Source organism: Magnolia sinica, chromosome 9, assembly GCF_029962835.1.
Source record: "Magnolia sinica isolate HGM2019 chromosome 9, MsV1, whole genome shotgun sequence".
NCBI classification, from domain to species: Eukaryota; Viridiplantae; Streptophyta; class Magnoliopsida; order Magnoliales; family Magnoliaceae; genus Magnolia; species Magnolia sinica.
In genome coordinates this window covers 80,774,847-80,919,025 of record NC_080581.1, presented here as the reverse complement: position 1 = coordinate 80,919,025, position 144,179 = coordinate 80,774,847, and the positions used below count along the sequence as shown (strand labels likewise).

General features: G+C 39.7%; 9 protein-coding genes and 1 pseudogene across 22 annotated transcripts; 6 read left to right on the top strand and 4 right to left on the bottom strand.

Moving 5' to 3' along the window:
* The first annotated feature begins 5,100 nt into the window (after positions 1-5,100).
* LOC131255843 (long chain acyl-CoA synthetase 8) lies at positions 5,101-19,643 on the top strand. 2 transcript variants are annotated; one of them, XM_058256729.1, is made up of 12 exons: positions 5,101-5,260; positions 10,680-11,284; positions 12,218-12,298; positions 12,472-12,744; positions 13,522-13,653; positions 13,751-13,924; positions 14,055-14,284; positions 15,536-15,653; positions 17,268-17,399; positions 17,481-17,615; positions 18,013-18,219; positions 19,274-19,643. In XM_058256729.1, the coding sequence occupies exons 2-12, from the start codon at positions 10,736-10,738 to the stop codon at positions 19,436-19,438; spliced, it is 2,196 nt and encodes a 731-aa protein (XP_058112712.1). In that variant the 5' UTR covers positions 5,101-5,260; positions 10,680-10,735; the 3' UTR covers positions 19,439-19,643. The 2 variants fall into 2 exon arrangements, with proteins under 2 accessions (XP_058112712.1, XP_058112713.1); XM_058256730.1 differs by lacking the exon at positions 5,101-5,260 and adding an exon at positions 8,312-8,334.
* A 5,314-nt stretch (positions 19,644-24,957) lies between these two features.
* LOC131255842 (putative pentatricopeptide repeat-containing protein At5g40405) lies at positions 24,958-27,283 on the bottom strand. Its single transcript, XM_058256728.1, has one exon. It carries the CDS (start codon positions 26,990-26,992, stop codon positions 25,046-25,048), a length of 1,947 nt encoding a protein of 648 aa, XP_058112711.1. The 5' UTR covers positions 26,993-27,283; the 3' UTR covers positions 24,958-25,045.
* A 2,271-nt stretch (positions 27,284-29,554) lies between these two features.
* LOC131255841 (uncharacterized) lies at positions 29,555-52,827 on the bottom strand. 2 transcript variants are annotated; one of them, XM_058256726.1, is made up of 7 exons: positions 52,251-52,823; positions 44,037-44,182; positions 41,168-41,336; positions 40,216-40,314; positions 31,689-31,771; positions 30,974-31,064; positions 29,555-29,885 (listed from the first exon to the last, which is right to left on the bottom strand). In XM_058256726.1, exons 1-7 carry the CDS (start codon positions 52,611-52,613, stop codon positions 29,838-29,840), a joined length of 999 nt encoding a protein of 332 aa, XP_058112709.1. In that variant the 5' UTR covers positions 52,614-52,823; the 3' UTR covers positions 29,555-29,837. The 2 variants fall into 2 exon arrangements, with proteins under 2 accessions (XP_058112709.1, XP_058112710.1); XM_058256727.1 differs by lacking the exon at positions 30,974-31,064 and having other exon boundaries at positions 52,251-52,827.
* Positions 52,828-65,678: 12,851 nt separating this feature from the next.
* LOC131255840 (indole-3-glycerol phosphate synthase, chloroplastic-like) lies at positions 65,679-93,993 on the top strand. The gene is made up of 10 exons (XM_058256724.1): positions 65,679-65,875; positions 72,992-73,252; positions 73,365-73,541; positions 75,368-75,442; positions 75,570-75,614; positions 76,091-76,255; positions 79,965-80,043; positions 81,885-81,967; positions 86,587-86,655; positions 93,767-93,993. Exons 1-10 carry the CDS (start codon positions 65,708-65,710, stop codon positions 93,848-93,850), a joined length of 1,206 nt encoding a protein of 401 aa, XP_058112707.1. The 5' UTR covers positions 65,679-65,707; the 3' UTR covers positions 93,851-93,993.
* Positions 93,994-96,631: 2,638 nt separating this feature from the next.
* Positions 96,632-108,710, top strand: LOC131255839 (cellulose synthase-like protein E6). Of its 4 annotated transcripts, none has more exons than XM_058256722.1 (8): positions 96,632-97,097; positions 100,531-100,849; positions 102,316-102,456; positions 102,931-103,062; positions 105,878-106,090; positions 106,183-106,407; positions 106,727-107,074; positions 107,659-108,059. In XM_058256722.1, exons 1-8 carry the CDS (start codon positions 96,721-96,723, stop codon positions 107,818-107,820), a joined length of 1,917 nt encoding a protein of 638 aa, XP_058112705.1. In that variant the 5' UTR covers positions 96,632-96,720; the 3' UTR covers positions 107,821-108,059. The 4 variants fall into 4 exon arrangements, with proteins under 4 accessions (XP_058112705.1, XP_058112706.1, XP_058112704.1 ...); XM_058256720.1 differs by lacking the exon at positions 107,659-108,059 and adding an exon at positions 108,066-108,710 and having other exon boundaries at positions 96,650-97,097; XM_058256721.1 differs by lacking the exons at positions 102,931-103,062; positions 107,659-108,059 and adding an exon at positions 108,066-108,710 and having other exon boundaries at positions 96,647-97,097.
* Positions 108,711-109,680: 970 nt separating this feature from the next.
* On the top strand, positions 109,681-111,103 carry LOC131255838 (APO protein 3, mitochondrial-like; annotated as a pseudogene).
* A 4,234-nt stretch (positions 111,104-115,337) lies between these two features.
* Positions 115,338-121,603, top strand: LOC131255837 (uncharacterized). Of its 4 annotated transcripts, XM_058256717.1 has the most exons (8): positions 115,338-115,400; positions 115,586-116,389; positions 116,534-116,571; positions 117,931-118,059; positions 118,447-118,512; positions 118,949-119,047; positions 119,496-119,549; positions 120,369-120,717. In XM_058256717.1, the coding sequence occupies exons 2-7, from the start codon at positions 116,362-116,364 to the stop codon at positions 119,544-119,546; spliced, it is 411 nt and encodes a 136-aa protein (XP_058112700.1). In that variant the 5' UTR covers positions 115,338-115,400; positions 115,586-116,361; the 3' UTR covers positions 119,547-119,549; positions 120,369-120,717. The 4 variants fall into 4 exon arrangements, 2 of the variants coding, with proteins under 2 accessions (XP_058112700.1, XP_058112702.1); XM_058256719.1 differs by lacking the exons at positions 115,338-115,400; positions 115,586-116,389; positions 116,534-116,571 and adding an exon at positions 117,105-117,454; XR_009176478.1 differs by lacking the exons at positions 115,338-115,400; positions 118,949-119,047; positions 119,496-119,549; positions 120,369-120,717 and having other exon boundaries at positions 115,456-116,571; positions 118,141-118,829.
* A 1,243-nt stretch (positions 121,604-122,846) lies between these two features.
* On the bottom strand, positions 122,847-123,317 carry LOC131255222 (receptor-like protein 18). The gene has a single exon (XM_058255915.1). It carries the CDS (start codon positions 123,315-123,317, stop codon positions 122,847-122,849), a length of 471 nt encoding a protein of 156 aa, XP_058111898.1.
* A 588-nt stretch (positions 123,318-123,905) lies between these two features.
* LOC131256505 (uncharacterized) lies at positions 123,906-128,452 on the top strand. The gene is made up of 3 exons (XM_058257374.1): positions 123,906-124,189; positions 125,803-125,840; positions 128,254-128,452. The coding sequence occupies exons 1-3, from the start codon at positions 123,985-123,987 to the stop codon at positions 128,335-128,337; spliced, it is 327 nt and encodes a 108-aa protein (XP_058113357.1). The 5' UTR covers positions 123,906-123,984; the 3' UTR covers positions 128,338-128,452.
* A 2,990-nt stretch (positions 128,453-131,442) lies between these two features.
* Positions 131,443-135,390, bottom strand: LOC131255836 (alpha-glucan water dikinase, chloroplastic-like). Of its 6 annotated transcripts, none has more exons than XM_058256715.1 (5): positions 135,069-135,387; positions 133,667-133,737; positions 132,284-132,436; positions 131,843-132,012; positions 131,443-131,727 (listed from the first exon to the last, which is right to left on the bottom strand). In XM_058256715.1, exons 2-5 carry the CDS (start codon positions 133,688-133,690, stop codon positions 131,679-131,681), a joined length of 396 nt encoding a protein of 131 aa, XP_058112698.1. In that variant the 5' UTR covers positions 133,691-133,737; positions 135,069-135,387; the 3' UTR covers positions 131,443-131,678. The 6 variants fall into 6 exon arrangements, 4 of the variants coding, with proteins under 4 accessions (XP_058112698.1, XP_058112697.1, XP_058112699.1 ...); XM_058256714.1 differs by having other exon boundaries at positions 131,843-131,959; positions 135,069-135,386; XR_009176476.1 differs by lacking the exon at positions 133,667-133,737 and having other exon boundaries at positions 135,069-135,379.
* Positions 135,391-144,179: the final 8,789 nt, after the last annotated feature.

Genomic DNA, 144,179 nt, shown 5'->3' with positions numbered 1-144,179 from the left:
TTAGGATACAAGCATAAAAATATGTCAAATCCAAGACTTAAGTGGACCACACATTGGGGATTAAATGTCAGTCATTAAAGCTTATTAAGAGCCACATAAATTTTGTATGAAGGTGATGTTTGTTTTTTGCATTCATCCAAATGTACCTTACCTTGCTAGGTTTCAACGGTGTGTGTCATTATCACCGCTGTTTCCTGTAATGTGCTATAACCCTGCACCATCCTGTCAAGGTTTGGGTACAACCCCGGATCCAACCCAGGTAGGTAAGATCCTTAACTATAGGGCCTATTGTGATGTACGGCCTTACATCCACACCATTCATATATAATATCGTATTTCTTGTCGTTTTTAGAATAACCAATTGAAGAACAACATCTGTTGTTACGTAAAGAGGATACAACACATGAAAGATCTTTATAGATATTGGAAATACTTTTTACATAAGAATAGTACATGTTATCTCAACATAGGAGAAGCGCAAAGGAGAAAGCGGTTGAGAGAAGAGAAATTGTCAGAAGAATATAAAGAAGCATTTATCATAACTTTATTCCTATTTTAGGTTTAGTAATAATTTGTAACCGTAATCTTTAGTTATAATTTGAGCCTATGCTCGTACCTTAGACTATTTCTATTTACACCTTGATCCATAGCTCAAGTGGTAGACTGAGTGAAAGATACCTTGTTTCAACACTGAGGTCTTGATATCAATCCCTAGTGGGGGTGGCGAACAGTGAAGTGTGAACCGACGGTAGGTGTACTAACAAGCTAACCCGAAAAAGGAAAAAAGACTTTCTATTTCAGTACAAACAATTCTTCATTTAAGAAAGTTAGTTGCAGTCTTGCCCATCGGTCGATTGTCAATATTCCTTTTTTCTCGACGATTGTTTCTGATTGACTGGTAGACCAAAAGTCCTTTTATATGGAAGGCTTGCCCCACAATTGATTGTGAGTATTACTTTTTCTTGGTGATTGTTTATGGTTGCCTAATATAACAAAAGTTTGTACTTTTGCATAGAAGGCATAGTGCAACTCATGTTTGGAGGAAAAACTCCACCCTCTGAAAGTTGCATGTTCGTCTCATAACAAAAATTGTGTGCGTGATTGAATAGGTGACCAATTTTCTCACGTCTCGATCATATATGATCGCGTTTCACATATTTGTTATCTCGATGTTTGGGGTCAAAGTTGTTCAATTTGAATTGAACCGCACAATCAGTTCTGCTATGCCCACACACCACATGTGACCAAAAATAAACTGAGAACCAACTCTATCTATTTTGATAGCTTTTTTTAGAGCATGAAGATTCAAATCTTAGGTGAACCATATCATAGGAAACAGTCGTGATTGAATCCCCACCATTAAAAACTTCATGGGCCCACCAAATGTTTTTTTTTAACACACACCCCGACACACCCATGCACTCACGGCATAGTGGTTTTTCACCACAATGAGTACTCTAACTCATGACCTTGTGTTGAAAATCTTGTGAGTTTATTAGAATATTTATCTGTCATCCAACCTATTGATAAGGTCACAAAGGCATGGATGAAGAGACCACATAGATATCAGCCCAATCCAAAACATTTATAGCTCATGAAAAGTTTTTTATGATTGATAATCACTGCTTCTTATATTATGGTCTACTTAGAGATTTCAATTGCTTCAATTTTTATACCATGCCTTAAAATGAGCTATAAAAATGAACTGACAACATAGATATAAGACACATACATGATGGTAGGCCCCATTGTCAGGATCCCACTTACATTAAAGGGCCTGTATAAAAGGCACATACCCCATGATGGGCCCCACGGTTACGGATCCCACTCACCTTGAAGCAATGGTGGCAACATTGTGGGAACTCACCGTGATACATGTGCTTTTATCTATGTTGTCCATCTCTATTTTTCTAACTCATTTTAGGGCATTAGTCAGAAAATAAAGCACATTTATAATTTAAGTAGACTATACTACAGTAAATGATTAATAGCAAAGATCAAATACTTACTATTTAAAACTTTTTAAAGTTGTAATAATTTTGAATTAAGCTGATATTTGTGTTTTCGTTTTGTTCTGGTTTACAAGCCTTTATAAATAGGTTGGATGGCTAATGAACACTCCAGTTGGCCTAAAGAAATTCTCAACGGCAAGCATTCTTGTTTCACTACCAACCCAGCTGCACTGCGGTTCTCATGAGTTCTCATCCCATGAAATCCCCTTGCCCTAACTTTTACCATGATCTAAAACTTTAGCAGGCATGGTAAAAGAAAACAATTTTCTTTCTTGATATACATCTCTCGTTACTATAGCTCACTAGTGTTTTGGAGTGTGGTCCATTTGATCTTTGGATCTGTTTTATTTTTCGGCTCAAGCTTATAACGAGCTCACCAAATGGACGGACAGTTTGGATATAACACATACCCAAATGGTGGGACACATGGAACTTGGTGATGTCAACACACACCAGCTAGTTCGGTGGTGTGTGGTCCACCAGCCAATCCACTTCCATTTTTGGGCTCATTCACTTGACCGGAGTCTAACTCAGTACTGACTTGACCTGATTTAAAACTAAACTTATATATATATATAACAAAAAAAACAAAAAACAAAAAAAAAACAAAAAAAAAAAAAAAAAACCGAAAGGAAGAAAATTCAGATTTGAAGTTTCAAACATGAGACTCCGTGTTGTTGACGAGGAGACCATAATTCCCACATGTACACTTGGTTCTGAGCTGTAACGTCAGCCTGCGTATACCCAATGCACCTTATCTGACTTTGTACCTATGACTGAGTTGGACTTTGGGCCCGTTTGGCCTGACCGATCCCACGGTATTAGGAGGGATGGGATCGCAATATCCCGGGATATGCATATCCCGAGCCAAACAGGCCCAGTGAACTTGTCCCGGGATATAAGCAATCCCATGGATTTTAAAACAATCCACTGACATCTCTATCATTACTTTAAAATTGATCCCATTCCTGGGTTGGATGGATTGGAAGGTAAAATGCCAAGATATGGCGGGCGTGCCAAACAGACCCAGTGAATTTATCCCGGATATAGCAATCCCACAAATCTTAAACTAATCCACTGACACCACCATCATTACCTTAAAATCCAACCCATCCCTCCTAATCCCATGGGATTCGCCCGGCCAAATAGGCCCTTAGTCTAGGTTAATATAAGCCATATTGGGACTTCGATTAGACCAGCATGTTAAACTCAGTATTAGTTCGGGTCATGTCTATTTAAAATCATGTTAAAGTATGTCAACTCGACTCGATGCCAGCTCAAGTTTTGTCCACACCCTCAATTCATTTTAAAAGATAATTTTAGGATATAATTAAAAAAATAAGACGTTGAAGTAGACGACAGTGTAGGGATTGAACGCTCACCATTAAAAACTTCCTGGAAGCTGCAAAAGTTCTTCATCAAGCTGACATTTGTGTTTTCCCTTCATCCATCCAGGTGTACGTGACCTTATGAACGGGTTGGATAACAAATAAAGATCACGGTGGCCCTGATTTCAATGGTGGAATCATTATCACCACTGCTCCCTGCGGTGTGGTCCATTTGACCATTCGATCTATCTAAACCTTTTTACCTAACATGGTAAAATGATCTGAAAAAATGGATGAACGGCGTGGATAAAACCCAGACATCACGGTGGACCCCACAGAGCCCCAGCCCGGACCGAATTCCCGCCAGGCGGGGGCAGGTTGCAATCCGCTTCCCTACTACATGTCGCTGGAACCACACGCACCATGGTACGCGGACACACGTGCCACTGTCACATGCGTCGAACATCTGACTCGTATATCAGATGGTATATATAGCGTAGATAATCTGGACAGAAAAAGCAGCCGGTCGTCCATCGTGTAGGCCCACATGCTGGGAAAAGATGGATTCTTATTACCAAGTCTTTTTAGACCGTTCATTTTCTCCATAAATCTGACCGTCTTGAGTTTCTCCAAGTGGGTCCCACCTTACGCACGGTCCGATGTCCTACAGACTTACCAAGTTGGCACGGATGCAAGCAAGGATACGTGCGTGGAAGGGGAAAACGCTGGCGTACTTGCGTGTAGGTTTATAGGGCCGGGCCTACCGCTTCTATTGCGGAACGACTTTACGCGCATGAGATCCACACCGTCCATCAGGACTACCACCCATAACATGTTGGGCCTCGATCCAAAGCTCACAAACGGCCTTAAAACAGGGAGCAGTGTAAAATCATGCCGAAAATCTCTAAATTAACTTGGCGTGGCCCACCTAAATATTAGAATAGCGTGAATTTTGGATAGTTGCTTTATCCTAGTGATTCACGCCAGATGAATGGATTAGATTTCATATATTGATCAAAATGGGCCCACATTTAGGTAATGGTGGACGTCCCATCGCAACTCAACCTTGCGATGTGATGTACCTGAGTTTTTCACCGACCTGATTTATGCCTTCCAGGGTGAAGAGCGCACGGACGGTAATCCGTCCGGGCAGGGCTCTGTGGGCCCTACATTGATTTAAATGTTTTATCTACTCTGTTCATCGTTTTTATTATATCATTTTAAGGTATGGTCTAAAAATTGAGGCAGGTCCAGGGCTTAAGTGGACCACAAAGAGGGGAGTGAACTTCCACCATTAAAACTTCTTGGGAGCTGGAAAAGTTTCGGATCATGCTGATATTTGTGTTTTCACTTCATCCACGTCTGTATAACCTTATGAATAGGTTGGATGGTAAAAAAACATCTCGGTGGCCCTTAGAAAGTTTTCAACGGTGGGTGTCATTATCACTGCAGCTTCCTTTGATGTGGTCCATTGGATCTGCTTATTTTTTATCCCGTACCTTAAAATGATATTAGAAAAACGATGAAAGGAGTGGATAAAACTCTTACATCACTGTGGGCCCCACAGAGCCCTGCCCGCCTGGTTAGGACGCAATCCGCGTCCGAAGAGGAGAAAAAACACCTGATGGACGGCGTGAATCGCTTGTACGTGCTCCACGCGCCGGTCGGTTAGCGGTAGATGCGAGTCAGACTAGCGCGGTTCTGTGGCGGGAGGAGGGGCATTTTCGTAGTTTTTCTTTGAAACGAAGCTGTTTTTGTAACTCCTCTTTCCTTCCACCTTTAAAATCTCTACGCGACCTTCTCTCTCATTTCGCACTGCGATCGCCTGCTTTCACGTTCAGCAAAGAAGAAAAGGAAGCGAGAAGAAGAAGAAGAAGAAAAGACGATAATAACCTCTCGATATCTCTCGATTTTCTATAGGTAGCTATAATCCAGTTTCATTTCCTTTCTTCTTTCACCAGAGTAGCATTTTCGTATTTTTCCATTGAAAATATGTGTTTTTTTTTTTTCCTTTTTTGGGTACCTTGAACGATAATAAAAAAAAGGTTCAAATTCGTTGAATTTTCAGAATTTAGGTTTTATCTCTGTATATTTTTGTGATTTTTTGATGTAATCTTTTATTATTAATGACTTAAATATTCCAATTTTCAGCAAAAAAGTTACAGATATAATCATTTTTCTAGTTTTCAAGTTGAGGTTTTGTATTATCTGTTATTTATTGATATAAATTCCAGCTAAAAAATTTCACTGATATGATAATTTGAATTTTTATTTATTTATTTCGTTAGTAAGTCGTTTAAAAATACTTGCCAAGAAAATCATTTTCTATAAAAATGATTTGATCTCATTTTAGTTAACAGTTATTAGGTATTAGAGATCAAGATCTCTAATACATAATTATTCTCAAAATCAACTCATTCTGTATTGAAGATCAAGATCTCTAATACATAATTATCATAAACTAAAATTAGTTAATCTCATTTTGATCAGAGTGAATTCTGTCATTTTTTAAATAGGTTTTTTTTTTTTGGTCTCTAATCGCTGAAAAGATATGATCTGTTGGAATTTAGCTGGTAGTCACATGGATGGGCCGTTACCCAAAGATCGGGGCAATTGGATGATCCTAACCTTTTTGATTTGTCCAGTTGCACAGCTCCAATCTGATGGCTTCTATAGTCTTTTATTTATTTATTTATTTATAGGGCTAGGCCTTCTGCACAAAGATGGCCGGCCGAATAAACGGTACTGATCACAGGTATATATGCAAGGTGTGTGCAATGTGAGGTATTTAATAATGGTAACAGTGGACATAACGATGCCCTTATGGCCATTATAATACGGGCCGTTACTGCCCTGTAGGGTTAACAAATTTTTCAGAGCAAGAAAATGTATCTGCCCCGTTTCAGACCGTTGTGGGGACTGTATTGGCCCATTAAGGGCCGTTACGGACCACTTTCTTCCGAATGACCGTTACAGCCTGTATCGCTTAATGGTCCTCACTGTTAAATATCATGGCACATGTGAATTGTAGTTGCATTCTTCTTCCGTGCAAAATCTCTCTCTCTCTCTCTCTACACACACACACTCACAATGTAGAATTAATGTAGAATTCCATTGTTTGGTTCCATGGTTCCTCAATGTAGTCTCATGTGGTTTAGTAGAAACGATGACTTATGGTAACTCGGACCATTTTTCTGTTTGGGATGACTGGAAACACTCTCTCCTTGGAAAGGCTTTCCTCCATAAAGCCCATAGCCTTTCTTTCATAAAAGCTGGTTTGTTGTTTTCACAGCAAGCATTTCCTCATAATGGCTTTTTTACTTTCTGAAAATTTAGAAGGTTCCAGCCATTGATTGTGTTTCCCCCTCTTTGAACCATACATAATCCCATCACACAAACATGATTAGGATAATCTAATTTCAGGATGAGAAAGTATCCCTCCAGCCTTTTTATGATTTTCATGCAACCAAACAACTCCAATGATATAGTTGTGAATTTGAGGCTTGGTTTGCCCTCTTTGTGCTGTTTTTAATTGATTTGATCTGTTTTATTTTAAGGCATTTTTGGATTCATTCAAAATGTGAACTGAGCATACATCATTTCTGTGAAAATAATGTTTCCATTGTTTGTTTTTGTGAATTTCCTGAAAGCACTCATTTGCATTTCCATTTCCAGGAAAATGATTTTCATGTCCTTGGCAATACTTAAGAAATGCAATTTGCAGGAATTTGAGGAAATGGAGAGGAAACAACCATCTCTCTACGAAGTGCCCCACATGTTAGCCACATTTGCAACCAACCGTCTTCAAGTGCCCCACATGTGCCACAATCCACCATCAATGCCTGTGCCACCTTCCATCTTCAAGTAAAACTTAATAAACAAAGACCACCACTTAGACAAATAATATATTTGAAAATGGAGGAAATTTTTCAAGACAATCTTGTCGAGAAACAATTAGGGGAACAACTTTTCTGCTCCCACAGTTTCTCGAAAACAGCAGTTTCATGGGAAATGCCATTTCCTCCTCTTCTTCTTTTTCCATGAATCCAAACGAGCTCATGAAACATGATGGTTAGAGCAATGTAGATGGCACTCATGTTCTTTTTAATAGGTTCCTCAGTGTGTTAACATTTTTTTAAAAATCAAAATCATGTGAAGTAATCTGAAGGGTGTGTTTGGTTGTACCCAAATTGCAAGCAGAAAGGATATTTTGGTGGAAAAGATTGTATTCCATTTCCTTGTGTGTTGTGGCAGCCACAGATTTTTGGAATTGCATTACACAGGATCCATTGTCCTCCTCTTCTGTCCCAAATCAATATCCAGAGTGTTTCAAGTTGGTCAACGGCCATGATACATTGCCAATATTGATATGTAGAAAGGTATCCCTCCCACCTGTAAAGGCCTAAGGCAGCCATAGTGTGTATTATCTATGATATCCAGATATTCATATATGCATGGAGTTAATGGTATTGACAGTATACAATACCGATACTATTAGGGACTTGATAGATACTTGGTGGATGTGGTTTAACCATATCATTACAATTCTATTCATTCCATTATTTTCTAAACTCTTAATGATTTCCTCATGGTATTGATGTACTAATGAGCTATCCATATCTGTGTCTATAACCTGGATTTTAGCAATCATCATCATTGTACTCGTCACACCATAGCTTTGTCCCAGATATTTCCTGGATTTCAGGAAATGCAAAATCCTATTTTCACTTCCAGCATCGTGTCCATATCTGTATATGGGAATTATAGATATTGGTGTTTCATTTCTTTGCTTACTTCTTTTTTATCTTTTTTCCTTGTTCTTTTTTCTATTCACAAAACTTGTTATTGGTTCCTTTTCCTATCAACATGTTTTTACATGCATTGATTCAGCCACAAACTAGCATTAATCCTGGGTATTTATGGATGACCCCAGAAAGTTGGGAAAAGTGGGATGATTTTCTCTGCGGATGATGCCAAAAAGGCATGACAAGCGGGTGATTTTCATCAAATTAATATCAATTACTTTTCAAGTAGGAACTCAAACAAAATGGATATTGGTGTGGGGCAGGAAAGGCGGGAAAACCATCCCTCACAATGCCGCTGCCCCATATGCATAATATAATGGATGATTTATCTGTTCTACCTGTGATTTTGGGTACACCCAAATGTATCTTTAAGCATAGCCATGTTTTTGTTATTTCATTTCTTAAATAGGTTATTCTGTCCCTGTTTGTTTCATCTTTTCTGAAGCTTGCAAAGAAAGGTTGAGAGAACAAACTGTGATGTAGCTTCATTGATGAGAGCACTGAAGTCTATATGCAAATAAAAACTACAACAAATAACTAAACTACTCTTAAATACAACAAATAACTGAACTACCCTTATGTACAACTTCGTATAACCCCATTTCATGTAACATTTTCAAGATCGTTAATCATTTGATCCTTAACAAGCTTGCAAAATTTTTGATAAGCATTCGTTGCTAAATTAGGACGGGCTACTATACAGATGAATCTTGTAAGTTGTTTCAGCGTATAAGAGATCAGTGGGAATATTCATGAGTACCAATCAAACCTACTGGGTTCCTTCCTGTGCGAATACTAAATAGTGACATCAATTCACATATTTGTTTTCCTTTCCCTTTTGTTTTTATCTATCACTCTTTTACTTCCAATTTGTTGACAATGAGGATTGATTTCCATGTTATGTAGGTGCACAAATTATGTAATTGTCATAATTGACTGTCCTGTATGCTTCGGGTTAGAAGGATATTATTTGCCTTCAGTTCTCCCAATCTCAAGAGAATATTCATACACGTGCAATACATGTGGAGCGAGGAGGGGATATATAGAGAAAAGGGAGAGAGATTTGGAGGGAAGAGGAAAAAGGGAGAGAGGTGAATGGAAAGGTAGGGGTGCATGTTGGTGTGTGTTGCGCAGAGAGAGAAAGAGAGGGGGAACAATGGTTGACCCATCCACATCGTTTCCAGGTGGCCTACTTTAGTTCCTGATCTGTCTAATTTTTTGGCTAACTTCCTAACACAAGCCAACACAATAGATGTATAGAGTGGTGTCACAAATTCATTGGGGTGGGCCCTACAAAGCCTTTGTCTCATAGTCTCCCTAATTAAACGTTTCGTGCATCTAATTGGGAAAGAGGAGAGGTTGGTGCAGGCTACATAAAGTTATACAAATTGTGTGGTAAAATCACCACAAATTCCCTACCAAGCGGATACATTTTTACGACAAATTTACCCTCAACCAATGTCGCAAATAGTGTTGTAAGTATCGATGATATCAGCTGATATATCTTGTATCTCACCTGTGCGATACGAAACACACAACTAGCGGGATATATTCCACATTTTTGATCGGTGAGCATTTTTGATGTTCGATACTTTTTTTTTTTTTTGTAAATCATGTTAAATCAGTGTCAAATTGTTACAAATCCATATTTTTTTAAAATGTTTTCCATGAAAAATCATAGATTGAGAGCTTCGATTTCAAGATTTGGAGGAGATGGGCCGAGTCGCGGAAAATTGAAAAAAATCAGAACTTCCCAATTTCTCACAAATCGGTTAAAATCTTTGTTTTCAAACATGAATGTAACGTGATCTAGTGATTCTTTGCTTTTGAATGTATTGCTTGTGTTTCCGCACATCTTCTTACATTTATAAATTATATAAATAGACTTTGAATACACTTGCATCAATTCAGTTAGACATCATATAGATTAGGACCCCATACAAAGAGAACCTATTAAATGCACTTGTTTGTTGTAATGTTTTGATTTATAAGTGTGTATTGATGTTTTTTCTAACAATCACTGAAGTTTCATTGAAAAATTTGACCAATTTCCCAATGTTTCCCCATGTTTCCAACAACAACGATACAATACACAATACAAACGATATATCCCATGCGATAACCGATATGTGTCCATATCCTAAGGTTACGATATGTAACCCAATACTGATATTTCAAACACTAGTCGCGAAGACTAATTGTGACGGCAAAAATGTCCAAAGCTACTGGTACTATATATGGTAGAGATTTTATGCGCTTGATCATTGTTATTTCTTGATTCTCCAACTATCATCATTTCATGATTCTTATTGAGTTAATGACTCATTTCAAATCCATTTGTGTGTTGAAACTGATTTTGTTGTTTTAGGCATTTCATGGATAACTTATCATTGGGGCAGCTATTGTTCTCTTCCACGTATTTTTAGTTCATATCTATTACTTCACTTAAATGGCAGGTGGTCTAGTGCCTCTTGTATTCCATTTCTTTATGCATGCATAGCCTTATCATTCTTTATGTTGACCTTTTATTTCAGAATTATATTTGGTGAACGTCTCAAAACATGCACCTGTGACTTTATAACTCTGCATCATGGGGGACAGCGAGGGAAGCCATACGAGCTTGCCATGGCTTCAAAGCTTGGCTAAAGATTATGGCCTATGCTTTGTAAAAGATTTTGGGATATATGGGGTTGTAGGTGCAATTATCCTTGGCCTTGTTCTTCCTTTATTGCTTTCCTTGATATTAGTGGGGAAGAAAAAGGTTAAGCAAAGAGGAGTGCAAGTAGATGTTGGGGGAGAGGCAGGTATTACTATGCGCAACCACAGATTTTCTAAATTGATCGAAGTTCCCTGGGATGGTGCCACGACTATGGCAGCCCTTTTTGAGCAATCTTGCACAAAGTATGCTCAGGATCGATTTGTTGGATCGCGGAAGCTCATTAGCAGGGAAGTGGTGACTGCTAAAGATGGGAGGAAATTTGAGAAGCTTCATCTGGGGGAGTATGAATGGCAAACATACAGAGAAGGATTTGATCATGCTTGCAATTTTGCTTCTGGTCTAGTGAAATTGGGTGTCAGTGCAGATAGCCGCGCTGCAATTTTTTCTGAATCGAGAGCAGAATGGCTCATTGCCTTTCAGGTGGTTTTCCCAATCTCTCATTTATGCAATTGTTGTTCATCTCTGCTGTCCAGTTGACTTGCTTATATGGGAAATGATCACACAACCAGTCTGCTAACTTCCACATAAATAAGCCTTCTCTTTCCAATCAATGTGACACTTGTATAAAACATCCGACTCGTAAAAAGGTGGAACCACACCATGCAATCACCTGTGATGAAAATCAAGCTGGTGTACTTGTAGTGTGGGCCACACAAGCACACCGTGAGATCACCTAGACCTAGGACAAAAATCAGGCTGGTCTATTTATATTGTGGGACACTGTCAAACTCGACATCTGACAGTCTAGCTCAACGTACAGGTGTGGCCCACCTAATGAATGGCTTGGCCTGATTTGTATGGCCGGTGAGCTTCATGGTCTGGCCTATTCTTTTGCATGACTCAGACATCCTACATGCATGACACAGTGGGAAGGACAGAACTGTACATGGAAGCATACATACAGTGCTTGTTTTGATCTACGGAACTGTACATGGAAGCATACATACAGTGCTTGTTTTGATCTCTCTCTCTCTCTCTCTCTCTCTCTCTACGGAGATATACTTGCATCAATTTGTTACTTCTCGTCTGTAATGTTAAGATGAAAGACCTATAGGATACTGATACAATACACCAATGTACTATATTGTCGTGGGGTTCTTTGAAAAGAATGCTGAACTATCATTATCAGTGACCTGCTGATATGTTACATATCTGATATATGATAATTTTGAGCCCTTGATTTTAAACCATTTTGAGCCATTAAGTTCAATGCTATTGTACACGAATCACCTTTTTAGAGTCTGAAGCTTGACAATGTTCAATGGAGCTCTACAATGATCTTCTTATTTATGTGACATTGAGGATTGTTTTAATGCAAATTAACCCTCTTTTGTCTCTGGTTTCTTGTTTTAGGGATGCTTCCGTCAAAATATTACAGTTGTGACCATCTATGCTTCTCTGGGCGAGGATGCTCTCATCCACTCGCTCAATGAGGTGAGAATGTTTCTGTCCATTATCCCATTTACAGATGATCTAAATTATGCCAGTCCTCCCACGGGATCTAAACAAGCTTGTGATTTTGATGATTTTCTCAAGAAAAATGCATCACTGGACTGTTGTTACTGGGGTGGTGGCCCATCTGATTCATAGCCTTTCCTGTGTGACAGACACAAGTATCAACTCTGATCTGTGATTCAAAGCAATTGAAAAAAATAGAAGCGGTTAGCTCAAGCCTGGAAAGTATCAAGTACATTGTTTACTTCGAAGATGATGGAACTCCAGTTGATTCCAATCTCTCCACCGGTACGAGCCAGTGGACTGTATCATCTTTCTCTCAGGTTGTAAGGCTTGGGAAAGAAACTCCTGCTCATCCAAGACTCCCTGCCAAGAATGATACTGCTGTCATTATGTATACAAGTGGCAGTACCGGGCTACCTAAGGTTAGCTTTGCCCTTCTCTTCATGCATCCTTATAGATGGCCCAGCAGATTTCATTACACAGATCTCAATCATTGCATTGCAGTCACCTCACTCAAAACTGCAAACACTATTGTAATAAGAAAGAATGAGGACATGTACATAACTGAACATGTGAGGAGGTATATTTTCTTCATCGAGCTTTTTTACAGTATGAAGAACTGTACTGCAGTGGTCATTCTGGTGCAGGGGAGAAAATCCCCAAAATCTCCCTTGTCGGACAACTCTTACATTCCAATTTGCCAGTTCATTGTGAATCATTGGTTGCAATGGTACATTTTAGGATCACTTGATGGGGGAAATATTGGAACATGTCTGTCCACCAGATTAATGGTTTAGGTTAATGAAAGTTATGTCCCACGGCTACCATTTCTTGTTTGAGCAGAAAAACATTGTTTCTCTGGACCAAGCATCTCATATGATATCCTGAACATGCATGCTTTCTATATTTAGCATTATTATGTTTGTGTGAACATGGAAATACACGTACACACATCATGAGTGTTATTTCTATGTCATCTTGGCTGACAGTTACTCGGTTGATTCACAAGCTTTCATAAGCATGTATATAAACTTGTCCGTGCATTTTCTTGCACATCCACACAAAATTGGACCCTTGGAAAAATGTGCTATAGAGTCTTTGCTTCTCCATAATTTTTTAAGCCTATGAAGGCGTGTTCATGACTCAAGCTGCATTACCTCAAATTTCTCTAATTTGGTTTTACATGTTTGATACTGTAGGGAGTCATGATGACTCATGGAAACATTGTGGCAACTGCAGCTGCAGTTATGACGATCATTCCCAAAATAGGCAGCAATGATGTTTACTTGGCGTACCTGCCCCTAGCTCATGTTTTTGAACTGGCAGCTGAGGTCCTGTACATGAATCCATTCTTCTATGATATTCTGGAAATATAAGTTAATTATTCCCATATTAGTTCTATTCAAATGATTTTTTTTGTTTGTCCAGTCTGTGATGTTATGTGCAGGCTGCGCAATAGGTTACGGTTCTGCACTGACTTTAACCGATACATCAAATAAGATCAAGAAAGGAACCAAGGGAGATGCTTCTGTGTTAAAACCAACCCTTTTGGCGGCCGTTCCAGCTATATTAGATCGTATTAGAGATGGTGTATTGAAAAAGGTCTGAACTAGATGACCATAAACATAAAAGCGGTCACATTTTGTTTTATGCTACTATTTCATGCATATGACTTACTGCATTGAGATGTTATATTCTTTCCTTTTTGCCATACTTATTTCTTAATCTGTAGGTTGAGGAGAAGGGTGGGATTTCCAAGAAGCTCTTTAATATTGGATATAGACGCAAAGTTGCAGCTATCGAAGGAAGCTGGCTTGGGGCGTGGGGACTAGAAGGAATTTTCTGGGATGCTATCCTTTTTAAAAAGATGCGCACTCTTCTTGGAGGCCGTATTCGTTTCATGCTTTGTGGTGGAGCTCCTCTATCTAGTGATACACAACGATTCATCAATATCTGCATGGGGTAATTTTCATCTTTGTCATCATCGTCCCTAGTTACCCATAAATGTTTATAATTTGTTAAACTTTCTGGTGTGATGATATGATTATCTCTGTTCAATTCCAAAGTGAACATGGCATGTTACTCTCATAAATTTTATAACAACAGAATTTCCACATTACCTTCGAACCTCAGATATGATATTGGTTTTCAACTATAGGGGATTGTAGTTCAAAGCAGGTTTGGTACTTCGAATGTGGTGGGAATGAGTTTGTGCAGATCAGTATCCCCTGCTTTGGACCATTCACAATTTATTCTCACATATTGGACCGCCATTAGCTGGAGTTTTAAGTCCATAAAATTGTTGGGGCAAAAAGAAAACTAGAAATGATGAATAAAATCTATGTTGATCTCCCACCCAAACAGCTAAAAAAATAAAGTAGGTTTAAGAGTCTAAGATCTTAATCAAGTATCATCATAGATTTTATATGGAGGAAATGAAAATTTGTAATTTATTAACATTCTCCAAACAAAAAGAGTACTGTCAATAATCCCATTGGTACTGAAACCATTAAAAGAACACCCAATAACTTATTGGCTTCTGTAGGAAGATTTGAAATAAGGGAAAGAAGTACAATTCGGGTAATATTTCCAAAGGAGTTGCAAATGAATCTGCTGGTTCACCAATCATTGATGGTTCTAGTACTGCTAGGCCTATGTTACATGCAATACTATTAGATTGACTACTGGAGAAGTATATAAAAGATTTGTGTTTTTTATATGCACTACAAATCTTATAGAAAGGAAAAGGAAAAGGGAAAAAAGAGGAAGAAGACATAGCACAGGTTCAGTAAAATCCTTGTCAGAGAAATAAACAAAAAAAAGGTAATAATTAATGAAGATAATACTGTGAACCATCGAATGAAATCCTTCTCAGAGAAATAAAAGAAGACAGCAAAGCACAGGTTCAATGAAATCCTGGTCAGAGAAATGAAACAAATAAAACCAGGTGAATTTAATGAAGCTGATAATATGAACTATGAGATGCTCAATCATGAATATCATGAATCAAAGAAACAAATGGGCAACATCTGTAGCGTTGATGCACATTATTAACTTGAATCAGTGACTAGGACTGAGCTAAGATACCTCCTGATGTCACTTGGACTCACAATTCAGAGGGATGTCTTGTTTCTTTAAAATTCCCATCAGTTCTTTTCCTTAATGAAGCGACTCCCTCTAAGTTTGCATGTTATTTTGTTACGATTTCATCAGGGCTCCAATAGGACAAGGATATGGCTTAACTGAGACATGTGCCGGTGCAGCGTTTTCCGAAGCAGATGACCCAACTGTTGGTCGTGTGGGTCCACCTGTTCCTTGTTCCTACATCAAGGTATCTCATCTGTCATTTGAAAGGTGCTTTGTATGTTGGAGATGAATATGGATTTAGCGAATAGTAAACTGTGTTCACTCTCTCTTGAGGAATCTCACATTCTCTTTTGATTCTGTTGGATGGATGTAAAGGGAATATGTAAGTGGATAACCTAGACGAGAAATTTGCGGACTAGTTTTGGGAAACTAGACAACTTTTTTATGCATGGGGCCAGTATCTATAACTTTCCTAGTCAGTCTGCATATGTTGACCTAGAATAATTTTGATCTTGACATTGTCTTAATACTGCTCGACCTGCATACCATACCTATTCCAATATGCATATGTAGGCAGAGTAGGATGCTGTAGTTACATATGGTTGAGTTACCCTTATAATGAGGCTATTTTTCATTTTAGGTAGTGAGGTTATATTTTTCAGTCGACGCTGGCTCCTACAGTGAGTGTATGCAAGTTGAGGTCAGATTATGATGTTAACTTCGCAGACTCGTGGTGTTGCTCTGTGGGGTGTCATGCTGGAGTTTTTTTGCTTCTACAACTTTTTTTCTTTTCTTTCTTCGTTGAATATTTTCGTCACACATTGGTTTCTGTTAATGTTTGCAATTGGTACTATCCCATGCCGTTACTGACAAGATTCGCTGCTGCTGCTGCTGCTTGGACTTCCCCATATAAGCATGTAGATCTGTGGTTACCAAGATCTGCTGATCCAACACATCCTTCTTCTTGGCTGACATCTTTTCAAGGCCAATCTCTGTCAGTTGAAAGCTGAGTTCACTTTCTTCTGCCCTACCGAGGGCCTTTTCACATAGAATTATCCATAGAAACTCTAGGTAGCACCATTGCGGTTTTTTTTTTTTTTAAGTCCTCTATCTCATATTTGATCAATTGGTTCTGGGTGTCCGTGTTTTTCCTAAAACAGTGATAGTTTCCTTTTCACTTGTTGTTTGAAAGTAATTTCTGTGGTTAGCCCCACTACTCACATTCTGAGTTTTCTTCACACAGGGAAGTTAAATTTATCTTTTGGTGTGGGTCCTTACTCTTACTCCAGTGGTAGACTCTCAGGAGTTTCAACACCTGGTCGAGGGTTTGAGTACCCATAGGTGGTGAAATCCCACCATGGCGTGAGTGTGTGGTGGTGTGTGTGCGTGTGTAAAAAAAAAACGTTTAAAAATATATATATATATATATATATATATATATATATATATATATATATATATATATATATATATATATATATATATATATATATCTTTTGGTGTAATGTTACCACTTTCAAAGAGATATTGTCTGGTCTAGATAATCAAATCATAATACCGATACAAGTTGAGTTAAATGGTTATTTCATTTCCTTTCCACTCTTTTTGTTTTGTTTGATGTGTAACGTAGCAAGTTTTATTTTTAAAGAAAATTGGTTTCCTTGTTGAAGATCCAACCATTACATGAGAATGGAACTTCATTTCCTCTCTTGTTTTATTTTCTGAGAACTATGATTTACTCTCTTGTTTTTCTTTTGATACTATGCACCTCTTCTTTTTATTTGGATTTATAAAGTCAAACTTGAATGGTTGGGACAAGGTTGACAATGATGATGATGTGTCCCATCTGAACTTACAGCTTGTATCTTGGGAAGAAGGCGGGTATCTGACCTCTGACAAACCAATGCCTCGAGGAGAGGTTGTCATTGGAGGACTCAGTGTATCTTTGGGGTACTTCAAAAACGAAGCAAAGACAAACGAGGTGTACAAAGTAAGACCTCTTAAGCTTTCTCTGTACCAGGTTCAATACCCACTACCTACTTCATGATTCTGTAATCTTTATATGATACAGGTGGATGAGAGGGGAACTCGATGGTTCTATACTGGTGACATAGGGCAGTTTCACCCTGATGGGTGTCTTGAGATCATTGATAGAAAGAAGGATATTGTGAAACTCCAGCATGGGGAGTACATTTCGCTTGGAAAGGTATGTGAAGATGCTAATTTTATTTTTTTCCAAGAGTACTGATATGAGGGAAGCCATTTCATCCTGCTAACTTCCGGGTACTTGATATTTACACACATTCCAACATGGTGATGTCAGATCCAAGCCCCTCATCAGGAGGACCACACCATGTAGATGCCTTGGCCCAAAACTCAGGCTGGTCCACTTGTCAGCTGGGCCATGTGTGCATGAAATAAATGGACAGTCAAAGGAGATTGATCAAAGGTCCCAATACAATGCACGTGTACCCTGCCAGATGGGCATCTTCATGATGGCCTCACCTGATGAACTTCTTACATCTCATGCACACGTACTGCATTGGCATATATATAAGTGGCTTTGATCGATTTTTATTTTTTTTAATTATCTCCGGTCACAGGCTGAGGCAGCTCTGATGACGAGCAACTATGTGGAGAGCATCATGGTACATGCAGATCCATTCCAAAATTATTGTGTGGCCTTGGTAGTCCCCTCGCGTCAGGTCCTTGAAAATTGGGCTCAAAGTGCTGGGATTGAGTACAAAGATTTTCCAGATTTATGCAAAAAGAAGGAAGCCATTGGTGAAGTCCAGCAATCACTTTTGAAGGTTAGTATGCGGAAGGCATCTAGCATGCATTTCTTCACCTATGGCATTGCAGACCTCTTTTCGTCTCCTCTTAATAATTGGCTGGGATCTTTTGCATCGAAAAATTAGCCTCGGCTATTTTGAAGAATCGCCATTTTTGGGATTTTCAAACCGTAGGCTTCTGGTTCTTTGATGTGTGCGTAAAACTTCTGGTCGTAGATGCCCAAGGTCAATGTCATTCCAAGAATGCAAGAGATTCAGAGAAATTTTCTGAAATGAAAACATGTTACTTCACTTTATAACCGTACTCGGGTTTTCCAATTGAGCAAGCTGGATGTATGCTAACATAGCATGCATCGCCATCTAACCAAACAAGCTATCATTGTGCATATATCCAATACATGTATATGGTGGTCCACAACATGAAGATCCTGGCAGAAAATCATGCCAGTGCACTCATTGGGCATGCCCCACTCTCAAAATCAGAGGATGGACACTGATATGACTGAATGTACAGGTGTGACCCACCTAATGAGTGGATTGGATTGATTTTCAACACGTGATCTTCATGTGGAAGACATCATTTACATGAAACAAATATGCTATGAAATTGACATTTCGGCAGGAAAGGTGGGGGCTGCGTGCATATGATGCACTTCTACAAAAGGAGGTTTCCACGGAAGCGGTTTTCACACCTGCTCTTTTGGTTGACTTGGCAAAAAACCAATCTTCTGATTGGTTTTTGTCGAGTTGGCTTCTTAGCTTCTATTTTGCCAAGCAAGGGATGAGACAAGGTTTGTGAAAGTGCATCCAAATGCACAATGCGAACTAGGGTTCAGCTGAAAACTTCATTTAGGCGTGAAAGGCCCCTTTTGAAGGTGCGTCCAAACAGGCCCTAGGCACACACTTGGTAAGAAAGATATGACTGCATGCTAAATTAGCATACATCTGACTGTAAGGTGATCAGTTCTCTCTGAAAATATGAGAGAAGTGTACAATGTCTGTGGATTTCTGCATGCGTGTGGTTGGAATCTGGTGCATGGGAGTATTAAGCCTTGTTATTTGTGGTGTGCAGGCAGCAAAAGCTGCGAAGCTTGACAAGTTTGAAATTCCAGCAAAGATCAGTTTAATGCCGGATCCATGGACACCAGAATCGGGATTAGTTACAGCCGCTCTCAAGTTGAAGAGGGAGCAGTTGAAGGCCAGGTTCAAAGATGAGCTCCAAAAGTTCTACGCGTGATAGAAGGAAAAGGTCACTGCATTTCCTCCCCCCATTTCTAAGTCAATGTTAAGTAAGTATTTGGTATTGATGCATATTGATGAAAGTTGTTTGATCAGTCATCTTTGGTTTTATGGAACCCGTTGATCTGCTTCAGTTCTGAAGCGGGCTGTTCGAAGGTAGATGAGAATTTTGTTATGAAAATGGAAACAACAGTTGATACCAAGGTGCATGTTGATGCATAAAATGCTCCTTTTGAGCCAAACCCCATTTCATGTTGTGTGAATGGGTGTCCTTTTGTAAACCTGGTTTAATCCCCACTCATTGAAATAGGTGCCAAAAAGGCCGCTCTTCAAAATGGTTTTCGGAAAAGGAAAATCTCCGGTCAAAATCAATGCAACACTTGCTTGTGGGAAAGCCCTCTTTGTGGAAGTTGTATACAAACGGGATAATGTCCGAGAATGCCCGACTTGTAGCAGTTTCTTCAGTAAATGATACAATACGGCTGTATCGGCCCGAAGCAGGGTATCACCAGACAACACTACCCTGTTTTGGTCATCAGCAACGTGGTACTCTGAAATTGATTTTCAATACTTGGTTGATACAAGAGATTTCCTAAGATGAAGGTCCCAGATTGGACTCTTTCAGGGCTGCTATGGTGTGGGCGATTGTTCATGTGGGCCCCATCATGGCTTTTAAATGTTCAAGCCAAGAACCTACAGGCAGATCTAGCCCAACTAGCATTACCTCCGTCCATTTTTCATGTGGGCCCCTTCACTCACCACGGCCTTTAAATTTTCAGGCTCATGCTAACTTGTGCATGGAGTATGGGTAGAGGTGTACGGGAGCCGAGCAACCCAGCTCGTGCTCGACTTGGACTGCTTGAGTCTCAACTCGTGCTCGGCTCGGCTTGGCCTTTGAGCTCGGAATAGCAGCTCGTGCTCAGCTCGGCCGAGTTCGAGCCGAGTTTTCGAGTCGGTGCAGCCGTGCAGGGTTGTGCGGGTCGAGCGTATTTTGGGGTCCCAAATCACACGATTTTGACAACAATGCCCTAGACGTATATTGGGGTTGCAAAATAGGTAATTCGTCCCCAAAACATTTTATGATCACTTTGAGGAATATAAATGAAAGGAAGATGAAAGAGTATTGGGTAGAGAGAGAGACCTCGGTTTGTGAATGAACATGGGATTTATGAGTGCCATTGAGTAGCTTCACATCTCGGTCATAAGAATTTGCAAGAATAGAAATAGGCCTGCGCAAAAGATTTTTCCAGAGTAGAAAAATTGCAGAAACACCCTGGCTATTGAAATACTCAACTATTTCTTCGTGATACTTTAGGACACCTTGCACTGACCAAGCAAAAACAAAATCTTGATTCTTTCCCATATAGGTATTTTTCTTTCCTATAGAGCACGGAGATCAGACGGCCATGCGTCGGTGCGACCGTGCGGGTAAGGGGGGATGAGAGAGAGAGAGGTCAGGTTCGCTAGAGTGAGAGAGAGGCAGGAAGAGAGGGTTAGGGTCCAGGGTTCGTGCGGGTGCCGGGCCGGATGTTTTTTTAAAATGGGTAGGATAGGGGTTTTTTTTTTTTATAAAGGGTATATATACCCTATACCGAGTTCGAGCCGAGTTCAAGCAGTATTCGAGTCGAGTCGAGTCGAGCTGGGGCAAGATCGAACTTGGCTCGAACTCATTTCGAGCTCTAAAAATCAGCTCGACTTAGTTCGAACTCAGCTTCAATCCGAGTCTAGTCGAGCGAGCTACCGAGCTAACTCTGCTCGTGTACAGCTCTAAGTATAGGTGGGTGTACACAGCTCAGGTCATCGTGTTTCAGCCTCCTTGATCTGGTAATTCATAGGCCTGCAAGAGTACAGGGTATGTGACAATGTGTTGAACGGCCTAATTTGTGACATTGTGTTAAATAGATATTGAGTTGCAGAAAATAATTTAAGAAGTACCTATGTATGCTAAACTGAACTTATCCAAACCTGAAATGATGCAAAAGGATTCAAGTCCAATTGTGTTGAAACACAGACAAACAATCTCTTTAGGAAAATCTGTGCCAAGTCAATTATCAAAATCTGTTGGGCAATCATAACGTTTTTAAGTAAAATTTTCATTTAAGAATTAATGTAAAATCATTTTTAGCAAATTGTTCTTGGATTTGCATCCCCTTACTATCAAGTATTGTGCGCATGCGTCTGGTTAACTAACAACTTTCCTAGCTTGCTCACCTCTCAAATTGGGCTTGTGCGTGCATACAGGTTAAGAGCATGGTATTGGTATTTTCACAAAGCTATGGGGAATGGAACCCTTCATAAGCTTTCTTACTTTGGTGATTTCCAATGTGAGGCTAAATGTTCTGACAAGAAAAAATCAAACAGAAAATTACACAAGGACTTTGAAACATAACACAAGGGTCTTTTATTTTTGAAATACAACAACATAGTATAGATCCACAATCTACTCTACAAAGGTGGAGGATAACAGTAAAAATTGCTAGTTTATATGGGCCATGGATCTCTATCTAACAACCATCTTGCCATACCATGCTTGATGGGTTGTCCAAGATCCTTTCGATGACCTATGTTGTGTTGAAGGGTTTTCTCTAGGGGTTTTATCATAAAGTGTCATGCAACCTTTTTTTTTGTTTTTTTGGCTTAGCTTGTGAGTACACACCCATGCCAGTACACACACTCCATGTTAGCCACCCCCGCTAGGGATCAATACCAAGACCTCAAGTGTTGAAACGAGGTATCTCCACTCAGTCTGCCAGTTAAGCTATGGAGTCTGCCAGTCTGTCAGTGGAGCTATGGACCTCAAGTGTCATGCAACCTGTTATTAACAATGCTAACAATCAAATGCTTGGTTACCTATGGATGACCTTGTGTCACTACCTCCACCACATGTATGAGAGTTAATCTAAGTCCTAAGACATTCATTTAAAACCCTTTTGGATGGATGTATTCTCAAAGGACAACCTAGGGCCTTTGCATTTGGTGGTTACAAGATAATTCCCATTCTTTATCTATTTATGTAAAGACAATGAGCAATAGTGAATTTCACTATGTCATTACAAAAAAGTGCAATACTCTCAAATTATTGACCCACTTGTTTATATTATTTGCTTAGGTGTCGTTTGGATGTCTGTGAATGATTTACGGGTGTAAATCATTTACAACCTATTTGTTTGGCTGTAAGTTGTAAATGATTTACAGTTAAATGATTTTATTTGTTTGGATAGCCCAAATTGTTAAAGTCCTGTAAATGGAGAGTTAATATTTGAAAATATAGTCGTTAGGCTGTAAATGGAGAGCCTTCAAATGAAATCACAATTTTTTGCTAGGAAATCAAATGGGGCTGAAAGCTATTAATGATTTATGGCATGTACATGATTCACAGGCATTTTTCAACATCTAAACACAGACTGTGAATCATTTACAGTTAGCTCCATTTACTGGCATCCAAACAACCCCTTAGAATGCAGTCGTATTAGGCTAATGTCATCTGTAGCAGAATCAATGATGGAGACATGAGCAATTGAATTTTGTAATGACATCCTAAATTAGGTTTGTCAACTGGTAGGGTTCGGACTGGGTCCTATAGTACCTGCATCTGCTAGCCATATTTAGGTCTTCCCCAGTCTGAGTCTAGGTCTCGTTTGTAAAGACCCGGATCTGTTTGGGTTTGGGTACCTTTTGGGTCTTAGATCTAGGTTTCAAGTCATTAAAAAAGTATTCACATGGTCAGGCCCACCCAATGGATGGATCATATTCCACCCATGTTTGACACTTGACATGTATGTGTGGTGTAGAAAACATCATTCTAGCAACACGTACACACACGCACGCACACAAACAAATAAGAGATTTTGTATGATCAGGCCCACCCAATGTATGGATTATATTCCACCCAGATTTGCCACTTTGATACATGAATATATTAGGAAGCATCATTCTAGCGATCTACAGAAGCACTTGCAGACCCGCATGAGCGAACGCGCACCAAGTGTGAAAAGGTGAGACTCGAACCTGGCCAAATTTCTTAGCGGGTTCAAAAAGTTTGACCTAGACCTATTAAAATCTGGTTGGGAACATTGGGTACAGTGGGTCCACGTACCCATTATCCTAAACCCACCTAGAAAATGCTACTTGTTGATTATAAGTATATCGCACACCATGTAAAGAACTTACAAAGATCCAAAAGGATTACCGACTAACTGGCGCATTCAAAGAACTCGAAATAGCCATGCAGAAAATGAAAACATCTTTAATAGATGATTCCTTGTAGAAATCAAACTCACCACCAACTCGACAAACAACCACAAACTTGCTCTCTACTGTAGCCTACATAACATTATATAGTGATATCATATCATTTCAGCAAATAATTCACAAAACATCAAAAAAAATTAGAACAATAGTTTTTCATCAGATAATGTTTTATTTGGCTTGAGGATTGTATTTCGATGGTTCAGGTTCAGGTCTATTCAAAGAGTACCAACACCCAGACCTTTCTATGGAAGTTGGGCTGGGGTCCTGTTGGTTGGGTCTGCCTACAGGTTCAGGTACCTATCGAGTCACAGGTCCTTGACTCTGGGTGGGATTTGATTTGGGTTCTTTTAAGTCTTAGTTGTCAAGTTAGGGTCACAGGTCCCAAGCTCTGGGTGGGATTTGATTTGGGTTCTTTTAAGTCTTAGTTGTCAAGTTAGATTGATCAATGGCTTGGATGCCCCTTGAATATGGGGCACTTGTCTGGGCAATCTCCCTCTTTAAAATAGCGGAAGCGCTGCCTCAACTATTTTTTACAACGTTTCCACTGTTGGATAGTAATATCTGAGCTCCAATGCTGATGGGGACATCACGCGCACACGCGCACTCACGCCGCCCCCCTTACGTTAGAAGACGATTCAAAAGAGTGGGCCCAACAATGAAGAAAAGCCCACCATGGGATCTCATGATCGTGGCCCACTCGTCATTGGTTTTACTTATTGTTATTATTTAGAACATCGTGAACGCTTTAGATTTCCTCGTTTGGTTTTTAAGTTTACTTCATCGAACTGGTGCGAGTTTTGGTATGGTTCTGCACCCTTCTTTTCATTCATTGAAGTTAATAAAAATTCCTTTATTTTTCTGCTCTCTTCGTGAGTTGTGGAAGAATCCAAAAGCCACATAGATCCCAATTCACCCCCATCTTCCATCATCTTTTTTTCCATCTTCCCCCACCATCCATACTTCGAATTTATCCTTTTGTTGCATCAGATTTCTTCATTACAGCAGGTTTCCAAATTTCGGCTCTTGGATTAGGGACTGATTTTTATGCATGAGTAGTTGATTTTATTTCCCTTTGACATTGTTTGGTTTATAATTTTATCGGTCCAGTCCTAGCCTGTGTCGGCTTGGACCCGCATAGATTCCCCTTTAATTGAATGTTTGGATTTTCATGTGGGATGTGGAATTTGTGTGATTGTTTCTGAATTGGTGTGATCTAAGCCTGAAATCTTGCATATCATATTTAATTTTCCATGTCCTGCATCAAATGCTTTTTCAATCACCCTTGGCTTCCCCAAGTGGACTGAAAGCAGTTTAAAACTTCCCTCAATTCGAACTGAGATGGTTCTGTTCTCATTCACCAATAATCCATGCAGGAACAAGAACCTCCTTTGAAATGGTGGAAACGCTTGCTATCTCGAACAACGATATCTCTCTCATAGATCTTTGACAGCATTTTCGTCGCCGAATGGCAATCGCCGCACACTCGAAGGTTCTTCACAATCCGAATTGGCATCCCAACATCAGCAAAAATCAGCCCAAATGCAATTGCCAATCTCTCACTATGATAAGAGAGCTGGAGCTCCTTATCCTCCTCATCTAAATCATACAACACATTCCTTGTGTCCACAAAATGGCCTGCCATTCTCAATCTCATGTCCATCTCTTCCACCTTGTTGTAGATTTCTCTAGCCTGGGGATGCTGTCTATCCCCCACTACAAACTCGTGTACCGATCCATCTACCTCGATCGAACTACAACCAGGCCGCATTTGGACTCCCCTCTCCTTCATCAACCTCCTCACATGCTTAGCATCATCCCACCTTTTGGCCAATGCATATATGTTTGACAAGAGCACGTACCGCCCCGCATGGTCAGGTTCGAAGTCTATAACCTTCTCACCAATAGGTGTGCCTAGCACTATGTTCCCGTGGACCCTACAACCACCCAGAAGTGCTCCCCACACACTTGCATCTGGTTCCAAAGGCATGTTCTCAATGAGCTCCGTCGCATCTTCTAGAAGCCCGGCTCGTGAGAGCATATCAACCATGCACCCATAGTGCTCCAACATGGGGTTAATGGTGAAGACATCTGTCATGGCTTCAAAGAAAATCCTGCCCTCGTTCACCATCCCACCATGGCTAAATGCACCCAAGAGCCCTAGAAATGTGACCCCATCAGGTCTCAATCCCACCCTCAACATCTTAGAGAAAAGCCCTAAAGCACCTCTTCCATACCCATACAATGCAAATCCCCCCATCATAGCATTCCAAGACAAGACATTCTTACAATTTAGCCCTTCAAAAACAGCTATTGATGCACATAGATCACCACATTTTGCATACATGTCCACCAAAGCAGTCCCTAAATTCACACGCAATTCAGCCCCAAATCTCCTCTCGACATACAGATGGGCCCACCTTCCCAAATCCAAGGCCCCCAAATGAGCACAAGCAGAAAGAATGCTCACCAACACACTCTCATTAGCCTTCACACCCTCACCTTGCATAACATTGAAAACACTAAAGCCCTCCTTAAACCTCCCATTCTGAACATACCCCGAAACCATAGCACTCCATGCAACAACATCCCTTTCTGGCATTTCATCAAAAATCTTCCTCGCCATTTCCAAGTCGCCCAATTTCGAATACCCATTAACCAAAGCAGTCCACACCACCACATTTTCTCTTGCAGACGCTTCATCGAACAGTTTCTGCGCACAATCCATATCGCCAAAACTCGAATACATATGAATCAAAGAGCTCCGCAGAAACTGATCAGAATCAAAACCCGTCTTTAAAATATAGGAATGCAATTGGGTCCCTTCCGAAACGGCAAATAAATGCGCACACACACCGATCAAAGAAGGGAATGTGAAATTATTGGGTTTTCGTCCATCACCCAACATCCGAAGGTAGAAATAGATAGCTAGCTCTGGTGTATCTGATTTGGAGTAGGCCTGGATGATTGAATTGTAATGAAATGGAAGCGGGTTTTCAATCTGGTTGAATATTAGAAGGGAATTGTTGAGGTCCGACGATTGTAAGATTCTTGAAACGATCAGGCTGTTGGGTGAGATTCCATGGGTGATGGTTTGCGCATGGATTTGTTTGGTTTGAGATGGGGTTTTGTAGATTTTGAGGAGATGGAGGAATGATGGGAAGCATGGGTTTTCGCAGGACGGGGTGTTTGGATGATAAGAATTGGGATTTGGTTGGATGGAGAAATGTGGGGAGCTTTTGAAATGGCATGTTCTTGATTGGAAAATGGCGGGAAATGTATAACGGTTCAAAACAGATCTCATTTGAACATTTTATTAGAGAGAGAGAGAGAGAGAGAGAGAGATATTTTAAAAACTGCAAACAATAATAACTAAGTTAATATATAACGGTACATGTGGGGCCCATCTTTCAGTCATCTAGATCGTTCATCTGGTGGCTCGTGATGGATTGTGCATCAGATATCCCTGTTTAGATGATATTATCTGTATTAATGGTGATTTTTTCCCGTCAAATATAGGCCAAAGATCGGACGGCTGGATTTACTGATCAGGCTGAGATTTTGGGGCCAAATAAATGGATGATGAAGAGCATAAATCAACGGTGTGGATTTCTCGAAATATGGCAACTGGTACCGTTGTTGGACGAACACAAAAAACCGTCACTGAAAAAGTTTCGGTTCAAGGCAATCCACCACAATACACACATAGCTACACCATCAGTGAATCTGGACCGTCCATCTAATAGGACTCACCATCATACACATGGGGTACACAATAAGCGAATCTGGACCGTCCATCTGTATATGAGTGACTGAAAGACATACCCACCAATTTACAGCCTCTTTCACATTTCTCTACTCCGTTTGAAGGCAGCAAATCCAGACTCCGGCCTTCTAGCTGAGGCCCACCAGATTAGGGGTGGCAATGGCCCACGGGCCCACTTTAGACCAGGCCCGAACCTATTGACTGAGCTTGTGGACCAGGCTTGGCCTCAGGTTATTTTAGCCCGATACAGCCCAGCCCATCTTACAAATTGTCAACGCGCCGGGTAGTACCTACAGCCCTTCGGGCTTGGCCCGTATTGGCTTGGGTTTGGGGTGCTGTATCGGGCACGAGAGTCGGGCTCGGGCTTAAATCAAGAGCTCGATTGTAAATCGGGCCAAACTCGGGCTGGATATTTCTGCCCGTCACCGGTCTGGCCTGGATCTGGGATTGGGTTCAGAATTGCAGGCCAGGTTTGGACAGAGCTTGGCCCGACCCATTGACAGCCCTACTTAGAAAAAATTAGCATAGTAGATGCTTACCTTCTATGCATTTTTTTTTATTTTAATGAACGGCTGAAAACTTACGTTACAAAAGTAGATTTTTCAAGTACAAAAATAGAGTTTTGGATAAAAATATTTTTAATTTTCAGATAAAAACAACTGAAAAAATATGAGTATTTTTATCTTTATTGATTCTTCCGTAGAAATCGAGGTCTAGATTGGTAAAGTAGGCTTTGTTTGGGTAAAAAAAGGAACGTGGATGGAAGATCGCGTCTATAGTAAAAAAATTACCCCCTCACAAATATCAGAAATGCTCCAGTGCTCTTGGAGTACTGTAACTTATAGTGCTCTCACGTGCGTCAATTGACTTAGACAATCCAATTGAACGATTTGAACCGTTGACTAAGCCCAAAATACATTCAATGGGTTATGATGCATAAATCTTCACTGATCAGATAATTTAATCTATCCTTTATGTGGCTTTACTTTTTATAGCCATCCATTTTCCAAGCCACAGATGGGGCTGTTACAATTACGGGAGTGGATTAGGTGTTACCCGGGTAAGAGCTTAGTGGGTATCACCCTTGCCGTGGGGTCCACCTTGATGATGTGTTGTATATCCACACGGTCCATCCATTTCTCCAGCTCATTTTAGGACAGGTGCCAAAAATCATGCAGATCCAAATGTCAGGTGGACCACACCACAGGAAACAGTGGTGATTGAGTGCCTCACCATTAAAAATTCCAAAGGGCCCATCGAAGGTTTTCATAATGTTTATTTGCAATCCAACCTGTTGATCATGTAAAGAATATCTGGATGAAGGATAAATACAAATATCAGCTTGATCCAAAACTAATGCTTCTCACAAAAAAAAGTTTTTAATGGTCATTCATCACTGTTTCTAGTGGTATGCCCCACCTGAGATTTGGATCTTCTTGAGGTTTAGGATCATGTCCCAAAATGAGATAGAAAAATAGATGGATGCATCAAGGTGGGCCCCACACAGTTAGGTCACACCCACTAAGGTGTTACTCAGCGTCACAGCTACTCCACTCCCTACAATTACGATCCTAAATAGATGGATAAAATTGTTTAGTGAACCTACTTTTGTGTAAATTATCTTGACCATCCAAATTAAAGGCTATTGATCAAACGGTTAATATTTGTCAGATCAGTGTAATAATTACCATGAAATAAGTTTTGAACCTGATGAACGGTCTGGATCAATGGATTAGACTAAGTGTCCTAATGCAACTAGTGGCACTGGGACATTTCTCTACAAATATTGTTCTAATCATCTGTTAGGCAACACACGTATCTCGCACATAGACCATTGGTTTTCATTTTTCTAAATGTACATTCCTTTACATTTGATGGGAGACCACAGCTAAATTTCACCCATGTCTTATGGACATGGGCATCCACTAATCAGTAAGGGCGGACCATATAATCTAAGACGAGCTTGCCGATTGAGAAATGAAGACGAGACCTGAAATGGGATCCAGATTTCAAGTGAACCCATCTTCGGTTTTCAGAACATAGCTCCAATACATGAGAAAACCAATCAAAGCATTTGATATAAATGCATAACACCAAAGAAAAAATGAAGTGAATTTTTTTATTTTCCTTGTGTGGTTCTAAGCATGTGATGGGATTTCAAAAAAAAAAAAACACACACGGACAAGAATTTGTGGTTTCCTTGGAACATTTAGACATGCTTACTGGCATTTCAACTGCCATAAATTGGGAAAAAGGAGAGGCGTCGGATGTGTTTATATACCCGTGTGGCATCTGCGGCCCATCGACCTGTGGCTAAAATCACATGATCTTCCATTTGTACATATATCTTCATGCATGTTTGTGTTCTTCTGGCTTCTGTTGCCTACTTAGGATTTATCCATTCCTCAACCTTCACTACATTCTCAGCTCCCTACAAAGTAAAAAAAAAAAAAATCAATCTTTTTGAATGAAGAAAAGAAGAGTTGCAAGTGAGAGATGTGAAATGAGGCCCAATTCCAATTACCTCTGGGAGATGTGAGCTGATCCTAAGGCATTCCCCACCATCTAGATGTCCTAGGAAAAATATCAGACTTGTCTACTTGTCCGGTGGGCCACATGCATTGAAGCTTGGTCGGTTTTTTAGCAGTCCATTGCTTTTGAATATGTGACCCACCTGATGCGCAGATTGATCATTCTTTTGGGTCAAGGGAATCATATGGTAGGGTCGAACTAATGAGCGGCCCGGATCTTGCATGTGTGCTACATTGGCATGTGTAAACTGGAAGTTTGCAGCAAGTGCACTCATAAGTGATGTTAGGAGACTGTACTTTTTACAATACCCTGGCAAGAGTATGGTGGGTCATACTCATGCACACATCCACCGCACATGTGGAATGACTGTAGATGCATCCAGACCATCCAAATTGTGTGAATGGAGCAAGTGAAAAGTACACTTATGGAGTGGTCCCATCTAACTGGCTGCTGTCCAACGGATGGTTAGAACAAAAATTTCCCCACTGCCCAAATTCAATGGGCAAACTGACAGTTGTATATTGTCCTAACAATGTGACTTTTGGCAATTGCTCCATCAAGTACAACTATTTGAACGGCCAAGGTTGAGCAAGGTTTTACAACTTGGTTTTGGTGTGCAATTCCTGGCATTGGACCGAGTCGTGTCGCTGTCGCTGATGCCAACACGACTAGCTTGACACAAAATGAGAATGGTCCAACTAGTCCATATTGGTCTGACTCAGTCAATATCAGATCACCCCTTCCTGAGTCAGAATGAGTAGGACTGAGTCTGGACTGAGACGCTCGATTTTAACATATAGGTGGTTGTGCTTGGACCAGTTCCTGCTGAAATCAATATGACTCGGACGAACTGACTCATATTAAACTATAATTAAAACCATAGGTTGAGGCATATCCCACATGTATGGTGAATGTGTGCACAAGGATGACTCGCTATGCTCTGTTAGAGTGTCTGATAAAAGTCTGAGAGGGGAAGGAGATTGATACCGCTGAAAGAGGAGGCCGCAAGATAAGATACAAAGCAGGCCCCAAAAATGGAATCAACGCCAGAGGGAGAAGCCAAGAACCTTTATCAAACCTGCAAAGAATATAAATATGCTTCTATATTCACACGAAGACATCAGATTTTCTTCTTCCAACTTGAAGGAAAATCGTCATCATCACCGTATCCTTGTTCCAGTTATTTGGGGTAGGTTTAAAAGTGGCAATGAGCTGGGTTTGGGAATGGCCAGGGTAGGCCTAAACCTAGCTGGACTCTTAAAACCCAAGTCCCAAGCCCAGCATGGGCCTAGCACAGCAAATCCAAGCCTAATCCCGAAAAAAGGTTGGGCCCGGGCCAGCTAAAAATTGATAAAATCCCTACTTCCACTTGAATGCTCCTAATCCATCCATTGATCAAGTAGGCCACACATGCACAAAGAAATAGACATTTTAGATGAATGAAACCATGGGACAACATTCAAGATGGATGGGTTGCCTAAGCAAGGATTGGATGCGCTGGTCCAGTTAAAATGAATTGAGCCCAAATCCGATCCAAAAATGGATGAGGTCATGCATGCAAGTTCCAAGCACAGCCCAAAGTTCGGTCAGGCTCCTCGAATTGGGTGGACCACCCTGCCCATTGCCACCCTTAGGAAGGCTCCAATTTGCAGGAGAGTATTGTTGTGAAATTGCACAAACAGATGTAGCTTAAAGCTCTCACCATTTCCGGGCAGTCATATCATTGTAAACCCAAAATGGAGCGAACACTGACAGCAATGAGAAATCAATGGATGTGATATGAATCTGTAATAAAGAAAAGTGATATGTAAGTTTCCAAGTAAAATTCTACTACAATTTACCAAGTTATGCCGGCACTACTTTTAGTAGTAAGAATCCTACATGCACAACCATGAAATCATGTTGAATTAAAACAAATGTGGTAGAATGGTCAAGGCTGCATCCCATCATGTGCTATATATGAGCAGTTCACTTGGTGGAACACAGTGCATAAAACAAATGAAAGGCTGGAAAAACCTGCTTTGTCTGTCATTTGGTTTCATACATTGTGGCACTCTTGAACTTAGTGTTGAGGACTTTATGGTGCTTCAAGATGTAAACCCGGCTTAGCTGGTGTAACTTGGGATTGGAATGGTTGTCTTGTCTTTACACTGCTCTAGCATGTTGGCTGAAATTCAAGCTTTGATTCATGAAATTAGATATTTAATTGCATTGAGCTCAATATTTTGCATATTGCTGTTGAGAGCAATTCAAATGCTTTGCATGACATGATTTTAAGGGGTCAAGGGATTAACAGTTTGGCAGGCTAGATGGCTGTTCTTTGGGCAGAAGAAAGTGGCGGTCCATCTTGATGACTGTTCTTTGGGCTGTGTTGTTGTGTTTTTAAGAATAAAAAAATAAATTTCAAAAATAAAAGTTATTTTTAGAAAGTAAATAAATATATTAATTATTTAAACTTTTCATAAATAGTGTGTATAGCCTGTCGGTAAGAGAAGGGGTTTTTGCTTATGCAACCAAGGCGCACGCGCGCATAGCGTGGGCTATAGGGCTGCTTAGGCGCTTTTTGGCGCTTTATTAGGAGCGCTTCGCACGTGCGCATCGTCGCGAGGAGCTAAGAGAGCCTTAGTCTTTTTGGCACTCGGTTCATATTTTTTGGGCCATGGTACCCTGATGTTTTATTACCTTTTTTGTTGATTGAGAGTAATTGTGACATAATTGTACATGTGTCACCTATGCCATGTGTCGCTTATGTGGATACAGTTTTTCCTGTTGGATAACTGCTCCTGTCTGAATGGGTACAGAAATAACTGCCATAGGACAAAGAGTCATGTCCTTTCATGAAAAGGCAATTATTTGCTGTGAATGGGTATGGATTTCTTGAAGAGGCACTTTAGCACCTCTTCAGGAAGAAATCCATAACCTTTCAATTCATATAAATCCTGGATACTATAATCCAGAAGGAAAAAAACTCTTAATCCTTGAGATTATATCATCTTCTGTGCAATTACTCTCGATCTAATCTCTTGCTGAGTTTTTCTGAACGTTTTAAGGCATATCGGTGTCAAAACTAGAGATCAGTTCAACACTTAAATGTGTAAATTTTCGTGTTGAAAATCGGATTGAGAGTTCATTGCATCCTGAAGACAATTTACAGATTTCCTTCGTTTGCACTTGCTGGAACTTCCAGAAAAAGGGCAGCAAATCTGTCTTGAGAAATTGACTATTCAAGTCAAGCCTTGAACTTAATAGATCTGATCATTTCGTTATCGTTTTCTTCTATCCTCCATTGTGTACAAGATACTCTTACTATTCTAACATTCAAGACAGATTTTTTATCTTTTCACAATGGAGGCAATTCATTCCATTCAAGTTATGAACCAAGACTTTGTACGACTGGATTGTTTCGACGGTCAATTCTTCTCAAGATGGCAGCAGAAGATGTTTTTCTTTCTAACTACTCTCAAGTTATCCTACATTCTAGATGATGATCTGTCTTCTCTACCCGAGCCAAAAGAAGACGACTTAGATCAAGTGAAAGAAGAACGGAAAAAAAGAAAGGTGGATGATTTTCTATGCAAAAGTCATATCTTAAACGCCTTCTCTAATTCTATTTATAATTCGTACTGTAAAATATCATTTGCTAAATATCTGTAGACAAAATTGGATCAAAAATATAAAACTGAAGAGATCAGTACTCAGAAATTTCTGATCAACAATTATGTCCACTTCAAGTTTAAAAATGATCAGTCAATTCTCTCCCAAGTAACCGAACTACAGAACTTGGTTGATGAATTGAAGATTGGTGGGATAGATCTTCCTGAAGAATTCCTGGTCGGTGTAGTAATTGCAAAATTACCCTCATCATGGTTTGATTATAAAAAGAAACTGAAACATGATGAAAGGAAGTACACTCTTGAAGGGCTTCAACGACATCTTCGTATAGAAGAAGAGTCCAGAAACCGAGACAAGAAAGAAAGTGCTTCGGAAAATCATTCCAAAGCAAATATAGTAGAAGATGACAAGTCAAAATCCCAAAACTCCAAATCTTTTCCCCCAAAGAAAGATACAGAGTTTAAGAAAAAGGGCAAGTGTCACTTCTGCAATAAGCCTGGACACTACATAAAGGAATGTCGACACAGGAAGAAACAACTGAAAGCTCAGGCTAACATGGCAGAAGACCAACTTATAGCAATGGTTACTGAAGCTAACACAGTAATATCCGATGGTGGATGGTGGCTAGATACTGGTGCAACCATTCACATATCGAAGGACCGAATCATCTTCAAGAATTATGAAGGTATTGCAACTGGACAAGAAGTGAAGATGGGTAATAACGTTTGTACGAACGTTGTTGGAAAAAGAACAGTCGAGCTTTAGTTTACATCAGGCAAAAGACTGACACTAAAAAATGTAGTGCATGTACCTGACATGTCTAAAAATCTAGTATCAGGCGATCTTCTCAATAAGAGAGGATTCAAAATAGTGATTGAGTCTGATAAGTTGGTTATCACCAAGAATGGTATGTTTGTTGGCAAAGGATATTCATGTAATGGTATGATTAAACTAAATATTAATAATAATAATGATGTTTCCGTTTATATAGTGGATTCAGTATCTTTATGGCATGCTAAACTAGGTCATGTTAATTATCATTCAATGAAAAGAATGATGATCCTGGAACTTATACCAAAATATGAAATACAACAAGAAGGGAAATGTGATGTGTGTGCCTATTCTAAAATAACCAGAAAACCATTTGGGACTGGCATGAGAAAATCACAACCCTTAGAGTTAATTCATTCTGATATCTGTGATTTAAATAATACCTTAACTCGTGGAGGAAAAATGTATTTTATCACATTTATCGATGACTTCACTAGATTTTCCTATGTATACTTGATAAAATCTAAAGATAAAGCCTTTGAAAAGTTTAAGCTTTATAAAGCCGAAGTGGCAATCAGTTGAATATAAAGATTAAAGCCCTCAGAAGTGATAGAGGGGGTAAGTACTCTTCTAATGAATTCAACGAATACTATGAATCAAATGGTATAATCCATGAATTTACGGCACCTTACACACCTCAGCAAAATGGCCTAGCGGAACGCAAAAATAGGACATTAGTTGAGATGATCAACTGTATGATATTAAATTCTGGATTACCACTGAATTTGTAGGGGGAAGCATTGTTAACAGCAAATCGTATTCTAAATGCTATCCCACACAAAAAATTAGATATCTCTCCACATGAATTATGGAAAAAGAAGAAACCATATCTTCATTACTTCAAACCATATCTTCATTATTGATTCTAAGAGAGTAAAGTTAGGTCCTAGAGGAATCAGGTGTGCTTTTGTGGGTTATGGGATTCATAGTCCCGTATATAGATTCCTGGTTCTAGAACAAACTTCTTTTGCTGACAAAAACATGATTATAGAGTCTAGGGATGCTATATTTTTTGAAAATACAGTATACAAAGACTATATAAATAATCATACAAAAAGGCATGTTGATGAAAATATAATAGAACCAATGAACAAAGAGCCTAACAACTTTCATGATAAATCTAATACTCATCCAGAAGGAAACGAACCAAGGAGATCGAAAAGGGCAAGAAAAGAAACATCTTTTGGCCCAGATTTCTATATGTTCCTTATAGAAGGCGATAGAAATGAAATACGAAAGGATATTACTCTACCACTAAGTATTGAAAGTGATCCATCAACGCTTAGTGAAGCTCTCTCATCTCCCAATGCACAGTTTTGGAGGGAAGCCATAGACAATGAAATGGATTCCATAGTCTCAAATAACACTTGGTGTTTGACCGATCTTCCACCAAGTTCAAAGCCTATAGGATGTAAGTGGATTTTTAAAAGAAAGTTCAATCCTGATGGAACCATAAATAAGGTTAAAGCTTAATTGGTAGCCAAAGGATTTAAACAAAAGGAAGGTATCGATTTTTTCGATAGATATGCTCCTGTTGCTCGAATATCTACCATTAGGACTTTAATTGCTCTTGCAGCAATTCACCACCTAGTAATCCATCAAATGGATGTCAAAACGACATTCTTAAATGGTGATCTAAATGAGGAAGTCTATATGGAATAACCTGAAGGGTTTGTTCAACCCGGACAAGAGAAGAAAGCGTGTAAACTGGTCAAATCTCTCTATGGGCTCAAGCAAGCTCCTAAACAATGGCATGAGAAGTTTGATCAAGTAGTACAATCTAATGGTTTTAGAGTAAACCAAGCAGATAAGTGCATATATATTAAAGGTCAAATCATTATCTGCCTATACGTAGATGATAAGCTAATATTTGGACCAAATGAGGATTGTGTGAAAGAAACTAAAAAGTTTCTAAACACCAACTTCAACATGAAGGATATGGGCAAAGCCGATGTAATATTAGGTATTAAGATTTATAATCTTAATGATGGAATAACCTTAACACAATCTCATTACCTAGAGAAAGTGTTAAAGAAGTTTAATCATTATGATAGTAAACCGGTTTCAACCCCATTTGATCCAAGTATTAAATTAGTTAAAAATACTGGTAGATGTAAAGCACAACAAGAATATGCGAGTGTTATTGGGAGTTTAATGTATGCAATGAATTGCACTAGACCCGATATAGCATTCACAGTAGAAATGCTAAGCAGGTATACCAATAATTCAGGACAAGTACACTGGAATGCGATTTCGAGAGTTTTAAAGTATCTAAGAGGAACCATAGACTATGGATTGTATTATAAATCATATCCCGCTGTACTTGAAGGCTACAGCGATGCAAGCTGGAATGCAGATAGCATAGAATCTAAATCTACAAGTGGCTAGATATTCACTTTTGGAGGAGGAGCAATATCATGGGCATCTAAGAAACAAACGTGCATATCTCACTCTACAATGGAAAGTGAGTTTATTGCACTTGATGCTGCTTGTAAAGAAGGTGAATGGCTAAGATACCTACTGTTGGAAATTCCGTATTGGCCAAAACCTACTCCTGCCATTTATATCTTTTGTGATAGTCAGGCTACTCTTTGTCATGCAATGAGTAAGACTTATAATAGTAAGTCTAGAAATGTAGGTCTAAGGCATAACTTTGTTAAAGGATTGCTCAGAGATGGAGTAATCACAGTGGAATATGTTAAATCCACCCTGAACTTAGCAGATCCCTTAACAAAAGGTTTATCAAGAGATCAAATAAGAAGAACCACTAAAGGAATGGGACTAAGATCCATAAAGATATAACTTTCACTCATGATGGCAACCCTACCTATGTTTTGAAATATAAGCTAGGTTCAAAGGGACAAACAAGTCAACTATGTGACTGAAATATACAATAGAAAAAGAAAATTTGAGCCTCATTCCTAAGAGTCTAGTGTTTGGTTTCTGCATTTCATAAGAGGCTGAGTACTAACTCTTAATAGATCTATAAGCAGACTTTGCTAAGATGAAACAGAATCATCTTTGATAGATCTACCTATATGAGTAGAGAAGTGAGGCCGCTTTTGAAGAGATTGGGATCGTCTCTAGAATACTTATGAAATAACAATACGCACAAGGCCAGAAATGTGCGAACTTTTATGATCTCTAATTATATATGAATAGATGTGTGTTATGTGTCTGGTGAGTCATATAAGGTCCTTAGTTCAAGACTAATGGGTCACTAAATACCTGACATAACTTTGATACGTATACACTAAAATAAAGGTTCAAATCCAAAAGATACCTTTACTTATGCACCTATTTATATTGATATGTCATTCGTTCAAGAATGATTTTATTTTTGAAATTGTAGGGGATTGTTGTGTTTTTAAGAATAAAAAAATAAATTTCAAAAATAAAAGTTATTTTTAGAAAGTAAATAAATATATTAATTATTTAAACTTTCCATAAATAGTGCGTATAGCCTGTCGGTAAGAGAATGGGTTTTTACTTATGCAGCCAGGGTTCAAATCTCCTCGAGGACAGTGCGAAGCATCGTCCGCGTGCACTGTAGGGCTGCTTGGGCGCTTTTTGCGCTTTATTAGGTACACTTAGCACTTGGTTCATATTTTTTGGGCCATGGTACCCTGATGTTTTATTATCTTTTTTGTTGATTGAGAGTAATTGTGACATAATTGTACATGTGTCACCTATGCCATGTGTCGCTTATGTGGATACAGTTTTTCCTGTTGGATAACCATTCCTGTCTGAATGGGTACAGAAATAACTACCATAGGACAAAGAGTCATGTCCTTTCATGAAAAGGCAATTATTTGCTGTGAATGGGTATGGATTTCTTAAAGAGACACTTTAGCACCTCTTCAGGAAGAAATCCATAACCTTTCAATTCATATAAATCCTGGATACTATAATCCAGAAGAAAAAAACTCTTAATCATTGAGATTATATCATCTTCTGTGCAATTACTCTCTATCTAATCTCTTGCCGAGTTTTTCTAAATGTTTTAAGGCATATCGGTGTCAAAACTAGAGATCAGTGCAACACTTAAATGTGCAAATTTTCGTATTGAAAATCGGATTGAGAGTTCATTGTATCCTGAAGACAATTTGCAGATTTCCTTCGTTTGCACTTCCTGGAACTTCTAGAAAAAGGGCAGCAAATCTATCTTGAGAAATTGTCTATTCAAGTCGAGCCTTGAACTTGATAGATCTAATCATTTCTTTATCGTTTTCTTCTATCCTCCGTTGTGTACAAGATACTCTTACTATTCTAACATGTGTGGGCTGAAAGGAACAATCGTGTTTTCAGAAACCTCAGTGTTTCATCAACTGTGGTCTTTTTTAAAGTGTTGGTTCTCTTTCATGATTAGGCTCCTTGAGGTTAGGGGAGTTTGTGTGTTTGAAGTGTTGGGGGGATTTTATTTTTTTATTTTTTTTTTTACAGTTGTTTGGGTGGCCTTCGCTGCCATTTCTAATAAATTCATATCTTTCAAAAAAAAAAACAGTTTGGCAAGCTTAACATTGGTGGAATGTGCTAATCCAACAATCCGAGTTTTTCATTTCATTCATTCATGCACATAGAGAAGCAAACAAAGTTGCCGGCACTTTAGCAAATTGGGGCGATAGCTTGCCTGATTTGTCAAATCGAAATTATTTTTAGATATCAATTGTTGATTTTGAGGGTTTTTTTTTTTTTTCCAGTCACATATTTGGAGCATTTCTAAGTGCACACACACGTGCAATAAAGTTCGTGTACATGCCACCCATTTGCCAGCATGGTACATATGTGAGAGATCTAACTAATCCATCCATCATGTTGGTCCTCCGACCTTATAAAAGTTTTCCCAAAAATAAAATCTGGTCCAATCATCATATTGGGCCCCAATATTTGAAACAGGTGGAAGGGTTAGAAAACTTCAGCAGTTTTTCAGAGCACTACATTTTTATTTTGCAAACTGTGGCCCACCTGATCAGTGGATCAACGTGATTCTTGTGCTAGGGCATCGAAATAGTGGTGATTTTGTGATGTATAGATTGGATCTTGGATCTATCGTGCCATGCTGACACGTGTGGCATGTACATGAGCTTTATTGCACGGCCATGTGGGCTTATCAAAGCTCTTTTATTTGTAAATAAAACTATATTGTGTATGCTCTGTGCATGCGTTAGACCAACCCACATGATCCTACCCCCAGCATACCACATATTGGAGGTAGTAGTGGACTACATACCCATTCTTCTACTGCATACAAGAGAGGCCCAAGATCCGGGTAACCTTGGTATGGAAGGAAATTGTTTGAGTTTACAATATTTAAAAAGTTTTTCAACATTGCTGGATAACCATGGACATGTCAATGTGCAAGGTTTTCTGAGGCTCTTGTGCTGCACAACTTGTGTTTACACTAAAACAAGTCTACATGATGCGCCTGCACACACCACTGCAACACCAAACTGGCATGTTTGTAGAACGTCTGAACCATCCATCATGTAGACTCAACCATACAGACAATCTGGCCCATGAATCATGTGGTCCACTCACCAGGTGGGCCCAACATGTACAAAAAAAAAAAAAGGACGATTATGAAAAGATTACCAATGGTTCACACTCAATATCCACATGCATGCTTGCCTGATGAGCAGACAGCTTGATTATTAGGCTAGGTATCTAAATGGTGAGGCCCACATGAGCTGAGACGCTTTTGATGTCTGACATACATGATCGGGCAGGCTCATTACTAATGCATTTACTGGCATTGTACAGGAAAATTCATTTCAGAAGTTACTTACAAACTTGCTTTCTCTGAAGTACTGGTAGAATTCCTTCCACACATCGCCATCAGCCAGACCTGCATACCCAATGACGCCTAAACCTGCAGCAATCAATATCTGATGCGCAATGGAGTTACGTATATTTTTCATCAAGAAAAGCAACTGATTTTAAATAATGAGGGCAATTCTTTCCCCGTAAGGCAACGAACAGGTATTGATTATATTGCAACTCTAACACACTAGAGATTGAATGATTGGAACAGACAGTCGATCTGGTGGATCCTACCACAGATGCACACAGTACACGAAGCATGCCAAACACATTAACCTAGCTGTCAGATGTGTGGCCGAGTAATCGCACATCTTTAAATGGTCAAAGTCCATCACTAGTTGGGACTCTCAACTCATGTGCTCCATACCATATGCCATCAGCAGCAAGGCCACCAGATGAACAGTCCAAATTAATCGAGTGCCCAAAGGCAAGGAACCAACTTCCAACAAGCTACTTATGCATATTGCAACCTGGGAGTGATATAGGAGCGAGTAGAACCAGAATGTCATAAAGCCATCCCTCAATACATGTGGTAGGGAGATGAATAAATTAGGCATGGGCCCCACTACTGATGGGAAATGGTATGAAAACCACCCCAATGAGATGATTCAAACATTGCCCTTCAAACTGTCACTAGAAAACAGATATGGTTAACAGTGAACATTCGACGAGGAAATGGTATAAAACGGTGAAAGTTACGAACGTTCAGTAGGTGTGGTTATTGAACTGGGTGCTGTCGACATTAAGGACCACCAGATAGACGGTCCAGATTGATATCTCTGCATGCCGTGTGTACTGGGTGAGATGGCTCTATTACATGCCAGATCTACTGGCTCTTCAATATCATTTTCTGTGCTTTGTAGCTTATTGTATATTTTCATCTAAAAGAAACTAACTTTGAGTGTGGCTACTTCATACCCCAGCAGTTATTTTTGATTCAAGAATGTTCAAAGGCCATCTCCCAAGTTCAGCTTCATCGAGTGCGGGGGGCGGCGGCCTCCAAAGAACGAAATATGGAATGAGAGCATATGCACCACCGAAGCATGAAAGGACAAGAAACGGCCATACGGGGATTTTGCTCCTTGAGCTGCACTTGTACAGTTAGTAAATTCATCAGATATATTCAATTCATTAGTGTTTAAGTACAATCACTTGGATATCTAATATGTATGATAATAAATGAACACAAAGGGAACAATGATTGAAAACCAAAATCACTACATTTTTTGTCCTACGAAGGTTTTTAACCCATTGCCTTGACTTTCAAGGAATCCGTATAACAGAGTACAAGACTGATTATACATCTATTCTAGTTGTTCTGAGATCTATGCATGCTCTAGACATAGTTCTAAAACTCAGTGACTCGACTCAAAACTCAGTCGAGCCAACTCAACTCAACTCAACATGAATTCAAGCCAAGTTATCATGAAATTTGCTGCGAGCTCAACTTGGTCAAGACTCGGATAGACTCATTGAGTCAGCGAGCTAACTCAGTCGACTCAACGTGACTCGAGCCAAGTCACTTAGCCTTTTCATAATAATAATAAAATATAAAAGTGCAAAGTGTGAGATTCAAACCCTTAACCTTCTTTGGACAGTCAAGCAACTCTACCAACAAATCATGCACTTCATCTACAATGATTTATGTCAGTTTTCTTTTCTTCTTTTTTTATCTTTTTTCTTTTTTCCATAGCCTTCCACCTCCAGTTGGTGGACTGAGTTATCTTCTCTCTACATCTCTTCCTTTATTTGGAAAGGTATTAACCAGATCGCACCTTTGGTTTTTGATCGGATTGGACATTCGGTGGGTAATGGTGATAGGATAAGGTTTTGGCTGGATACGTGGTTGGGAGATCAGCCTCTATCCTCTGAATTCCCAGAACTTGCTCCCCTTTGTTTTGATTTTAATGTGTTAGTCATCGTGTTATACTAACGGTGGAGCTGAAGGGTTATGGCTCCCCCCCTTTAGGAGAAACTTACGGGACAATAAAATTTCTAGTTTTGCTAATTTGCTTTCCCGATTGCAGGATATATCATTATCGCCGGAAGGGGATGACTCCCTCTTTTGGAAGCTAGGAGCTTTGGGTTTGTTTGTAATGCGCTCTTTCTATGGATCCCTCTCCATGTCAGCTTACCCTTGTCAGCTCCGGTCCTTCTGATGAGGACATCATGTCACATACACCCTTGCGTACGTATCAGAGGAGGCGGGCTGCACTAATTTCCCTGTGGCTAGTCTGTGATCGTGATAAAGACCCCATGTGCATGTGCGAGCATCTGGAAGACCCCACACTAAGAAGATACACATGGGCTACTTTATAGAGTGATCCAAACCGTTGGATTATAGGGACATAACAATCGGGCCATTGATCGTGGAGTGTCCACACTAGTTTTCCTTAGATTTTTGGATTTTTGGGTTTTTGGACTGTGGCAGTTGAGTTTTTGGGTTTTTGAACTTGGCAGTAGATACGATAATCAATCTACAATCAACACATGATTGCCACCTACATACTCAGCTACTGGAGAGCTTGGTCTTCCAGAATCAACCGCCACTCAAGCTCAATTACATTGCAGTCAGAGAGGTACCACTGCCATTCATGGTACTGTTACTACCCCTGGTAGCACGATGCTTGTATTGCTCTCCCACAACCTTGTTTTCACAGTTTAGGCTGCTCCCATTTTGCTCGCCACTACTACAGGAATCGTTGTCTTTCCTTACAAGAGATGCGCTCCAGTGGTACCGGTATTGGATAGACGTGGGGCCCACATGTACTTATCACATCCAACCATCCATCAGATGCATTCCCTCAGGTTAACTCCAAGGCTGGAAAATCTGCTCGATCCAAAACTCTGGTGGGTGGAACAAGGTGGGAGGGGACACCTACCATTAATTCTCACTGCAGCCCACTCGTGCTTGTGTTGCAGAACATATTGTAGTTTGTTCTGACCCTTCATCCATGGTAGATGAAGGTTCTATACGGCCTGGATTTCACAGACACAACATGGTGAGGCCCCCACGTAAATCAAGGGTAGGCATTCCCTCTCAACTTGTCCCCTATTCTACGGCCCACCTGAGTTTCCATTTGGGTTTATTTCTGGACCCTGCAGGTAACATGAGGTGACTCATATGAGGGATCGATTGGATGTTGTGAATACATCATGTGGGCCCCACTTCTGGCCAGTGCCACCATAGTGCGCCCCTTCCTACAAATGGGTCATGACCCAAAAAACAAGCCTAGCTGACCATGCTAACTACTCTAGCAGAGGAACTTTTGTAAAAGTAATAGTTATAAAAGAAGTCAACCAAAACCATTCCTCTTCTTTGCAAGTTGGTCCATGTGATGGTTTCTTAGCCTCTAAGTGAAAGGTTCAAAGAGTTGGTGTCAACTTCAAAAAAAAAAAAAGTCAACCAAAGTTCCTTGAATTGTCCACTTTTCTTATAAAATCTGACAACCGAAGGGCTATGATTGTCTGATTGGTCTAGATTTTGGTATATGGCCCATCCAAGATCAGGCCAGCCTGGTGATTGGCTCAGATCTCGTACGTGTTTCCATATGTACGAAAAGTAAGTTACTAGCAATTTAAGTGAAAGAACAAGATAAACGCACTAGGTCTTCTCAGAATATTAAGCTAACATTCACTGAGATTAGAAATACAAAATGTCATTTGAAAAGCATTGAGACTTGAGATTAAGATCAATATTGTGATGGTACTTGTCCTTAATCCTTATGTTCAAATTAGATTGAAATTAGAAAATACCTTGAAAATTAGTTTAATCTTTAGTAATTACCTTCTGCCACTGGGAAGAAGCAGCATGCTATATACCAAAGGCCACAGACCCATGATGTACCACAGCGAGACAAGCACTTCATTCATATGGAACCCATCGTCTCCTCTCAAATTCAGCAGCTTTTGCAAGAAATACATATCCCTAAACTGGCAAGTTTCAGAAATTCATTGGAAAGAATTCAAAAAAAAAAAGAAGAAGAAGAAGAAGATAAGCAATAGAATAGCAAAATACATCCATTATCTAGTGCACAGCAGATATCCCATGAAATTAGATATTTCAATAAATTAGAAAATAGCACAATCTCTACTACACATAACGAGAATTTCCATAGCTAAAAATTACACACTATTAGTCACCCAAAGCAATTAAACCATGTACTATGCTAAGGATGTACGAAGGAATTTTAAGCAATTGAGAGAGGCGTTTAGGTATTTTCGGATGAAGCTGTGTCACAGTCCTCTCTCCACCAAAAGGGACCTGCATTTTACAGCTATTGCTCATCCCCTCTCTCATACGACTTGCAAAACATTTCCTCTCTCCACATGCATTGCACATGCAAAATTACTAGCATGCATTTACAGCACCTATTGGATTATTCATCGTTTTCCGCTTGAAACTCCAATTGCAGATTAGTCCAATTCCTGATTTCACACACTTCTGAAATTGAATCACAATTGTAACAGCCATTTAGAATAAAAACAACCAAAAAAAATATGAGTTTTTCTACTATAGTCTACCTTGGCATTTCCCATTTAAAAATTTTCACAATTTTCAACTGATTATTCAACAGGACTGGACTATAGTGTGTTGAGGGTCGAATATTGCATATCAGACCCCGATTACTGCCTGATTTTACGTACACGATAATGCCTAATAATATAATTTAATCATGTTTTTGTTGCAGGATGTAATAAGGAGCTTTGATTGAAAAAGAGTATTAAAAGTCACCAGAGCAAGGAATGGACTCCAGGGGACCGAGATCGATGGATATACACGCCAGAGATCCGACAAAATTGAGAAACTGAAGCTCAAGTGGCCTGAAAGTTAGTCAGAATGCAAGATCACAGGGTTTCCACCATCCACTCGGATCAAAACTTCATACATGGCCTGAGGACCATAAATTAACCGTACACGTAAAATTTCAGTCATTAGATCCTCGTGGAAGTGGCCCAACAGAGAGATCAGAGGGCGCTAGCCATTAAAGAGCATCTTGGCAATCTATAAGCGATTAAGGCTCAAACTTAGGCGTTAGGAAGAGCATGAAAAATAACAAATCCTAGTGAAATTTTGTGTCATTTGCATGGTGTAATCAGGAGATACTGACGGCAGAAGTTATAACAAAAGAGAAGGGCAAATTTGTAAATAGATGTGCCATGCATGGCATCAAGCGTACGTGAAGCCAATTGTATTTTTAACGGTGAATGTTGTCCATACATCGGTTAAGCGTGTGGCCCACCCTGAAGTCGGATCTACTTTAAACTAGAGGCCATGGGCCAACACTATGTACAGGAGCCGATGAAGGGAGTGGATTTCTAGGATTGACGGACGTGTTCCCACTGGGTTTTGACAGTGGGCCCCACCCATCATTCCATTAGATGATCTGACCCGTCCATTTGCTCTGGAGGATGGCCAAGACCCTGGATATGATTCATTTCCGGTCCCATACAAGCGATCGTGTGAATTTCTTATCCAAACGGAAGACGGACGGTGCAATGAAACGTTCTGTGGGCCACACTGAATCTAACCCAAAATCAGTCAATTCTAAATGGTTTTTCGAGTAGAATCTAGTGGACGGCGTGAATTTCGCAAAAGTCAGCTGAAGTGGGGCCCACCGGCCTTCGCAACACAAGAAAATTCGCAACGCCCTGCGTCCATGAAATCCGGACGCTGTGGGCCGTTCCATGATCGTGATCTTGGTCAGATGAATGATCTGGACCATTCAAAGCTCTCCCAAGATGCGTTCGCCCAAGGCCAAGAAGGCCAAATGGAATGGATTGTGCGCCCGGGCTGTGTTTTGTCGAAACTGGCTGCACTCGACGGTTTGCTGCGCACATGATTTGCAAAGCTGCGTAAGCTGCACTCCACCGCCTCTTCTGCCGACTCCAGCACTGAATTCACTCCTCCCTGCTTCCTATAAAAAGAGAAGAGAAGAAAGAGAGACGGGAGAGAGAGGAGGCAGCCGTGGAGAGAGAGAAAGATAGAGAGTTGTTTTTTTTTCCTTTTCTTTTTATTTCATTCTGTTTTGTTTAAGGGATCTAGTCCAACCATGTTGGGCTGAACCTCTTAGCTAGGGCTAAGAGGTGAAGCCTATAGTGTGATGGGATTGGTTTTACTGTTTCGATTCATGTTACTTGAACTTTCTTGGGTTATAGTTTGATTAATAGGAATGCTTTTAGTTTTCAATGGTTTGTTGTGACTGAAATTACAATAGATCTGCAATGGCTTTGGGTATTCCTCTCTCCTTTTTATGTTTATGACGTCAGGAAGCCCTGTTGTTCACCATCGCCTCCTAGGCATGGTCGGATGGCGGTACCCTTCCTAACCTTCATACATTGTTGATTGGTTGGTAATTAGTTTAATTCTGTTATTTACTTTGTCTCCTGGGCATGGTTTGGTGATGGAATCCATTCTAATTCATATACCTTTCATCTCTTGAAAACTATATCAGAGGAAGTTCAGTTTGATATTCATGGTTACACCCTTTAACTGGATGAAGAGGGGACTCTAAGTCCAGTTGAGTTCCTGAAACAGGCACAAGATCTCCCTGATCTCTATAAGTGGATCCTCTGAATCCCTAGTTTCCTACATCTGAATTCTTTAAATTTTAGATAATTATTTCACCATTATTCATCAAATCCACCTGATTCGGTTTTCATCTTTGTCTAGTTCTAGTTCTATTTAGTTTCAGATAACGTATAGGTTCCAGTCCCTTGGGATTCGACCTCGGTCTCACCGAGTTTATTACTACATCACAACCCTATACTTGGGGAGTGAACATAGTGCTTGTCACTTCTTTTGATTAACTCATCAGCGACACTTTTCACACATGGCAAACATGTAAAAATATCATAATGGATCATCAGGGGTGTCTTACTGAGGATGGGAAAGAAAATGGATGGTTATAAAAAAAAAAAAAAGGTGCTTCCATTCACCATATAATGCCTTTTATTAGAAAATAAAAATAATAAAAACATTAGGCCTCTCTCTCTCTCTCTCTCTCTCTCTCTCTCTCTCTCTGTGTGTGTGTGTGTGTGTGTGTGTTCGGATAGCTTGCAGGGTCAACACCCTTTGTTTGATGCAAAGACAAGCGGTTATGGGAGACTAAGGGCCTGTTTGTTAAATCTGAAATCCGAAGTCTGAATTTGAGTCTGAATCTGAAATCTGAATCTGAAGTCGGAAAAGTAATAGTGAATCTAGAATAACTTCTTTGTTAACTAACGTCTAAAATGTTTGAAATATTTTAATTTGACACATTTACCCATATGAAACAATTGTGATTGAATCCCTACCTTTAAAAACTCCATGAATTTCACTGAAATATTTATTTGTCATCCGACCTATTGAAAAGGTTACAAACAGCTAGATGAAGAGATGACAAAAATATCAACATGATCCAAAGCTTTTGTGACCCAAAAGAATTTTTAAATGGCCAATCACCAGTGTTTCCTAAACGAAGGTGATTTGAAGCTAATTTATTTTTTGGATCATGCCCTAAAATAAGCTTTTGTGGCTCAAAAGAATTTTTTAATGGTCAATCACCATTGTTTCCTATACAAAGGTCCACCGCTAGAAATATAGGTGGGGCCCACCGTGATGTTTGTGTGAAATCCACCCCGTCCATCCCTTTTGTAAGATCATTTTAGGACATAGTGCTAAAAATGAGCCGTATCCAATACTCAAATGGGCCGAAAATGTGAGGATTGGATGCCCATAATTAAAATATTCGTGGGGCCACAGAAGTTTTCAATTATGCTAATATTTGTGGTTTGAGTTCATCTCACTAGGAATGACAGTATGAATAGTATTGATGGCATGTAAACATCATTGTCGACCCCGAGGAGGTTTCAATTATAGGAATTTTCCTACCCACCTTTTCCTTTAGTGCGGCCCACTTAAGTCTTGTATCCTCCTCATTTTTTGTCTCAAGTCCTAAATTAATCCCAAAACACGGATGGACAGATTAGATTTATCACAAACATAACAATGGGCTCCAACTAAGATTCCAGCGCAGGAACTTCATGCGAAAGTCATTTGCGCAGAATTAGCACCTCAAATCTGGGAGGGGAGTGCGTACTGCCCTACCAAGTTGTACCTAAATATGGACAATTAAGGGCTTTATGGGGCCCACCATGATATTTACGTTTTATCTATACCGTCCATTCATTTTTTCATATTATTTTAGAAATTAAGATTTAAAAAAACAAGGCAAATCTAAGGCTTAAGTGGGCCACACTACAAGAAACTGTGGGAATTGGGTGCCTATCATTGAAAACTTCTTGGGGCCACATAAGGCTCTGATCAAGCTGATTTTTGTGTTTTTCCTTCATCCAAGTCTATGTGACCTTATAAAGAGATTTGATGGCAAATAAGCTTCACGGTGGACATCAGGAAGGTTTTAACGGTAGTCGTTCCTATCCCACTATTTTATGTGGTGTGGTTGACTTGAGCTTTGGATGTGCATCTTTTTTTGGATCATGCTTTAGAATGATATAGAAAAGTTGATAGATGGTGTGGATCTAACACATAAATCATGGTGGGCTCAAAGAAGTGCCCCATGTTAAAAGTTGGGATGTGTATAACGCAAGGGAGACAATCTTTATCACAAAGGGCAATTTTGGATTAAAAAAATAATAATCATGGAGCACATTCTTGATTCCCCATTAAGCTAGACTTGGAAAATTTTCAGCATAAAATGGTGGAGCGCTTTCCTTCTTCCGTGTTAACAAACACCACTAAACATGGAACATTTTCCAAATTCCGCGTTAAGTACAAAAATTCAGCGTTAACAAACAAGGCCTAATAGATTGGTTTTTTTCCCTCAATGAAGTCCTTCTATTTGGTGATTAAGAGAGACCCTAATACTGGGGAGAAGGCCCAATTAGCACACATTAGTGCGTATTCAACTCCGACTCGGGTCGTGCCATTCTGGTGGCTTATTGGGAAGGATAGGGTCCTCTTGATAGATGATCCAAGAAGAAGGAAAACGATCATCCCAAATGCGAGTATCTGTGAATACATGAAGCGAGTCAGTGGAACAACTATTCCAGTTTTTGTTAAAAAATTGGATCACCCATTCATACTTTGAAACTTCTCAGCTTTGTCCACAAGCTCTTGTGGACCCCACTCCAAGGCGAGCCCCGCATGATGGGCAACCCACATTGAAGGTGGGGCCCGCATGATGGGCAACCCACATCAAAGGTTGGCTCCACATGATGGGCAATTAATAATGGTGGGCCCCACGTGATGGACAATCTACATCAAAGGTCGACCTAATGATAAGTGGCCCATATCCAAGGCAAGTCCCGCATGATGGACGACCCACATTGGAGGTTGGCCCACATGATAGATGATCCACATCAAAGGTGGGCTCCACGTGGTGGGCAGTGGATATTGAAGATGGGCCCCACATGATGGATGACTAACATTAAAGTAGACCCTACCTAATGAATTGTGCACATTAAAGGTCGGCCCCTAATGAGGAATGACCCACAACCAAGGTGGGCCCTGCATGATGGACAACCCACATCAAAGGATGGCCCACATGATGGACAGTGGATGTGAGGGGGATCAAACAGACTTTCGAAATAATTACTGATGATGTTGGAAACCAAATTTACTTTTTTACTTTTTGGATGATAGGTATGTTATTTACCAAGATAAACTACTTGTGGCATAATTAGCTTATCTAAAGTAACTTACGAACCAAATGCCCCTTTAGGGCCCATTTAAATACCACCACATAAGTTACTTTTTAACTTATGTTAAGTAATTTACTTTTTTTTTACTTGAGTTAGTTTGGTAAACATCAATGTAAAAGTAAATTATGTGTTAAAAGCTACTTATCGTAATAAGTAAATTATTTTTAGCTTTTTAACTTATGACTTGTCTACTTCTCTCTCACGGTACATCAAAGGAGGCTCTGTCTCACAGTCCATATCAAAGGAGGCCCCACATGGTGTATTGTCCACATTGAAGGTGGGGCTCACACTGTGGATGGTCCACATAAAAAGGTGGGCCCCACATGATGAAGGACCCAATATTACTGTGGCCCACATATGAATGGTCCACATCAAAGGTCAACCCATAATGATAAAAAGCCCACATCCAAAGTGGGCTGGTATGATGGACGACCCACTTCAAAGGTGTGGCCTACATGATGGACGGTCCACATCAAAGGCGGGCTCCACATGATGGGCAATGGGCATTGAAGCTAAGCTCCACATGATGGATGGCCCATATTTAGGTGGCCCCACATGATGGATGGCCCATACTGAGTTGGCTCCAGATGATGGATGGCCCACATCAAAGGTCAGCCCCTAATGATGAATGACCCACATTCGAGGCGAGCCCTACACAGTGGGCAACCCACATTGAAGGTGGGGCCCACATGATGGATAGTCCACATCAAAGGTGGCTCCACATGATGGCCAATTAATAATGATGGGCCCCAAATGATAGATGGTCCACATCAAGGTGGGCCCCCACATGATGGACGGTCCACATCAAAGGCCAGCCATGATGATGAGTGGCCCATATCTAAGGCGGGCCCTACGTGATGTACGGCTCACATCAGAGGTGGGGCCCACATGATGGACGATCCAGATTAAAGGTGGGCTCCACATGATGGGTAGTGGATATTCAAGGTGGGCCCCACATTATAGACAATAACATTGATGGTGGGCCCCACTTGATAGATGACCAACATCAGAGGTGGGCGGGCCCCACATAATGAATGGTGCATATTAAAGGTCGGGCCATAATAATGAATGATCCACATCCAAGGTGGGCCCTGTATGATGGACAACCCACATCAAAGGTGGGGCCCATACAATGAATGGTCCACATCAAAGGTTGGCCTCATATGATGGATGGTGGATGTGAGGGGGACCAAAACTTGAGGGATAATTGCTTATGATGTTGGAAACCAAACATGCTTTTGTACTTTTTGATTAATAAATATATTCGTTACCAAACATACTTATCGACTGAATAAGTGTAAACCAAGATAAGCTACTTATGACATAAGTAGCTTATCTTAAGTAACTTACGATCCAAACGCCCCCTTAGTGTATTGGTTAGGTTCTTAACAGTTGGTATCAAAGCCAACGCCACGTCTTGTGTTTGAGTCATGAATGGGGCAACATATGGAAAGGGCAACCTGGACCAAAGTGAAAGCTGCCGCATCCTGGATAGGACTGCCTGCACAATCAAAGTGCAGCCGCCAGTGAAAAGAGCTACTTGATAGCCAAAGTGCAGCCACCATGCCCTCTCCGAGGCTACCCGGAAAAGCGGTCAAAGTCAGTGCCACCACATTGTGGGCAGCTCCGGAGAGTAGTAGAATGTTACAATCCCAATGGTTTAAATAGCCTAGCTTGACGCATTCCATCAGTCCTGGGACATTTGCATATTGGCTAGGTTACTAACAAAGGCCAATAATGTCAACAGCTTGGATTCAATACATGCAATAGATTTATTTTACTTGTAGCCATCATTATGTAAGGGCGGGGCCCAAATTGCACTGATCCAGACTGTCCATCAGGTGGGCCCCGCTGTGGATAGGCAATGCTGCAAAGCATGCCCCATCAGACAAATCCCATCCATAGAACTATTGGACTTCACAAGAATTATTAAAAACAAAAATTAGCCAAAGGTCCACAAGCAATGTAAACAAAGTCCAGTGATCTGACGGACAGGATTGTTCAACGAATGAGATTTTCAATTGACCCCACAACCACAGCCTGGTGCACCAGATAAACGGTCTGGATCACTTAAAGATGGGCCCACCCATATGTAAAGCTAGGCAAAACTAAGCCCACGCGTAGTTTGGCCTAACCATTTCATAATACCTCTATCAACAATCCCAAATCAACAAGTAAACAGAAAAATCAGCTCTCAGCAGGAAAAAAAACAAAGAGCCTTTCCACGTTTATTTTCACATTTTCCATTTCTGCCCTTCTCCTTAACTGAAAGAAACCAGGGAGCCGAAGCACATACCGGAGTCTGGTCTGGCGTGAGCGCGAAAACGTAGTAGATGAGTGCGGCCCACAACGCAAAGAGCAGGATCGAGGTTGTCCAGTCGCTGCTATTGCCGCCATTTCCATCGCCAGTTGTGTTTCCTTCCGCTGGAAATCCTTTTTCTGGAATTGGATCTTTTGGATTCTGGCTGTTTAAGGAATTGTGGCAGATTTGAAGGGCAAATCTGGTAGAAATTGAGGAGAATTGAGGAGTGAACTTGCAGGGTTTGAGGGGTAGTTTCGGAAGTTGGGTGTTGGGTGGGGATAGGGATGGGATTCTGGGAATTGTTGGGGGTTTAGGTGGGAAATGGAAGGAGGGGAAATTGCAGGAGATGAGGGCCATGGTGGGGAGAATGGAAAGTAGTGAGATGGGGTGGGGTTTGAGATTTTGAGTTTTTAATCACTGGGAGGAAACGGTGATGAGGTGAGGGCATTTTGGTATATTGAGAAGCGAGGAGTTCGATGGAACGCGGAATTTATCGGGGGGTATTTTCGTTACGCTCGAGCTTCTGGGCCTATGCCATGTAGGCAGAACGTCCAATCCATCCACCGTAGCAGAAACAATGGAAATACAGTCAAGACATATCTCTCATGGTTGGTTGGTGCGTCATATTAGGATAAATTAGATGGGATAGACTTTTTAATCCAATATTTTGAGCCTAAGCTAGCATTTGATCAGTCAATCCGTTGGCGACAATATGAAACTCTGGAAACCACGACAAAGCATTGATGATTGAAAAGGAATTTATTGTATATATTTTGGATTTGCAATATCTATAACTATATCCAGCGGGCAGATGTCAAGAGAAAAAATTTCAGCTATGTATTGCATGTTGTGCCAACATGATGAATGTGTTATATTCATACTATTCATTTATTTTATAAGATCATTTTAGGCAATGAGCCCAAAAACGAAGAGATTCAATGCTCAAGTGGACCACACTTTAAAAGGTATTGGAGATTGAACGTTTAACATTGAAAATGTCTTGGGGCCACAGAAGGTTTGGAGCAATTTAATATTTGTTTGTTATTTTTTTTTTTTCCTTCATTCAGGTTTATATGACCTCATGAACAGGTTTGATGACAAGTAAACATTATGGCGGGCCCTATTAAGGTTTCAAGGGTTCCCCTACTTTTTGTTGTGTGCCTTATTTGAGTTTTAGATCTGCTTCATTTTTGTGCTCACGGCGTAAATTGATCTCACTAAATGGATGTATAGTGTAAATATAATGCATGCATCATGATGGGCCCCATAGAACTTGGTGAGATAAATACACCAGAAAGGTTAGTGATGTGTAGTACTCCACCCAATCCACTTCTAAAAGCTTCAAACATCCAAATATAAACATGTATTCCTAATATCTCTGAATTATATATCTGATATTATACATTTCAAACACAAAAAACCATATTTTGTAAATCACTCTTAATCCACTGGTAATACCTGGCACTATAATCATTACACTATGCCAATTTCATCCTACTTAATCTTGCGTAATCCTATGTACCAAGCATCATCTTAGATACCCAAGCTACGTCACCCAAATATGAATTATAACCAAGGATTGTAGAAAACCTTCAACACAATCCTTGAAGAAGTTATTCAAAAAAACCATGTGAAGATTTCAATGATAAAATGATTCTGATTTTCTTATATAAAATCCTCCTTTTTCTTCTCTTTCTCATCTTTTTCCGATCTTTTTCCCTATGGAAAAAAAAAAAACCCCATAAAATGTTGTTGTAGCTCTTTCTAAGAAAACTCATTTTCTCTCATTTTAGTTTGCCTGGACAAAGGCCAAAATACCCCTACACGTGGTGAAAAAATATGATACTTAAGCCCACACATGTCGGTCCCATTTCTACATGAGGAGAGACCCCAAGAATCTCTCCCTCTTAACTTATGAGGAGAGACGTAGCATGCTCAGACGTGTAATGATTTTATAAACTTATGTTTTTCTATAAATGAGGACTTGATAATCATATTTAAGTCATTATTGTCTATATGGATATTCTCAAGTTATAACAACTTTTTTTCAAGAGCATCCCAAATCCAATGATCCATTGTATCTATGTGTTTGGACTTGGAATGGAAACTTAAATTTTTATGAAAATAAATGGCACTTTAATTATCACGATAAACAATATAATAGTTTTGCATCGAGATAAATTCTTAAAAGAATATGTTCATTTACAATATTTCCTTATAAACTTTTATCACTCTAATATAATAAGCTTTTATAGCAGATAAGGCCACACATTTTTGCAAGGATTGTCATGACGTTGCCCCCCCTATAAGCGTATGCATGTACTCCGATGTAAACTTCGTGTAATCAATGTATCATACTATATTTGCATCTATATAACCTTCTAACATAGGCTTAGCACCTCTAAAGGATAAATACACATTGGACGAATCCCGTGAGATATATGAGAATTCACTTAATTGCTCTCTCAATACTTTTTGTCATGATTTGGAAGAAATCTACAAACAACACTAATTACATGTGTGTTATCAGGATTGTATGAAATTGATCAGATGATAAAAATCATTTGATCACTATAAAAATTTATTTGTGGCTATTAAAATTGAGGTGAGCCTAAAAATCACATGCGTACACTTGTCCCTAACATCTTCGTCATGGTTATTTGGATAGCATCAATGATGATCATGATCGTTGATCAAGTGAGCCACTTTACAATGGCCCATGGTCTAAGATATGCATCCAATCTTCACCATCATATTATGAAAGATGCTTAATTTTAGACATTGCATGCTCGATCCAGCAGGTCTCATGATGGATGAGAGATGTTACAGCATACTTAAGGTCATTAATCTTGAATAAGTAGCCTAAAATTAAATTATTATTGGGACTCCAATAATGATTAAAAAAAGGGGCAAGTTATATTGTTATACAACTATATGGTGTGTATGTGACGCAGGAGAGGACGTGAGGTCGAGCATCGTCTTCCTCAAGAGGAATTTCTCTGGACTCCTCACAGAGACTTTTTGAATCCACGAGGAAAGAAAGCAAGAAAATGAAAATAAATTCTGTTAAATTCGAAATTTATTGATGAATACATAAAAACAAGTTCACAACCCTTTAAATAGGGATACCAAGAAATGAGTGATAAATCAGAATCAAACTACGACTAAAACTCCTAGAGTTCGCGACTTAGGCCCCGTTTGTTAAATCTGAAGTCTAAAGCCTGAATCTAAAATTTGAAGCCTAAATCTGAAATCTGAAGTCAAAAAACTTGTTTGATAATTACAGCTGAAGTCTAAAAATTTAGTACTGAATTTAAAACAATCTATTTGTTAACAAACATCTGAAATGTCTGAAATCTGTTAATTTGACACATTTGCCCCTATCTCCTATTTAGAAATGTTTTACATTATAAAGAAATTATTTTTTATTAAATGAAAATAAAATTAATTTATTTAATTCAAATAAACTATGAAGTACTTAATAGAAAATTAAAATATTATTATTCGTATTTCCTGAAAACATGGTGGTGGGCCCCACCCAGCATCCTTGCGCAGGAGCTTCAGCTACCACCCGCCAGTGGTTGATGGTCAGTGCTCTACAGGCCCCACCATGATGTATGTGTTTCATCCATGTTGTCCATATATTTTTCCAGATCATTTTATAGTATGAGACAAAAAATGAGGTATATCCCAATCTCAAGTGGACCACATTACAGGAAACAGTGTTGAATGAGCTTTGCCCATTGAAAACCTTTTGGGGGCCATAAAAGTTTTGGATCAAGCTGATTTTTGTTTTTTTTACTTCATCTGGGAATGTATGACCTAATTAACATATTGGATGTCAAATAAACAGTACAGTGGGCCCTAGGAGGATTTTAATGGTGGATATCTAATCACTATTGTTTTCCTGTGGTATGGTCCACGTGAGATTTATATCCCTCTTATTTTTGGGATAAAGACATAAAATGATACATAAAAATAGATGAATGGAATAGATGAAACACATGCATCATGGGGGCCACAGAGCACCGACCACCACCAACCGGGTTGGTGGCAGGGGAGTAGCCAATCCGTTTGCACGGATTAGATACTGACGAGACTCGCTACTAAGTGACGTCACCAAGTTCTGTGGACCCCACTATGATGTATGTGTTGTATCCACAACATCCATTCATTTGGAGATATTATTTTAATGCATGACCCAAAAAATGAGGCAGATCCAAAGCTTTAGTGGATCCCACCACAGAAAATAATGGCAAGATTGATGTCCACCGTTGAAACCTTCCTAAGGTCCACCATAATGTTTTTTTTCAAAATCCAACCTATTCAAAAGTTAAAAAAGCATTAAAGAAGGGAAACCACAAACATCAGCTTGATCGAAAACTTTTGTGGCCTTCATAAGTTTTTAAGGGTGGTGTCACTCTCTCCACTGTTTTCTATGGTGGAGTCCACTGGATCTTTGGATGTAACTCATTCTTTAGATCTTATCCTAAAATGATCTCTCCAGATGGATGGATGGCATGGATACAAAACATACATCATGGTGGGGCCCATAGAACTTGGGACGTCACTTCAATAGCAATCACGTCCCCACTCATCCGCTCCAACGCGGATTGCGTCCTACCCCCACCCGGACAGATTACCGTCCGGGCAGGCTCTGTGGAGACCACCATGATGTAAGTATTTTATCTAAGCTGTTCTTCATTTTTCTCATATTATTTTAATTATAATCTTAAAGATTAAGCAAGTCCACAATTCCAGTGAACCACCCCATAGGATGCTACGGTGATAACGACATCCACCATTGAAACCTTTTAGAGGGCCATTGTGATGTTTTTTTTTTTTTTTACCATCCAGCCTATTCATTAGGTCATGTAGACGTGGATGAAGTGAAAACACAAATATCAGCTTGATCCGGAACTACTCCAGCTCCTAAGAAGTTTTTAATGGTGGACGTTCAATCCCCACCTTGTGGTCCAGTTAATCCTTAGACCTGCCTCTTTTTTTGGCTCACACCTTAAATAATATAAAAAAGTTGATGGACGGTGTGGATCAAACACATAAATCATGGTGGGGCAAAAAGAAATTTCAGAGGTTAAAAGTTGGTTTTGCATTGCGCAAAGAGAAATAATTGTCGTATTAACTTAAAGGGGGATAATTTTGGAAACAAAAATTTTTGTTTAATAAAAAATTCGTTGACCGCATTCCGCATTGACCGTTAAGCTAGACTCCTATCACGGAAAGAATTTAGTGAAAAACCTCTTAGCGCTTTCCTTCTTCCGTGTTACTGATGCATTAACAAACACCACTAAACATGGAATATTTTCCCCATTCCATGTTAAGTGCAAAAATTCAGCATTAACAAATAGGGCCTTAGTATAAATAGTAAACTTACTATTTATAAATGGTTGTGATGTCTACTAGTCCACAAGGTTTTTGGCAAAAAATAGTCAGTGTCCTATTTGGCTTCACCAAGTTGTTCTCCTAATTTTTCCAAGCTCTTTTCGTGTTGGGCATAACTCCCAAAGCCTAACGGATGAAGAGTTATAATCAAACTAAAACTTATTATTTATAGTAAAAATGGAATTAAAATAAGGAAACGACCGTCGATCTGGCGCTATTTTACAAATCCAGCTTGGGTAACCCAATATAGTAGGGTTGGGTGGCTAAAGTAGCTCGTTCTACCCCAAAATCATATATTTTACATCCGATAACTCATTCTGAATTGCGATATACGCTTGATTTAAGGTCCGACGGTCCAAATCACATTTGTCACCGACTGGGCCTTTTCTGATCCATCTTGGCCATGTAACTGTCTACGATCTTCTCTACATCAGCCCCCTCCACTTCAAAAGAACTCGTCCTCGATTTCTCATCTTGCTTTGGTTTATGATATTCGGTCAGGTCCGCAACGTTGAAAGTCCGTGAGATCGCCATGTCATCCGGAAGATCAACAACGTAAGCGTTGTCATTGATCTTTCGAATGATTGGTACCGATTCAATCTTCTTATTCTTCAACTTGTTGTACATTCTGGTCGGAAATCTTTTTTTGCGCAGATGGACCATTACTTGGTCGCCCACCTTGAACATTTTTTATCGCCAATGTTATCTGCTTGCTCCCTATACTTTTCGTTCGAGGCATGTAGCTTGGTTTGTACCTTCGCATGAATGCTCATGATCCTGTCTGCTATATGTTCTTCTACAATACTCATGCATAGGAGCTTGAGCAGAATGACCAAGTCAAGTGTGTGGCGAGGTACTCGTCCGTAAATAACCTAGAACAGGGATTTTCCCGTCGAGTAATGATCACCATGTTGTTGCATGCAAACTCCGCTTGAGACAATGTCAAATCTCACTGCTTCGGTTTTTCTCCTGAAATACTTCGAAGGAGGTTTCCCAACGTGCGATTCACAACCTCGATCTGCCCATCAATCTGTAGGTGGTAGGCGCTACTGAACTGAAATCATGTATCGAATCGAATCCACAAAGTTTGTCAAAAGTGACTAATGAACTTCATGTCACAATCAAAAGTAATAGTCTTGAGAACCTCGTGTACCCGCACAACTTCTCTGAAGAATAGATTCGCCATGTATGTTGCATCGAGAGTCTTTTTACATGAAATAAAATTCGTCATCTTGGAAAAACTATTTACTACCACAAACACCGAATCTATACTGCGTTGTGTTCGTGGGAGACAAATCACGAAGTCCATAGATAAATCCTCTCAAGGGTCGTCAAGCGCGGGTAATGGGGTGTAGAGGCTTGTATTATGAGATTGTCCCTTAGAGGTTTGACAAATATAACAACGTTGGACTGTTTTTCCCACATCACGTACCAATTACAGCCAGTAATACCATTCTTCCATAAGAGCTCGCGTCTTGTCTCGCCCAAGGTATCCATTAAGGCCACCTCCATATAGCTCTTGGATTATCTGTTCCCTTAACAAACTTTTGGGGATGCACAGTCAATTCCTCTTGAAAAGGAACCCGTCTTACATATGTAAGTCACTGGGGTGACCTTCTTGGCATCTAACTCATGCATCCTTGAAGTTGTCGTCGTTAGCATATATGTGTCCTTGAGGCGCTCAAACCCGATGACCTTATTGCTCATAGTGACCAACAAAGTTGCACGGCGACTCAGCGCATCGGTTACTTTGTTCTGTTGTCCAGACTTATGTTTTGGCATGAACGTAAATTCTTGCAAAAATGAGATCCATCTAGCATACATACGGTTAATGTTAGCTTGACTATCAATGAATTTGAGAGCTTGATAATCTGTGTAAAGTATGAATTCCCTTTGAATCAAATAATGTCGTCAGTGTCATAATGTCTGGATCACTGCATACAATTCGATTTCATATGTAGACCACTTCTTGCGTACATCGCTAAGTTTCTCATTGTATAAGGCTATCGGCTTACCTTCTTGAGATAAAACTCCCTCAATCCTGACATATGAGGCATTACATTCGACTTCAAACAGTTTGTCGAAGTTGGGAAGTGCAAGAACCGGAATCATGGATAACCTGCGTTTAATGTCGACAAAGCTCTTGTTGGCTTTGTCAGTCCATTGAAACTGCCCTTTCTTCATGCAATCTGTGATTGGTGACACAATGGTATTGAAAATTTTCATGAACCGACGATAGAATATCGTCAATCCATGAAACTTCTCAATTCATGAATATTTGTGGGAACCAGTCATTCTCTGATTGCCTTTACCTTCTCCTCATCAACCCTAATGCCCGTGGATGTTACGACAAAACCTAAAAATAATAGACTATCGGTCATGAAGCTATACTTTTTTAAATTGAGATACAGTTTATTTTCAGTGAGCACTTGAATTTTCGATCTGTTTGATCTACCATTACCCTGGAGACGATATTCTCGCTGCTCTCGCTGTCGATGATCACATCACAAACTTTTCGATTTACCATACACCTAGTTCGGAATATGTTATGCCATTGTGTGTGTACTTCTTTCCTTGGCGCGTACAGTAGTTGCCTCACGACGAGTGATTTGCCATGAACCTGTTGAACCCAACCTGACTCATTTGCCTCGTCTTCTGTGGCATGCTCTAGTTCCTCAATACATAAATTATCGTCGGCGTTTTCAGCACTACCATCATTGATGGCGAGGTTCGCCACTTGTCGCTGGGGAAATGTATTTGATAGGTGACCCGGCTGGCCACAACGAAAGCAATGGTCTCCTCTTGGCCGAGCATAGGGGTTCGGGATCCTTCTTGGGCCATCGACAGTCAATATGCCCCTTTAGGGCCTAGTTTTGCCCGCTTCCTTGATCTTGGTTCACGGGTGTAGAAAGTTGAGTGCGTGCTCGTACGAGCTCCTTCCCCTTGAGCTGTGGAGCTCCCTGGGGCGGACCTGTCACAGCGATCCTAGCGGTAACATAGGTTCGCATGTTAGAACGTTCAAGTTACGCTTCCACCCAGGTAGCCAACTTGATTGCATCATTCATCATCCAGACGGACTGCATCTGGACCCGATCCTAGATCACCATACGAATCTACCATTGAATCGGACGACTTGCTGCGATTCAGTCTCGACCAAATCGTTACACTCCACTAAGCGGTAAAATTCTTATGTGTATTCTTTCACCGACCAATTACCCTGTCCACAATTTTGGTATTGTTGGAATAATACCTGATCGTAGTCGCTAGGGAGGAATCAGACACGTAGTAGTTGCTTTCATCTGCTGCCATGTGCGGATTAGTGTTTTCATCTGCCTAGTCTGTATGTTACAGTTGTTTCCACCAAGCTGAAGCTCCTCCCTTTAACTTGTAGGCCATAAGCTTGACCTTTTTTGCTTTAGGGATGTCCATATAGTCGAATAATCGTTCAACTTCATAAAGTCAATCGAGAAAATCCCCAATGTATAGTTGTCTATTGAAGCTACGAATATCAACTCGCATCTTGAATTCCCGATCTATTCGATCTACTCGATCACTGCCTTGTCTGGGGTGTTAGAAGATTATGTCGTCGATCTCCTCCTCGCTGGATCCTCCTTCCTTAGGAATGACCCTTGAATATATTGCTGGAACTAACCTGCGATCAGGGCGAGTGCGAGTCTTAGTAATTGGTGGTGGAGGATTACTATCAGGAACACGGAGTTGCCCTAAAGGCGTGAGGTCGAGCACCGTCTTCCTCAAGAGGAATTTCTTTGGACTCATCACAGAGACTTCTCGAATCCATGAGGAAAGAAAGCAAGAAAATATAACTAAATTCTAATAAATTCGAAATTGATTGATGAATGCATAAAAACGAGTTCACAACCCTTTAAATAGGGATAGCAAGTAATGAGAGAGAAATCAGAATCAAACTACGACTAAAACTCATAGAGTTCGCGACTTACTATAGATAGTAAACTTACCATTTATAGACGATCATGATGTCTACTAGTGTGCAAGGTTTTCAGCCAAAACTAGTAAGTGTCCTAGTTGCTTCACCAAGTTGTTCTCCTAATTTTTCTAAGCTCTTTTCACGTGGGTGCAACTCCTAAAGCCCAATGGATGAGGAGTTATAATCAAACTAAAACTTACTGTTTATAGTAAAAATGGAATTAAAATAAGGAAATGACCGTCGATCTGGCGGTATTTTGCAAATCTGGCTTGGGTAACCCAGCATAGCAGGGTTGGATGACTAAAGTAACTTGTTATACCTTAAAATCATATATTTTACGTCCGATAAATCATTCCGGATTGTGAGATACGTCTGATTTAAGGTTCGACGATCCGGATCACTTTTATCATCGACCGAGCCTTTTCTGATCCATCTTGCCCATGTAACTTTCTGCGACCCTCTCTACCTCAGTATGGTTGAAACCAAGTGGACCCAAGTCATACTTGGAACTTGATGTTGTGCTAGTTAGACTAGTGGACGATCCACCATTGACTGAACTCAGTATTTAATTAAAAACATTTAAAATAATAATAAATGTTTAATAAAAATAGTGTACACACACACACACACACACGGAAATGCTCACCTGCGAACCAGTTCGTACCTACTACATACGAACTTTTTTGAGAACCCATCATACGTGATGTGGATCCAAAATCTGAACCATTCATGTGAAGCAGCACCTCGTGAAACCCCTTGGGACCAAGTTTTACTTTGATCTAAAACTTTGATGGGCAATGAAAAATGAAAACAGTTTTCTCCCTTGATTTGCATTTCTCTTTGCTATGGCCCATCAAAATTTTAGATCAGGGTGAAAATTTGTAACGGGGGGTTTCATGAGATTCCGCATCACATGGACCGTTTAGATTAGACACCCATGACACGTGTGCAAAGGTGCGCACATGCGTAGGTGCACAGGGGAGCATGACTCTCTCTCTCTCTCTCTCTCTCTCTCTCTCTATATATATATATATATATATATATATATAACTGATTCCCTGGTTACAAGATAATCATGAATGGCTCGGGCTCCACTATGATGTATGTATTATATCCATATTGTCTATCTATTTTACAAGTTGCATCGTTCAAAAATAAAAGGACTCAAAGCTTAAATGGACCGTAGAAAGTATGGACCACACCACATAAAAGCAGTTAGGCAATTATATGACGCCACCATGAAACCTTACAGGGACTTATCATGATGTTTATTTGCCATCCAACCTGCTTGTAAGGGCATAGATGTGAATGAAGGGAGAGTACAAATACCAACTTGATCTAAAACTTATGTGGTGCCCAGGAAGTTTTCAATGGTAGGTGATAAATTCACAATGTTTTCTATGGGGTGATCCACTTGAGCTCAGGGTCTGTGTCATTTTTGGCCCATGTCTTAAAATGATCTCACAAAATGATAAACCTTGCTGATGCAACACATATATCATGGTGGGGCCACAAAAGTAATTGGCTTCCAGAATCAGGCCGGTGGAAGACGCAGGTGGGCCACACCATAGGGAACAATGTCAGATGATGCTTAAAATCAATAAACTCCCATGATGTGGCCCATCTGAGCTTTGAAATGGCTTAAGTTTTCGTACATCCTTTCATTCTCGTGGGGTATCAGATGCATGAGTTGGATGGTAATACACATCATTGTGGATCCCACTAAATCAGAAAGGGCTTATTAGCTACACGTCACCTCCTAAAGTGCTCCCTGTGGTGGGGTCCACCTATGTATTTTTTGTTTTTCCTCTCCTTGAACCACAAGGGATCTACGCTGGGATCTAATTCTGGACAAACGTTCTGGACCCTCCATTTTATAGGCTATCGTTCGGACGGTCAGAATTACCCAATCAGTATTATTTTGTCATTATAAACCATGAAATGTTTGCTGGACGTAACGACAGTCCAGATCAATTGATTGGAACGTCCACGTGTACACATGCGATGCAACTGGCAATTTATCATTTCTCCCCATGAAATCGACAAACAGAACTACCGTTGGCGAGTGAACCGAACCCCAATCTGAACCGTACATTTGCTGGGCCTCTCTATTGGTTAGGATGGCCCAAAATTCACACGATCTGGATAATCTCAATGGTCAAATGCAAATGTAGCCATATCCAATGAACAGTAGGACCCAGTAGTGATAAGGACATGGGATGGTCGGCACAATCAAGATGTACCATATGAAAAAAAAGGGTCAGTCTACTTTTCAGCCGGCCCAGCGTGTGATTTGAATGTGGACCGTTGGCAAATTTCTTTAAACCGCGCATTCTTTCGGTACCGCGTCCTCCCCTAACCCGTCGGCGGGGATCTGTGGGGCCCACCATGATGTAATTATTTGATCCAAGCCGTTAATCGCTTTTCTTAGGTCATTTTAAGAAATGAATGAAACACTAAGCAAGACATAGGGCTTAAGTAGACCACAAAGTGAGGATTTAATGTCCACCGTTAAAAACTTCTTAGGAGCTGGATAAGTTTTGGATCAAGCTACTCTTTGTTTTCTCACTTCATCCACGTCTACATGACTTTATTAATAGGTTGGATGGTAAAAAAACATGACTGTGGCCCTTAGAAAGGTTTCAACGGTGGGTGTCATTATCACTGCAGCTTCCTCAGAAAAGCGATGAACGTCGTGGATAAAAAACTTACATCACGGTAGGCCCCACATAGCCCTGCACGGACGGATTCCACGTCCTTCCGTACAAGGGTGGCACGCTTGATTTGTGCAGTAACCTTATTTTTGCACGCGAAGCGGATTGCGTGCTGAATAACTAAGATGCGTATTAGCTACTGAACCCGACGGTAGCGAGTCTCACTACTGATGTTGTGACGTTACCACATTCTTTGGGGCTTATTATGATGTATGTATTATATCATCCATCCACTTGGAGAGATCATTTTAGGGAGTGAGCCAAATAATGAGGTAGATCAAAAGTTCAAGTGGACCCACTACAGTAAACGGTGGGGATAGTGATGCCCACCGTTGAAACCTTCCTAGGGCCCACATTAATGTTTATTTGAGATCCAACCTATTTATGAGTTAAAAAAGACATGGAATAAGGCAAATTATAAATATTATATTAATTGATCCAAAACTTCTTTGGCCTAACAAATACATCATGGTGTAGTCTAGAGAACGTGGTGATGTTACTTTAGCAGCGGGACTGCTACTGTTGAGTTCAGTAGCTAATCCGTGCCCGAATAACTCTCAATAACCTCCGTGGGGATCACGGTGATTTATGTATTTTATTCACTCCTAGCCGTTCATTTTTATCATATAATTTTAAGCTTTAGCCAAAAAGACAATCTTAATCTGGAGCCTTAAAAAAAAAGCATGCCTAAAATTCAAATAGACTACCCCACATGAAACAGTGTGAATTCAACGTCCACCGTTGAAAAATTATTAGAGGCAATCCGCTTCCACTAAGAGATGTCCCACGCACTTGGCGTGTGGGGCTATTCTCAACATTCATCTTCCCTTTTAAATGCGATTCATCTTTCAAGAGATATGGCGGCCAAGGCAATCCGAGCTCGTGAAATGCGTGTACACGAGCGGAAAAACTTCCATACTCTGACAGAGTACCGAACCTCATAAGCCTGCACTCGGAAGCTGTACCCGTGACACGTATCTAACAAAAATTAAACTGTCCAATTTGCGAGGCTTAATCCTTACCGTTCGATTGGTAGAAATTTTATGAGCGGTTAATAAAAGAGTCATTGATCAATGGTCCTAATTCAACTAAGAAATATCCAGTAATCAGAGTTCAGAACCATTCAATCAATCTTATTTTAAGGCTATGAACTATGTAAATTGGTATCCACGATTTGGACGGTTGGATTTTATTTAATTATATATCAAGTGTATATTTTGAGTGCGTACGTATGAATAACCACATGTTGCCGGATGAATTACGATATATTCAATATGAGGTGGTCACATGTACTTCCGTCGTCCCGCGGACTACACAAATTTAAACCCAACTCCTTCGCTTTAAAAGGTCTGAAGATTTTCGTCTCTCTTGCTCTCTGTGAATTTCAAATGGAGGCAGCTTCTTCTTCCATTATTTCCCCTCATAGAATTTCATTTCTTAACATTTCTGCCCTAAAATGCAGACAGAATTCCATGCCTAGAAACTTAATTCCAGCAGCGAATTTCATGGAGAAAGGGCCAAAGAGGGCTTCTCTCGGCTGCATTCGAGCTCAAAAGGTCTGTAATTCCACCCCCAATTCACCCATGGACTGTTTGGATTATGCTAATGTGATGTGATGTTTAGTAAAAATTCGTAATTTTTGCAATAAATCACTGTATGGTTAGAAGCCTCCTAACTTAGTATTGAGTAGCTCGAGATTCGAGCCATCCCATCGAATATATCGATCGGATTTCATCCGAATACGGAGTTGTTTACAGGCGGGATTCGGAGGTAAAACGAAATCACCATTTTAAACGCATGTAGTCTAAGATGTACATAGACTTCGTACACCCACATGGTTGGTTTTCTGATCTATTCGTTTCACGCCTTAGTCTTTGCCTCAATCCCTTTCTTTCAAATTTCACAGTATTGTTCATAAATTTAATCTCATGATTAGTGCAACTCTTTGTTTCCTTTGTTCTTATAAATAGGTACCGTGGTATTTTTCTGTTATTCATCTGATATTTTCTTCAATCTTACAATCTTATTGAGCAACCGTATCAACTAAAATAACCCGGTATCTCCCATACGCTTCGAAACCTCTATTGCTATTTTCATTTCATCTGAGGGCCTTCTTGATTTCATCTTTTTCAACTCTTCTTTCACTTAAGATATCTAAATCCTATGAAAGTATCTGTGGCCTCCTATGTTATTTGAGTTTGTGGTTCCTTCTATCTTTATGCTTTTTGAGTGGTTGCCATTTAACAAGTTCTGAAAATAGCTTCACCTCCGCTCATTGATCTCATCGTCTTAACTAGTACCTTTGGTAATTGCTCTTGATGCATCTAATATGATCTAGGTCCCTACTCTTCCTCTCTTTCATATTTTTCAAGTTTGAAGACGTCTTTCTGATGAGGACATCACTTTACGTACACCTTTACGTATGTATCAGAGGAGGAGGCGGGCCGCACCGATTTCTCTGTGGCTAGGCAAGTACCTATGATGAAGTTGAAGACCCCATGTGCATGCATCTGGAAGACCCCACACTAAGAAGATGCACATGGGCTGCTTTAGGGAGGGGGTTGGACCGTCGGATTTGAGGGACGTGACGATCGGGTCATTGGATTGCATGGATCACATGATCGGGCCATTGATCGTGGATCGTCTTCATCAATTTTTAGATTTTATCATCTTTTAGGATTTAGTTTATGATTACTTTATGTTTGGACACCTTATGAGTGGTTTAGTTGATTTTCTTTAGACTAGGGTCATTTTCATCAAATTTCATAAGATAGGGTTGAATTTGTAATTTTTGAAATTTATTGAAGCTATAAAAGAGGGGTGGGTGTGTGACCTCTCTTCATGAGGGTTTTTGAGAAAAAAAGGAGAAAAGGTCCTTTGCTTCTTCTTCCATCTTCATGTGATTTAAAGATGTCTTCCATGTGAATTGGAAGGGAGATTGGTGCAAAGCTAATATTCATTAACAGAGGTGCGATGTCTCCATCTATCCCCACATTCCCATCCCTTCATCAACTCTCGAGATATTCTTCTAGTTCTTCGATCTTCTCAATCCCAAACTTTCATCGTTCTTCAAATCCTTCTCCCTTCCACACCAATCGATGAACCAAACCCTAAAGACCCAAACCCTCACAACCTAGCCCACACGTGTGATCGTACGGACACACGTGTGAACCCATAGGGTTGGCGTACAGCCATACTCTTGTCTCTTTGGCTTTCCATTACCCTTACATCAAAACCCTACTCTCCATTTTCTAAACCCTAACCCTAAACCTATAAATCCCTAATTTTCCAAGTTTTCCCTAAATTCCCTAAACCCTAATTTCACCCCAAGTAGTATTCGATATTCTTCTTTGAAATATTCTTTACCCTAGGCTATTTAGATGTCCCTACATCTATTAGATCTTAGTTTCCTTTATTCAATGGTCTTGTAGGATGATGTTTGGTAACCTGGGCTAGAATTATGTATGATCTTCTCTTGGGATTTTGATATTTGTGATGATGATTATAAGTTTTGTGTTTTTTTATTAATTAAGTTAATTTTGCTGACTGATCTCATCAATATTTGAGTTCATGCATCGGTCCTACATCACTTTCTCACCTTCTCATCCCCAATCTATTGTTAAGATCATCATAAACCTCAAGTTCAACCTCACTTACTACCTTGTTAGCAATCTTTTTGGCATTTCTAGATAGTTCAAACATTTCATTGTTTTTAGTCCATTTTTGGGCTTTGAAACATGAACTTTACTCGTTAATAGCTTTTTTCAGCTCCCTGCTCGGAGCAAATTGTTGGGACTGACCGGGCTTAGACCTCCTTGAGTTTGACAGTCTTTCACCCCTAGTGATCGATGCCCTTACTACTCCTTTCTCTGAAGCTGAAGTTAGATCTGCTCTGTCATCCCTCAGTAGTGACAAGGCCCCGGGACCTGATGGTTTTCCCAACTGTTTCTTCATCTCTTTCTGGGAAGTGATAAAGACTGACTTGATGCTTTTCCTTCAAGAGTTCCACAATAGAGGTATCCTCTCCAAAGGCCTGGGTGCCACCTTCATAGCCCTAACCCCCAAATTCCTGGGTGCCTACTCCCTCTCTGACTTCAGACCCATCAGCCTGATCGGAGGTCCCTACAAAATATTGTCAAAAGTGCTCGCCGATCGTCTGAAGCTCTCCATCAGCTCGATCATCTCCCCCAACCAATGTGCCTTCATCCCAGGAAGACAGATCGTCGACTGTGCGTTGATCGCCAATGAATGCCTCCACTCTAGCTCAAAAGACGGCTCAAAATCGATATGCTGCAAGCTAGATTTAGAAAAAGCCTATGACCATGTTGACTGGAAATTCGTCCAGTACATGATGCGACGAATGGGTTTTCCTGACAAATGGTGCAGATGGATAGGAGAATGTCTACGTTCTGCGCACTTCTCCATTATGGTGAATGGCTCTCTGAAGGGCTTCTTCTCAAGCTCCCGCGGCATCCGCCTGGGAGATCCCTTATCCCCTTTCCTCTTTCTCTTAGTTGGAGAAGCGCTATCGAAAATGCTCCAGGCAGGCCAAGACGCTGGTATTCTCCGCAACATCAGAATTAGAGTGATTCCCTCCCCGATTTCCCACATCCAGTTCGCAGATGATTCTCTCATCTTCAGCGATGCTGATCCGATCAAGGTCGACAATATTCGCACCACGATTAGGTGCTTTGAGGCAGTCTCAGGCCTAAGAATCAATTTATCCAAATCAAAGATGTTCGGTGTCAACCTAGAAGACGAGGAGGTAAAGGCCTTTGCTCTTTCTTTCGGATGCTCTCCTGCCTCGCTCCCTCTCACCTTCGTCGGTCTTCTGCTCTGCGTAGGCCAACCTCCTACCTCTATTTGGGACAGGGTCATCAACAAATTCGAAAAATTCTTGGCCAGATGGAAATTCAGATATCTGTCTTTAGGTGGTCGAATTACCTTGATTAAGGCTACTTTGTCTAACTTGCCAGTTTATTATATGTCCCTCAAATGCCCAACAACAGTGGTTTCTAAACTCGAAAAAATTAGGAGGGACTTCCTCTAGAATGGCTGCAATGATGCCAAGAAATTCCCCCTCACCAAATGGGTCCAGGTCTGTCAGAGGCCCAGTCGTGGTGGGACAGGCATCAGAGATCTCAAAAAAATGAACTTAGCTCTAATGGGAAAATGGATTTGGAGGTTGGGCACGGAAGATGACTGGCTATGGAACACAATTATTAAAGGAAAGTATGGGCGATTGATTGGTGGCTGGTGGACCAAAGATACATCTCATTGCAGGGCCTCGGTTCTATCGAAAGGTATTCTCTCGCTGAAGAAGGTGGTCTTCTCGGGCATCGGATTTTCGATAGGTAGTGGGGCAAAAACTTAGTTCTGGGAAGACATTTGGATGGGCGACACTCCGCTGAAAATCGACTTCCCCAACATTTTCCGTATCTCGTCAAACCCCGCTACCTTTGTAGCTGACAGTTACTCCCACATAGACAATGCCATCCAGTGGAATGTGGGGTGCCGGAGAAACCTCCAGGATTGGGAGATTGACGAGTATGTGGGCCTTCTCCAGCGCATTCACTCGAGCTCCCTTTCCCCAACGAATCAGGGCACTCTACAATGGAGGGGGGAAAAATTGGGCCTTTTTTCTGTCAGGTCCCTCTACTACAGGCTCGACCAAGGGCCCCCACCTTCTCCTGATCTCTCCCTGGTTAGTTTCTCGAGGTAACCCCCCCCCCCCCCGGCCGAAGTACACAGTTTTCGCCTGGTTAGTGGGAAACAGAAGGATCCTCACGGTGGACAATCTCTGGAAAAAGAGGTATGCAGATTGTCAATGTCTGCCTATGTTGCATGAAGAACGAAGAGACAGTCGATCACCTCCTCCTGTTCTGTCCTTTTATTTCTCTTATATGGGCAGAATTTCTCTCACGATTCAAGTTGTCCTGGTGCATCCCAGCCTCAGTCACGCACCTTCTCAAATCCTGGCATGGTTTCAACCTTTGTAAAAATCGGACTAAGATCTTGCGCATGGCTCTCATAGCCATATGGTGGGCTGTCTGGGAAGAGAGAAACAACAGGTGCTTCAGGGACTCTGCTTCCCTTGCGTCGGTGATCGCCAGCAAAGCCAAACGCCTGCTGATCGAGTGGCTGGTCTATGTAGTAGGATTTAAGGATTTTGATTTCTGTTTTCTTGGTTTTTGAAGGCTTGATTGCCTGCTCGGCTATCTCGTTTCCCCCCCTGTTTTCTCTTTTGTATCTGCCCCTTTCTCTTTCTATTCTATAAAGTCATCTTTCAAAAAAAAAAAAAAAGAAGCTTTTTTTGCGTTGTCATTCCACCACCAAGTTTACTTGTATGATTGGCTTTTCCCTATAGATACCTCGAAAACCTCTTTTGCCAGTTTCTAAATTCATTAAGTCATCTCATTTGATATAACATTTATTTCTTCATTGATATTCCATTCTTCAATTTTATTTTATTTTTTTCTCTTTTTGAAAGGTAATGATATTTTTTTTAATAGAAAAGAGTGTAAAAAACACTACAAAAACAGGACAATGGCAAAAGCTTAATCAAGAAAGAAAAAATACAGACCAAGAGCTTTTAAGCTTCCCATAATATCTAACTTCGCCCTTCTAATGACCTCCAATGTTGCCTCGCTTTCGTTTCAGAAACACCAGTTCTGTTTTCCATCAATTTATTTATGAATAGCAAATTTTTTTTTTTTCATTTTAAATTCCATCACCTAGTTTCCCGGAGCATTAATTTCAGTCCTTTTTTGACGCAGGGATGAATGTGATGAGATCGATCACCGTCTTCCTCAGGGGGGATAACTACTTCGAATCCACGAAGCTTCTCTGGACTCCTCACAGAGGCCTCTCGAATCCACGAGGAAAAATAGAAACTAGAAATAATTCTAGAAAGTCGAAATAAATTTGTTAAATATTGATAGATGAAATAAATGCGTCTACAACCCTTTAAATAGGGATACCAAGACTTGAAATAAGTTTAGGAATTAAACTATAACTAAAACTCCCTAAAATTCGTAACTTACTATAAATATTAAAATTTCTATTTATAATAAGTGTCCTATGTGGCTTAACCACGTTTTTCTCCTAATTTTTCTAAACACTTTTCATGTTGCGTGCAGCTCCTAAAGCCCAATGGATGAAGAGTTATAATCAAACTAAAACTTACTATTTATAGTAAAAACGGAATTAAATATGGAATTCGACCGTTGATATGATGGAATCTCGCAAATTCAGCATGGGCAACTTGGCATAGCCGGGTTGGTTGGCTAAAGTAGCTCGTCCTACCCCAAAATCATATATGGTACGTCGAGTAACTCATTCCGGTTTGCGAGATATGCCTGTTTTAAGGTTCTGACGGTCTTGATGACTTTTGCCTCCGATCGGGCCATCTCTAATCCATCTTGGACATGAAAGTGTCCGCTACCCGCTCTACATCATTTTCGTCCATCTTTGAATGTAAAAATTCATAACCAATAACCTATGTTGTGCAATCAAATTCTCTCCTTGTATAACGTTGCAATACTTACATATCTTTCTGTCTTCCTAAGAAGAAAGAAATCTATTTGAATAATTTTTGATCTGCTTTTGAAAGTTATTAAATGTTCATCTCTTTTTCTAAAGTATGTGTTTTCTAGAGCTAGATTGTATGCCATAGTGAAGTCAAGGATATCGTCCTTTATCTCATATCTTCTCCCAGAACCATATCCTCCATGTGCACACTTATCTCTACTTTGTTTTCTCACACAACCATTTAAGTGTCCTTCTATAAATATCCTCTTTTTATTCAGAATTTCTTGTATTAGTCTACCATATCCTCCCAAAATTGAAGCTCATCTCATAACATCTAACTTCCTCCTGTTAATGACCTCCAATGCTGCCCCGCTTTCATTTCAGAAACACCAATTCTGTTTTCCATCAATTTATTAATGAATAACTTTTTGTTTTTTTTTCATTTTAAATTCCACCACCTAGTTTCCTGATGCATTAATTTCACTCATTTTTTTCCATCTCTGAATGTGGACATTCATAACCAATAAACTATGTTGCACAATCAAATTCTCTCCTTGTATAACCTTGCAATCCTTACATATTGATCTTTCTGTCTTCCAAGTGGAAAGAAATCCGACTAATTTATGATCTGCATTTGAAAGTTACTAAATGTTCATCTCTTTTTCTAAAGTATGTGTTTGCTAGAGCTAGATTGTATGCCATAGTGATGCACAACCCTGCCAGAGTATCATTTATTTCTCTTAACTTTGTTACTCACTTAAAGTTTCTCTGCAATGGATGTGATCAGTAAAAGTCTCTGAGCAGGAGTTCTCAGGAACATGATTTTAGACTCAGTGTTTTGTTTCGAGTCGATTTGCAAATCGCCTGAGGGTTTTTTATCTTTTTTTTGTTTGTTGGGTCAGTGAATAAAATTGGACCTGCATTAAGTGGGCCCGCATTATCCTGCTTTTTCTGCCCCAAATTGTAGCTGGGATAAGGTTAGGAGGTCACATTTTCATCTCAACCATGATTTGGATGCAATGCATCATGTTTTTACAAACCATGAAAGGCAGCATAAAACATGTGAATAATGATAAAACCATGATGATCATATATAGTATTTGATGTTTATAATAGATTATGATTTTTTTTTTTTTTTGCAGTCTGACTCCAAGGATGTGTCTGCTATACTTTCAACAATCAGTGATTCTGATGTGAATCCTATTGAAATTAAGGAGTGGGAATTCGGGAGAATGCAAGAAGAAGTACTTGCTAGCCAGGGAATTAGAATTAGAAGGCGGCCACCAACGGGACCTCCTTTGCACTATGTAGGCCCCTTCGAGTTCCGCCTACAGAATGAAGGCAACACTCCTCGCAACATTCTAGAGGAAATAGTATGGAACAAGGATGTGGAAGTTTCGCAGGTACTTTCAAACCCTGATTTATTCTTCTTTGGTTACTCTTGGGTTATTATTATTATTATTATTATTATTTTTGTGTAATACTGTTGTGCTTTTTTTTTTTTTGTGTCCTCAGTTAAAAGAGCGAAAGCCTTTGTTGTCATTGAAAAAAGCTCTTGAGGATGCTCCTCCTGCAAGAGATTTTGTTGGAGCTTTGAAGGCAGCCCATTTGCGAACTGGTATGCCAGCTTTAATAGCTGAAGTGAAGAAGGCTTCTCCAAGCAGAGGAGTGTTGCGAGAGGATTTTGATCCGGTAACTTTGCTACTCTGGCAATATCTTCCCTATCTTGTAATGTCTACTTCAGGCTTTGCCTGGGAAAGATTGCATAATCACATTGCACCCTATTTAAACGTCAGTGACTTAAACTTCCAAATTGGTTTTTCTTTGGAAAGCATGGACACCAGATCCAAATTGATCTGAATAGAGAAAGTCTGTAAAACCTGCTCAAAATGGCAAGTGAGCTCAATGTGGCAAAGAGCTGAATTGAGCTCAATGGTCATTCAAGCAATGCAAATGTAGTAACTTCAAATGCCGCCTAAGGTTATATGCTCTTGTTTTCCAATTAAAACCATTTCTCCATTAAATCTTTTCTTTGCCATCTGGATTAGACATTTGTTTTTGTGTGCGAGTAACCATCATAAAAGAGGATAGTATTAAATCAGAACATGAACTGTTTCTTAGTGGAAGATTGATCTTGAGATACATTTAGTGATTGCAATGCATTTACCCGTGACAAAATTACCATGGGTTGAAGTTGCTTGCTGGGGAGACTCTAAAATGTATGCCATGTGATGCCTTTTGCCTTCTGGTGTCATCTCACCTTCTGAACAAACATTACGAGGGTGACTTTTATTTGTTGTCTGATTAGACTATATGGGGGCACAGATCCAATCTGATGGACCATGGACAAATGATCCGATTAGCCCATTGGACCCACAAGGTCAATTGGTAGGCTAAAACAATGGATTGATTGGACTATGGAGGTCAACAACTCCAACCGGCAGTTTTTTACGAGCTATATTCAAACTGCATATGTTAGAAAAGGCCTTTTGTACAACCGTACAGGCCTAGAAGCCGATACAGTTACAAATACGTGGGAGTTTGAGACTTTTGAGTGGGATTTGAACTCTTTTGTTAGGATTTCCTTATTTATTTCTTTATTTTATTTCAAGTTTTTATAGGATTAATTTGATTTATTTTAAGAAAGTGTAATTGGAGACATAGTGCTTACATATTGGCCTCTTTTGCTCTTAAGGACTTGGATAATTGCTATATAGACCCATACATATGGAACTTTGGAGATGCCATGGAATATTTTTGATTCAATGATTTTTTTTTTTTTTTGAAGGTTCAGAATTTTATTAAGGGGCCAAAGCAAGCCCAAGAACGAAAACAAAACAAAACAAACAAGCGAAAAGCAACAAAACAAAACATAAACAGAAAAGAGAAACCTAGCAAAGCTATACAACTCGAGATGGAGCCTCTCTAAGAGCTGCTCCAGCTGACAAGGAGCCAGCTCTAAATACGAAAAACACTGAAGCACTAGTCATAGTTGATGAGTGATCGATGAGACTCCTGTAGGCTCTATTGGAGGTGAGGCTCCACTGTTCTACCCTTTTCCTTTATCTAAATTCCTGCTATAATAGAGAAGTTCATGAAGATTGGAGCATTGGAAGGTGGAGATGGACCTTCAAATTAGTAAGAAGACCCTATTCTTCCATTAGATTCAGTTCCATCTAGATTGCTTTGTCAGGACTACCATCCTGCTTTTGTTGCCATGGGCACTTGGGCAGTGCCCTGAAGTGAATATTGCAGTATTTTTAATATATAAAAATCATAAACAACCTATTTGATCAGGGTGAAGGTTAAGGGGATATAAAACTTTGTTGTAGAGTGGGTTTCTATATAACTTTTTACAATTTTTTTTTTTTTTTTTTTGCACATGGTGAGGTTGTCCTCTGCCGCAACAACCACGATAATATACAATCTTGAAAGTGATTTTTTACACATCCCTTTATTTATAATGTTCTCTTTCATCATGTGATCATTTGTTTAGTTTTGGAATTGTTTCACAACAGGTTCAAATTGCTCAAGCTTATGAAAAAGGTGGAGCGGCATGCCTTAGCGTTTTGACAGATTCAAAATACTTCCAGGTAGACATTCTTTGCTTGTTTTGATTGCTACATTGCATTGATTAACTCATGGAACTCAAGAGTTTGATTGAGAGCTGAACCATTCAGTATATACCATTTTGTTCATCCATTTTTGTCAATAATTTAGGGAAGCTTTGGAAATCTGGAGGCAATACGCAATGCTGGAGTAAAGGTCTGCTTTCTTAATATATATCTATGCTACTCGTTCTATACTTGTTAGGTTGCTGCAGGGTTGGGCTAGCACCGGCCTGGCCCGAGTCCAACTGGTTTCATGCTGGGTTAGGCTGAGTCTTGAGACGAGTTAGGTTATAGGACCCAAGCTTAAGTTTCAGCCTGATAACTAATTGGGATGATCCTGTGGTGGTTGCATCTGCCTAAAGGCTTAACAAGTAGGCTTGAGAAAACCTGGGTTATTTGGTTGATGGGCCACCCTGGCCAGAGCCTGATTGCTTAACTCACAGGCAGGGGCCTAGGCTCAAGTTTGCTCGTGGGCTGGACCTGGACATGCTTTCTCCCGGCCCAGCCCAGCTCAGCCCAGTTGCAAAACTAACATTCATTATCTATAGATCTGATTTAATGGGTCTAAATTTCATTTTGATTTATGTCTTTTTTTTTTCCTATGACCTTACTCAAGTGAGAAAAATGCAGTGCCCTCTTCTTTGCAAAGAATTCATCATCGATGCATGGCAAATCTTCTATGCTCGAACAAAAGGCGCTGATGCAATCCTCTTAATTGCTGCTGTGTTGCCTGATCTTGACATCAAATACATGACTAAGATCTGCAAAATACTTGGCCTGGCAACGCTAGTTGAGGTTTGTAAAAATATTTTCTTGTGTTTTATTTAGTTATGCATGGCGAATTGCTTTAGGAAATGTTTGGGTGTATGCCACTTCATGGTTCCTGGGCTCCCCAAGCACCATTTTGATGTGTTTGGTGTTTGGCACGGTGTGGAAAATGCCATCCACATTAAGTGGGCTGGCTTTTTCCCATATTTCCCAATATAAATCTTGTCTGAGATAAGACTGAATTTCCCATTCGTATACCAACGAAGATCCAATTGTCGGCCTTGGGAACCATGAAAAATCGAAGGTTACCTAAAACTCTAGTCTCGCAATTTTTTATTTTTATTTTTAAAACTTGATCCTAAGGAATTTATTGATGGTTTGATATGAGGGAAAACAAGGGAAAGGAAAGGAAAATGGAGCACTTCTTATGCCGGGACATTTCACCATGTTTGGTTTGGAAATAAAATAGAAGATTCCACATACCATCATTAGGGCCTGTTTGGGAGTGTGGATTTGGAACCCGCTGGTTTCGGAACCCCTAGGATTGGAAACCCCCTGGATTGGCAATCCTCCCGGTACGTTTGGCACCCTGGAGTGTGAATCAACTTTAATTCAAAAATACATATGCATGGTATATTCACAGGGGTTTGAATTTAATTACTAAATCAACTTTAATATCCCTAATTAGTGAGATATATAATTTTTGACACTATGGTTGTGATAAGCCCGCTGAAATATATGCTTTGCCTGAAAATGATGAAATTCTAAGTCTCGGATCAACCGCAAACACAAGATCATGTCTGAGTGACTAACCAATGATTTTTAATCGTCGATTAATATGGACAATGTTTGGACGGTACTGGACTGTTTGGACGATGCTGATTTACATGGACAATGTTTGGACGGTTCTGATCATCGTTAGTGGGCCATGTGCCCAATAGAATGATAGTGTATAGTAACATACATGTTACACCTGCAACTATTGAAATGATTTTAGGTGTAATCCAAGCTCTCACCGTGGATTACGAACCCCCAACTGCCTAGATTGGCAATCCCCATTTACTTTATGCTGCCAAACAACCAAGGGGATTTGAAACCCCCTCCAATCCCCTCCAATCCACAGTGCCAAACGACCCCTTATGTCTCTTTCCATAGTCAAATTCTTATGCATGAGAAATGAGGTGAACCATGTGAGCGGAATATGAGATTTCCACCTACTATTCAAACAACACCCCCAAATTCAAAATCCATAGGAATCAATGTTTGGATAGTGTTAGGGAAATTGCTGACACTTGTAACCTGACAAAATCACAACAAACAGTAATATACATGGAGTTGCATGGGAAATACTTTTAGCCAGGCTAAGCTAATGGGTTGGAGGTCACTTGGGCATTGCTATTTTGAGAAGGATGTTCCAAAGAGTTTTTGGAACGAAGCAGCGTTAACTGCCACATTTAATCAACTGGACCATGACACCTGTGTTGGGAAACAGATTGCCTTTTGAAATTATCCTGGGACAGCCACCTTCCTATTCAGATCTGCGAGTCTTTGGGTGCCTTTGCTATATACATGTACCAACAGTCTTTGCCATGATGCTTTCTCCCACATCCACTGCATGCATCTTTTTTGGGGTACCCTGCAGATCATTACACATTTCTATTCTTTTCCTTTGTTTTCCCTCCTATCAAACACCTCCTTGTAGAAATGCCCAAAGGGCGAAAACATAAAAGTTAATCATAATATTGCATTAATTTCATGAAGCTAGTCCTTTTAAGTTTATCAAGGTATATACAAACTCAAGCTTGCTTGCTTCTTCTTCGTCTTCTTCTAGCGTTTTTTTAAAGAACTTCCCGATTTAACTTGGGTTCCAAGTTGATTAGTCCTGTCTTCTTGACTTAGTCTTTATTTGTGCGATTCTCTCACTGTAATTTTTTTTTTCCTTCTTTTAGTTGATTGGATTTTGGCTGAGTTAATTGGATAATTTTTGCTTAGTCAAGTCAAAAAAGATTGGTAGGGAAGCATCGACTTGGCTTAGCTGAGTCATGTCCTTGTCGAGTTTTTTTCCCCAGTCGGTACGATAATGTATAAACTTATGATTTTGTTTATAATTAGTTAATTAAACATTTTTTTTGTATTTCAAAGACAATGGAACAACTTACTACCCGAAGATCAATGTTCGTAGTATCGGTATCGCATTACATATCTCACCCTTGGGATACAGATATGTATTGGTTATTGCACAGGATATATCGTTTGTATCGGGTAATGTATCACATTTTTTGGGAAACATGGGGAAACATTGGTTGAATTTTTCAATGAAACTTCAGGGATTGTTAAAGAAGACCTTAATAGACTCTTTTAAATCATACCATTTCAAAAAAAAAAAAAGTGCACATAATACGTTCCTTTGTTTAGGGTCCTAAGCTATGCATTGTCTGACTGAACTAATGCAACTATATTCAAAGCGAATTCATAGCATTTATAAATGTAAGAAAACATTTGTGAAACACAACCAATTTATTCAAAAGCAAAAGAAGAAGTAAAAAATTAAGAAATATACTTATGAATGAGGTGACTGGTTGTGGCCTAGACCCATATAATGTTGCGTGGTGGCTCGTAATCATCATCTCCATCTCGATGGGGCTCGTAATCTTGAATTATCCTCAATTTCCCCCAAATTGGACCTACCCTCAAATCTTGAAATTTGAGTGTATGTGATGATCATTCCATCAAATGCTCCTAAATTCTTTGAAATTGAACTCAATTGACTACTGTTAGAAGTGAAATTTCGAAAAAAAAAGTATTTATATAATTTTTTAAAAAATATAAAATTAAATTTTCTAAAATTTGATAAAAACTTAATAAATCAGTAGATCAGGCCTCATACATGTTTGATTTCATATTTGGAGTGCAAGATTGTAAGTAATTTGGGAGAAATTGGGAAAATTTTGAGTTTTTCCCAATTTTCCCCAAATAGGACCACCTACCATTAAATCTCGAAATTGAAGGTTGAAATCCTTGATTTTCTGTGCAAAACATGAAGAATCGGGAATTTCTTATGATTTCACATTGATTTTATATGATTTAATTAAAAAAAGGATCTAAACGTAAAATAACTCACCTTTTTGAGAAACGCAAGAAAATCTTGATTTTGATTTCAAATGTAGGTTTTTCTCCCAAATCCAAGCGAAGGATGGACTAAAATCCACCCACAAACAAGTTAGAAGATAGAAATCTGAAGAAAAATGTCGAAAAAATCAGATTTCGGCTGGTTTTGGGATGTTCCGTTGCGGTTCCTGGAATGTATTGACGATAGTTGTCGATATCGACAGGTATCGCCGATACCAATAAATTTTGTAAAGGGAAAAGTTGCGATATCTTGCGTTATCGCGAGATATGGCCAATACATTGCGATACAGTGCGATATTTCGAGCGACACACATGATTTTTTCATCTCCAGCTGTACTCTAGGGATGCTTTGTATCCCTGGAGTTTGCTATCGATAATATCGGCTGATATTATCGATACTGCATACATTGTTGAAGATTAAATAAGCATGTTGATCATGTGAAAGTCGTTGATGATTCTAACCACGAGATATTGCTTTGAACTAAAAATTCTCTTTTTTGAGTCGTTGTTTCTCTTTCTTATTTGTTATGGTTTCTGGTTGAAGAATAATGCTTCATTGAGTAACCACTCTAATCAAGTGATTTGGTTCTTTATTTATTTTCTCAAGGTGCACAATGAGAGGGAAATGGACCGTGTATTGGGAATAGATGGAATCCAACTAATTGGTATAAATAACCGTGACCTCGGTAAGTCAATGTATGCCCAATTTTAATTTGTAATTGGTAAAATCTTCTTGCTTTCTGCCTTTGTAGAGACTATTGCTTTGTAGTTCATCGTCTTTTTGTTGTTCTGGTTTACCTCCCTTTTGGGTAGTCCTATATGCATGGTTTAGAAACTCGACTCAGGTTTGGTGGAGAATGAAGTGGGTTTCCTGATACACATGTATCATGGAATGGAGTCTGAACTACTTGCACCAATTTTGTCCTTGGGCTAGTTGCACTTCATAACCGACTAACCGAGTTTTGTCCGTGTATTGGGAATAGATGGAATCCAACTAGTTGGTATAAATAACCGTGATGTCGGTAAGTCAATGTATGCCCAATTGTAATTTGTAATTAGTAAAATCTTCTTGCTTTCTGCCTTTGTAGAGACTATTGCTTTGTAGTTCATCATCTTTTTGTTGTTCTGGTTTACCTCCCTTTTGGGTAGTCCTATATGCATGGTTTAGAAACTCAACTCAGGTTTGGTGGAGAATGAAGTGGGTTTCCTGATACACATGTATCATGGAATGGAGTCTGAACTACTTGCACCAATTTTGTCCTTGGGCTAGTTGCACTTCATAACCGACTAACCGAGTTTTGTCTGTGTATTGGGAATAGATGGAATCCAACTAATTGGTATAAATAACCGTGATGTCGGTAAGTCAATGTATGCCCAATTGTAATTTGTAATTAGTAAAATCTTCTTGCTTTCTGCCTTTGTAGAGACTATTGCTTTGTAGTTCATCATCTTTTTGTTGTTCTGGTTTACCTCCCTTTTGGGTAGTCCTATATGCATGGTTTAGAAACTCAACTCAGGTTTGGTGGAGAATGAAGTGGGTTTCCTGTTACACATGTATCATGGAATGGAGTCTGAACTACTTGCACCAATTTTGTCCTTGGGCTAGTTGCACTTCATAACCGACTAACCGAGTTTTGGCTCCATATATGGTTTAGCTATTTTGGGAGGTTATTTGTTACCCCTTGATGTTGGTTTTTTTAATTAGTTTTGGAAGTCTTTGGTGAATACCTCTACTTGTCCCACCCCAAACCATGTGAGGCTTTTGTTGACATAGCCAACAATAATTTCCATAGAATTGGATTTTCAAGAAATATCCATAATAATAATATTATTATTACTAGATAGTGGAATTATGATAATTTTACAAGGCCCGTTTGCTCTAGGTTGACGATAGTTCATGGATTATGTTTACACTCCTAGAATCATCAAGAGTGGGTGCAAATTCGTAGCTTGGCTAGTGTTTTCACTTTCCAAAAGCCTATGTTGCTAAAAGCTTATATTCACCTCTACATGCAGCCACACATGCCAACTTGGATATCCAAGCTGTCCATGAAGTGGGGCCCACTGTGTAGATGACCTAGTCCAAAATCAGACTGGCGTAGTAATTAGGTGGGTCACATTTGTATGTTGAATGTTGTTGGCAAATCTGTCCATTCTTTTCATACATGCATGGTCATGATCTCCTGATGAGTAGGCCAGTCTGATTCTTGTGCCAGGTCATTAAACGACGGGACCCATCTTCCTGGTGTGGCCAGGAGTAGAGGTGCATGGCACAGATGTCCCACACATGTGCCAGGTGTGGTGGTGTGTAGAGGTGAATGTGGCTAGATACGCTCCCAAAGCATAGGAATGCAAACTGAATTGCATCCCTCCCTTCCCTTGGATATCTTCATCTTCTTGGAGGAGGTGAGGGGTATGTTAAAAAGTTCACCACATACATACATGTAGGAGCTTTTGTAATTGAGCCAATAAGAAACCTAAATGAGGCAATGATATAAACTGACAGCTGCGCTACACATCTCTGCAGAAACGTTCAAAGTTGATACCAGCAACACAAAGAAGCTTCTTGAGGGGGAGCGTGGCCAAGCTATCCGTGAAAGAGACATAATCGTAAGTGGTGTCTATGCCTCTGTCCAAGAATTAAATCTTTTGCCTACTGAAATCTTAGATGTCAAGGTAATCAATATCCTATTTGAGATACTAAGTACACAGGGCAGACAATGATGATAGTTCACCTCCAGTTTTTAAGTTGTCCCTCATTAGGTGCATAAATCCATACTGTCCTAATTGTTGGCCACCTTGTGGAGGGAGTGTGGCCTGAAATTCAACAAGCCATATGATCTATCCGATTTTATTTATCAGAATTGAATGGCTGGCCATCCTAAACTGTCATCTGTCAGCCAGCAATTGGATGGTTAGGATCTTTTGATGAGTGTGATTTTCAGGCTATGATCAGTCCATGATGGGCCCTGCAATTTGGATGGTCTGGATTGGCATCTGTGGATGAGACCTGGCAACTTAGAAAATGGCTGTGAAGTACCATTGTAGTGTTGTCCCAAATCCCAAGTACATGAGCATTTATTTTGATTACGAAATGATGATTAGCTTTTTGCAGGTGTACAGTTTCCCTTGGCCCCTGGTTCTACACATGTAGACCCGTAATTTGGTGATCCATACTGCTGGCTCACGTCTCCCATTGTGGATGGGCGATGCTTCAAAAATATACCTAACAGGAAGATCCTAACCCTTTGGCGGTTGCCTACAAATAGACAGCTAAGAAATAAATATAGCAACGGCCCCACATTCAATGTAAAAAAAGATAAAGAATGAAAGGTTAGGGACTTCTATTGCGGTAGAATTTTGGGGCATCCCCCATCCGTCAGATCAACATTCTGGATCACCAAATGATGGGTCCCATTTGTCTTCTTCATCATCTAAGCCTTATCCCAACTGATTGGGGTTGGCTACATGAATCCTTTTCTGCAATTCCACTCTACCAAGGGCCATAACTTTAGTTAGATCATAGGTCATCAAGTCTTTTTCTGGGTCTTTACTCATGCCTCGGTGGCAGACTAACAAGAGTTTAAACACGAGGTCATGGGTTCGAGTACCCACTGTGGTGAAATCCCATTGTGGTGTGAGTGCGTGAGTTAAAAGAAAGAAAAAAGGTCATCAAGTCTTTTCTTACTACCTCAGCCCACTTTTTTTTGGGCCTTCCCCTTGTCCTTTTAAAGCCTTCAACTAGTATAAACTCACTTAATCTAACTAGCGCAATTCCCGGTCTCCGTTGCACATGAACAAACCATCTAATATTACTTTCCCTCATCTTGTTATCCATCTAATATTACTTTCCTTCATACACATCCTTAATCATGTCAAGATATCCTCTCAAAACTCCTCTATCCCAAGACCCACCAGATTAACTCTCTAGGGGCCTTATCGTAAGCTTTCTCTAAGTCAATAAAATCCATGTGGAGGTCCTTCATCCTCTCCCTATATTTCTCCATCAATTGTTTAAGTAGGAAAATAGTTTCAGTGGTAGACCTCCCTATCATGAAACCAAACTAATTTTCCAATACTTCGTCTCATGCCTTAGTCTTTGTTCAATCACTTTTTCTCAAAGTTTTATAATATGGCTCATAAGTTTAATCCTAAGATAATTAGTTCAGCACTGTATGTCTCGTTTATTCTTATAAATAGGTACCATGGTACTTTTCTTCTATTTGTTTGACATTTCTTCGATCTTACAATATTGTTTAACACCTTTGTCAACCAAAACAACCCATTATCTCCCATACACTTCCAAACCTCCATTGGTATACCATTTGGTCTAAGGGCCTTTCCCGTTTGCATGTTTCTTAAAGCTTCTTTCGCTTTAGATATCCTAATCCGACGAAAGTATCAATGGACTTCGACGTGGTTTGAGTATATGGTTCCTTTCATCTCTATGCTTTTAGAGTGATTGTCATTTAATAACCTTTGAAAATAGCTTCTTCACATCAGCTTCGTTCATACACTTAGAGAAGGAAACTCGGTGGCTGACGGGCTCGCCAAGTTGGCCAGCATGGGGCCTTTGGACGCCGTCTTCCTTCAGCGAGCTGGCCTCCCAAGATCCATTAGAGGCTCCATGTTTCTGGATAGTGCTGGTCTGGGCTAGATTAGGCTCTCCAGGCCCAAAACTGGGATCGGATGATCAGTTTCTTTGCAATCTCTGCCTTCGAGTCGCGCTGGAGGCGGATTCTACCACTTTCGGGCCCATGGCCTCGTCGCTAGTACCATATCAAGCAGTCTTCCCTGGGTTTCTCGGTTGCCTCCATGATTGCTAGCATTTCTCCTGCCTCTGTTATTGTGGGCTGGCTGGTTTCAGTTTTTGTAAATTTTCAGCTTGGGTAAAATCCTTGGCCATGTCTTGCTGGTTTTGATGGCTTGTGGGCAGTTGTTATGTGGTTGCCAGCTTTGCAGATATGCCATTCGTCTTTCTGGCAGATTCAGCTGCTGCTGAGCTTGGGCAGCTTTGGGTCCATGTTCTTGTTTTGGTCGCCTTGGCAGCTCTTCCTCTGTTTCTTTGGGTGGATTGCCCTTAGCAGTGGACCAATTGTCGTTTCTGGATCTTGGCTTCTATGGGAGGCCTGTCGCCCCCTCTCCCTCTTTTCTCACATTTTGCATTCCTTTTCCTTCTTTTATGTCAGTTAGGTAATATGATAGATGTGGCCCGTTTTTCTTGTGGAGCCCACCCGAATAACCAAATGTGTACATCCCTCCATTTTTTCAATGAATCATGGGCTTGGTCCCCATTTCTTTAAACAAAAAAAAAGAAAAAAGAAAAAAAAAAATCTTCTTCACCTTTCACGGATCTCATTGTCCTTGACTCATAACCTCTTGTTCATCGCTCTCAATGCATCTAACATGATTTTGGTCCCTATTCTTCCTCTCTCATTTTTTTGCTAGTTTGAAGACATTTTTCTCACCTTCTCGTCCCCACTCTATTGTAAAGATCATCATGAGCCTTGAGTTTAGCCTCATCTACTGCTTACTTAGCAATCTTTTTGATATTCCTATATTGTGGAAGATTTTCATTGTTTCTAGTCCCTTGCCAGGTATTGAAATATGCATGTCTCTCATTAATAGCTTTTTGTACATTGTCATTCCACCACCAAGTTTCCTTATATGATTTGCTTTTCCCTCTAGATACTCCTAAATATGCACTTAACCATCTAATTTCACATACATTTTACTTCCTCCTCAACATTCCACTTGTTCCATCAATTTATCTCTGAATAACATTGTTCTCTCCCTTTTAATTCCACCACCTAGTTTTTGGGCAACTATTAATTTCATTCCCTCTCTTCCATCTCGTAGTGTAATTATGTAAACATCCATATCCATGAACCCATGTTGCGTGGTTAAACTCTCTCCAGGTATCACCTTGTAGTCCTTACATATTAATTTTTCTGTCTTCCTAACTAGAAAGAAATCTATTTGGCTTGTGTATGATCTAGTTTTGAAAGTTATTAAATGTGCATCTCTCTTCTTAAAGTATGTGTTTGCTTAAGCTAAATTGTATGCCATAGCCTAATCAAGGATAACTTCCCCATCTCATTTCTTCTCCCAAAACCACATCCTTCATGTACCCTCTCACATCCTCTACTTTCTTTTCCTACATGACCATTTAAGTCTCCTCCTACAAATATTCTCTCTCCATTCTGAATTTCTTGCATTAGTCTATCCATATCCTCCTAGAATTGTCTGTTGATTTTATCCTCTAACCCTACCTGTGAGGCTCTGACGCATATGCACTAATAACATCGATCATCTCTTCTGCCAACACAAGTCTTATGAATAAAATCCTATCACTTACTCTCTTAACTTCTACAACTTTATCCTTTAAATCTTTATCTACCACTATCTCTACCCCATTTCTTTTATTGTGCTTTCCTATACGCCAAAGCTTATATCTATCAATTTCTCTAGTTTTGGCCCCTTTCAACTTGGTCTCCTGAACACAAGCTATGTTAACTCTCGCTTGTTGGATCATATCTACTGACTCTATACTCTTTTCCTGTTAATGTTCTTATATCCCGTCTAGCAATATGAATTCTATTATCCTGTACTAGCTTCTTTACCCACACACATCTAAAATGGGGTGGGAATTCTTGCCTTCTTCTCACAGCAACTGGGTGCTATTGTAGTGCATCGCGTCTGGGAGACACCCTAGCTAACCCTTGCCCATTTCTCACTGCACCCAGGTTCCGATGCAGCACGTCACTTACAAGAAATGCCCTAGCATGAATTTGGATTGTCACATTGTTCGGATTCATGTTGGAAGTTTTGTCATAAGTTTGATGTTGGCTGCCAACCTGATGCAACCCTCCTTTATTCTGGGCTGGGGACTGGCAATGAGAGCATAGAACTCCCACAGGTGCAACGCAATAAACTACTACATAGGTTGATTACAATCAAGTGCTATCAAATAGTCTATTATGTAGGTTGATTACAATCAAAAAGTTGATGGGTCCCATATGTATGGATTTGAAAGCCTCATCAAGCTGTACATTTGGCTATGGTTCTGCTATCTTTGAATATAAAGACTGGCTAATGCTTTTAATATCTTTTTCTACCAATTTCAAGACAATGGGCTTTTAGTGTAGAGTCGTGCCTTCCTTTTTTCCCCATCAGTGGCATGCAGTAACTTCAGACGGGCACCAAATCTGTCTTTCTTTACTTCTCAGGTGGTCGGGGAATCCGGGCTGTTTACACCTGATGACATTGCTTATGTTCAAGAAGCTGGAGTTAAAGCGGTAAGCATTGTGATTTCCATGGTTTCTACATATCAATTAAGTTGGTAATTTTTGTTTATTTTATATTTAGAGTTGCTTTTTGGCTTTTCAGACATGTTGTGGACACTAGTGTTTTAAAGCTCTGTCACATGCTAGAGAACTGTGAGCTTAAGCCTGTGTTTGGATGCTCAATTGAATTGTATTGCAATAATTCAATTCAAGAAAGTGGAAATGACCTAAGTGGGGCTATTCCCATGTAATTTATAAGATGAATATGATCAAATGAACCCCCAATATAGATTCAGATGGAACTGCAATATGGGGTTAGAAACTTTCACATACAAAGCTTTCCTAAGCACCAACATGTCACTTGTGTAGAAAAACCGAGCCGTGCAGAGGTGGCTATGCCATAAATATCACTTGTGGGGAAAATTGGAGCAATCCACTCATTAGGTGGGCCACTCCCATGCACTGAGTCAAACCAACAGTTGCGGTGTAGTCTGCATGATGAGTGGACAATGGTGGTTTTTGCCATAGTTGATCCTTTTGGTGGGGACATATTTTTCATGGTTTAGATGTTCTACGCAAGCGACATGTTGGTTAGAGAAGAGGTGTTGTATTTGTTTTGAAAGGCGATAATTTTATTCAGAAAAGGCTGAGGCCTTAAGGAATTACTAGACAGATCAAGATAGAGGAAACAAAAAACTTTCAGCTAATACATGTGACACTATTGCCCATTACATTATATTTACTTTTGCCCTATCGAACGCTTCCGATATCCGCCCACTCTAGTTCCTAGAACAACAATAGTTTCTTTCCCCCCATTTAAACCACAATTTGGCTACCATCACCATTCTTCATAATTCCTTGCCGACCTCACCCATGCCACCTCCATGCCAAGTGGAGAAAAACTATCAATGGAGCTTGGTGTTACCCCTCCAAATAGATGCAAAAAGCTGTTCCAAATTCATATTGCAAAAAGGCAATGGAGAAAAAGATGATCTGCCTACTTGTCATTTCAAAAGCACATCACACAAACATTTGGGAGAACCATTCCTTTCTTGCAAACGTTGTCCACTGCATGCACCTTTTTTCTTCCCACAAGCCACACTAATGCGCGAACTTGGGAGGAGCACCATAGCGTCAAAATGAAGCTGTAGGGCTCTGCATTAACTTCCCTCAGAAGATCCACTTAGGGCATTATGCCATGCTTTCATTGAGAAATGCCTACTTTTTCCTTTAAGCCACACCATCTCATCCTTGCTCATGGTGATAATTTTGCTTTACGAAATAGCACCAAGAGTTTAACCAAGTCCTCTGCCTTTACATTCGAAAAATTCCTACGACATGGGGGAACCCAAATCACTTTTTTTGTTTTGAAAATGAGAACTGCAAGCCACCAAAATATTTGCCTCTAATGAGTTTCTTGCGACCCTTGGAAAAAAATTCATTTATTGATTTTTACCAAGGTGTTCCATAATGGTAACAGTGACCGTGACGGCTCCATTTGTTACCATTACAATACGGACCATAACGGCTATTACAATCTCTCTCTCTCTCTCTCTCTCTCTCTCTCTCTCTCTCTTTGAAAAAACCTATTTTGGGACCATTACGAGGCCGTTACGGGCCACCTTTTTCTACAATGGCCATTTTAGCATTGTAATGCGTAACAATTACAACCGTTATTGTTATGGCTGTTACATAACCGTTTCGGCATACCATGATTTTCATACTACTAATGCCCTATACAAAGATGTCTCCCTTCTCCACCACCACCCTATTTGAACCCCATACTTCTTTTCAATCACCTCTCTCTACAGATTTCCTTTTTCCATGCCAAACCTTCAGATCCATTTTCCTTGAAGAGTTATGTTCATTTGCTCTAGTTTCCAGAGACCCACTCTTCTTTCCTCAAACGGCTTGCACACCTCTTCCCATTTTAATAGATGAAACTTAAGTTTTTCGTCTGTTCCCTACCATAGGAATCCCACATTAACCTTTTCAACCCATGGTTCTGAATGGCGGTATCGGTCGTCGTATCGGCCTGGAGGAAAAACGATACGATATGGTGTCACGTATCGGGATCGGGGCCATATCGACCTGTATCGGTCAAATTTTTTTGAAGCAAAAAATGTGGAAATATATTAGAAAATAGAAAAAAAAGTGAGATATTCGATGGTGTGTGTGTGACGGGTTGACTTGCTGTAAGGTGTGGTGTTTTTTTTTTTTTTTTTTGTTGATATATGTCATAAAATTAATATCATATATTGCTAATATGATTATCTGTCAACTAATATAAATTTTCTAAAATTATTTTAAAAAACAGAAAATGCTCAAAAATTAACTTGAAAATAGAAAAAAAGCAGAAAATATTTTTTTAAATCAAAGCATGTGTGAAATTATTAGATCCATAGTCTTCTACTACTTAAGCATCATAATAATAATTTAAAAATAATAATTTTAAAACTTTTTTTTATGAAATTTTTAGAAAATACATACGTAAATAAAAAAGAAATAAAAAAACCCAAATCTTCAACAAATCAATAGATCCATATTCTAATACTCTTCAAGAATCATAATAAGAATAAGAAAAAACCTATCTTTTTTTCCTGAAATTTTCAGAAAATAGTAAATAGATAAAAGAAAAAGAAAAAGCCCAAAATCTTCAATAAATTGGTAGACACAGTCCTCTAATACTCTTCTAGCGTCATAACAAGAATTAGAAAAAAAACTAATTAAAATTTTTTAATAAAATTTTCAAAAAATACCTTCATTTAAAAAAAAAAACTCCAAAATCTTCAACAAATCAGTAGATACATAGTCTTCTAATACTCCTCAAGCATCATAAAAAAATTTGTATAAAAATTAATCAAAAAACCTTTTTCTTAATTTTTTAGAAAATAACAGCGTAAATAAAAAACCAAAAAAAAAGAAGGGAAACATCCCAAATCCATATCAAATCCACCAAGATCTGATTGAAATAATTTATATTGTTGTTTTGATGGGAATCCAGATCGAAACAACAAAATTTTTTTTACCATTAATTAATTAATTAATTAATTTTTTTTGTAGATCTAGACCCGGGAGCTTTGATTCTTCTATTTGATGTAAAAAAAAAAAAGTTTTGGTCTTTGAATTTGATATGCATTTGGTTGGATATACCTTTAAAACAATCCCTATCTGTAAAGAAATTAGAGGAGAAAAACAACAGGAAAAAAAAGTAAAAAAGTAATTTTTAGCCGTATCGGTTGAAACCGACACGACTATCAAAAATCGGTCCCGATATAGCACCATTTTTTCATAACGGGCCGAACCCGTATCGCATATCGTATCTGGCTGATAGGGATACGATATGGCCGTATTGGCCGATACGATACATATCGTCTGATCTATCTTCCAACTTGATCAATATTGATTTTTGGGCACTTAAAAAGGGACATAAAATAGATCAGAGGATTAGACATAACTGATTTGATTGACTTCTACTAACCAACCATAGAAAGATATATGCTTATCATTTGAAAAGCTTGCCTTCAAATCTCTAGATAACTTTATCCCACATCTGATTTGCCAACTTATCTATACAAATTGGAAGCCTAAGATAGGTAGATGGAAATGAACCCACACAACAACCGAATGTGTTAGCGAGATTGATGGCTTCTTCCTTTGAAAGTCCAACACTCAAAAGTAACTTTTGATTATATTTATCTTCAAAACTGCTCAAAACATATAATGATCTTCCTTAAGTAGTCCACTTTGCTTTCATTCCCCTCACAAGAGAATGGTGTCATCTACATATTGAAGATAAGAAACTTGAAAGTCCGACTTATCCGGCCTAAAACCGTAAAAAAGACCCATTTTCACACCTCTATCGGGCATTTTGTGTACCTTGACGTAGGCCTGTAGATCCCAAAAATAACATTTTGGAGATCCATTTACTAGAATTGAAACTTAGACGATTAGCGTCTGCTACCATTACGAACAAATATGAAGATAATGGATCCCCTTGACGTAGGCCTTTGGATCCTAAAAAATAACTGTTTGGAGATCCATTTACTAGAACTGAAACTTAGTCGATTTCACCCACGTTTGCACCCAATTCCTCCATTTTTGTCCGCAACCAAATTTACTTCACATGTAATCTAGAAAATCCCAATCCACACGATCATATGCATTCTCTATATAATGCTTGCTAATTACTTTCCTTCCTTCCCCGTGGCGAGCATTGATGCATTCATGTGCAATCAAATCACTATCCATAATCTGCCTTCTTGCTACAAACACCCTTAATTTTTTGAGATCAACCCCCCGCCAATACCTTATGAAACCTGTAAGCTAAAATTTTTGCTAGGATTTTATAAGTGGCCCCTATAAGACTCGTCGCCTCAAAATCCTTCAAACACTCCACTCCGTCCTTTTCGGAATTAAAGCAATAAAAGTTGCACCAACTCTAATGCAATGTGACTGCACTGGAAAAAAAATTGTTGATGAAGCCTACCAAATTCTTTTTTCTATCATCTCCCAGAATTTTTGAAGAAATGCAATTGGTTAACCATTTGGTCTAGGGGCCTTATCTTTGCCTAAATCCTCCACCGCGACCTTAATTTCTTCTTTAAAAAAGCTATTTTTCAAGAGATTCAACCTCTTCTCTAGAAATCCAATTAAAGTGTAAGTTATCACCTCTTTTAATCTTCTTTAGAAGATTTGAGTAAAAATTTACAACTGCAGCACATACCTTTGATGTGTTGTCTATCCTTTCATCATCAACCCCCACTCTTGAGATCTTGTTGGTACTATTACGGTAGCTTGTTTCCACCTTTCCCTCTCTCTTGTTCTTCAGCTTCTCTCTTGCCTTAATCTCGGTAGCTCAACTGTCCCATGGAATCTTCGTCTGTCGCCATCTCCTCCTTTGTATATCTCAACCTTTCTTGAATTAAAATGGTTCCATATCCGTTTAGCTATTTTCTTATTTTATTATAAATGGCAATTTTATTCAAGAAAGAAAAACAAAGAACAAGAAAACAAAGCCAACGTGGCTGCCATCAGGAAAGAATAGAAGCAGACACAGCTGCCTACCTAGTACCTACACATTAAGCCGAGACCAACTATAGACCCTCACACCTACCAACAACTGCTAATCCATCCTGGTAGACACCCTAACTAAAAAATCAGCCTTGGAGTTAGCTGACTGATTCACATGAGAAAAGTCAGCCTATGGTCTGAGCGAAGGTATGGCCCTTGATAGAGTGGAATGACGGAACCGAATTTATGTTGCTGACCTCAATTAATTGCGTTGAGGCTTGGATGATGATGATGATGGAGATAGTTGATCTTAAGTCTAAGGCTTCTCCAATCGTGTCTGCAAGTTCTAGGGTGCCTGCTTACTTTCATCCATTGTGAATCGTGTTCCGTGAGTCCCCTTCTATGATCAGCAGCAATCTTGACATCTTGGATAAGAGTGGCAGCTTTGGAGAAATTTGAATCCCAGGCACCCTCTGGCCGAAAAATTCCAACATGACCTTGCCTCTGCCATTCCTTGTAATCCCCCAATGCCGGCCGGGCCTTTTTTTTTTGAAAGATGAAATAAATTTATTGAAACCGCCACGAAGGCTAAAATGCAACAACTACCGCCTGGCAATCACAAGCTACTACTAAGGCTGGGGGCTTTGATACAATTTCCCCAAGAAATAACATCTAACCTATTCCCCTCAAAAACAGCCACCTCCGATTTACTTTTATCCCTGAAGGTTCGACTATTCCTTTCATGCCAAAGAGCCCAATTAACCACCATCAAAGCTACGCCCCACTCCAGTCTCCCTATGCTCCCACCTCCTCCCCTGAGTCACAGAAGGAGAAGCTCATCAATCGAACCTGGCATTACCCAAGAGGCCCTGGTTACCCATCCATTTTTGCCATTGCCCCTGTATTTAATTGAATTATTGCAATTTAGTTCATCTGAGCATCCAAACATAACCTAGGCCTTTGCCCTTGTCAACTGGCTTCCCTCTATCCATCCGTGGGTTGAGTTGACTGGGCAAACTTGGGTTTTCTAAAATCTGAAATTAGTCGAGTATTTACCAAAGAAAGAAAGAAAGAAACAAAAAATCTCCAATCAGTGCCTTGAAAACTAGATTTTACAACCAGATAACCTGTTTGCATTTGTGTATTCCCGTGCATACCATCACAAGAGGTAAACAACTCATGCACTATCCTGCACGCATATGTGCTTTTGCATGCATGCACATGCAGATGCATTTAAGCACATTCATATAAAAATATATGCATGTTTCCTAATGTTATGAATAATATGGTTATGGGGTAAATCCAAGTTTACTTGAAACTTCACTTGTCGGGCCAAGGCTTGGGAGTCTGAGTCAACTTGGAATTTGGCACAGTATTCAGTTGAGATATCCAAACCAAAAATGATATTTGTTGTCCAGTTCTTCAAATTTATGGAGACTTTGTTGAGTTTCTAAGTGCTTTTGAGGACCCATCTGTGATTACCTAGTAGCCATTGGTTTTATTTTCTTCTTCTTTCCTTTGGTAATGTTCCGATTTTCTAGTAGTTGATTTTCTCGAGTTTAATGAAATTGAAGCTAGCTGTTTGCCCACCCTAGCCTAGCAAGTTTTCTGTTCCATCTTAGCTTTCACTCACATGGTCACATTCAACAGCTGGTCCCTAGCCCAGGTAAAGGAGGGTTGATGTCAGGCCGCCATCCTTTGTCAAGCAATCATGGAATTCGGTCCCAAATAGCTTGGATGTGGCTAGGATGCTGTTGAAAAGAGGGCAGTTGTCAGTTGGAAAATACCGAAGAAAACCCCGCATCACCATTAAAAAAAATAAAGACGATGCTTCCCAATAAGTGAGTGAGATACAGTGGGGTCCACCCACATGATGCCAACTGTTTTGTTTGCATCTGGGCTGAGCCCATTTGTCTATCTAGTCTTTGTGAGCAGGATCTCACCTCAGCTGTCTGTTGTCGTAAGGAGGATCTCTCCTCCGTTTCATTCTTTTCTTCTTTGATCATTGTCGTTGTCATTGTTGTTGTCATTATTTATCTTTTCAACCATTTACTTTCATCACATGTCATTTATATTCTGAGATGGAAAACTACTGTTGGTGTCTATGCAGGTTTTGGTCGGGGAATCGCTTGTGAAACAGAGCGATCCTGGAAAAGGAATTGAAGGACTTTTCGGTAAAGATATTTCTGTTTGACCTTAAAGATCGATCGTCATCGTTTTTTTTTTATTTTTATTTTAAAGATGAGTTTACCTGATATGAATAAATCCGGCACATTATTATGTATTTTTAACTCGTATAAAAAGCCAGTAATTTTCAAATTACAGTTCTGCAACTCACATCATTCCCAGATTGCATGGAGTCTGCATAGGAGATTGAAATGCACTGATTGGATGATCCTGACTATACAATTTGTGGCCATCAAATGGATGGTCAGAAAGAATTGGTTTGCAATCCAAATTATGGTCAGCATTGTCTGATCAGTATGGCTTTGGGGCTTATGATCCATCCACAATTGGACGGTCTAGATTGGTATACATGTAGTATTTGTTGGTAACAGAAGAAATCTGAAGAATGATGATATCCATTGGAAAAGTGTCAGAAGATTGGAAAAAATGGACTATGAAAGTTATAGTAGGCTCTCTGATAATTTATGTCCACCATCCACACACTTTCTATCAAGTACTAGATCACTAGTGTCTGATGTGGACGGTCAAGATTATCCAAATACAAATTACTCCATTTATGTGATGAGGCCTACCATGAATTGCTTCATCAGTTGCTCGGAATAATTTAATTGGTAATTTTAGCTGTAGGCATGGCCCATCATCTGATTGGTAGTTTCTCGTCTTTCACGATCTCAGCGGTTCATTTCATAGCATGCATAATACACACCAATTCATATTGTTTGGATGGCCACCCATTGTGTATGGGGCGTTGCCCAAGTGTCAGATCTCATGACTCTTAAGAGTTTGATTTTCCCCATTGAATATGGACCATGGACCATTTTCTTTTGGACCGTCTATTTAATGCACGCTTATCAATAGTGTCTGATGTGGACGGTCAAGATTATTTATATTAAGATAGGTTCTAATACAAATTGCTCCATTTATGTGATGAGGCCCACCTTTTGATTGGTAGTTTCTTGCCTTTTATGATCTCATAGGTTCATTTCATAGCATACATAATACACCAATTCATGTTGCTTGGATCGCCATCCATTTTGAATGGGGCGTGGCTCAATTATCGTTCGGATCTCATGACTCTGAGAGTTTGATTTTCCCCATTGAATTTGGACCGTCTATTTAATGCCCGCTTATCAGTAAGGCTAGAACAATTCAACTATAGTGTAAATATCCCAGCCACGCTCATCCCTTTGCAATGCATCTGGATGGCCTGAGTTGCTGTACATGTGTGCTACTACGAGGCCCATGATTCAGTGATCGAAACCGTTTGTTTTATGGCCCTCTGTACACGAACCGAGTTAGCTCGCTTGACTCGACTCGAAAAAGCTTGATTCGACTCAGTTTGAAACTGAGTTCGAGCTGAGTCTAGCTGATTTTTTGACCTTGAAAAATTTTCGAACCAAGTTCAGGCTTACCCGAGCTTGACCAGCTCGAATTGAACTCGGGTCGAGCTCGAACAGTTGGGCAACTTGGTTACTTTAATATTAATGTTGCTCACAAGTGTTTGTTGAAATGACTCAACTAAGTGTCGGCTGATATATGATATAAATGCCATTTTTTCTTTATTTCGATGTTGCCGGTACAGTATTTGATGAAACACCTGTAAATAGTTGCTGCTGTTTTACTTACAGTTAGAAATTAGAAGTTAAAAGTGTACTCCATGTGTTTTTAAAATGCCGCATGGACTCAATCTTAGCTCGATCACGGCTTGAAGTGGGCCAAGCTGTTGACCGAACCGAGCCGAGCCAGCTAGTCAGGCTTGAGGACCGGACAGAGCCGAGTTGGACCTGGGTCAGCTAGTGGACAAGCCGAGCTGTGCCAAGCTCAACTAGGTTCGCACCAAAAATCTTCTTCAAATCTGGGGATTTTTGGATCCACTGCAGGGCCCATCATACCAACGGTTTGAATCACTGAAATGTGGGTACACATAACAACGCTCTGATCACCGAACCATGGGCCCCACTTATCAGATCTTAAAGCCCGAGTATACTCCACTGAGCCTCGCCCGAGGACGTTCTCTTTACAAAATCAAACTCCAAGAGCCATCCGTTTGACTTATACACCAAGGCGCTTGTGAGGTCCCTTCCGGCCCTTGTTATTGAAATGATAAAAATTTTCTAGTACCCTGCCAGATTGCGATGGATGATACGAAGGCACCTAAAGTTCCACATGTGGCATATATCCAATCCAAATCAAACCGTTCAAATGACAATTACAAACGAAAATAATCATTTGACTCAACAAATATATTTTTATAGATAAGAGGTTGGGGTCGTCCAACTAATCTTATTTTAGGTTTATGACCTATTAGACAGTGGGATTCGTGAAACGGACGGTCGGATTTGAGTTGGATATATGCAACCCATGAGAATCTTCAAGTGACTGTTCATCGTCCATGATACTCCGCCAGAGTTTACAACAACTCCAAAAAGCAAATTTTATTTTATTTTAAAGATATTAATATTATTTTTGGGAAGACGTCAAAAGGCGATTTTCTCTTGGTTGTTTTTTTTTTTTTTCCCTGGAAGATAGACGGTTTGCTCCGATACTTCCCGACGGATTGCAATACCATATGTTGGACCTTACCATTTGGATATGGGTCATCTAATTCCAATGATCCAAACCGTTTATATGATAGCTCTCACTTTGAATTGTATAAATTTGGATTATTTCACCCTCAGATAATTTGCCTTTTTTGCTTTGAACATGAACGGTCACCGTAAACTTTGTACAATCAAAGAATTTAAATAATTAGTCCCAGGTTTTTTTTTTTTTTGTGTCAATCACCCATCCAAGAAAGGCCTATCAAATTAACAGTTTGGATCATTAAATAAAACCCAAACCCAACGGCTAGAGTCCCGACATATCTAGTTGCACTAGATGGGCAGATACATTCGAGCAATATTTTATTACAACAGATGGGTTGATATATTCGAGCAAACCTCAGTGATGACACATAGCAGAGAGAGAGAGAGAGAGAGAGAGAGAGATATGGGAAGAGATGGGCATGGCCCTTTATTTGAGACCAAGGAAGCAACGGGCAGGATTGCATACAAGATGTATGCAATTTCCATATTTGTGGGTGTTTTCTTTGTATGGGTTTACAGAGCTACTCACATCCCAGTAGAAAAGGGAAAGTGGGCTTGGTTTGGAATGTTTGGAGTGGAAATCTGGTTTGGTTTGTATTGGATTCTCATACAATCCGTTCGTTGGAAGCCTGTCTACCGCTCCACCTTCAAGGAACGTCTCTCACAAAGGTCAGTTCTCCTCTTCATTTTTTTTTAAAACAAGCTTTTTGTAATCGTACACGCATATATACACGCGGATGTACTTGTTAACTTCGTATGTTTGTGAGAAATCCGATTCGTCTATCAGGTGTATATCTCCGTGTAGATGATCTTTGCTAGATAACACGGTGTGCGATAATTTCTGGCTTATAGAATTTGCTAACGGTTCAAAATCGAATTAGTGTGATTCAATTGAAATGAATAGACCAGTGAGAGTATTGTGTCCGATCATTATCGCTGTGAGATCACCTGATTTACGGATTAGATTTCTTCCGTACTTTCTAGGATGGAAGGTGTGTCTGAGTGTAGATATGCGTGTAGGGCATAGAATAATTCCATTCTTTTTTGTACCGGGAGCTGATTAGGTGCGGGCCCACCTTGATGTATTTGTAGTATATCCGTACCGTCCATCCGTTTTACAGATCATTTTAGGGCATGAGGGCAACAACGAAGCATATCCAAATCTCAGGTGGACCATATTACAGGAAACAGTGGTGATTAGCCAGTAAAAGCTTCTTGTGGGCCACGCAAGTTTTGGATCAAGCTCATATTTATTTTTTCCCTTCATCCAGGTCCATGTGACCTTATCAACAGGTTGGATGGAAAGTAAGCATTATGGTGGGCCCTAGTAAGTTTTTAATGGTGAGCATTTAATCACCAATGTTTACTGTAACGTGGTCCACCTGATATTTATATTTTTGGGATCATGCCCTAAATTGATCTGGAAAAACATATGGACGGTGTGGATGTACTACACGTACATCAAGGTGGGCCCCACGATCAGGGCCGCATCTAATCCGCTCCCTTTTCTAGAAGAAGGCGTTCGATTGTTCTGGTCACCAATGGCAGTTGCTTATCCACCCTACACGTGCAAACTTATCCTGATCCATACCGTACAAATTGTGCGGTCCATTGAGGATAGATCATGACTTCAAAAAAATAAAAAAAAATAAAAAATGCAAATGGAACGATCCTAACCATCTAATCAGTGGAAAATTTGAGATGGTTAAGATCATATAATCAGTATGATTTCTGGACAATGCTCTATCAATGGGTGTAAGATTAGGATGGTTTGGATTGCCCTACTTGTTTGCTAGTTGCCGGATGAATCACCACCATTTAGAAAATGGTGATGAACGCACACTATGGTCGGTCGATCTCCTATGAACGCACACAAGGAATTCTTATGTCCTTGATTAGTAGTTCCTGTGGCGCATGTGGATGAGATCCGGACCCTTCATTAGTCAGGCCTTACAATGTAGGACCACTAGCTTAAAAATCATGCCGACAAGATAACTTTAGATGTCTGATCATAAGACTCTTTTCAATGAATGTGGGCCGTATATATTGTAATTTTTTGTCCATTTGTAGGACACTGGTTGAATGGTTTAGATTTTCCAATTTATGTTGCTTTTTGAGAGTCTGGACTCCATTAAGGGAAGTAATTGTGTATGAGTAAACTTTGTGTAGCCCACCATGATGTATGTGTATTATCCAAGCCGTCCATCCGTTTTATCAGGTCATTTTAGGGCATGAGCTCAAAATTGAAGCATATCCAAATCTCAAGTGGACCACATCACATGAAACAGTGTGAATTGAATGCCTATAGTTAAAAACTTATCCGGGGCAACAGAAGTTTTGGATCAAGCTGATGTTTGTGTTTTCCCTTCATCCATTTCTGTTTTACCTTATGAACAGGTTGGATGACAAATAAACATCATTGTGTTGTGGTCTTTTCGATCTTTGGATACGCTTTAATGTTGGCCTTAGGCTCTAAGATTATATGGAAAAACAGATGGACGGCATGGATAAGACACATAAATCCACGGTGGGCTCCACATACACAATAAGCTTCCCCCATTCAAGGTAAGATGGCGATGGCTGTTGACCATACTTTTCTTCCAACTACATAAAAGGTCCAAGCAGGTGGGTCTGACCAAAGATATACACCATGGCGGCCATAGAAGCAATCCTATGTTTGGTACCCATCCCCATTGTTCCGTGTGGTGTGGTCCACCTAAGTTATTTGTATACCTGATTTTTGGCCTCAGTACCTGAAGTTGAGGATATAACCTGATAGACGGAGTGGATTCTACATATCCAATATTGTGGGCCCGGACATGTTTATGGTGGCCCCACTTGATGAATGACCAGGATGACTCATATGTGTGCCATCTGCCACATCAGCATGTGTGCCCGGATCACCTTATGAATTCTCCATATATTATGTGGCAATGAGAGAAGATTGTGACAGTGAGAATGTCAGTGTTGATGAAAAAAAAAACAAAAGAAAAAACAGCGTTGATGCTGATTGGCGGGATCCCCAACACATTTCAAAATAGTATCTGAAGGACTTCATGAAAACAAAGCCTTACTTCATTGACAACACTGAAAGCATGATAACTTGTTATCCAATCAGGCCTTTCCTGCCAACATATCACATGTAGAAAATCTGTGCCATGCAAATGGTAAGCCCCACCATGAAAATTACCTGGGACAAAACCTAGTCTGGTATGCTGATCAGGTGGTCCACACCTTGAAATCAATGCACAAGCTTAAGGGCTGACTCAACATTAAAAACATAAAAGGTTTTTCGCCACCTTGATTAATGGGCCTGCCTGATATTTCTGCCGGATGATCATGCTGATGGGGCCTGGCATTTCCACGGCACAGATTTCCTACACAGGTAGCATGTTGGTGGAAAAGACCAGGGTGGACGGCAAATTATGGTACTTCTGGCTCGAGCCGTACATGAGTTGAACCAAGTCGAGCTTGGCCAGCTCAGCTCGGCTCAGCCAGCAGGCTACCCCAGCTCGAACTCGGCTCGATTTGGTCCTTGAGCCTGACTGGCCATTTCGGCTCGCCTCAGTCAGAAGATCGGGTCAGCTCGAGTCGAGTTTGAGCTGAGATTGAGCTCGATATTTCGAGCCAAGTTCAGGTTCGAGCTTACGAATTGAGTTTGAGTTTAGATTTTAGGATTTTTAATGTATATAATATATAATATATTTAAATATAAATATTTACAAAATATTTATATTAAGTGAACCCGATGGAGTCGAATCAATTTGAACTGAGTCAAGTTCTGAGTTGAGTCGAGTTGAGCTCGGTTTAGCTCGGACTCGGCTCCAAATTTTTTCGAGCTCAAAAAATCAGCTCGACTTGTTTCGAACCCAATTTTGAGCTGAGTTGAATTGAGTTTTTTTGAGTCGAGAAGAGCGAGTTAACCGAGCTAACTCGGTTCATGTACAGCTCTACTTGTGGCTGTCCCTGATCATTTCTCGTCCATAATTTATTTGGAGTGATCCCATGTGTTAGATAAAACCATGGATAGAAGGTGCCCACTTATTCATCTTAATCTTGATAATTTCTCAATTGCATTTTCCTTTTATTTGTTGCTGAACAGGTATGAAAACGAATTACCTGGTGTGGATATCTTTGTATGTACAGCAGACCCTGCCATCGAGCCACCAACACTGGTGATCAACACGGTCCTATCGGTAATGGCCTATGATTACCCACCGGAGAAGCTGAGTGTCTATCTCTCGGATGATGCTGGGTGTGATATCACATTCTATGCTCTTTTAGAAGCGTCCCGCTTCTCAACGCATTGGATCCCATTTTGCAAGAAATTCATCATTGAACCAAGGTCCCCAGAGGGCTATTTTTCCTCAACATGTGGCCCATCTGATACTCACCATGCAAAAGAATGGTCGGTGGTAAAGGTATAATGTATATACCATGATGTTTTTATATGAGGAGATCAATCGAATATGTTCGAACATGTATAATTATCATACATTCGAGTTGCCTGGGAGCACCAGCGTGTGTAGCTGGTGTCCCAAGTACATCCAGTGTGCATTTGAATATATACACATAGCTGTATAGATAGCCATATGGATATAAATTTGTGTATATCTGATAAGATTTTTTATAGATCTCTACAGATTTCTCTCATTATATATATATATATATATATATCATGATCAATGAATAAAACTATAGTTTCCTATAATATATTCTGTCACACTTAACATGGTATTAGAGCTATGCTCGATTTCTACAACATCTTTTTCTTACCCATTTTCTTTGCCATCAACCATCATCTCTACAACTATCACCTCCATTTTATAGTGTTTTTGACAAGCATGAGTTCTTCTTTTTCATTTGTTGTTTTTTAATTTTTTTAATTTATTTTTTATTTAAATTATTCTTATCAGGCCATTGTTATCAGTTATAGGTATAGTTCACTCATATGTTGTGCAGTGTTACACTTGTGCCTTGATATACTTTTGTGGGTTAGTCCCCATCTCGATTTTTGTGGGTGTAGTTCATTCACCTGTTGTGTTGTGTCAAAATGTGTTTTCGAGAGAATTTTGTATGTGGTCTTTTGGCGGCTCAATGGTTATCGAGTTTGGATGGCTTACTATTTGAAGAAAAGCTATAACAGACAATGACAACTTGATCTACCAACAAGCAACACTCAAGAGCTTGTATCCAACATATTGTCTGTAAGGGAGAGTGGTGGTACATACTGATCATCATCATCTTCTCTACGTATGTTCCATGCTGGGCATGATTGATATCCATGTTCTAACTTGATGAGAACTGTTAGAGTATGGGATACACATGCACAGCTGTATACATAGCTATATGGATGGATCATTTATATCTATTAAGATCTTCTACATATCTCTACAAATCTCTCACTTTTCTATATTCTAGACATTCAGATTGAAATATACATGTTATAGTTTTCTACAATGTATTCTCCCGGTAACACTTTTCCATCCAAAAGTCGATCTTCTCTTTTTATATCCATAAAATTTCAAGCCTCAGGTATCTACAATGTTCATGTTGTTGTGATATTATTGATACTGATCGGATGGTACAAAAATAGCTTATTGGACTTATTTTAAAAGATTAGTAAAATCCAACGGGCCCCACGAAATGGGTGGTACAAAAATAGCTTATTGGACTTATTTCTCCATAAAGCAATCTTGATCCATTTTATAAGATACTGATTGGATGGTCAAAATTGCCTCATAAGTGCTGTTTTTGCAAAGTGGCTGATGAAATACTAGTTGGATCGAGTGAACTATCTAGATCTAATTATTGGACTGTTCATGTTTCCTTATATTAGAACCGATGCTAGCATTTATATATAATTCATTCTTCATGTATTTTGTAGACTTTGTACGAAGAAATGAAAAATCGGGTAGAAACTGCTATGAAGTTGGGGAAGATTCCAGAAGAAATAAAGACAGATTACAAAGGATTTTCCGAGTGGAATTCATACATATCTTCGCGCGATCATCCTACATTTCTTCAGGTACTTGGCTCAGGTTAATATTTTGGAAATGGTGGTGAGTCATGCTCCTTAACACGTGACATACGTGACACACATGACGGGCGAAATCAGACTGATGCTCCATCCTCAGTCAAGTTGATTTTGGTCCGTCAGGATTGGTATACAACAACATCTTTCCCGCTAACAAAAAATCCAATCTGTGAAAAAGGTGGGCCCAACATAAAAGATCACCTGGGGTGAAAACTTGGATGTTCAACTCATCAGGCAGGCAATACCCATACATTGTGTCCGACTATCAGATATCCATTAGGTGGGCCATACATGCAAGTGTGTTAAGTCTCTTACCAATGGCTGTCAATTGATTCAGATGATGATAAGTGGACGATCCTTGTTTTCGCGCCATGCAGCCCACCTTTTAAATATATGGTGGTTTCCTGTAAAAATAATTTCATACACCACAAAATGTGAGTGTGTTTTGTTTTCTTACTCTCTCAGATAGTAATCGATGGGAGAGACGCGAATGCTGTGGACATTGAAGGATCTACACTACCAACTCTTGTGTACTTGGCGCGAGAGAAGAAACCCCAACAACCCCACCACTTCAAAGCTGGGGCTTTGAATGCACTGGTAATCTTTACATGCTTGCACGTGCAAACTTGTGCTAGGGTACATGTGCCTACAACATACATTTTACATATGAATAAAATCATGCATGAATATTTGATATTTCTGCTGAAAATGATACAGTGGAGAGTGTAGAACGGGAATAAGGTAGAACATAGAGCAGCCTGTTCATAGCACACATGGTAGGGTAATTTATCAGGGCCGACTATCTATTTTATGTACAATGGGTGGAAAAATCAAAAGATGATCCTAAACCATCTGATCAGTGACCCTCAATGCGACCGTATTAAATAGGAGTGGTTAAATAAGGGTTTTAGTATTTTTATAGGTAGTGTGCGGGCCACCTTTCTTATAAAAAAAGCGTTTGAATATTTAAAAAAATACAAAAAGAAATTACCTCAAGTGTTACCTTTTATTTTTCAAGTGCAAAAGTGTTGTCCTAGGTCGTATAGGGAGAAAGATTATGGAGTTCTCATAAAGCATTCCATTCCATGGTCTTTTGAAAATGATCACATTATGTTCTAGCTTATATGTGCACATAAGGCTGGCCTGAATGGCAACCGGCCAGAAAACTCGTTAACGGAGTGCATGGGTATGAAACTCGCATGTAAGAGGGTGCAAATCTGGTCCGGTAGGCTGGAGCAGATCCTAAATAGAAAAGGCGTTCCGACTCCTTTAAGGCCACTGCTACTATCTCAATAGCTCACATTCCAAAGGAATGTAATTGTGTGGCTGATGGCCTGGCTCGAATGGGAAGTGCCAACCAGCAGGACAGGGTATTCTCAGATCCTTCTGATCTTCCCTTCCCTTCCAGAGGGAACCTAGTTTTGGACAGGGTGGGCCTAGGAGCGTTAAGGGTCAGTTATACAGACCCTTCTATACGTAGAACTTGATGGCGGCTCTCCAGCTTTCCTGGATCGCAGATGGAAAAAAAAATCAATTTCCAGTCCTCTATTTCAGGTAGGAAGACAGTCTGCATACGCTGATGGTATTTTCCTTTCATGGATGCAGTTTTGGTTGGTCTTCTTGTTTGGCTGCTGGGCCATTGTTTGGAGGTTGCCAACCTTGTTTGGAGTGTCTTGCAGATTCTTTCCCCCATTGTTCGCCCCTCTGGAGGGCCTGCAGTACATGTCTCTATGGATTGGTGACTGGATTGGCAGGGGAATGGACAACTTGGAGGGGGGAGATTGTCCATAGGGAGTGGCTGCAGAGCTGGTTCATGGTTCAGGGTGGTTGGCGTGTCTCCTAGCATTGTTGTCTTTCGGGGGAGGAGTGGGCTGAGCGCCTCTAAGATTGCTGCTTGCAATCCCGGCAAGCGGGGGAACAGGGTAGGGCTCCTTGGCTAGTCGGAGCAGCCGGTTTAAGGGCAGCAGCTTGTCGTATACCTTGTTTTAGGTTCATGATTGGTGAGGCCCTTTTCCTTTTGTGGAGCCCATCAGATCCTCTGTTTTTGTACACCCTATGCTCATAAATACAACTATACAGGGGGCCTAGCCCTCTTCATTTAAAAAAAGAAAAAAAAGATAATCCTAAATAGAAAAAAAGGGTTTCATCACAAAAAAAATTCTTTAAGAAAATTATGTTCTCTTCCTTTCACTGCCGTATGGAGGTGGTGTTGGGTTTCATTCAGCTTGTGCAAGCTATCAAGACCATACACAAGGCAAGGGCTTGAACTATTTCAAATAGAGTAGTGACCTACACTGCACCTCGTCCCAGCCAGAAATCAGATACATCATGGGCTATGTTGTTGCTTTGACGATTAATCAGGTGTGGCGTTCAATATCTCTATTGATATATTATTGTTAAAAAATTCCTCTGCCATATGAATTAACAGTAAGTACTTCATGTTAGGAAATATGGCTTTACAACCTTAATTTGATTAGTCAAGTGTTAATCCAGTCTTAATCATGTCCTCTCCAATTTGTTTTGGAGATTTTCTTTGAAACAATTTTCATACTGATCCATCCATCACTTCCCACCCGAGAGGATTATGATCCATTGGCTGGATCGTGCCAAAATGTACTAGGTATTCAATGTCTGCAAACCAACCCAATTGCATGGTTATGAGGAAGACAATCAAGGGATTGATACAAGCAAATCAAGGTGAAAACAACATCAAAATACTTGCCATCATCGTGTGTGAAATTTGGTTGACTGGGATCTTTTTTTTTAAAATCATGATTTGTTTGCATTGATGACCAAATTGCGATTACTGTAGTTTTTACATTGAGGGATTATGCTCCAAATTACAATTGCCTGTCATTCAAGTTGGACTTGAGACCAATGTATTTTCAACCTGAGCGCATCTTCCATAATATTAATCTAGTTCACAAAACTTGGGACGGGTTATTCACTAACCTGGTTTTAGATCATTACAATCCAAGTCACATTCATGTGCAAACCTAGCATTATTGAAACTTGTTTTAATTTCAGTTAAACATATTCCAAATTCCTTAAGTTTCAACTTGGACCGAAAAGATAGTAATTGCATTTTAAGGGTTAGTGCCTCAGCGGCACTAGCCCAACTTTCTTCATCTACTATTTATTCACATTACAATTCAATTTAATGGAGCATCCAGACATATGTTTACCTAGCAAATATGCACAAACTCAATGGCATACTCTTTTTTTTTTTTTCTTCTTTTAAAGAGGATTTTATTAACAATCAGCTAACAAGACTACATTTGGGCATGACCCCATTAAAAGCCTGGGATCCTGCCTATCATATGAGCCCATATACAATAGTCCCCCCCAAAATGGAAAAACAAATATAGTGTCTTCATTAACATATATTCATTATCGTCACTTGAAATTGCAGATAAGGGTTTCGTCAGAGATGAGCAATGGATCAATTGTTCTCAATGTGGACTGTGATATGTATGCGAACAATTCGAATGTGGTGAGAGATGCAATGTGTTTTTTTATGGATGTAGAGAAGGGCCATGAGATCGGGTTTGTGCAGTTTCCACAGTACTTCAATAACATAACCAAGAATGATATTTATGCTAGTGCTTTAAGAGTAATTAATGAGGTGGGCTTAACTAACAAGTAATTTTAAGGTCCGATTTTCATTGAATATGAAACCATCTGATGGTTTTTCTCATGTGAGGTGTGGTTATCAAGGTGGAAGGTGCAGGGTTAGATGGTTATGGTGGACCACCTTATCTGGGCACCGGATGCTTTCATAGGAGGGAGAGTCTATGTGGGAGGAAGTATGGTGAGGAATACAAGGGAGAATGGAAGAAAAGGATTGAGCGAAAGGTAGAAACAAATGCAGGTGACTTGGAAGAGAAAGCAAGGGCCGTTGCAAGTTGTACCTATGAAGAGAATACTGAATGGGGAAAAGAGGTCTTCTCTCTCTCTCTCTCTCTCTCTCTCTCTCTCTCTCCACGTCTTTATTATTCATGTATATGTACATATGTTTATACACGCATACGTATATGTGTATTCCTAACACCCACATCTGTTAGGGACTGATCAAATGCATTCAAGATGCATGGGTCACACTTCTACGTCTGTCCATCCACCCACCTACTTAAATATACCTTCCTTTCTACCTATTGGTCTGTCTATTCATCCATCAACCAATGGATGGATGTAAGTACGAGTGGATGTATGCATACGTTACATCTCATGTGCATCATTTCATGTATGTGTGGATTTGCAGATGGGCTTGAAGTATGGGTGTCCATCAGAGGATTTAATAACAGGACTGGCAATACAATGTAGGGGTTGGAAATCCGTATACTGCAACCCAGACAGAAAAGCCTTTTTGGGCATGAGTCCTACCACACTAGAACAGTCGTTGGTGCAACACAAGAGATGGGGAGAAGGACAGCTACAGATATTCATGTCAAGGTATTGTCCCTTGATATATGGACATGGCAAGATAAAGCTGGGACTTCAAATGGGGTATTGCAACTACAACTTGTGGGCCCTCAATTCCTTCCCCACCCTCTACTATGTTATTATCCCTTCCCTTTGTCTCGCTAAAGGCATCTCTTTATTCCCTAGGGTATGATCTCTCTCTCTCTCTCTCTCTCTCTCTCTCTCTCTCTCTCTCTCTCTCCACTTTATAATATGCATACACACAAAAACAGTTGTCCATGCAGATACATGGTGTTTATGGTGAGATTTTTGGAAATCCTCCACCATCCCTATTGTGGGCAGTCAGGTGCAACAGCTGAGCCTGTGTGGTCCACCATCTCCTATGTTTGAGATCTACTCACGTTCACAAGATGTGATTCTGAATGTTAGGTCCTTCGGGGGAAAAATCATCCCAGTCCATAACTGAGGTGGGCAGGGAACACTGAGGAGATGTGGACAATAGGCTTGTCTGTGGGGCCCTGCATGGTGTTTATATTCCATCTAACCCGTTCATCTGGTGTGACTCACTAGGATGAGTGGTCACTCTACAATTTGGCCTGATCCAAAGCAGAGGTGGGTCACATTGTGTGAACTTAGAATTTTTAGGCATGACATTACATTGTTACCTGTGGTGTGGCCCACCTTATATTTGGATCAGCATGATATTTGGTTTTTATGGTTAATATGAGGGCACACACATGATTAATTGAGTGAATGTCACACACCCTACAGATTTCGGGTGTTGTACATGATGGGTTTTGTGGAGGATTCCAGTTCCACAGCAGGATTCGGACATTGGATGTAAGCCATTTGTTAGGAGGCCCCTTCATACTTATGCCTCGATCGAAAAATCTGGCCATCACATTCTTCAGATGGGTCACACAAGTACTTTGAATGAGGCCCTTTGGTCCTCTTCAACCGTCCATTTTTCTCATTCACTTATGGCAGGGAAAACATCCTGATATTTATGCCAAGACAAATAATGGGTGAACCTGATTAATGGTTTCAATCAAACAAATGTGTTCCACATTGGCACATGTTCCGGCAGTAGAGTCACCAAAATTCTTATTGTGATGAACATCTTCCATAAACACATTGGTGCACCAAAACTAACATACAGCTTAAACAAATGGCCACAGATCTCGAGCCCATGGTCCGCACCCTTCACATATGTGTTCATCGCCAAGTACGGATATAGCCTATGCGACTCGATCTGGTTTGGAGACACAATCAAAGGTTGGTGGAACATGCAGAGAATGTGGATATTACGAAGGACCAGCTCCTACATCATCAGCACCATAGATACCACCCGCAAGCTACTGGGCCTCACTGAGTCAGCGTTCGTTGTCACAGCAAAAGTAGCTGACAAAGAAGTCCTTAGGAGGTATGATAAAGAGATCATGGAGTTTGGCTCCACTTCTCCAATGTTCACCATCCTTGCAACACATGCAATGGTCAACCTGATTTGCTTGGTGGGTGCAATCAAGAGATTGGCCATGGATACTGAAATCAGAGATGTTGAGCCATTGATCTTGCAGCTTTTTCTATGTGGGTTGTTAGTCATGATCAACATGCCCATCTATCAAGGGCTCTTTTTGCGCAAGGATATGGGCCGAATGCCTGTGTCACTTGCATTTACATGCACATTTTTCGCTGTGTTGGCTTGTATAATACCCATGTATTAGATTTTGTATAATGTTGTAAAGTTCTTTTGGAACTATTTTTCTTTTTCTACAGGTGGGCACATGTGCTATTGTGGAAATGTGTGCAAGATATAAGCTTTCCAGCAGGTGGGCTAAACTGCAACATACGTAGTATAACGGTCATGTATAAAAAATCTGTCCATGAAATAGGGGTTCAAGTTCATGTATTAAAATTCTGCCTGATAAGTAACTTGAACATATGTGTGGCGTGTAAATGAGATTTCTTACATGTGGGATCATGTAATTATAAAGCATCTGTGTTTTTTTTAGTTAGCTTTTGGGCTAGAGATTACAACAATAGTTTACTACATATTCTTAAAATGTGGTTACAATCCACTACTCGTTATGATATGGACCGGCGAATCATGGGCCTGCTGTCGATGGAGAGAGATCAAAAATCACACTAATTAGACTGCCTTGATTTTCTTTTTGTTTGTCCGGAGAAAGATAAGAGCATACCATCTGTAACTTTGTTAATGCGAGAAAGAATTTTAGCGATCTATAACTGGACAATTTGGCCTAATTAGGCTTTACAAGAAAACCTCTTGCCATAGTTTTGGCCAACACAGCTGAAACATTTTTAGCCATTGGACTGCCTTAATCATCTAATTTTTAACTTTTAAATTTTGATTGTTGGTCATTTTATTCTTTATCATCAAAATTGCCACCACCAATTGGATAGCTTTAAACCCGACCGGGACTTTAACCCTTGATATAAATAACATGGGTTAATTCTCAGCCCTATGCCAAACCTAACCCTTTAAAAATGGGTTTGCTATTTTGATTTCGACACAACCTGCATTTTAATGGGCTAGGTCTAGAACCAAAACATAGAGAGAGAGAATGAGCTGCCCGAGAGACCGGGCTGCCCTCATTGTCCGTCCAACGGAGAGGGATGGGGACGGAGCTTCTCACTCTTGCCGCTGACATGCTACTGGATTACCATCCGAAGACTGGAGGTGAAGATCAACCTAGAAAAGCCGGTAATGGTCGCTGTAGGAGGAAGAAAAGGGAAAAACAGCGAGCCACGGCCTGCATATATTGATCTGAGTGGCGCAGATGACCGATGGTCTTCGGTAATCACAGGGGCAAAATGGGCAAAAGGGTTTGGACACCTGGAGAGAAAAGGGGGATGATGCAAAGGAGGGCATTTAGGAAAATTCTTCGGCCCAGGATATCCCCATCGTTCCAATGCGGGCGTTATTCATACTCCATGACCGGCATGGAAGATGCCCGGTACGCGGACGTTCCGAAACCGCGACGGAGGAAATCGGAATGGAAGCCCTATCCGACACCGATGAAAGTGTTGATACGAAGGGCGAAGGAGGAGAAGGCGGCGAGGAAGGCCGAGCCATGCAGGATCCTCCAACTGCCCTAGAACGGATTACTCGTTACTGAACTCGTCCACATGGCTCGCCGGGTCAACCAGGCCAGGTAATCGCTCCTTGACGGCCTGTCTAAGCTCGATGGGGCAGTTGTTCCTGTGAAGAGGTGCAGCTACTGCTCTGAAGTTCACATTGGCCATGTGGGCCATGAGATACGGACCTGCACGGAGGCCAAGAATGGCCTCAGGAGCTCCACTCATGTATGGCAGACTGGATGCCTCGCGGACATGGTGCGCTTTCCCTACTGCTATCATCTCCATGATAGAGTGGGAAAGCCAAGGGTAGGCCACGATGATAGATTCCAAGTTAAACGGCTCCTTGCAGTTCTAGAGCTGTGCATACAAGCCGGTCTGGATCACGAAGACTATCTGACAAGAAGAAGGACAAAACCAGTTTACTCGATCGAGGGAAGGATAATTGATTTCGAGCCGGAGATGGAACATGTGGATGTCGAAGGGGGGGCCCCACAAGCAGAGGATCCCCTTCTGTCCTTTCAATCTGACGGTGGCGATCAGAACTCTTGGCACTATGAAGAGAACTCAAATGAGTTGAGTGTGAAGACACTGGAGTCTTGGCTTGAAATGAAATCAAGAGCTGAGCTGATGATGAAAACATACAGTGTGAAAACCTGTGGATATTGCCCTGAAGTTCAGGTGGGGCCCAAAGGACACAAGGTGAGGATGTGCAAAGTTGCAAGCATCAGTTTAGGAATGACCTGCACGTGTGGCAGGAAGCTACTATCGACGATTTGATTTGGCCGAACTATGTGTGGCATGTGCGGGACCCACATGGCCCAACTTTAGCTAATGAGCTGAAGAAGTACTACGGGAAGGCGCCTGCAGTTGTAGAGCTATGTGTGCAGGCTGGGGCACTAGTCCCAGATGAGTATTGGAGTATGATGAGGTTGGATGTGGTTTCTCCTGACCACGATGAGGTCGATTTTGTAGCTTGAAAATGCTACTTGTGTAGCAATTAGGGGAGGAAATTGTTCTGAAAATCAGCAAACGTATATTATGTTGTCATATCACTCTTAACACATGCTGTGTGGACGAGATTGCATCACCGAAAGAAAAGGCTAATCTATGATGAGGCACATGCTTGTGGTGATTTATTTTTATTTTAAAACGAAAAAAAAAAGAGGTCTAGAACCAAAATTCTTACCTGAACCTGCATGCATTCTCTTATATGCTTATGGCCTGCAAACCTTATTCCATTGCTAGATTAATAAATATATATTCAACACACACATAGTCTTACTAATAAAATTAATTGGAACTGATCTAACCTAATTTAAATGGGCATTGAGACAGTTGATTCGACCTAATCCCAACCAGGCCTGATCATTAACTGGGTCCAAAATGGTGGTCACAAGTACAACCCCATTTCTCAATGGTTCTATAAATTTGGACCCAGAAATCAGGTCGGGTCCAACGTCCCCACATGTCTTAAGTACCAGTGTACAACCATATTTGCAGTCGGGTTCCGCATGCCCGTAATTGTATTCATTTCTTTCATGTACATGCGCCAATATAGCACATACAACAATCTGAAATTCCCATGAGATGGCCACAGTTCTTAAATCATGTGGTCCACTCCTTGCGTCGGCCAAAGTGAGATTTGTTGGCATTACATGCATGGGTGCCACGCACATCCACACACGGTGCACATGTCATAATGTGAGACATACATGAGATCTAAGCTTCTCTATCAGGTGAGCCATAACATATAAATCAAATGAAAGGAAAAGAAATTTAACCATTATATATGATTTTGGAATAGGAGAAGTTAGTTTAGCCAACCAACCCCAGTCGAAAGTCCATTTTATTTTCGTTTTTACTATAAATGGTAAGTTTTAGTTTGATCATAACTTTTGATCCTTTGAGCTTTAGGAGTTGCGCCTAACATGAAAAAGACTTAGAAAATTTAGGAGAATAATTTGATTAGGCCAAATTGGACACTTACTATTTTTGGCTGGAAACCATAAAGTCTAGTAGGAATCATGACCAGCTATGAATATATAGTAAGTTTACTTTCATAGTAGTCACATTTTTAGGGTGTTTGAGTTGGAGTTTGAGTCTAAAATTATGTCCACTACACCAAAATTGTTTATCAGGTATGGCCAGTGCTTTGGTTTAGAAATGGTATTAAGCCGTTTCTAAGTGCACACGGTTCTAAACCGTTTCTGAATGCAGCGACTGTACCCTCTTTCCACGTACGGTTCTTTTGCTTTCCCCTTTTCTTTGTTCTCTCATCTCGCGTCTCCTTCTCTTCAAATCTCTAGTTTAGGTCATTTTGCCCTCCTGCTCGTCCTGCTCTTCTTCTTCTTCACACTCCTTTAAAAAGCATCCCCATTAAGTCAGATCTACGCCTCCAGATCTATTACCTCTCTCATTCTCCTCCGTTCTTCCTCCTCTAATTCCCAATTTCTCTCCAGATTTCTTCAGTTTCCTCAGATCTAGGGTTTACAGATCCCGTTTCTGGAATCAGATCCACGTTTCTTGCATTGTGGCCACGGATCTGTCTCTTTTGTAGCTGATTTTATCTGTTAATTTCATCAAAAGTGGGTTTTAGGAAGAGAGAGAGAGGGAAGAAACCGATGTCTCTGTTTTAAGCGCAAAAAAACCCCCCAAATCTCTCTTCGGAAAATCTAGGGTTTCTTTCTGCAACTGATGATGGCAATTCTGTAATTCTTCTGTAATTCCTTCTCGATTTTTTCCCTCTCGATCTGGTTTCTCTGTTTTTAGGGGGAGAATTTGGGTCCTAGGCTTCAGAATTTGTTTGTTTTTTATTTTTTATTGCTTATTTTTTTACCTTCTATATCTGGAAATGGCATTTCCGTGAATATTATTTTTAAATCTTTGTATGAAAATTGAAATTATGTATTTTTTTAATTTTATTTTTTCTTGATTTTTTATGGATGATTTTTCTATGTTGTTAGAATATCTGTGAAATTAGCGGTTTCCACTTTAAATCGGATTTTTTATTTTTGTCATTTTCTCTGATTTTTTATTTTCGAAATTCCTATTTGGTTTTGTTGTTCCGTACGTGTTTTCATAGAATTTCATGGGTGATTTTCATGTTCAAATGAAAAATTTTGTATTCTTTAATTCAAGAAAATTAGGCAATTCTAGCCACTGAATCCGTTCATTCTCTATTGATTTGTACAAAAATTTCACGCATTTTTGTTGCATTAATTTCCTGCGATTTTGAACTTCTTTAAATTTCCACAAAAATTTCCAATTGAAGCTATCTGTCCACGTCAAGGAGAAGGCGAAATCTGCACCATCGGTTCAGGCCCCTGTGATCGATCTCACGCAGTTTGGGTATGTCAAGCTCCTCGGCAAGGGGATGCTACCGGAGGGGCGGCTTGTCGTCGTGAAGGCGAAGCTAGTGTCAAAGACCGCGGAGAAGAAGATCAAGGAGGCTGGCAGGGCTGTCATGCTCACCGCCTGATCTGTGGGGACCAGTTGATGAATTGTAGGTTTTGATTTCAGATCTTTAAAAAAAAAAAAAATATTATTATTATTATTTTTAATCGGGATATGGATACTTTGGGATATTTTGAGTTTCATGAAAGTACCATTTTGCACTTAGTAGGCTTTTTGTTCTTTGGTGCAATATTCATTAAATATCGTCTTTGGTATTTGATCTGCTTAAATTCATTTATTTAGCGACTGATTTGTTGGTTTGGACCTGAGATTTTTTATATATATATTTTTTTAACATGCATAAAGTCTCTCACGTAGTCTGACCATTCCAATTGCAGATATACATGTATATGTCATACATAAGCACATAGGCTGCCCACTCTAATAACATAAATGCATAAAGTGTCTCTTACTCCGAGCATTTCAAATAATACATATATGCATGCATGTATGTACGCATGCATGCATATGTATATAAGCATAAGAAAGGATTAGCAAGCTAGATGAGGTTAGTTTGGCGTGGAGGGACGAAAATGACATTATTACTCCCATCAGACCTCAAAAGCTTCACAAGATGAGGATCCACATTGAAAGCTGCTTCCAGAAGTGATGGTGATAGAGCTCTGAACAGTGATGTCTTCCCACCAAAATGACTGAACACAGGCAGTGGACTAGAGATGACAGAAAACCATTCCAACCCTTCACCATCTGCAATTGAATATGAAGGGTACAGTTCTGCTATATGCTGTAGTATTAAAGATTTAGTTAAAGATTCATACATGTAGTAGCCAGATCTATTGGTGATTTCAGATTTACATCTGTTGACTGTTTCATATCTACATCTTCTCTTTGTAGGTTGATGATTTTTTACTAATCGATCTGGTAAAATGGCTTATTCATTTGGTAGCCTCTTTATCATGTCTTAATGTTCTCTTTCTTTCTTTATTATTATTATTATTATTTTTTTTTGTCTTAACTCTCCCTTGGCATTAGAAAAAAAATGCAGGGGAGTTGTTTGTTAAAACGCCAAAGAGATGTGATTTTACGGAAAATTGTGCTTGATCTATGTAGTCATTAGCCATTTACTGGGTAAAATGGTTTAAGTGAGTATGAAGAGATCATGGTGAGACTACTGAGCCCAGTGCAAAGGTACGCGTTGCTGGAAATTGGACGTGCTTTGTCATGCATGCCCAATACATGGTGTTATTGCACCTTGCAGGCATCCTCAAATCCTCCCCATTTTTTTGAGACTTTTTATATAGTCTTATCTGAGTGTTGAATGGCTGCAAGCTTATATCACAAAAGCTTGAAATCATTTATGTTGGAGGTTGAAAGTGGTTCAGATGCCTTTCTTACATGTTCAGTCAATTGGAAATGTAAGTGGGTGTTTCAATTGTTGCAAGTTGGGCCTGTGAAGAGCTGTTCTAAGTACTTGGCAACATATTAATGGATGGTGAAAGTTTTGCAAGATTGAGGTTAGATTCGGCCATTCAACAAAGAGCTGGTCTTTGGTAAATTCACAATACATATCTTGCATAATTTTTTTTTTTCCTGCATCAATTTTCTCATAAGATGTTGCTTCTTGTGCAAAAGATTCTGTACGTGCATGTTTCCATTTTCACCAAGACACTAAGAATAAAAGACAAACAACAGATGACTGTCTCTGTAACAGCCAAAAAGTTAGAGTGCCACCATTTTATAGTTAGTAGTAGCAAAGGTGGAAATGGAGGGCAGAGATGTGGATAGAAATTCAAAATAAACATGTTACTTACAAGGAGAAAGAAATCATACCTTACCAGGTTGGCTAGTTGTGGCCAGTAGTACATTACATTTATGTTTATTTTGGATTACAAAGAAATCATACCTTTGTACTCTTATTGAGGTCAATGCATTACAAATTTCAGGTCGACATTATAGGAGGAGACGGAACCCAGAAGGGGGCGTCTGTAATATATGAGGTGACTAAATGAAACCAATAAACATTTCCATTCTTCTGTTTCTATTATTAGCTCGAGAGATGCTACATATGAAGAGATTAGTTTGTTGTATATTTCCCAATTTGGAAATCATTTGGTTACACTGCAAATTGAAATCATTTGGTTACCCTGCTTTGAATTTGCTTGCAAATTATTACGTGTCCTAGGTTGAAGAACAGAAGGTTAATGGTGATGCGTTCCAGATGTTCAATGAAATGCCAAAGGGAGATATGCATACCAAATGTTTGATGTAATAACTAATAGAAACTTGGTTTTTTCTTGTTGTTTGTGCTTCATGTGATTCCAACTCTATACCAAAGAAAGAACAATTAGCATGTTCTTTTTTGGCAGTATTGGACATTTTAGTTGCGACCTTGCTTTGCATCCTCTAATGCTTTTATTTACTGTTTAGTGCAGGGATGTGTGCTCAACGTGGCAAAGTAGGCATCTTCAAGAATGATGGGAAAAACTGATGCAGGCTAATGCAAGGGGTTCTGGCATAGTTGATGTAAGCTGAAGCAGGGGGTTCTGGCATAGGATGAGAATTGGATGTAGGAAATTCGCTTCTATTATTATTATTTTTTTCTTAAAAATCTGTGTGAATTTTCTGCTCATGGGATTTTTTCTACTTGAAAGAAAGGGAGTTTGGAATTTAAGTTGCCAGAAGTGCCCTTATGAAGGGTTTAATGCCTTTTCAGTAACTGTTTAATGCCCGTCTCACTTAAATGATATTGAATAAAGAAAATCAGAGATACTTTCTTAGGCATTCCACAAGGACCTATCGTGCATATTGGAGCCACTGTGCAGTATTTTGCTCCTTTGCTTACTCAACAAGCCTGTTAGATCATGAGGGGCCTTTTTTCTTCCACTATGCAGTATTCTGCTTATTCAAGGTCGATTCAGGTGTATTGGAAACTGGAATATTTATATTCATTGGTTTTGGATGCTTTGGAGTTCATTTCTCAAAAGAGGTTTGAATTCTGACTGTTGTTCTGCTTCCTTTGTCATATTCAATTAGGTGCAAATTTATAGAAGGATTTCAAACATTTATTTTAATAATTCATTGGATATTGTTTAGTGGAATTCATCCTTTTATTTGTTATTTCTGGTGCAAGGTGTCGACCCAAGAATCAAGGTGGAGGTTTGGCCAAGAGTAAGATTTTCACTTGGGGCATCTTTAGTGTAACCCAACTGTTCAGATCTTGCAATTTTTAAAAATGAAATCTTGTTTATAGCCTTTTCTAATATCTTCAGTAAATGCCTCTCATCTTATATATTTTTTTGGCTAGTAATTATCTTTCTACAATAATTAATAACAAATCATATGTGAATTCATGATCTAGTCACTTGACACAGGCATCAAACTTTTGACATCACTAATCTAGTCACTTGGAGAAGTGTAGCAGCCTCTGCAAATTTGGGAATCTTGTACTCCAGCTGCTGCAGAGAATTCTATCAAGCTATTTCCACCATTGTCTTTAATGCAACCACCCACCCTGAGAAACGGGCAAACATCAAAATCCAACATGCTGCCATTTATTGTTTGCCAATGTGGATTTTGACATGTGCGCCCAACATGACAATTTTTAAATGTATGGAGTGTTGTTCAAGTTACATTGCCTTGTTTACCTCTGTAACTCAAAGACTCATGTTTAGCACCATTATTTCTTTTTCTGTATTGCATCCAAGCTTGTTTCCATAAGTGGCATGTCTCAAATGTTTTTGATTATCAGGCATCTACTTTCTGGATGCCTTTCTGTTTGAAGGACTTTATCCTTGAGCCCTTTTTCTCTTAAAGTCCATTTTTTAATTTTCAGCACTCTTGAACAGACCAATTTCCAGGCCTGCTAGTTTTTTTTAGATACATGAAACAGTAGAGTTCCCCATTCCTTGTTTTGGTAGCAGAGATATTAGGGACAACTGAACTGCGTGGCACAGTGAATTTTAATTCCTTGTTTCCCTTCTTCTATAGCGACAGGGAATACATGATAGGTCACTGGATTTGGGAGTCAGGAAGAAATTATTGTGTGATGAAGGTAAGATAGGGCATATGGTTTTTAAATTGCATATGATTGAGAGTATCAGTCTCCAATTCTTTTTGTATCTTTATATTGGTAATAGGTATACTACTGCTTAGTAGGCATAGGCAGTTAATGAAATCGAGAATGGCTAATGCCATTTATCAAGAAATATTTGTTGCAGCAAGCTCTTATAGTTTTTCAGAAATGAACTGATCAAAAGGATATATGGAATAATCCTCAAAAAAGCAAACTTGTTACCTTTCAAGTACATTGGGCTTGGCCAGCCCTTGCTGGATCTTCTTTGTGCCCACCAAATGCTAGGAAATAGATGGACATTTTATAGCAGAGGACTGCTCCATTAATAGCCTCACTCTCCATTCCTAGTTAATAAAAGCATATGAGCATGCTGAAAACCAAAATGATGAATAATCTTTTTCCCCCCTATTTTTGTTATTATTCTTGTGTTTATTTGATTGTTCATTTTGTTACAGACAGCTAAAGGCGCAAAGATATTTAGTGCTGCAGTAGCTGCCACCATTGATAGTCCACAAACTGGGAAAGATGGTGAAGAAAAGCTGAAAATGCATACACACTCTTACTGCTGCTTAGATCATGCTCAGGTTTGTCTTGGATCGGTTGGTTTATTTATTTAGGATGAAGTGGAAGTTTGTTTACTGAAATAAATGGTCTCTCTCCTTTAGCTTACTTCATTGAGAAACAAATTCCATGGTGGATGATACAAGTCAATTGGGTGTGGCTAGTCCTGCTCTATTTGCGTTGTGGCTAACAGTGGGGTGTGTGTACTAAGGTGCTAACCAAAGAAAAGTCCTGCTCTATTTGTTGTTGCCTCTTATTATTTATATCTTGAAAGGATATTGTCCTGGTTTCTCACCTTCCATGAAGTTGTTGTCGCTGATGTCAAATGTTTTAGAATTTTACTTTTTGGATGCCAGTTCGGACACTGCCCTGCGTATTTCATTCTGATGAGATTCTTTCTCCTTTGGCAGTTGAAACCAGTTAGTGTGGTCATCGATTTCACTGACCCATCAATGGTTTATGACAATGTGAAACAGGTTGGTTTTGTTTAGAACTTAGAACTTGAACTTGTCATGTGGCATGCTATTAACATATACTCACAGAGATAGGAATTTCCTGAATAATCCACCATTCAATATACATTGTGCTATGTAGTTGTTTGATTCGGTGACTTCCAATCGCGGGAATTTCCCGTGTCTTGAATTACCTTGATTTTTTTCTTTATTTTTCTTATTTTATTATATTGCAATATGTCGATTGATGTCATTTCATCATTGATACGATTGTGGCCCACAACATAGAATAAGAAATCCCATTTGATATCTTCTATCAATTTAACAAAAGCCCTAAAAATCCAAAATCGTAAATCACAATTTCAATAAAACCCAAATGGCAGAATCCACAACAGTGAGCAGTTCTGTGTATTGGTGATTCGGGTTACACTTTTCTAATGTGCGGGCAATCTTTATGCAGCAAAATGAGGATAGTGTGAGTTTTGATTGCAATGGAGCCTTTGGACATGAGGATCCGAATTCACAAGCAAGCTTGGAAGATCTTTGTTGCTCACATCTTGTAAAGACAAGTTTCCTAGGATACTTTCTACATTAATTTTATGTGCATTACACCATCTGTCATTATGTTCTGTTGTGGAAGCCATTGATTCGTGTTTCTACATGAAATTCAAGTTGTCCTAGTGATCCATGAAGGTATACGATATCATACAGCCTAGTTTTGAAAGCTGCAAACAGAGAAACAATTAGATATGCTTCACCTCAATGTGTAGTTGGATTAGAGTTAGCAATATCTAGTCAAGAACTTAATAGAATGATAGAATTTAGTGCTAGGGTCATGATAACCAAAAGTTTGGTCATTCTTGTATTTGGTGAGCCATTTCCCCCCATTTCCTAATGTGTTAACAATGATATAGCTGAAGCCATGCGAGCTATCAACTTTGACGTCATTTGATATAGTATTTGATTTTTTTCCCCCATTTCCTAATGTGTTAACAATGCAAAAACAGGTCAGCCCAGATCTTTATGGAGATAACAACACAAGGCTCGTCACTTATTAGACTGTAAGTTTATACTACTTTCATTTTTTAAAAATCTTTTATTGCCCTTTATTATGATTCATTTTTCCTTTACAAGTGATGAGCTCTCTTAAATGACATGGGACAATTCTCAGCTGATCCTTTTAACACCTAGCCTTATACTTTAGACTTCGAGATTTAAAGTGAGCAATTGACATTCTTGCATAATGGTCATGCAAGCAACATTTTCTTGAAAAAGCTATTCCAAAAATGTTTATTTGTAATTACTCTTTTGTCAACTAATTTTGACTGGAATTATATTGAGGGAAGTTTTAGGAAAGGGCAACACACAGAGAGGATTCCCATATTATATTTTAATGGCATATTTCATAGGTATAGTTAAAAAAAAAAAAAAAAAAGTGGTTGTGTACTGCTTGCTGCTTCTCTGTTTTGATATTTACTAATTTGGGAGCTTCTTTCTTATCCAAGTACAATTACAGGATTGGGGTGGATGCTCTAAATATTAAATTGTGAAACTTGTCCAACAGGCATTAATTACAATTCAGTGTGTTCATTTTAAAATCCTTTCCATTAGTATCACAATTTGGGCTATACACCTAGAAAAGGAGCTTGAAGCAAATGAAAGAAATCTTGCGGAAAAGCTTATCAAATTCGAATAGAAAATGAGGCTAAACAGAAATGCCACACAGACAAATCTTTGGGTTCTTCAGTGGGCTTTCATACAGGATCTGTTGAGAGGACTGCAGTCCCTGGCAAATCTTCTACCAATGCCACCATGAGGACAGGCTTATGTTTGGTGTTTGTGCATTAAGATGGATGCTTTAGTCTGAAATGTCTTTCCAGGTCCATCGAACCAAGGAATTTTGGGGGATGTTCTTTCACCGAGTGGAAGGCAAGCTCATACCAGTGATGGACATTCTCAAACCATATTTGAGAAAGAAAACCATGAAGCCAGCCTTTCTCAAATTGAAGGTTGCTTCAAAGAGCAAACTCATCCATGGGGTAAGGATTATTTTCATGTTGGCTGCAGTATGGCTGAATTCTTGTGTTTGTTTACTTGGGTCAATCAGTACTAAGAGTTTGAATTGCTTCTGAAACATGGAACTAACATTATAATCATATACTTTGAAAATTAGTCGATCCACATCTAGAAGATAATGAATTTCTGCAATTCTAATTCTTTGATTTTATTGTTCATGCTCAGGAAGGCTAGGCTTTAAGTGAATGTGTCTGGCTGAGGTGGGAAGATGAAGAAGAACAAATTTTGTTTTCCGGTTGTTTTATTGACTGGAAAATCTGACTTATCCCAAAGGAAGTGGGAATGGATATGTGATTTGTTTCAGTGAATTGTATCTGAAATCTGAACAGTGATGGCCCGAAGGGTCGGGCCAGTCCTGCTATTTTTGGTGATTTGTATAGCGCCCTATGGTTCTGCTGTAGCGGAACCTGAGAAGGAAGTCAATTGTAATGATATTTCCTTATATTACAATGTGGAAGTGGCCTTCAAGTTGCAGTTATGTTCCTTCCTACCTAAAAGGTATTGCTATTGCAATTTGGTGCTCTGCCCCTTAATGTGAATGCTATAGAAGTAGAATTTGACCATTTCTGTTTTATTTGATTAGCTATTGCAATTTAGTTTGGTAGCACATCCACACACATCTATGACCTTCCTGGCATAAATCCAAATTGATTTTCTTGTACATTTGTCTCATGCTTTAACCTTTTGCTTGATCACTCTCTCCAAACATTTGTACTATTATAATTGCAGGATTCTAGTTGTAGCAAGTGTTTGCCATTTGTTGGGAGAATCCTATAAAGTTGCTGGGGTGTGTATAACAAAAGGCATCCAGAGTGAAGACTGATGGGAAAGAGATTGAAGAAACCCTATCACCTACTTTTATAAATTTTTCCGTAATGGAAATTTCAAGATTGTAGAAATTGGATATGAAAATTAATTTCTGATGTGGAACACCAACTCTTGAAAGTATAGGATGCACAAAGGATAGTCTTTGTTTCTCTATAGTTGTTTTTCTTTGGATTAATCTCTATTTTGATGGAATGCAATAAACTTCTGTTAATTTATTTCCCTTGACCCTAAATTTCATAATTTCGTGTGTTTTTTAGGGTTCGAAATTGTTCCTAAAATTCCGTCCCAAAATATGACCGTTGGCAACATTAGAACGGTTTAAAACCGTTCCTAAAATTCCGTTTCTAAAATTAAAACGGGAACCCCAAACGGTTCTGAACCATTCCTGTTTTTCTGCGACGCCTCATTTAGGAATGGTTTTAAATGACGATTTTAGTGTACTCGTCCTAGATTTGAACTTGTTATTTAAAGAATTATAATTTTATTTTTATCATCAATTAAATTATTTTTAAATACCTTCAAATTATTTCTATTTTATCCCTCGTGGATTCAAGGAAACTTTGTGAGGAATCCAAAGAGTTGTGGATTCAGAGTAGTTATCCCTAAGGAAGACGGTGATCGACCTCATCACATCCTTTCCCGCATCACAGTGTGATGCACCAATTTGAGATCTAAGCCATCCATTAGTTGGGCCACAATGATGTACATCATTTGGTCAAACACTTAGGGTGGTTCATAGGATCCTTCATCTATGGACTCATCAAGGTGGGGTTAAACTAATTAACATTATCTCACTTGAAACATGCAACATGTACAATTTTCAATCAATGACTAGTTTTCTATTACATTATAGTATGCAAACGGAATACAAAAAGCATGAAATGTGCGTACACAACTATCTAGTTTGATACATAAGACATAATAGTGTAAGTATCACCCTCTTTTCCTTTTGCTTCAGTGGTCTTGAGTTCTTCCGCCCTTCTCCAAAGTCCAAACCTCTTAGTATCGATGGATTAGATTAAATACCTCACATGGAAAAAACAACAAAAGCATCCTATCAATAAATAAAATGTATTCTCTCTTTCCCTTTCTCCAAAGTGCTAGAGTCCAAAAAAGAATCCCCATTCCCACTCCGTATCCAGCTCCAAACCCAATCCAGATGGATTTCCAATCATATTTACTTTCCGATTGTACAAATGCAGTGATACCTTCACATCTCCACATTTTCTTGATAGTGGAGGGCCACATAGTCTCAAATTCCCTTGAAAGGATTCGCGGGTGAATGTAAGAAATTGTTGACTTTGCAGTATGCTACCCACGGGATGATTTTGTGAAAGATTTAATACTGCAAGGAATGTTATCTTTGTAAGCTACGGAGGAATCTCACCTGACAAATTATTCTACGAGAGATCCAATGACTCAAGATCCTTTATGTTGCCGAGTGTTGCTGGAATTCAGCCTGTGAGATGGTTGTAGGATATGTTGACTACATGGAGCGACTTTAGGTCCCCAATTGATTCTGGAATATCCCCATGAAATTCATTCTCCGATAGATCCACTATGGTGAAGGCAATGAGGATCTTTACCAGTTCCAATTGTAGTCCTTTGCTGACTACAAATACCGTGTCTTGATAGTATATGGAACGTGTTATTCTTTTGCCAAGGAACAAGGATTGGGATTTGCCCTCTTCCATCATTGCCTTCCAGCTCTTGAACATATTTGATGGCAAATTGCCCACAAAGCTATTGGAAGAGAGGTTGATGATTTGTAACAACGGAAATGGGTGATTTGTTAGAGGATTCCCAATAATGCCATGAAATTGGTTGGATCTCAAGATGAGAATGCGCAGCTGGGACAAAGCTTCCATCCACAAAGGGAAAGTATCATGTATTCGATTGTTTCCAAGGTTCAATACCTCCAACATTTTGCAATTGGCCAAAGACCTTGGTACTTGACCTTCTAATTGATTTTCACTAAGATCAAGAGTTCGTAGATTGCATCCCTCTTTAAATATATGAATCAAGGTGCCGCTAAAAGCATTCCCTCGAAGATTTAGCACACTAAGAGTATCACTTTCGCCAAAACAATGTGGAATGTAACCACTTAAGTGGTTTTTAGATAGATCAAGGACACTCAGCAATGTTGTGTTGCAAGTTAACAAAGGGATTTTCCCATTAAGTCTATTGTTCAAAAAGGAGAAGAAACTAATGGAGGGTGGTGAGATTGGAAGTGATCCTTCTAGCATGTTGAAGCTAAGGTCAAGAAAAATCAAGTTGCTCTTCGAAAGATGGGAAAGTGGTAGTTCTATTCCCTGCAGAATGTTGCGAGAGAGATTTAAATAGTACAAGTTCCTGACATTCCATATCCATTTGGGTATGAGTCCGGATCCTCTATTTCCGGGAGGCAGAGAGTCTTTGCCTCCCGCAACCTCATTGGTCCACTTGTACAGACTGCCATGTAGGTAGTTTTTATTTTAAAAAATAAATAAAATTTCCGTCTGAGCTTTCTAACGGTGCTTTCCATTTTCATTCTCCAGAGATTTTTACAAGAGATTTCTTCTCCCGTCTGTGGATTCTAATTTCAAATTCCTTATGGATTCGATCAAAGCTCCCGCGGGAAGAAAAATCCCCTTTTTTCTTTTGACAATTGGAGGCCCTTCCTTCCCCAATCTCTCTCAATCTCTTTCGCCCATTTTTCATCATTTGATTCACGACAGGCTGCTCTCCGATAGCCGATTTCAGCCCATTGAAGTCTATTTCATCCATTCATCCATCGAAGATTCACTCCATCTCACAGGTATTTATTTATTTTATATTTTTTTTACAGATTATTTATTTTATATATTTTTTCGTCCGTTCAATATCCTTTGTTTTTTTTTTTTCCCAAGGCTATAGCCATTGAAGAATTGGTTGTATTCATCTGAATTGGTTGTTGAAAAAATGGACTTCTATCTATATTTGACCCCAATACGAGAGAGGGCATTCTAGTTTTGAATGCTGTTGTTGCTTAAAAGAAAATTGTTAGACATCAATCTGTTCATTATAATCTGCAAGCACCACACCAACATTGTCATGGGAAATTCCTCCTGCTTCAAAACATTAACAAGAAGGATGTGTGAAGTTGCATTTTTAATGTCTACTTTATATGTTTTATTACACTACTCAGTTAACATCTGAATTTTATTCCTGAATTGTCTAGTTGAATTTGTCAGGACTTAAACTTCATACATTCAAAGTTTAACTGGGTAGTAGATCATGTTGGTACATTAGAAGGAATCCATGTGAAGATATTGTTCTTGTTTGTTTAGGAGTCTTTCATAAACTAGTGTTCTTACATATCGAGCCTATTGAAGTTCCCACAGGCATCTCGTGATTTTGCACCTCAATAAAATCAGCAAGCTCCCACAGGCATCTCTCGATTTTGCCCAGCCAATGGCATTATTGGAATCCCTTCAATAATGATCCTATTGAAGTTATGGCTGACTGCTAATTTAATTTACTTGCAGTAAAGCCACAGCTTGAGTTGCCAATACCTAACAGACTGCTAAATTCAAACAAAGAATCACCCAGGCAATTCCTGATTAGTCCCCAATTATAATACTTCAGTCAAGCTATTTTTCTTCCAAGCCATCATGACACCTGACATGTTCTAAATATTCTGAATGAAAGTTTGATAGCTTGGGCATTACACCAAAGTCTCTTGATATTCTTGCCAGAAGTTCTCCTGTTTGTAGGGATGTTGCCCTGTCATAATCCCAAGCAGGTCGGCAGTTAACTCAGGTGAGATATGGCCTCTGCATTGACTTATATTCCTGCATTTCACATTTATATTGGTTCCTGAAAATGTGTTGATCTTATGCATTGCCGTGCACGGTGCATCTATGCAACCAAAGCCCTCCACTTTTCTATGGCTTTCTCGGTTTGGAAGGATGAGTTCCGGCATTCAAGTGATTATCCACAATGCCCTCCCACATCTCATCCATTCCATCGCTTTTGCCAATTGGGGTATGTATGTATGATGTAAAATCTGTTCATCGATCACCTCACTTTGGATTTATGACATAACTGTGAACTGTTTGCTTCTTGCTTATATAGATAAAAACATTTATGGATCTACCCATTAACTTGGTTTTATTGGCATAGGATGACACACAAAATGTCCAAAGTGATTTAGCTGAAAAATACCCTTGAAATGATCAAATTGGCCCTCAAGCTGTTCACACAGTCAACATACGTATGTGGCCCACCAGATGCACTGCTTGGATATCCCACACACATTTGCTTCTGTACTAAGCAAAAATCTCATTTTAGATACAAAGCTAAGTGAGTGCATATGAATGCGATTATTTAATAGAATATTTGAACTTGCTAAACTGGCTTCTTATTGTTGTTTTCCATTGCATTTTGCAGACAATTCTTGGAGCAACTGTATACTATGTCCAAAATATGTGAGATCTGTTCTAAATCTCTGTTTCTTGATTTCTCGCATGTGGTCCAAAATACGTTGTTAGTTTGAAACCTAAGGGCGTGTTTGGATTCACGTTTTGGTTGTATTGTATTGTATCCGGTACTGTTCATGTATACGTTGGGCGATATTCAAAATACATCCAGCGGAGACGTGCCACTAACCAATGTTTGGATATGACGTATTACTCTAGCATGTATACAATTTCATGTCAGATCAATGTTTGGAAGCGATTGGATAAGGGCCACACGATGTATATACATGCATGTAGTGGGGCTCACTCATTGTTCCATTGAATGATTTAAGCCGTTCATTCACTCCAGAGGGTGGGCATTACCGTTGCCTAGGTGTCCTTTTGTTTCTATGCAAACTATTGCAGAATCTCAACCGTTAAACATGAAATGGACGGTGGAGTAAACACCCTCATGGGCTACGCTGATTTCAGTCCAAAAGCACTCCCTTATGGATGGTTTTTCGTCCTAAATCCAATGGACAGAGTGGATTTTCCAAGAAGCTTCAATAAGTGGGCCACCAAAATTCACAGAGTCGACGTACGTCGACGCTGTTTCGAAACAGAGGTTCCGTCTTTTCGTTGTGGGCCACCATCATGCAGTGAAAGGTGCATCTGAACCGTTCATCAGGTAGAGGGAGAAAAACCCATCAAAAACATGTTGACCTTTCATGGCCATGTACTTCCTCATGATCGCTACAATGATCAAAAGAAGACCGTTTGGCTAGTGTTTCAGCTTGATTGTCTTAGTGGGCCACATCATCGGATGATCAAAGCTCACCATTCATGGTTTAAATCTCTAGAGGAAGGTGATGGACGGTGTGGATTTGTCAAAAGACGGCCATACTAGGCATTACCAGCAACACAGTGAGAGAAGAAAACGCTTTCTTCCTATTTACGTCTGACTGAACGTCCGGCCGGTTGCGTGGTACAATCCCATCGATGATGCAAAGTGGTTCTCGGGCGTATTTGCGCGCGTTGAATGCATCGCCCGCCGTTCGTTTCCAAACGAGGGACATGTCCCATCAACCCCACTAATACGATACTATACACTCAAAACCGTGAATCCAAACACGCCCTAAATGACTCGTCTTTGATCTGAACAAAAGGATAATCTTCACTTTAAGTTTTCAATTGCCCCTTTTTCCTACATTGTGACCGTAGCTACTGCTGCGGTTTGCAAAACAACAAATGCAGTCTGCATGCAATAACATATGCCAACCTGGCAGCCATGGACCCATGGGACTGATGGATCCAAAACTAGGCTGGTATGCCCTGCAAATGAGCGTGGGAAAATCTTTTTCAACTAATCGGGTTTCCCACATGAATGGAAACAATGGACAGTAGAAAAACTTGATGACTTGACCAGTCTATTTTTGGGCCAGCCTGATTGAGTGATCAAGATGTCACTACCCTGCTATGGCAGCGTAGATCTGATGATTCAATACAACTTGCTGTTGGAACTACACATGGTTACTATCTTAAAATTCCAACAGTTGTTTCAGATAATAGATGGTTGCCGTTCAAAAATTATCCGTTGATGTGAATAATTGATTCAGGACAGTCTGATCATCTAATGGGATAAAAGTGGTGCCATTGCTGGTCAATTGGCACAGAGACCATCAGATTGCAAATCAAACCCAAATCAGGCTCATCTGAGGGTCCTGTCAAACACCCAACACTCCAAATTGCATATCTAGACCATGGCAAGGGCTCAGATTAATCTGATGGAAGATCAATACCATATTAACAGCCCTGATAGATACCCAAGATGAGATAGACAGTCCTCAGTTTTTTTTTTTTTTGTTCCTGCTTACTTTTTGGGCCTCTTTCTGGGCACCAAACAAGTGCTTAAAAAAAATGAAATTGGTCCTGTTTGCAAGCCGATGAAGTTAGCTTTGAAAAGGGCTGGAGATCCGTTTGTAAATCTCCGTCTCTTGATAAGCACTCTACACATAGCCACATGGGCCAACCTAGCAGCCATAGACATTCATGTGGGACCCAGGGCATTGATGGATCCAAAACTAGGCTGTTGTGCCCTGCAAATGAGTGTCCTAGATCTTGGTTGTCAATCACCACATAACAACAATTACTTGTCCACACACCATCCAGCGAGAATGTGACAATCAGAACTCAGGCTATTGCCGTCAACCAGTCGACAGAGAAGAGAGGGGAAATCTTCTGCAAATTCTGCAGCGATTTCAAGGGATGCAAATGTGGTAGCCTAGAGGGGGGCTTTGCTGCTTCATATGGGGATCGATATGGACTTCGTTCGTTATGGCTGTTTTTGGAGGATATATTTATGACCGAAAATTTAATTTTAGATAGTGTAACTCAGATTATGAGTGTACATACTATTTTATTAGCTGACCTCCACGCATGGCAGGGTGCTGCTGACAAAGATCCTCTATATGGCATGGGTTCTGGTTCTTCGGGTGCATTTGAGAAGTCTGGCCTCGGGCGTCGCTGAAATCCGTTGTTTTTTTTTTCTCATGCTTTTCCTTGTGTCTCAATCTGTAAATTTTCTGTCCATTATGTAACCTTTCATTCTCAGGATGCTTGTAAATGGGGCTGGTTGTAAATAATTTACAGGTTGTGTTTGAATTCTAATTTAAGCCTGTAAAGGTCTTCTAATCTAGAAGATTCAGCCTAGCAGAATTTTTAATTGTTTTTTTTTTTCTTTTACATTGTAAATGATTTACTGCTGGTAAAAGATACAGCAATGCCCCCTTTTAGTGGCACGTGTCCTACTGCCGATAATTCTTATACCAGCAGTTTTTGGGACATTTAGGGGCGGTTTTTGACCGCCGGTAAAGCCCATTTTCCTTGGTAGTGTCACCAAAATCAGGATTAGGCTTAATACCAATTTTGCAGGTAAATAGATTGATTTGAGTACTAGGGACCTTAAACAAGACCTTCAACTGCAAGCTAGCCAGGATCAGACTTGCATTGAGGTCTTTAGAGATCATCTTGATATGTGAAGGTCATGACTATGCATTTGATCATTTGTGACTGTTCATCCAATGGGCCATCAACTGGTAAAAATTGCAGTGAATCATTATCTTACAGTTAGATTGTTACAGTTTTGCCCATTAAATGTGGACTCCTTTTTATGTTTGAATGCTTGAAAAATTCTATCAACCCTCCATTTTTATTTGGCTAAACAGATGAGACATCTATGGTCAGTCGATTCATTGCCCACCAAATATATGATTCAGCTCAAAATTTACATATCCAATGTGCACAGTTAACATGTCTCAGACTGCTTTGTAGAATTCCTTGTTGCCAGTCCATTTGCTAGCAATTCATCAGCTAACTTGCATAAACGGAAAACCCATGTGGGGGACATTTTCTGTGGGCCCCACCAGTGGATGATGGCCCATTCAACAAAAGGGAGCTTTGGCAACTAAAAACTTCCAGGTAAGGTTTTAGTGCCTGGAGCAACCTGGGGGGCCATAATGTCAACGGTATGGATCTTTGGTTCGTGAGCTCCACTTGTTCGAAACAGGAAACCCCTATGTACTGTGGATATTCTGGGTATAGCTCAAAAGCCGAAAACTCAATTCAACTAGATGTCTAGCTAGGATGGGTTGACCCGAAGATTCAACTAGAGTCGACATTTAATTACTAATTAAATAAGAGTATTTAAATAATAGCACCTATTTAAATTATATGAATATAAAATAAAAATGGGGTTTTTATGTCAAAATTCCTCTAGGATTTGGATTTTACTAAATAGTGCCTTTAGGAACCGAAATTCTTAGAGAGTGATTTTCAGATAGAAAATTATAATGTGGGTGTTACCCTTACCATAGGGCCCACCCTGATGATGTGTTGTATATCCACTCACGTCTATCCATTTTTCCATCCCATTTTAGGACAATGTCGCAAAAATTTAACAAATCGAAATCTCAAGTGGACCACACCATAGGAAACGGTGGTGATTGAACACCCACCATTAAAACCTTACCAGAGCCCTTTGTTAGACGAAGTGACGAGGTTGCTGGACAAAGTAACGGGGTTCAACGTGGTGGGTCCTTTAAATTTAAGGGGTGGATGTCTCTCATTTGAATATTTTATTTGTATGCGGCACGACCATTGACTTTATCGAGGCCCAATGCAACCGGTAGATTGTTGAAAAAAGTGACGGGTTGCCAAACAAAATGACGAGATTGCAGTACAAAGTGACGGGGTTCATTAAACAAAGTGACAGGGTTGCAGTACAAGGTGACGGGGTTTACCAGACACAGTGACGAGGTTGCAATCTAATCCAACCATTAGATTGTTGAAAAAAGTGACGGGTTGCCGGACAAAGTGACCTGATTCCACTAAATAAATTGATGAGGTTACATTACAAAGTGACGGGGTTCACTAGACAAGGTGACCTGGTTCCACTAAATGAATTGACGAAGTTACATTATAAAGTGACGGGGTTCACTAGACAAAGTGGCATGGTGGCAGTACAAAGTGACAGGGTTCATTAGACAAAGTGACGAGGTTGCAGTACAAGGTGATGGGGTTCATTAAACAAAGTGACGGGCTTGCAGTACAAGGTGACGGGGTTCACCAGACACAGTGACGAGGTTGCAATCCAATCCAACCATTAGATTGTTGAAAAAAGTGACGGGTTGCCGGACAAAGTGACCTGGTTCCACTAAATGAATTGACTAGGTTACATTACAAAGTGACGGGGTTCACTAGACAAAGTGACCTGGTTCCACTAAATGAATTGATGAACAAAGTGACCTGGTTCCACTAAATGAATTGTAGGACAAAGTGACGGGGTTTAGTAGACAAAGTGACGAGGTTGTAGGACAAAGTAACGGGGTTTAGTAGACAAAGTGACGAGGTTGTGGTACAAAGTAACGCGGTTTACTACACAAAGTGACAAGGTTGCAATATAAAGTGACGATATACAGTAGACAAAATGACGGGGTTTTAACAGACGGAGTGACGGGGTTGTTGGACAAAGGTATGAGATTTCACTAGTTAAAGTTAAAGGTATGTTAGACAAAGTGACAAGGTTATTGTAGACAAAGTGACGAGATTACTGGATAAAGTGATGGGGTTCCATTAGAAAAAGTGACGGGGTTGCCAATTAAATTGAAAAGAACATCCAATCAGCCAGGTGTTAACTGGAGCAATCTTGGAGATGAGGCCTCTTTAGTTGAAATTTGATAAAATAAATGCGTATAAACTAAAAATAATTACTACCAGAAAGAGGATCAAAGACTATGGATAAAAGCCATAGCTATATTTTGCTACAGATTAGATCCGTAGCTGATTAGTCCTTGAGGTTGCGCTAAACGTGATTAATCCTTATGACATGAACAATGAGTTTTAGTCAAGACCCAAAATTAAGGAAAGGAATAATATCTTCTAGATGGATAATGGGAAGATATACGGGACACAATGCAGCTAAGAAAGACATGAAACAAATAAAATTTTTAACAAATGTCATTTGCTAAATATTTCAGTAACAATTACAATTTTTTTTATTTTTATTTTTTTAAATGAATGGGCATTGGCATGATAACCAAAACTAATATGAGGTTGTCTCTGCTGCATGATCGTGAGTTCTATGTAGAAAGCTCATGATTAGCTTCCAGTTTTGAACTACATATACTATAAATTCGAGGGTCCATTTGGAAATATCAAATAATATGTATTATAAGCATAAAGAAGTGGAAGTAACCAAATTGAAGGATCCTTCTCTAGCATTAATATTGAAGATCAGGGCTCCAAATTACATACGTTCATTCCTCTCTTGACTAAGTAGAAAATGCAAGGCAATCAATTCTTCTTCAAGCTTTAGAACTGTGATCTCGAGCACATCTTTGTTAGACAACAGCTCCTGAGCCTGCAAAATACATGAGCACATAAATAGCAACACAAAGACCCAATAATTGCAAGATATGATTACCTAACAAGATAGGGAAACACACAGAACAAAGACATGAATATAGGAAGGTTACCTTGGTGGGAATCTGAGAAGGAGAATCAGACAAAGGTGTAGAAGTTTGAGCAACAGTATTTGCCAAAGCAAAATGCAAGTCGATCTCCTCTTGTAGCTCCTTTTGTAGTTTCTGAACCTGAGAAATGCAATCAATGCACGGGAGTTTGTCTTTATTGGCAATAAGCATCTCTGACATGTAGTAATGAAATGAATGGTGAGATTGATTTAAATATTTTAGGATAAAAGTAGAAACAGGTGATGTAGGTCTTCTCTTTCTAGTAGAAGCTTATTGTTATTTGCTAATCCCCCCCCCCCCCCAAAAAAAAAAAAAAAAAAAAAAACACCCAAAAGCAGATACATAGCAGGGACACTAATCAGAAAAGAAAAACTAAACACACTGACACCAAATGAGTAGATAGTGCAATGGAAACCAACTGTGGACATGCCAACAATAATCCACCTCTGGTTCAACATTATTTAGCTCCTCATATCCCCTCTCAACGGTCGTCCTAACTGTAGAATCAAGGGCAATATCCAAAAATAATAGATCCTTTAAGCGATCATGAGATTTAAGAAGCAAAGGTTGAAGTTCCACATGAGCCTCCAGCAATCCCTGCAGTATCACATTTTCAGAAATTAAATACAACTAGTTAAAAGAATTTTGAAGGGAATACAGCATGAGCACTAATTGAAGGATTATGTGTTTGGTTTCAGAAAAACAAGGTGGGGCTGTGTTTTGTCTCTGCTTGGGGATATCTGGGTTTGGATGCTGAAAGCTGATGGGTTGTTATATTGGATTCAGTGGGGAATCATCTTTGGTGTTGTCAAATGGCTCAGCTAGATGTCAGATGGGTTGTTAGATTGGATTCAGTGGGGAATCATCTTTGGTGGTGAGTTGATCCATCTGAATGTTGGCAGCTCTATCCGTTGCGCGTGTGAGCAACTTGTGGGCTGGTGGGTAGGAAGCGAGCCAGCCGCTGTGCTGTTTTGCCTGCTCTAGTTGCTGTACAGATGGCATTTGCAAGGTTGGTGGAAATTGGAGGCAGTGTGGCTAGTGTGTTTTGTTGACATTGAATGCCTAAAGAAAGAGAGAGAAGCTCTTATATTTGCTTCCTACTCTGCTATGTAGAGAGAAGCTCTACTGCCCACTGTTGTTTGTGTGTTTGGGAGTTGATTTTTTTGTCAGGAGTCCTAAAGGTGGGGAGATGATGAGTGGTTGCAACTGGTTTGGCAGGGCCTGCTTGGAATTATACAATCTATTGTTTTTTCATGGAGCCCACCCAAATGGTTGTACATCCTTTGTTTTTCACACACACACACACACACACCCATCTAAATTTGTGAATGAGATCAACACCATTAAAGACAGATTTCAGAATCAGCAGAGGTAACCAACACTTTAGATGGGTTCACTGGGAAAACTATTCAAACATGAATTAGATGGCGTACATAAAAATATGGAGAATTTTACAGTCTAGAAAAATGAGAATCAGTCATGAAGGGAGTAAAAATCTACAGTGAGAATGGAACCATTCCAAAGAAATAACAAACTTCTTATCAATTCTATCATCCAACGTTGATATGACAATAGCATTCTACTAATTAGAGTACTCAATAATGCAATTCCAACCATTTATAAAATATACACAAAGAAAATGCTTCTGATACGCGCAAAAGATGTTTCAAAGGTGGGAAACAACCCATCTCAAATTTAACAAATAAAATAAAATAATAATTATAACAACAAAACATATAATATTCAATCGCTTATTCCTGAAGCAAGAATATAGTTTTCCTAGCTACAATTCACCTAGATGAATTAACCAATGAAGAATAAAAATACTAGAATATTCTGATATTCCACCATGTACTTCCATTCCAAGCACAAATTTCATGAAAGAAGCAAATACCCACCTAAAATATAGAAATAAGTAAATTCCAAAATCATACAATTAACTAGCCTTACAACACCCACATAGCCATCTAAGAATAAAAAACCAGCTACAATAACACTATCTACAACAGTATGAGCACGCGATTCATGAAAAACTAATAACCACCTAAAATAAATAACAAAAGGAGTAAAGCACCCATAGTTTAATCATCTAATTTTTGAACTAGTCATTTACGGAAAAAATGCATATCATCCACAAAAAACTACAAATTTAAGGAAAAAGTAACAGCCACCTAAAACAAATAACGAGAAGAACAAATGTGCCCAAAATTTGTAATCTACTGTATGTACAAGCAAACATTTGCGATAGTAGGAGTAGAAAATCAATGTCATTTAGATAATTAAATTTGTCTTAGAACATTCATATGTCATGAGGGTTGTTGTCCTTCTTTTCCAATTATTGAACTGCTACTACAATCTGCCACAGGATGTTGGAATGCTGCGTAATTTGTAGTATTCTGCATATTAATCATTCCATGAATCCAACATGAAGATTTGTAGTATTCTGCATATTAATCATATGCCACTATGATAAGATCATTAGGAAGGGTAAGTAGGAAATACCCAACATGAAGATTGAAGATTTGTTATATTTTATTGGACAGCTAAACATGGTGTCATTATCATTGATTCAGGGTCAACTTTCTCATGATTGCCCGGCAGAGGTTGGGCGATTGGCTGCATAACTGACATCGACCCACCTTTGCCCAGGCTGGAGAGCTAACAGTGAGGCACATTTTGTTTTGGGGGTATTTATTCTAAAATGCCAATTAAAATTGAAGCGTTCTCTTCATGGCATATTTGGGCATATGGGCCAGTTGTGGATTTTCCTATAGAATTTTGATTGTTAGAATCTAGCAATAGGTGCTGCAATTCACTCCAGTCATTTGGATTTATGGTTGATTGTGAGCTGGATTTTATATCTAATTGCTGGAAATCCAATTTTGGTGGCTGAAAATTGTGTTTGCACTGTTGGAAACTAATCATAGTTGCTGGAATTGAAATCTATGTACAAATTTTATCGGAAAATTACCGCAATTGCTAATATTTGGGCAGTTAGAATTGTTGGGGACATATCCTAAGGTGACTCTGTGTTCGAAGATCAAAATCAATCAAGAAGTTAGTTAAATTCCTATATAAACTGCATCACCAACCAGTTGCCCTAAGTAATCAGGAACATCAACATAACTTTGAGTAGGATTAATATTTAGCTACCTATATGCAATGCAAAAAAATTACAAAGGTGCATTATTTTGGTCAGATTTCTTTGCTTAAATAATATATAAAATACCTGTGAGATGGGGTGAATCTTCGATGGATGAATGGACGAAATAGACTTCAATGGGCCGAAATCGGCTATCGGCGGGCAGACTGTCGTGAATCGAACAATGAAAAATGGGCGTAAGAGATTGAGAGAGATTGGGGAAGGAGGGGCCTCCGATTGTCAAAAGAAAAAAGGGAATTTTTCTTCCGGCGGGAGCTTTGATTGAATCCATCTGTAAAAGAAGGAATTTGAAATTAGAATCCACAGACGGGAGAAGAAATCTCTTGTAAAAACCTCCGGAGAACGGAAATGGAAAGCATCGTTAGTGGCTGCCGTTGCCGTTAGGAAGCTCAAACGGAAATTTTATTTATTTTTTAAAATAAAAACTGCCTACATGTAGTCTGTACAGGTGGACCAATGAGGTTGCGGGAGGCAGAGACTCTCTGCCTCCCGGAAACAGAGGATCCGGACTCAAGTCCATATGACCCTCAACTGCCCCATTTAATAATCGGGTCTGGATATGACGTTGGGTGCGCGTGATCGTTAGTTTCCTATATAATACAGTTTTCTTTGAAGTGCCCGATCATGTGTTTCTATTTTTTTTAGTTAAATATTGCTTCTACTGCTATTTTTATAACAAGTAGTTGATCATCATCATCTTACATCTATGCCTTGTCCCTTTTTAATTGGGTCGATTTCACCAGACCAGTTCCACAATACCACTCAATCCAGGGGATGCAGATTGGCTAGTGGTTAGTGCTCCGTGGACCCACCATGATGTATTTGCTTCAACCACACCGTCCATCCATTTTTTTCAGATCATTTTATGCTATAAGCCCTAAAATGAGATAGATCGAAATCTCAAGTGGACCACATTACAAGAAACAATGTTGATTGAATGCCTATCATTAAAAACTGGGGCCACGAAAGTTTCGGATCTAGCTAATATTTGTTTTTTGTTTTTGTCTTCATCCAGGTATGTCTGACCTAATCAGAAGGTTGGATGTTATATAAACATAAAATTGGGCCCAAAGAGGTTTTTAATGGTGAACATTCAATCACTACTGCTTTTATTTGTGTGGCCTACCTGAGATTTAGATCTGCCGCATTTTTGGTTTTAATCTTTAAAATGATTTGGAAAAATAGATGGATGGAGTGGACAAAACACATGGTGTGGCCCACGGAGCACCAACCACTAGCTACCTGGCTAGTGGCACTATCACTAACCAAACCGCCTCATCTATCAAGGGCTATACATTGCGTTAGATCACAGGTCCTCAGCCTTTTCTAACCACCTTCACTTGCATCATCTGGCCTTTCCCTCATTCTCTATTTTTATAATAGTAAGTTGATAATTTAAAGGATCTTGTTTAGGCCAACTTGTTAGCACGTCTACTCAGACAACAATTTATGAGGACGAATTAAAAAAAGTTACAAAATGGACATGCATGAAAAATAGATTATACAAGTTCAAACCGACCATTAATAGTCCAAATTTGTTACTATCCCCAGTATATTAATAGCCTACCTTTACCATTTTGTTAGCCCTAGGGGTGCAAATGGATCAGATTGACCCTGCTCAACAATTAGTGGGACTATATCAAAAGTTTAGACCCATGGCGCACGTATAGCTCTAAAACCTTTACTAGAATTAGTAAATAGGTGGGGTTTGAGTCCTCCCAAAATCAACCCAATCCTAACATTGGCCCATTTTTTTTTAAATCGTGTGATTTGAGCAATGCTAAAATATATCAACCTTAGACCCATAATCAAGAAAAGTTATTTAATTGTAATTTTTTCTTTTAAGCTAGATGATAATTATTCACCTACTTTTTTCTAAAACATGGTTACCCATTCACTACTCATGAAAAAATGCATCATGATAATAGCAGGGCCTTAATGATGGTGGAGATCATTATATTAAAGATCACACTAATTTGACTACCTTAACGATCTTATTTATTTATTTTTTATTTTTAAAGGTAGGAGCACATCACCTCAAGTTTTATTTCACCTGGAACATATGGCACAACTAGAAGAGAAGGGCTACCTTGCTTAATCCACTCTCACTAAACACTACATAGAAAAACAACAGGACACTTAGGTCTTATTTAGCATCCCTACTCTAATTTCATAAGAGGTGCTCCGAACAGACTGCTGAGTTGATGTAGGGGATTGTTGGGGGCCGTTGCACAAAACCTTAGGATCTAGCCTCCCCAAAACACTAGAATTATGGGATAATAAAGCAATAAAATAAATCAAAGCACAAACCATACGACACGAGGAATTTTTACATGAAAAACCCTCAAAGAGGTAAAAACCACGGAACTTAGTTCAGAGCAACAATCCATTATGAAGTAGAGTATTACAACCGATCACAAGCACACATTGCTTGAATCAAACCTTTTTCACTCACGTAGGAGCGGATGAACAATAAGAGAATAAAAGAAAAACGAAAAGATCTCACCAATCACGAGGTCGTAGAAGCGCTAAGACGTCAACTGCGAATTCTCCCTTCCACAAAGCTTCCTTTTTCTCTCTCACCTTGGTCATGAAAAACCCTTAGAATACCCTTCTCAATACCCTAGAAAAGCCTTAGGGACCTCTATTTATAGTTTACACAACTTGGTTCTACACTTCTTTGAAAATCGCCTTAAATTTACGCAGTCTGCACAAAATTTGGAATAAATCTGTGTAACCTCGACTAGTCGAACAGAGTCCTCGACTGGTCGAGCACTGTTCACTTGACTGGTCGAATCAGGCCCTCGACTGGTCGAGCACTGTTCACTGAGCTCGCTGGACTTTGAGTCGAGTGACCCTCGACTGGTCGAGCACTGTTCACTCGACTGGTCGAGCAGTCCACTCGACTGGTCAAACAGCGCAGTGAAACACTCCGATTTTCAACCGGCTGCACTATTTCTCCTCTGAACTGAGGAGGAAAATCCCATCAAATCTCTCCCTTTCCGACTCAGGAAGAATTCACCTTCTTCAAGCCAACTCGATTTCAACAAACCTTAAACTTGCCCTTGAGCAAAGCCTTTGTCATCATGTCTGACTCATTATCGTCCGTGTGGACCTTTTCAAGCTGTAACACCTTCTGTTCCAAAGTATCCCTAATCCAGTTATACCGAATCTCTATGTGCTTCGACTTGTAATACTGACTTAGATTCTTGCTCAAGTGTATAGCACTTTGACTATCGCAATAGACCACGTGCTGCTCTTGCTTCAGGCTAAGTTCCTGTAGGAACCTTTTCATCCAAAGCATCTCTTTACATGCTTCTGTGACTGCAATGTACTCAGCCTCTGTCGTCGATAATGCTACGACCTTCTGTAGCTTACTCTGCCAAGAGATCGCTTCCCCTGCAAACGTGAACATGAACCCCGATGTAGACTTCCTAAAGTTTATGCCACCTGCCATATCTATATCTGTGTAGCCCTCTAATACAGATTTTTCATCACCATAGCATAGGCTCAACCTGGATGAGCCTCTTAGATAACACAGTATCCACTTCACCGCTGTCCAATATTTTTTGCCAGGATTGGCAAGATACCGGCTGACAACACTAACCGTATATGCTATGTCTGGGCGTATACACACCATAGCATACATTAAACTTCCTACTGCCGATGCGTAGGATATCTTTTACATCTCATCTACCACTGCCTTCGTTTTAGGACACTGCCTGTCGCTCAATCTGAAGTGACCATCCAGTGGAGTACTGACCGGCTTCGCTGCATTCATATTGAACCGCTGTAGGACTTTCTCAATATACTGCTCTTATGACAACCAAAGCTTCCTGCTACTTCTGTCACAAGTTATCTCCATTCCTAGGATCTGTTTAGTCGGGTCTAAGTCTTTCATCGCGAACGAGTTGCCCAACTCCTGTTTCAGCCTGTCAATCTTCTTGATGTCTTTTTTCATGATGAGCATGTCATCAACGTATAATAGTAAAACTAAGAAATCACCATCTAAGAACTTGCGCATGAACACACAGTGGTCCGACTCCATTCTGTCATACCCATGCTTCAAAATAAACGAGTCGAACTTCTTATACCATTGTCGTGGAACTTATTTCAGCCCATACAAGCTCTTCCTCAACCTACATACCATATGCTCTTTGCCCTTGACTTCGAACCCCTCTAGTTGGTGCATGTATATCTCTTCTTCCAAGTCACCATGGAGAAAGACAGTTTCAACATCTAACTGTTGTATTTTCAGATCCATACTAGTCGCCAACCCAAGCAACACTTGTATGGATATCATCTTCACCACTGGTGAGAATATCTCCTCGAAGTCTATGCCTTTCCTCTGACCAAACCCTTTTACCACAAGTCTGGCCTTGAACTTTGTTTGTGAATTATTCTGCTCAATCTTCTTTCTGAACACCCACTTGTTGCTCAGAGCTTTCTTTTCCTTAGGCAGTTTCACCATATCGTAGATGTGGTTCTTATGCAAGGATTTCATCTCCTCTTGCATAGCTTTCAACTACTCCCTGTTATGCTCGTCAGTTACGGCCTCAAAATAATCTTCTAGCTCTCCCCTATCAGTAAGCATAATATACTCATGCGGCGAGTACCTCTTGGATGGCTGTCTGTCCTTAGATGACCTCCTCACTTGTGGCTCAGCAGGTGGATCAAGTGGGGGTTACTCCCCTGGTCCATCTTCTGTAGGAACTCTCTCGTCCTTTGCACCTTGTTGTACTCTCCCGTCATCAGGCACCATAGGAGGAATAACCGGATCCATGTCCTCTAACTCACTTGAACTAAGTTAGTTCTTCTCTGGCTTACCAATGTCTTCTGTACACTGATCTTCAAAGAAAACCACATCTTTGCTCCTAACGAGCTTCTTCTCGATCGGATCCCATAATCTATAACTGAACTTTTCATCACCGTACTCCAAGAACACACATTGCCTGATCTTCATATCGAGCTTGAACCTCTCGTCCTTTAATACGTGAACGGATGTCCTGCATCCAAACACCCTGAGATAATTGTACATGGATCTTGTCCAGTCTACACCTTCTTAGGTACTTCTCCATTCAATGAGGCTGATGGAGACCTGTTTATCAAATACACTGTCGTGTGCATTGCTTCTCCCCAGAACGTCTTAGGCAACTTCGTATGGGATAACATGTATCTGATTCTCTCCACAATGATGTGATTCATTCGCTCAGCCACACCCTTATGCTGGGGGGTCTTGGGAACCGTCTGTTCATGCCGTATACCCAGAGACTTGCAATACTCATGAAAGTCACCGATGTATTCACCACTATTGTCAATGCGGATGCACTTCAATGATCTACATGTCTCTCTCTCTCGACCATAGCATTAAACAATTTAAACACACCAAAGACCTCGTCCTTGAATTTCAAAGCATAAACCCATACCCCCCTAGATGCATCATCTATAAAAGTGACAAAATACAATGCCCCACCCAAGGTTTTTATCCTCAAAGGATCACAAATATCAAAATAAACTAAATCTAATGCATGTACTTTATTAACATGAGAAGCAGTTTTAACAAATGAAACTCTATGTTGTTTCCTTAATAAACAATCAATACAGGTTTTGAAAAGTATACCTGTCACATCTGGAAGAAGCTGCTTCCTCGCTATTACCTGAAGCCTTTTTCACTCATGTGGCCTAGACGCATATGCCACATGTCAATAGTTGACTCTTCCACTGCGTTCAACCCATCCTTGCATAGATTGACACTTGCCTTGTATAGGGTGCAACACTTCTTTCCTCTAGCTGCGATCAACGAAACCTTGATGAGCTTTCAGCGCCTACCAGCAAACTGGCTTTCATAGTCATCATCATCTAACCTTCCTGTCGACATCAAGTTGAGGCGAAGGTCTGAGATATGTCTCATATCCCTGAAAACCAATGTGTAGCCCACATCGGTCTTCACATAAATATCACTGACCCTTACGATCTTTGATATGCCAGAATTTCTCATCTTCACAGTCCCATAGTCACCTGACTTGTAGCTTGTGAAGAAGTCCCTGCGTGGAGTCACATGAAATGAGGTTCCTGAATCTATCACCCAGTCGGTGTCCTAGCTCGTAGCTGTGAGACAAACATCATGATTTGCAGAAAGAATAACTACAACATTGCCATCTAAAGTGACCGCAGTGGAATCTGATTTATCTTCCTTCTCCTTTCCTTTTCTTTTCTTGTCGTTCTTATTCTTATGACATTTATGCTTATAGTGGCCCTTCTTGCCACAATTTTACTATTCAACGTCCTTTCTGATACTCGACTTGCCTCTTGATTTATCTCAGCCCTTCCCACCCTTCATGTTCTTTCCTCTCACTCGTTCTTGTGTCACAAGGGCCTCTTGCTGAGTAGACCCTTAAGACTTCCTCATTGTCTCCTCATTGAAGAGGCAACTGGTTATCTGTTCCATGGACACCTTTCCATCTGGTGCAAAGTTACTTAGAGACACCACCAATGTCTCCCAACTATCAGACAGAACTAAGCAATAGCAAAGCCTGTAATTCATCGTCTAGGACCATCTTCATAGCAGAGAGTTGGTTCAATATATTGCTGACTTCACATGTGCTCAGCCATAGAACCACCATTTTTGAATTTGAGATTCACAAGTCGTCTTATTAGAAAATTTTTATTGTCGGCTGTCTTCGTCTCATACAACCCTTGCAATTTCAGCCATAGGCTAGCGGCTGAGCTCTCCGCAGACACAGTGGAATACGGAATCGTCCAGCCATTGTCTAATAAAACCCACCGCGTTCTGGTCCAATTTCTTTTAATCATCATCTGACATATCCTTTGACTTTGCTGATATGCCTTGAATTGGAGAATACAAGTCCTTGTAATAAAGTAAGTCATCCATCTTGGCCTTCCATATGGTCCAGTTAGAACCATTGAGACTGATCATCCTTGATGAGCCACCTTCCATAATTTAGAACTGAGCCCACTTCGTTCAATGAACTTAGCTCTAATACCACTTTGTTGGGGGCCATTGCACAAAACCTTAGGATCTAGCCTCCCAAAAATACTAGAATTATGGGATAAAAAAGCAATGAAATAAATCAAAGCACAAACCACATGACATGAGGAATTTTGACATGAAAAACCCTCAAAGAGGTAAAAACCATGGGACCTAGTGCAGAGCAACAATCCACTATGAAGTAAAGCGTTACAACCAATCACAAGCATACCTCACTTGGATCAAACCTTCTTCACTCATGCATGAGTAGATGAACAATAAGAGAATAAAAGAAAAACGAAAAGATCTCACCAATCATGAAGATGTGGAAGCGTTAAGACGTCGACTTCGAATTCTCCCTTTCACAAGTTTTCTCCCTCTCCCTTTCTCTCTCTCACCTTGGTCGTAAAAAACCCTTAGAATACCCTTCTCAATACTCTAGAAAAGCCCTAGGGACCTCTATTTATAGTTTAGGCAACTTGCTTCCGCACCTCTTTGAAAACTGTCTCAAATTTATGCAGTCTGCACAAAATCTGAAATGAATTGCGTAATCTCGACTGGTCGAGCACTGTTCACTCGACTGTTCGAGCCAAGACCTCGACTGGTTGAGCACTGTTCACTGAGCTCGCTGGACTTTGAGTCGAGTGACCCTTGACTAGTCGAGCACTATTCACTCGACTGGTCAAACAGCGCGGTGAAACACTCCAATTTTTAACTGGCTGCACTATCTCTCCTCTGAACTGAGGAGGAAAACCCCATCAGGGATGGTACTCGTGAAGATCTCTACTGGAGTTGTGGTAACTACTCGATGTCTCTAAATTGAGTTTTGCAGAGCTACGCCTTATGCCTGTATTTCTTACATGTGCAATTTCCTATAAACTGACGTTCTTGATTATTCAGTGCCATGATCGAAGTGGTGGTCTTGTCTCTTTTCAGACGGTTGCCACTGAGTGGGTGTCGTCCTATTCCGATCCTCTCTCATTTGAGCACGGGTTCGTTCATTGTCTCTTTTAGCTCGTAGGGCCTTATCAACGATCTCAAAGTATTTTGTATATTTGCGTAACAAAATCTAGTTAATGTTTTGGTGGAGGCCTTATTTAAAAATTTGAACTTTATTATATTCTTCGTTTCCCACCAGCTTTGGAGCATAGCAAGATAATTCTGTGAATTTTGCCTTATACTTGGCCGAGTCACTATCAAAAAAATCACTGCTGTGTAGCATTTTTTCCAACGGCTTTTAGCCGTTGGCAAATAATAATAAGCCGTAAGTTTTACTTTATTTCAAGTGCACTAGCTAAAAAAGTGTAGTATAACACCCACCACAATATTTGTATTTTATCTAAGCGGTCCATCCATTTTGACAACTCATTTTAAGGCTTGAGCTAAAAAATTAGGTATATCGAAGGCCCAAGTGGACCACACCACAGGAAACAATAGATATTATGTTTCTACCGTTAATACGTGGCGTCCTACCCAATGCTTTGATTTACCTTCTGTTTTGGATAGTGTCGTAAAATAAACTTTAGAAATGAATGGACGGAGTAGATAAACAACATACATCATGGTGGGTTCCACGAGGCCCTAACTGGATCGTCCCTCTCTGGCCCTGCCTCACGCGCACTACCGAAGCAGAGTGGCTGGTGTATCACACGCCAACATATCTTGGTGTGTTGACGTCACTAAGTTACGTGGGTCCCATTGTGAGGCATGAGTTCTATCCAAACCGTTCGTCCACTTGGTGAGTTAGTCTTAAGGCTTGATCTGTAAAATAAGACAGATTCAAACATCAAATGGACCACAATGTAAAAAACATAGTGAGGGATTAAACGCCTGCCATTGAAACCCTTTTGGGGTCACCGAAATTTTGGATCAATATGATATTTGTTTTTCTCTTCATTCATGTCTTTGTGACCTTATAAACAGAATGGATGGAAAGTAAACGTTACAGTGGGCCTACGAATGTTTTAATGGTGAGAATCATTGTCTGCACTATTATTTGGGGTGTGGTCCACTTGAATTTTAAATTAATCATTTTTTGGGTCAGGATCTAAAATGATCTCACCAAATAAATGAACGGTGTAGATATGATAAATACGTCATTGTGAGCCCGTGTAGCTTTGATTTCAGTTTGTAAACTCGGAACTCAGCGAGCGTCAATGAGGACGAAACAAACGAAATTGGATTGTGTA

Coding starts and splice junctions, on each gene's coding strand:
- LOC131256505 (XM_058257374.1), top strand. CDS start 123,985: ATGGATTCGATCAAAGCTCCCGCGGGAAGAAAAATCCCCTTTTTTCTT. Junction 124,190..125,802: donor AGATTCACTCCATCTCACAG/GTATTTATTTAT, acceptor TGCATTTTGCAG/ACAATTCTTGGAGCAACTGT. Junction 125,841..128,253: donor GTATACTATGTCCAAAATAT/GTGAGATCTGTT, acceptor CACGCATGGCAG/GGTGCTGCTGACAAAGATCC.
- LOC131255836 (XM_058256713.1), bottom strand. CDS start 135,273: ATGGATTCAATCAAAGCTCCCGCCGGAAGAAAAATTCCCTTTTTTCTT. Junction 132,013..135,068: donor AGATTCACCCCATCTCACAG/GTATTTTATATA, acceptor ACTACATGTCAG/AGATGCTTATTGCCAATAAA. Junction 131,728..131,842: donor CTTCTCAGATTCCCACCAAG/GTAACCTTCCTA, acceptor TGTATTTTGCAG/GCTCAGGAGCTGTTGTCTAA.
- LOC131255839 (XM_058256720.1), top strand. CDS start 96,721: ATGGGCAGATACATTCGAGCAATATTTTATTACAACAGATGGGTTGAT. Junction 97,098..100,530: donor AAGGAACGTCTCTCACAAAG/GTCAGTTCTCCT, acceptor GTTGCTGAACAG/GTATGAAAACGAATTACCTG. Junction 103,063..105,877: donor CTGGGGCTTTGAATGCACTG/GTAATCTTTACA, acceptor TTGAAATTGCAG/ATAAGGGTTTCGTCAGAGAT.
- LOC131255837 (XM_058256717.1), top strand. CDS start 116,362: ATGCTTTGGAGTTCATTTCTCAAAAGAG. Junction 116,572..117,930: donor AGGTGGAGGTTTGGCCAAGA/GTAAGATTTTCA, acceptor ATTTTGTTACAG/ACAGCTAAAGGCGCAAAGAT. Junction 118,513..118,948: donor TTTATGACAATGTGAAACAG/GTTGGTTTTGTT, acceptor ATCTTTATGCAG/CAAAATGAGGATAGTGTGAG.
- LOC131255222 (XM_058255915.1), bottom strand. CDS start 123,317: ATGTTGGAGGTATTGAACCTTGGAAACAATCGAATACATGATACTTTC.
- LOC131255840 (XM_058256724.1), top strand. CDS start 65,708: ATGGAGGCAGCTTCTTCTTCCATTATTTCCCCTCATAGAATTTCATTT. Junction 73,542..75,367: donor TGCGAGAGGATTTTGATCCG/GTAACTTTGCTA, acceptor GTTTCACAACAG/GTTCAAATTGCTCAAGCTTA. Junction 80,044..81,884: donor TATAAATAACCGTGACCTCG/GTAAGTCAATGT, acceptor ACATCTCTGCAG/AAACGTTCAAAGTTGATACC.
- LOC131255843 (XM_058256729.1), top strand. CDS start 10,736: ATGGGGGACAGCGAGGGAAGCCATACGAGCTTGCCATGGCTTCAAAGC. Junction 12,745..13,521: donor GCAGTACCGGGCTACCTAAG/GTTAGCTTTGCC, acceptor TTGATACTGTAG/GGAGTCATGATGACTCATGG. Junction 13,925..14,054: donor GAGATGGTGTATTGAAAAAG/GTCTGAACTAGA, acceptor CTTAATCTGTAG/GTTGAGGAGAAGGGTGGGAT.
- LOC131255841 (XM_058256726.1), bottom strand. CDS start 52,613: ATGGCCCTCATCTCCTGCAATTTCCCCTCCTTCCATTTCCCACCTAAA. Junction 31,065..31,688: donor GATATGACTGCCCGGAAATG/GTGAGAGCTTTA, acceptor TATTCTTTGCAG/GTTTGATAAAGGTTCTTGGC. Junction 29,886..30,973: donor TGCGGCCTCCTCTTTCAGCG/GTATCAATCTCC, acceptor TTTACTTTGTAG/GGAGCTGAGAATGTAGTGAA.
- LOC131255842 (XM_058256728.1), bottom strand. CDS start 26,992: ATGAGATCTGTTTTGAACCGTTATACATTTCCCGCCATTTTCCAATCA.